Source organism: Aristolochia californica, unplaced genomic scaffold (assembly GCF_029961685.1).
Source record: "Aristolochia californica isolate CCGP_79_NKW_82.1479 unplaced genomic scaffold, dmAriCali1.0.hap1 SCAF_7, whole genome shotgun sequence".
Taxonomy (NCBI): domain Eukaryota; kingdom Viridiplantae; phylum Streptophyta; class Magnoliopsida; order Piperales; family Aristolochiaceae; genus Aristolochia; species Aristolochia californica.
In genome coordinates, this window is record NW_027182268.1 from 27,020,775 (window position 1) to 27,164,953 (window position 144,179).

The window sequence follows — 144,179 nt, forward strand, 5'->3', positions numbered from 1 at the left end:
CAATTGTCCTATGGATCCAAAGCTTTTAAAGAGAATAACAAACGCACATTAAATTCTCAAGTGAACGTGCGGTGGGATATTTTCCCGAGTCAAACAAGCCATTATTTTGCCCATATTCAAAAAGTTGAGCTAATATTCATCGGTGATTGTAAAGTGATTTGTCATGCGTAACGGGCAATATTTTTGTAAGAAATTACTTATGGATTTGAAGTCAACACTCAGTTAAAAATCGCTCGCCTCCCCCGTTTCCCGACGATTGCAAAACCTTAGATTTAAAAATGAAAAATTGCATACGATCCCTAATACATACAGATACTCTTTGGAAATATCTCTCTCTACATTTGTGCATTCTGCATTTCCACTTTAGATGTACACTTTTTTCTTAAATCAGAACTTTGAGTTTTCGCTCCCCCTTCATCCCATAAACAAAAAAGGTAAAAAAGATCACAACAAAATAAAAATTTTATAATTGATGTGTGGAAAATATTCAAAATAATAACAAATGTAAATAAAAAATATCTATTCACACACCAAAAATGAACACAAAAGTTTTGTTATCCAAGTTTGGGAAATTCCATTAGTCCAACCCTATTAAGCTTGGAATTTTACATGACGGAGATTTTTTCTACACATGTTTTAAAAATGGATACGCATGCTTGAAACATGTTAAAGATTCAAATGACCTATGGATCCAAAGCTTTTAAAGAGAATAACAAACACTCATTAAATTCTCAAGCGAAGGTGCGGTGGGATATTTACCCGAGTCTAACAAGTCATTATTTTGCCCATTTTCAAAAATTTGATCTAACAATCATAGATGATTGTAAAGTGATTTATCATGCGTAACGGGCTATATTTTTGTATGAAATGGCTTATGGATTGCAATTCAACACTCAGTTAAAAATCCACTGCCACCAATTTTTCCCGACGATTGCAAAACCTGAGATATAAAAAGTAAAAAGAGCTTAAAATCCCTAAAAATTACAGACACTATTTGAAATTATCTCTCCCTCCAATTGTGCGTTGTGCTTGTCCATTTTAGATGTACACTCTTTTCTTAAGTCAAAACTTTGACCTTTCGCTCTCCCTTCATCCCAAAAACAAACAATGCAAAAAGCTTACAACAAAATGAAAATTTTATAGTTGATGTTTGGAAAAAATTTAAAACAATAAAAAATATAAATAAAGAAAATTTATTCACCCAACACAAATGTACAAAAAAGTTTTGTTATCCAATTTTGGGAAATTCCACTAGTTTAACCCTAATAGCTTGGAATTTTGCAAGAAAGAGATTTCATCCACACATGTTTTAAAAATGGATATGCATGTTTGAAACATGTTAAAGATTCAAATGAGCTATGGATGCAAAGGTTTTAAAGAGAATAACAAACGCTCATTAAATTCTCAAGTGAACTTGCGGTGGGATATTTACCCGAGTCAAACATGCCATTATTTTGCCCATTTTCAAAAAGCTGACATAATTAATCATAGATGATTGTAATGTGATTTATCATGCGTAACGGGCTATAATTTTGTATAAAATGACTTATGGATTGCAATTCAACACTTAGTTAAAAATCCTCTGCCACAAAATTTTCTCGACGATTGCAAAACCTGAGATATAAAAACGAAAAGGTGCTTACAATCCGTAAAAATTACAGACACACTTTGGAATTATCTCTCTCTACATATGTGCATAGTGCTTTTCCGTTATAGGTGTACATTGTTTTCTTAAATCAAAACATTGACTTGTCGCTCTCCCTTCATCCCGAAAACAAATAAGGCAAAAAGCTCACAACCAAATGAAAATGTCATAGTTGATGTACGGAAAAAGTTTAAAACAATAAAAAAGTAAATGAAGAAAATTTATTCACACACCACAAATGAACACAAAAGTTTTGTTATCCAAGTTTGGGAAATTCCACTAGTCCAAAACTAATATCTTAGAATTTTGCAAGAAGGAGATTTTTCTACACATGTTTTAAAAATGAATATGTGTGTTTGAAACATGTTCAAGATTCAAATGACCTATGGATCCAAAGCTTTTAAAGAGAATAACAAACGCACATTAAATCCTCAAGTGAACGTGCGGTGGGATATTTACCCGAGTCAAACAAGCCATTATTTTGCCCATATTCAAAAAGTTGAGCTAACAATCATAGGTGATTGTAAAGTGATTTGTCATGCTTAACGGGCTATATTTTTGTATGAAATGACTTATGGTTTACAATTCAACACTCAGTTAAAAATCCTCTCCCACCAAAATTTCCCGACGATTGCAAAACCTGACATATAAAAACTAAAAAAGTGCTTACAATCCCTAAAAATTACAGACACTCCTTGGAATTATCGCTCCCTACTATTGTGAATTGTGCTTTTCCATTTTAGATGTACACTTTTTTCTTAAATCAAAACTTTGACTTTTCACTCTCCCTTCATCCCGAAAACAAATAAGGCAAAAAGCTTACAAAAAAATGAAAATTTTATAGTTGATGTATGGAAAAAATTTAAAACAATAACAAATATAAATAAAGAAAATTTATTCACCCAACACAAATGAACGCAAAAGTTTTGTTATGGAATTTTTGGAAATTCCACTAGTTTAACCATAATAGCTAGGAATTTTGCAAGAAAGAGATTTCATCCACACATGTTTTAAAAAAGGATATGCATGTTTGAAACATGTTAAAGATGCAAAAGAGCTATGGATGCAAAGCTTTTAAAGAGAATAACAAACACTCTTTGAATTCTCAAGTGAACTTGCGGTGGGATATTTACCCGAGTCAAACATGCCATTATTTTGCCCATTTGCAAAAAGCTGACATAATTAATCATAGATGATTGTAATGTGATTTATCATGCGTAACGGGCTATATTTTTGTATGAAATGACTTATGGATTGCAATTCAACACTCAGTTAAAAATCCTCTGCTACCCATTTTTCCGGACGATTGCAAAATCTGAGACATAAAAACGAAAAGGTGCTTACAATCCCTAAAAATTACAGACACTCTTTGGAATTATCCCTCTCTACATATGTGCATTGTGCATTTCTGTTTTAGATGTTCACATTTTTCTTAAATCAAAACTTCGAGTTTTTTCGATCTCCCTTCATCCTGTAAACAAAAAAGGCAAATAGATCACATCAAAATGAAAATTTCATAGTTGATGTACGGAAAAAGTTTAAAACAATAAAAAAAGTAAATCAAGAAAATTTATTCACACACCACAAATGAACACAAAAGTTTTGTTATCCAAGATTGGGAAATTTCACTAGTCCAAAACTAATATCTTGGAATTTTACGTGAAGGAGATTTTTTCTACACATATTTTAAAAATGGATATGCATGCCAGAAATATGTTAAAGATTCAAATGACCTATGGATCCAAAGCTTTTAAAGAGAATAACAAACGCTCATTAAATTCTCAAGTGAACGTGCGGTGGGATATTTGCCCGAGTCAAACAAGCCATTATTTTGCTAATATTCAAAAAGTTGAGCTAACATTCATAAACGATTTTAAAGTGATTTGTCATGCGTAACGGGCTATATTTTTGTAAGAAATGACTTATGGATTTGAAGTCAACACTCAGTTAGAAATCGCCCGCCTCCCCCATTTCCCGACGATTGCAAAACCTTAGATATAAAAACGAAAAAGTGCATACGATCCCTAAAACATATAGACACTCTTTGGAAATATCTCTCTCTAAATTTGTGCATTGTGCATTTCCATTTTAGATGTACACTTTTTTCATAAATCAGAACTTTGAGATTTCGCTCCCCCTTCATCCCGTAAACAAAAAAGGCAAAAAAGATCACAACAAAATAAAAATTTTATAGTTGATGTGTGGAAAATATTTAAAATAATAACTAATGTAAATAAAAAATATCTATTCACACACCACAAATGAACACAAAAGTATTGTTATCCATGTTTTGGAAATTCCATTAGTCCAACCCTATTAAACTTGGAATTTTACATGAAGGAGATTTTTTCTACACATGTTTTAAAAATGGATATGCATGATTGAAACATGTTAAAGATTCAAATGACCTATGGATCCAAAGCTATTAAAGAGAATAACAAACGCTCAATAAATTCTCAAGTGAAAGTGCAGTGGGATATTTACCTGAGTCTTACAGTCATTATTTAGCCCATTTTCAAAAATTTGATCTAACAATCATAGATGATTGTAAAGTGATTTATCATGCGTAACGGGCTATATTTTTGTATGAAATGACTTATGGATTGCAATTCAACACTCAGTTAAAAATCCTCCGCAACCCATTTTTCCTGACGATTGCAAAACCTGAGATATAAAAACGAAAAGGTGCTTACAATCCGTAAAAATTACAGCACTCTTTGGAATTATCTCTCTGTACATATGTGCATTGTGCATTTCCATTTTAGATGTACACATTTTTCTTAAATCAAAACATCGAGTTTTTCGCTCTCCCTTCATCCCGTAAACAAAAAAGGTTAATAGATCAGAACAAAATGAAAATTTCATAGTTGATGTACGGAAAAAGTTTAAAACAATAACAAAAGTAAATGAAGAAAATTTTATTCACACACCACAAATGAACACAAAAGTTTTGTTATCCAAGTTTGGCAAATTCCACTAGTCCAAAACTAATATCTTGGAATTTTACTTGAAGGAGATCTTTTCTACACGTGTTTTAAAAATGGATATGCATCCCAGAAACAAGTTAAAGATTTAAATGACCTATGGTTCCAAAGCTTTTAAAGAGAATAAAAAATACTAATTAAATTCTCAAGTGAACGTGCGGTGGGATATTTGCCCGAGTCAAACAAGCCATTATTTTTCCCATATTCAAAAACTTGAGCTAACAATCATAGATGATTGTAATGTGATTTGTCATGCGTAACGGGCTATATTTTTGTAAGAAATGACTTATGCATTTGAAGTCAACACTCAGTTAAAAATCGCCCGCCTCCCCCGTTTCCCGACGATTGCAAAACCTTAGATATAAAAACGAAAAGGTGCTTACAATCCCTAAAAATTACAGACACTCTTTGGAATTTTCTCTCTCAACAGATGTGCATTGTGCATTTCCGTTTTAGATGTACACATTTTTCTTAAATCAAAACTTCGAATTTTTCGCTCTCCCTTCATCTCGTTAACAAAAAAGGCAAATTGATCACATCAAAATGAAAATTTCATAGTTGATGTACGGAAAAAGTTTAAAACAATAAAAAAAGTAAATGAAGAAAATTTATTCGCACACCACAAATGAACCCAAAAGTTTTGTTATCCAAGTTTGGGAAATTCCACTAGTCCAAAACTAATATCTTGGAATTTTACATGAAGGAGATTTTTTTTACACTTGTTTTAAAAATGGATATGCATGCCAGAATCATGATAAATATTCAAATGACCTATGGATCCGAAGCTTTTAAAGAGAATAACAAACGCTCATTAAATTCTCAAGTGAACGTGCGGTGGGATATTAGCCCGAGTCAAATAAGCCATTATTTTGCCCATATTCAAAACGTTGAGCTAACAATCATAGATGATTGTAAAGTGATTTATCATGCGTACGAGCTATATTTTTGTAAGAAATGACTTAAGGATTTGAAGTCAATACTCAGTTAAAAATTGCCCGCCTCCTCCGTTTCCCGACGATTGCAAAACCTTAGATATAAAAACGAAAAAAGTGCATACGATCCCTAAAACATACAGACACTCTTAGGAAATATCACTCTCTACATTTGTTCATTGTGCATTTCCATTTTAGATGTACACTTTTCTCTTAAATCAGAACTTTGAGTGTTCGATCCCCCTTCATCCCGTCAACAAAAAAGGCAAAAAAGATCACAACAAATTAAAATTTTTATAGTTGATGTGTGGAAAATTTTTAAAATAATAACAAATGTAAATAAAAAATATCTATTCACACACCACAAATGAACACAAAAGTTTTGTTATCCAAGTTTGGAAAATTCCATTAGTCCAACCCTATTAAGCTTGGAATTTTACATGAAGGACATTTTTTCTACACATATTTTAAAAATGGATATGCATGCTTGAAACATGTTAAAGATTCAAAAGACCTATGGATCCAAAGCTTTTAAAGAGAATAACCAATGCTCATTAAATTCTCAAGTGAACGTGCGGTGGGATATTTACCCGAGTCTAACAAGTCATTATTTTGCCCATTTTCAAAAACTTGATCTAACAATCATAGATGATTGTAAAGTGATTTATCATGCGTAACGGGCTATATTTTTGTATGAAATGACTTATGGATTGCACTTCAACACTCAGTTAAAAATCCTCTACCACCAATTTTTCCCGATGATTGCAAAACCTGAGATATAAAAACTCAAAAGAGCTTACAATCCCCAAAAATTACAGACACTCTTTGGAATTATCTCTCCCTAAAATTGTTCATTGTGTTTTTCCATTTTAGATGTACACTCTTTTCTTAAATAAAAACTTTGACTTTTCGCTCTCCCTTCATCCCAAAAACAAACAAGGCAAAAAGCTTAAAACAAAATGAAAATTTTATAGTTGATGTATGGAAAAAATTTAAAACAATAACAAATATAAATAAAGAAAATTTATTCACCCAAGCAGAAATGAACACAAAAGTTTTGTTATCCAATTATGGGAAATTCCACTAGTTTAACCCTAATAGCTTGGAATTTTGCAAGAAAGAGATTTCATCCACACATGTTTTAAAAATGGATATGCATGTTTGAAACATGTTAAAGATGCAAATGACCTATGGATCCAAAGCTTTTAAAGCGAATAATAAACGCTCATTAAATTCTCAAGTGAACCTGCGGTGGGATATTTACCCGAGTCAAACATGCCATTATTTTGCCCATTTGCCAAAAGCTGACATAATTAATCATAGATGATTGTAATGTGATTTATCATGCGTAACGGGATATATTTTTGTATGAAATGACTTATGGATTGCAATTCAACACTCAGTTAAAAATCCACTGCCACCAATTTTTCCCGACGATTAAAAAACCTGAGATATAAAAACTAAAAAGAGCTTACAATCCCTAAAAATTACAGACACTCTTTGGAATTTTCTCTCCCTATAATTGTGCATTGTGCTTTTCCATTTTAGATGTACACTCTTTTCTTAAATCAAAACTTTGACTTTTCGCTCTCCCTTCATCCCGAAAACAAACAAGGCAAAAAGTTTACAACAAAATGAAAATTTTATAGTTGATGTATGGAAAAAATTTAAAACAATAACAAATATAAATAAAAAAATTTATTCACCCAACAGAAATGAACATAAAAGTTTTGTCCAATTTTGTGAAATTCCACTAGTTTAACCCTAATAGCTTGGACTTTTGCAAGAAAGAGATTTCATCCACACATTTTTTAAAAATGGATATGCATGTTTGAAACATGTTAAAGATGAAAATGACCTATGGATCCAAAGCTTTTAAAGAGAATAACAAACACTCATTAAATTCTCAAGTGAACTTGCGGTGGGATATTTACCCGAGTCAAACATGCCATTATTTTGCCCATTTGCAAAAAGCTGACATAGTTCATCATAGATGATTGTAATGTGATTTATCATGCGTAACGGGCTATATTTTTGTATGAAATGACTTATGGATTGCAATTCAACTCTCAGTTAAAAATCCTCTGCCACCAATTTTTCCCAACGATTGCAAAACCTGAGATATAAAAACTAAAAAGAGCTTACAATCCCTAAAAATTACAGACACTCTTTGGAATTATCTCTCCCTAAAATTGTGCATTGTGCTTTTCCATTTTAGATGTACACTTTTTTCTTAAATCAAAACTTTGACTTTTCGCTCTCCCTTCATCCTGAAAACAAACAAAGCAAAAAGCTTACAACAAAATGAAAATTTTATAGTTGATGTACGGAAAAAATTTAAATCAATGAAAAATATAAATAAAGAAAATTTATTCACCCAACACAAATGAACACAAAAGTTTTGTAATGCAATTTTTGGAAATTCCACTAGTTTAACCCTTATAGCTTGGAATTTTGCAAGAAAGAGATTTCATCCACACATGTTTTAAAAATGGATATGCATGTTTGAAACATGCTCAAGATGCAAATGTGCTATGGATGCAAAGATTTTAAAGAGAATAACAAACGCACATTAAATTCTCAAGTCAACTTGCGGTGGGATATTTACCTGAGTCAAACATGCCATTATTTTGCCCATTTGCAAAAAGTTGACATAATTACTCATAGATGATTGTAATATGATTTATCATGCGTAACGGGTTATATTTTTGTATGAAATGAATTATGGATTGCGATTCAACACTCAGTTAAAAATCCTCCACAACCCATTTTTCCCAACAATTGCAAAACCTGAGATATAAAAATGAAAAGATGCTTACAATCCCTAAAAATTACAGACACTCTTTGGAATTATCTCTCTCTACAAATGTGCATTGTGCATTTCCGTTTTAGATGTACACATTTTTCTTAAATCAAAACTTCGAGTTTTTCGCTCTCCCTTCATCCTGTAAACAAAAAAGGCAAATAGATCACAGCAAAATGAAAATTTTATAGTTGATGTACGGAAAAAGTTTAAAACAATAAAAAAAGTAAATGAAAAAAATTTATTCACACACCCCAAATGAACACAAAAGTTTTTGTTATCCAAGTTTGGGAAATTCCACAAGTACAAAACTAATATCTTGGAATTTTAGATGAAGGAGATGTTTTCTACACATGTTTTAAAAATGGATATGCATGCAAGAAACATGTTAAAGAATCAATGACCTATGGATCGAAAGCTTTTAAAGAGAATAACAAACGCTCATTAAATTCTCAAGTGAACGTGCGGTTGGATATTTGCCCGAGTCAAACAAGCCATTATTTTGCCCATATTCAAAAAGTTGAGCTAACAATAATAGATGATTTTAAAGTGATTTGTCATGAGTAACGGGCTATATTTTTGTAAGAAATGACTTACAGAGTTGAAGTCAACACTCAGTTAAAAATCGCCCGCCTCCCCCGTTTCCTGACGATTGCAAAACCTTAGATATAAAAATGAAAAAGTGCATACGATCCCTAAAACATACAGACACTCTTAGGAAATATCTCTCTCTACATTTGTGCATTGTGCATTTCCATTTTAGATGTACACTTTTTCCTTAAATCAGAACTTTGAGTTTTCGCTCCCCCTTCATCCCGTAAACAAAAAAGGCAAAAAAGATCACAACAAAATAAAACTTTTATAGTTGATGTGTGAAAAATATATAAAATAATAACTAATGTAAATAAAAAATATCTATTCACACACCACAAATGAACACAAAAGTTTTGTTGTCCAAGTTTGGGAAATGCCATTAGTCCAACCCTATTAAGCTTGGAATTTTACATGAAGGAGATTTTTTCTACACATGTTTTAAACATGGATATGCATGCTTGAAACATGTTAAAGATTCAAATGACCTTTCAATCCAAAGCTCTTAAAGAGAATAACAAACGCTCATTAAATTCTCAAGTGAACGTGCGGTGGGATATTTACCCGAGTCTAACAAGTCATTTTTTTGCCCATTTTCAAAAAATTGATCTAACAATCATAGATTATTGTAAAGTGATTTATCATGCGTAACAGGCTATATTTTTGTATGAAATGACTTATGGATTGCAATTCAACACTCAGTTAAATATCCTTTGCCACCAATTTTTCCCGACGATTGTGAAACCTGATATATAACAACGAAACGGTGCTTACAATCCCTAAAAATTACACACAGTCTTTGGAATTATCTCTCTCTACATATGTGCATTGTGCTTTTCCATTTTAGATGTACACTTTTTTCTTAAATCAAAACTTTGACTTTACGCTCTCCCTTCATCCTGAAAACAAACAAGGCAAAAAGCTCACAGCAAAATGAAAATTTCATAGTTGACGTACGGAAAAAGTTTAAAACAATAAAAAAAGTAAATGAAGAAAATTTATTCACACACCACAAATGAACACAAAACTTTTGTTATCCAGGTTTGGGAAATTCCACTAGTCCAAAACTAATATCTTGCAATTTTGCAAACAGGAGATTTTTTCCACACTTGTTTTAAAAATGGATATGCATGTTTGAAACATGTTAAAGATTCAAATGACCTGTGGATCCAAAGCTTTTAAAGAGAATAACAAACGCTCATTAAATTCTCATGTGAACGTGCGGTGGGATATTTGCCTGAGTCAAACAACTCATTATTTTTCCCATTTTCAAAAATGTGATCTAATAATCATAGATGATTGTAAAGTGATTTATCATGCGTAACGGATTATATTTTTGTATGAAATGTCTTATGGATTGCAATTCAACAGTCAGTTGAAAATCCTCTACCACCAATTATTCCCGATGATTGCAAAACCTGATATATAAAAACTACAAAGAGCTTACAATCCCTAAAAATTACAGACACTCTTTGGAATTATCTCTCCCTATAATTGTGCGTTGTGCTTTTTGATTTTAGATGTACACTCTTTTCTTAAATCAAAACTTTGACTTTTCGCTCTCCCTTCATCTCGAAAACAAACAAGGCAAAAAGCTTAGAACAAAATGAAAATTTTATAGTTGATGTATGGAAACAATTTAAAACAATAACAAATATAAATAAAGAAAATTTATTCACCCAACACAAATGAACAGAAAATTTTTGTTATCCAATTTTTTGAAATTCCACTAGTTTAACCCTAATAGCTTGGAATTTTGCAAGAAAGATATTTCATCCATGCATGTTTTAAAAATGGATATGCATGTTTGAAACATGTTAAAGATGCAAATGAGCTATGGATGCAAAGCTTTTGAAGAGAATAACAAACGCTCATCAAAATTCTCAAGTGAACTTCCAGTGGGATATTTACCCGAGTCAAACATGCCATTATTTTGCCCATTTGCAAAAAACTGACATAATTAATCATAGATGATTGTAATCTGATTTATCATGCGTAACAGGCTATATTTTTGTATGAAATGACTTATGGATTGCAATTCAACACTCAGAAAAAAATCCTCTACCACATATTTAATTGCAAAACCTGAGATATAAAAACTAAAAAGAGCTTACAATCCCTAAAAATTACAGACACTCTTTGGAATTATCTCTCCCTATAATTGTGCATTGTGCTTATCCATTTTAGATGTACACTTTTTTCTTAAATCAAAAGTTTGACTTTTCGCTCTCCTTTCATCCAAAAAAAAAAAAAAGGCAAAAAGCTTACAACAAAATGAAAATTTTATAGTTGATGTATGGAAAAAATTTAAAACAATAACAAATATAAATAAATAAAATTTATTCACCCAACACAAATGAACACAAAAGTTTTGTTATCCAATTTTGGGAAATTTTAACCCTGATAGCTTGGAATTTTGCAAGAAAGCGATTTCATCCACACATGTTTTAAAAATGGATATGCATGTTTGAAACATGTTAAAGATGCAAATGACCTATGGATCCAAATGTTTTCAAGAGAATAACAAACGCTCATTAAATTCACAAGTGAACTTGCGGTGGGATATTTACCCGAGTCAAACATGCCATTATTTTGCCCATTTGCAAAAAACTGACATAATTAATCATAGATGATTGTAATGTGATTTATCATGCATAATGGGCTATATTTGTTTATCAAATGACTTATGGATTGCAATTCAACACTTAGTTAAAAATGCTCTGCAACCCATTTTTCCCGACGATTGCAAAACCTGAGATATAAAAACGAAAAGGTGCTTACAATCCCTAAAAATTACAGACACTCTTTAGATTTATCACTCTCTACATATGTGCATTGTGCATTTCCGTTTTAGATGTACCCTAAACCCTTAAATCAAAACTTCGAGTTTTTCGCTCTCCCTTCGTCCCGTAAACAAAAAAGGCAAATAGATCACAGCAAAATGAAAATTTCATAGTTGATGTACGGAAAAAGTTAAAAGCAATAAAAGAAGTCAATGAAGAAAATTTATTCACACACCACAAATGAACACAAAAGTTTTGTTATCCAAGTTTGGGAAATTCCACTAGTCCAAAACTAATATCTTGGAATTTTACATGACGGAGATTTTTTCTACACATGTTTTAAAAATGGATGTGCATGCCAGAAACATGTTAAAGATTCAAATGACCTATGGATCCAAAGCTTTTAAAGAGAATAACAAACGCTCATTAAATTCTCAAGTGAACGTGCGGTGGGATATTTGCCCGAGTCAAACAAGCCATTATTTTGCCCATATTCAAAAAGTTGAGCTAACAATCATAGATGTTTGTAAAGTGATTTGTCATACGTAACGGGCTATATTTTTGTAAGAAATGACTTATGGATTTGAAGTCAACACTCAGTTAAAAATCGCCCTCCTCACTCGTTTCCCGACGATTGCAAAACCTGAGATATAAAAACTAAAAAGAGCTTACAATCCCTAAAAATTATAGACACTCTTTGGAATTATCTCTCCCTACAATTCTGCATTGTGCTTTTCCATTTTAGATGTACACTCTTTTCTTAAATCAAAATTTGACTTTTCGCTCTCCCATCATCTCGAAAGCAAAAAGGCGAAATGCTTACAACAAAATGAAAATTTTATAGTTGATGTATGGAAACAATTTAAAACAATAAAAAATATAAATAAATAAAATTTATTCACCCAACACAAATGAACACAAAATTTTTGTTATCCAATTTTTGGAAATTCCACTAGTTTAACCCTAATAGCTTGGAATTTTGCAAGAAAGATATTTCATCCACACATGTTTTAAAAATGGATATGCATGTATGAAACATGTTAAAGATGCAAATGAGCTATGGATGCAAATCTTTTAAAGAGAATAACAAACACTCATCAAAATTCTCAAGTGAACTTGCGGTGGGATATTTACCCGAGCCAAACATGCCATTATTTTGCCTATTTGCAAAAAGCTGACATAATTAATCATAGACGATTGTAATGTGATTTATCATGCGTAAAGGGCTATATTTTTGTATGAAATGACTTATGGATTGCAATTCAACACTCAGTTAAAAATCCTCTGCCACCAATTTTTCCCGATGAATGCAAAACCTGAGATTTAAAAACTAAAAAGAGCTTACAATCCCTAAAAATTACAGGCACACTTTGGATTTATCTCTCCCTACTATTGTGCATTGTGCTTTTCCATTTTAGATGCACACTTTTTTCTTAAATCAAAACGTTGACTTTTCGCTCTCCCTTCATCCTGAAAACAAACAAGGCAAAACGCTTACAAAAAAATAAAAATTTTATAGTTGATGTATGGAAAAAATTTAAAACAATAAAAAATATAAATAAAGAAAATTTATTCGCCCAACACAAATGAACACAAAATTTTTGTTATCCAATTTTTGGAAATTCCACTAGTTTAACCGTAATAGCTTGGAATTTTGCAAGAAAGAGATTTCATCCACACATGTTTTAAAAATGGATATGCATGTTTGAAACATGTTAAAGATTCAAATGAGTTATGGATGCAAAGATTTTAAAGAGAATAACAAACGCTCATTAAATTCTCAAGTTAACTAGCGGTGGGATATTTACCCGAGTCAAACATGCCATTATTTTGCCCATTTGCAAAAAGTTGACATAATTAATCATAGATGATTGTAATTTGATATTTCAAGCGTAACGGGCTATATTTTTGTATGAAATGACTTATGCATTGCAATTCAACACTTAGTTAAAAATCCTCCGCAACCCATTTTTCCCGACGATTGCAAAACCTAAGATATAAAAACGAAAAGGTGCTTACAATCCCTAAAAATTATAGAAACTCTTTGGAATTATTTCTCTCTACATATGTGCATTGTACATTTCCATTTTAGATGTACACATTTTTCTTAAATAAAAACTTCGAGTTTTTCGCTCTCCTTTCATCTCGTAAACAAAAAAGGAAAATAGATCACATCAAAATGAAAATTTCGTAGTTGATGTATGGAAAAAGTTTAAAACAACAAAAAAACGTAAATGAAGAAAATTTATTCACACACCACAAAAGAACACACAATTTTTATTATACAAGTTTGGGAAATTCCACTAGTCCAAAACTAATATCTTGGAATTTTACATGAAGGAGATTTTTTCTACACATGTTGTAAAAATGGATATGCATGCTAGAAACAATGTAAAGGTTCAAATGACCTATGGATCAAAAGCTTTTACAGAGAATAACAAACGCTCATTAAATTCTCAAGTGAACGGGCAGTGGGATATTTGCTCGAGTCAAACAAGCCATTATTTTGCCCATATTCAAAAAGTTGAGCTAACAATCATAGATGATTGTAAAGTGATTTGTCATGCGTGACGGGCTATATTTTGGTAAGAAATGACTTATGGATTTGAAGTCAACACTCAGTTAAAAATCGCCCGCTTCCCCCATTTCCCGACGATTGCAAAACCTTAGATATAAAAATGAAAAAGTGCATAAGATCCCTAAAAAAAACAGACAGCCTTTAGAAAAATATCTCTCTACATTTGTGCATTGTGCATTTCAATTTTAGATGTATACTTTTCTCTTAAATCAAAACTTTGAGTTTTCGCTCCCCCTTCATCCCGTAAACCAAAAAGGCAAAAAAGATCACAACAGAATAAAAATTTTATAGTTGATGTGTGGAAAATATTAAAAATAATAACTAATGTAAATAAAAAATATCTATTCACACACCACAAATGAACACAAAAGTTTTGCTACCCAAGTTTGAGAAATGCCATTAGTCCAACCCTATTAAGCTTGGAATTTTACATGAAGGAGATTTTTTCTACACATGTTTTAAAAATGGATATACATGCTTGAAACATGTTAAAGATTCAAATGACCTATGGATCCACAGCTTTTATAGAGAATAACCAACGCTCATTAAATTCTCAAGTGAACGTGAGGTGGGTTATTTACCCGAGTCTAACAAGTCATTATTTTGCCCATTTTCAAAAATTTGATCTAACAATCATAGATGATTGTAAAGTGATTTATCATGCGTAACGGGCTATATTTTTGTATGAAATGACTTATGGATTGCAATTCAACACTCAGTTAAAAATCCTCTGCCACCAATTTTTCCCGAAGATTGCAAAACCTGAGATATAAAACCTAAAAAGAGCTTACAATCCCTAAAGATTACAGACACTCTTTGGAATTATCTCTCCCTACAATTGTGCATTGTGCTTTTCCATTTTAGATGTACACTCTTTTCTTAAATCAAAACTTTGACTTTTCGCTCTCCCATCATCTCGAAAGCAAAAAGGCGAAATGCTTACAACAAAATGAAAATTTTATAGTTGATGTATGGAAACAATTTAAAACAATAAAAAATATAAATAAATAAAATTTATTCACCCAACACAAAAGACCACAAAATTTTTGTTATCCAATTTTTGGAAATTCCACTAGTTTAACCCTAATAGCTTGGAATTTTGCAAGAAAGATATTTCATCTACACATGTTTTAAAAATGGATATGCATGTTTGAAACATGTTAAAGATGCAAATGAGCTATGGATGCAAAGATTTTAAAGAGAATAACAAACGCTCATTAAATTCTCAAGTGAACTTGCGGTGGGATATTTAACCAAACCAAACATGCCAATATTTTGCCCATTTGCAAAAAGCTGACATAATTAGTCATAGATGATTGTAATGTGATTTATCATGCGTAACGGGCTATATTTTTGTATGAAATGACTTATGGATTGCAATTCAACACTCAATTAAAAATCCTCCGCAACCCATTTTTCTAGACGATTGCAAAACCTGATATTTAAAAACGAAAAAGGTGCTTACAATCCCTAAAAATTAGAGACACTCTTTGGAATTATCTCTCTCTAAAATTGAGGATATGCATGCTTGAAACATGTTAAAGATTCAAATGACCTATGGATCCAAAGCTTTTAAAGAGAATAACAAACGCTCATTAAATTCTCAAATGAACGTGCGGTGGGATATTTACCCGAGTCTAACAAGTCATTATTTTGCCCAATTTAAAAAATTTGATCTAACAAACATAGATGATTGTAAAGTGATTAATCATGCGTAACAGACTATATTTTTGTATGAAATAACTTATGGATTGCTATTCAACACTCAGTTAAAAATCCTCTGCCACCAATTTTTCCCGACAATTGCAAAACTTGAGATATAGAAACTAAAAAGAGCTTACATTCCCTAAAAACTACAGACACTATTTGGAATTATATCTCCCTACAATTTTGCATTGTGCTTTTCCATTTTAGATGTACACTCTTTTCTTAAATCAAAACTTTGACTTTTCGCTCTCCCTTCATCCCGAAAACAAACAAGGCAAAAAGCTTACAACAAAAATGAAAATTTTATAGTTGATGTATGGAAAAAATTTAAAAAAATAAAATAAATAAATATAGAAAATTTATTCACCCAACACAAATGAATACTAAAGTTTTGTTATCCAATTTTGGGAAATTCCACTAGTTTAACCCTAATAGCTTGAAATTTTGCAAGAAAGAGATTTCATCCACACATGTTTTAAAAATGGATATGCATGTTTGAAACATGTTAAAGATGCAAATGAGCTATGGATGCAAAGATTTTAAGGAGAATAACAAACGCTCATTAAATTCTCAAGTGAACTTGCGGTGGATATTTACCCGAGTCAAACATGCCATTATTTTGCCTTTTGCAAAATGCTGACATAATTAAAATAGATGATTGTAATGGATTTATCATGCGTAACAGGCTATATTTATGTATGAAATGGCTTATGGATTGTAATTCAACACTCAGTTAAAAATCCTCCGCAACCCATTTTTCCCGAGGATTGCAAAACCTGAGATATAAAAACGAAAAGGTGCTTACAATCCCTAAAAATTACAGACACTCTTTGGAATTATCTCTCTCTACATATGTGCATTGTGCATTTCCGTTTTAGATGTACACATTTTTCTTAAATCAAAACCTCAAGTTTTTCGCTCTCCCTTCATCCCGTAAACAAAAAAGGCAAATAGATCACAGCAAAATGAAAATTTCATAGTTGATGTACGGAAAAAGTTTGAAACAATAAAAAAAGTAAATGAAGAAAATTTATTTACACACCACAAATGATCACAAAAGTTTTGTTATCCAAGTTTTGGAAATTCCACTAGTCCAAAACTAATATCTTGGAATTTTACATGAAGGAGATTTTTTCTACACATGTTTTAAAAAGGGATATGCATGCCAGAAACATGTTAAAGTTTCAAATGACCTATGGATCCAAAGCGTTTAAAAAGAATTACAAATGCTCATTAAATTCTCAAGTGAACGTGCGGTGGGATATTTGCCCGAGTCAAACAAACCATTATTTTGCCAATATTCAAAAATTGAGCTAACAATCTTAGATGATTGTAAAGTGATTTGTCATGAGTAACGGGCTATATTTTTGTCGGTGATGACTTATGGATTTGAAGTCAACACTCAGTTAAAAATCGCCCGCCTCCCCCGTTTCATGACGATTGCAAAACCTTAGATATAAAAATGAAAAAGTGCATACGATCCCTAAAACATACAGACACTCTTTTGAAATATCTCTCTCTACATTTGTGCATTGTGCATTTCCATTTTAGACGTACACTTTTTTGTTAAATCAGAACTTTGAGTTTTCGCTCCCCCTTCATCCCGTGAACAAAAAGGCAAAAAAGATCACAACAAAAGAAAAATTTTGTAGATGATGTGTGGAAAATATTTAAAATAATAACTAATGTAAATAAAAAATATCTATTCACACACCACAAATGAACACAAAAGTTTTGTTATCCACGTTTGGGAAATTCCAATAGTCCAACCCTATTAAGCTTGGAATCGTACATGAAGGAGATTTTTTCTACACATGTTTTAAAAATGGATATGCATGCTCGAAACATGTTAAAGATTCAAATGACCTATGGATCCAAAGCTTTTAAAGAGAATAACAAACGCTACTTAAATTCTGAAGTGAACATGCCGTGGGATATTTACCCGAGTCTAACAAGTCATTATTTTGCCGATTTTCAAAAATTTGATCTAACAATCATAGATGATTATAAAGTGATTTGTCATGCGTAACGGGCTATATTTTTGTAAGAAAGGACTTATGGGTTTGAAGTCAACACTCACTTAAAAATCGCCCGCCTCCCCCGTTTCCCGAAGATTGCAAATCCTTTGATATAAAAATGAAAGTGTGCATACGATCCTTAAAACTGACAGACACTCTTTGGAGATATCTCTCTCTACATTTTGTGCATTATGCATTTCAATTTTTGATGTACACTTTTTTCTTAAATCAGAACTTTGAGTTTTCGCTCCCCCTTCATCTCGTAAACAAAAAAGGCATAAAAGATCACAACAAAATAAAAATTTTATAGTTGATGTGTGGAAAATATTTAAAATAATAACTAATGTAAATGAAAAATATCTATTCACACACCACAAATGAACACAAAAGTTTTGTTATCCAAGTTTGGGAAATTCCATTAGTCCAACCCTATTAAGCTTGGAATTTTACATGAAGGAGATTTTTTCTACACATGTTTTAAAAATGGATATGCATGCTTGAAACATGTTAAACATTCAAATGACCTATGAATCCAAAGCTTTTAAAGAGAATAACAGACGCTCATTAAATTCTCAAGTGAACATGTGGTGGGATATTTTCCCGAGTAAACAAGTAATTATTTTTCCCATTTTCAAAAATTTGATCTAACAATCATAGATGATTGTAAAGTGATTTATCGTGCGTAACGGGCTATATTTTTGTATAAAATGACTTATGGATTGCAATTCAGCACTTAGTTAAAAATCCTCTGTCGCCAATTTTTTCCGACGATTGCAAAACCTGAGATATAAAAACTAAAAAGAGTTTACAATCCCTAAAGATTACAGACACTCTTTGGAATTATCTCTCCCTACAATTGTGCATTGTGCTTTTCCATTTTAGATGTACACTTTTTTCTTAAATCAAAACTGTGACTTTTCGCTCTCCCTTCATCCCGAAAACAAACAAGGCAAAAAGCTTACAACAAAATGAAAATTTTAAAGTTGATGTATGGAAAAAATTAAAACAATAACAAATATAAATAAAGAAAATTTATTCACCCAACACAAACGAACACAAAAGTTTTGTTATCCAATTTTGGGAAATTCCACTAGTTTAACCCTAATAGCTTGGAATTTTGGAAGAAAGAGATTTCCTCCACACATGTTTTAAAAATGGATATGCATTTTGAAACAAGCTAAAGATGCAAATGAGCTATGGACACAAAGCTTTTAAAGAGAATAACAAACGCTCATTAAATTCTCAAGTGAACTTGGCGTGGGATATTTTCCCGAGTCAAACATGCCATTATTTTGCCCATTTGAAAAAAGCTGACATAATTAATCATAGATGATTGTAATGTGATTTATCATACGTAACGGGATTTATTTTTTTATGAAATGACTTATGGATTGCAATTCTACACTCAGTTAAAAATCCTCCGCAAACCATTTTTCCCGACGATTGCAAAACCTGAGATATAAAAATGAAAAAGTGCTTGCAATCCATAAAAATTACAGACACTCTTTGGAATTATCTCTGTATTCATATGTGCATTGTGCATTTCCATTTTAGATATACACATTTTTCTTAAATCAAAACTTCGTGTTTTTCTCTCTCCCTTCATCCTGTAGACAAAAAAGGCAAATAGATCACAACAAAATGAAAATTTCATAGTTGATGTACGAAAAAAGTTTAAAGCAATAAAAAAAGTAAATGAAGAAAATTTATTCACACACCACAAATGAACACAAAAGTTTTGTTATCCAAGTTTAGGAAATTCCACTTGTCCAAAACTTATATCTTTGAATTTTACATGAAGGAGATTTTTTCTACACATGTTTTAAAAATGGATATGCATGCCAGAGACATGTTAAAGATTCAAATGACGTATGGATCCAAAGCTTTTAAAGAGAATAACAAACGCTCATTAAATTCTCAAGTGAACGTGAGGTGGGATATTTTCCCGAGTCAAACAAGCCATTATTTTGCCCATATTAAAAAAGTTGAGCTAACAATCATAGATGATTGTAAAGTGATTTGTCATGCGTAACGGGCTATATTTTTTTAAGAAATGACTTATGGATTTGAAGTCAACACTCAGTTAAAAATCTCCCGCAACCCCCCCGTTTCCCGACGATTGCAAAACCTTAGATATAAAAACGAAAGAGTGTATACGATCCCTAAAACATACAGACATTCTTTGGAAATATCTCTCTCTGCATTTGTGCATTGTGCATTTCCATTTTAGATGTGCACTTTTTTCTTAAATCAAAACTTTGAGTTTTCGCTCCCCCTTAATCCTGTAAACAAAAAAGGCAAAAAAGATCACAACAAAATAAAAATTTTATAGTTGATGTGTGGAAAATATTTAAAATAATAACTAATGTAAATAAAAAATATCTATTCACACACCACAAATAAACACAAAAGTTTTGTTATCCATGTTTTGGAAATTCCATTAGTCCAACCCTATTAAGCATTAAATTTTACATGAAGGAGATTTTTTCTACACATGTTTTAAAAATGGATATGCATGCTTGAAACATGTTAAAGATTCAATTGACCTATGGATCCAAAGCATTCAAAGAGAATAAAAAACACTCATTAAATTCTGAAGTGAACGTGCGGTGGGATATTTACCCGAGTCTAACAAGTCATTATTTTGCCCATTTTCAAAAATTTGATCTAACAATGATAGATCATTTTAAAGTGATTTATCATGCGTAACGGGCTATATTGTTTTATGGAATGACTTATGGATTGTAATTCAACACTCAGTTAAAAATCGTCTGCCACCAATTTTTCCCGACGATTGCAAAACATGAGATATAAAAACTAAAAAGACCTTACAATCCCTAAAAATTACAGACACTGTTTGGAATTATCTCTCCCTACAATTGTACATTGTGCTTTTCCATTTTAGATGTACACTTTTTTCTTAAATCAAAACTTTGACTTTTCGTTCTCCCTTCAACCCGACAACAAACAAGGCACAGGCTTACACCAAAATGAAAATTTTATAGTTGATGTATGGAAAAAATTTAAAACAATAACAAATATAAATAAAAAAATTTATTCACCCAACACAAATGAACACAAAAGTTTTGTTATCCTATGTTAGGAAATTCCACTAGTTTAACCATAATAGCTTGGAATTTTGCAAGAAAGAGATTTCATCCACACATATTTTAAAAATGGAAATGCATGTTTGAAACATGTTAAAGATGCAAATGAGCTATGGATGCAAAGCTTTTAAAGAGAATAACAAACGCTCATTAAATTCTCAAGTGAACTTGGCGTGGGATATTTACCCGAGTCAAACATGCCATTATTTTGCCCATTTGCAAAAAGCTGACATAATTAATCATAGATGATTGTAATGTGATTTATCATGCGTAACGGGCTATATTTTTGTATGAAATGACTTATGGATTTCAATTCAACAATAAGTTAAAATTCCTCCGCAACCCATTTTTCCCAACGATTGCAAAACCTGACATATAAAAACGAAACGGTGCTTACAATCCCTAAAAATTATAGACACTCTTTGGAATTATCTCTCTCTACATATGTGCATTATGAATTTCCATTTTAGATGTACACATTTTTCTTAAATCAAAACTTCATGTTTTTGGCTCTCCCTTCATCCCGTAAACAAAAAAGGCAAATAGATCATAGCAAAATGAAAATTTCATAGTTGATGTACGAAAAAAGTTTAAAACAATAAAAAAAGTAAATGAAGAAAATTTATTCACACACCACAAATGAACACAAAAGTTTTTTTATCCAAGTTTGGGAAATTCCACTAGTCCAAAACTAATATCATGGAATTTTACATGAAAGAGATTTTTTCTACACATGTTTTAAAAATGGATATGCATGCCAGAAACATGTTAAAGATTCAAATGACCTATGGATCCGAAGCTTTTAAAGAGAATAAGAAACGCTCATTAAATTCTCAAGTGAACGTGCGGTGGGATATTTGCCCGAGTCAAACAAGCCATTATTTTGCCCATATTCAAAAAGTTGAGCTAACAATCACAGATGATTGTAAAGTGATTTGTCATGCGTAACGGGCTATATTTTTGTAAGAAATGACTTATGGATTTGAAGTTCACACTCAGTTAAAAATCGCCTGCCTCCCCCGTTTCCCTACGATTGCAAAACCTTACGTATAAAAACGAAAGAGTGCATACGATCCCTAAAACATACTGACACTCTTTGGAAATATCTCTCTCTACATTTGTGCATTGTGCATTTCCATTTTAGATGTACACTTTTTTCTTAAATCAGAACTATGAGTTTTCGCTCCCCCTTCATCGCGTCAACAGAAAAGGCAAAAAAGATCACAAAAAAATAAAAAATTTATAGTTGATGTGTGGAAAAAATTTAAACTAATAACTAATGTAAATAAAAAATATCTATTCACACACCACAAATGAACACAAAAGTTTTGTTTTCCAAGTTTGGGAAATTCCATTAGTCCAACCCTATTAAGCTTGGAATTTTACATGAAGGAGATTTTTTCCACACATGTTTTAAAAATGGATATGCAAGCTGGAAACATGTTAAAGATTCAAATGACCATTTGGATCCAAAGCTTTTAAAGAGAATAACAAACGCTCATTACATTCTCAAGTGAACGTGCTGTGGGATATTACCAGAGTCTAACAAGTCATTATTTTGCCCATTTTCAAAAATTTGATCTAACAATCATAGATGAATGTAAAGTGATTTATCATGCGTAACGGGCCATATTTTTGTATGAAATGACTTATGGATTGCAATTCAACACTCAGTTAAAAAACCTCTGCCACCAATTTTTCCCGACGATTACAAAACCTGAGATATAAAAACTAAAAAGAGCTTACAATCCTTAAAAAGTACCAACACTCTTTGGAATTATCTCTCCCTACAATTGTGCATTGTGCTTTTCCATTTTAGATGTACACTTTTTTCATAAATCAAAACTTTGACTTTTCCCTTTCCCTTCATCCCGAAAACAAACAAGGCAAAAAGCTTACAACAAAATGAAAATTTTTAGTTGAAGTATGCTAAAAATTTAAAACAATAACAAATATAAATAAAAAAAATTTATTCACCCAACACAAATCAACACAAAAGTTTTGTTATCCAATTTTGGGAAATTCCACTAGTTTAACCATAATAGCTTGGAATTTTGCAAGAATGAGATTTCATCCACACATGTTTTAAAAATAGATATGCATGTTTGAAACATGTTAAATATGCAAATGAGCTATGGATGCAAAGCATTTAAAGAGAATAAAAAACGCTCATTAAATTCTCAAGTGAACTTGCGATGGGATATTTACCCGAGTCAAACATGCCGTTACTTTGTCCTTTTGCAAAAAGCTGACATAATTAATCATAGATTATTGTAATGTGATTTATCATGCGTAATGGGCTATATTTTTGTATGAAATGACTTATGGATTGCAATTCAACAATCAGTTAAAAATCCTCCGCAACCCATTTTTCCCGACGATTGCAGAACCTGAGATATAAAAACGAAAAGGTGCTTACAATCCCTAAAAATTACACACACTCTTTGGAATATCTCTCTCTACATATGTGTGTTGTGCATTTCCGTTTTAGATGTACACATTTTTCTTAAATCAAAACTTCGAGTTTTTCGCTCTCCCTTCATCCCGTAAACAAAAAAGGCAAATAGATCACAGCAAAATGAAAATTTCATAGTTGATGTACAGAAAAAGTTTAAAACAATAAAAAAAGTAAATGAAGAAAATTTATTCACACACCACAAATGAACACAAAAGTTTTGTTATCCAAGTTTGGGAAATTCCACTAGTCCAAAACTAATATCTTGGAATTTTACATGAAGGAGATTTTTTCTACACATGTTTTAAAAATGGATATGCATGCCAGAAATATGTTAAAGATTCAAATGAGCTATGGATCCAAAGCTTTTAAAGAGAATAACAAACACTCCTTAAATTCTCAAGTGAACGTGCGGTGGGATATTTGCCCGAGTCAAACAAGCCATTATTTTGCCCACATTCAAAAAGTTGAGCTAACAATCATAGATGATTGTAAAGTGATTTGTCATGCGTAACGGGCTATATTTTTGTAAGAAATGACTTATGGACTTGAAGTCAACACTCACTTAAAAATCGCCCGCCTACCCCGTTTCCCTACGATTGCAAAACCTTAGATATAAAAACGAAAGACTACATACGATCCCTAAAACATACAGACACTCTTTGGAAATATCTCTCTCTACATTTGTGCATTGTGCATTTCCATTTCAGATGTACACTTTTTTCTTAAATCAGAACTTTGAGTTTTCGCTCCCCCTTCATCTCGTAAACAAAAAAGGCAAAAAAGATCACAACATAATAAAAATCTTATAGTTGATGTGTGGAAAATATTTAAAATAATAACTAATGTAAATAAAAAATATCTATTCACACACCACAAATGAACACAAAAGTTTTGTTATCCAAGTTTGGGAAATTCCATTAGGCCAACCCTATTAAGCTTGGAATTTTACATGAAGGAGATTCTTTCCACACATGTTTTAAAAACGGATATGCATGCTGGAAACATGTTGAAGATTCAAATGACCATTTGGATCCAAAGATTTTAAAGAGAATAACAAACGCTCATTAAATTCTCAAGTGAACGTGCGGTGGGATATTTACCCGAGTCTAACAAGTCATTATTTTGCCCGTTTTCAAATATTTGATCTAACAATCATGGATGACTGTAAATTGATTTATCATGCGTAACAGGCCATATTTTTGTATGAAATGACTTATGGATTGCAATTCAACACTTAGTTTAAAATCCTCTGCCACCAATTTTTCCCGACGATTGCAAAACCTGAGATATAAAAACTAAAAAGTGCTTACAATCACTAAAAATTACCGACACTCTTTGGAATTATCTCTCCCTACAATTGTGCATTGTGCTTTTCCAATTTAGATGTACACTTTTTTCATAAATCAAAACTTTGACTTTTCCGTCTCCCTTCATCCCGAATACAAACAAGGCAAAAAGCTTACAAAAAAATGAAAATTTTATAGTTGATGTATGCAAAAAATTTAAAACAATAACAAATATAAATAAAGAAAATTTATTCACCCAGCACAAATGAACACAAATGTTTTGTTATCCAATTTTGGGAAATTCCACTAGTTTAACAATAATAGCTTGGAATTTTGCAAGAAAGAGATTTCACCCACACATTTTTTAAAAATGGATATGCATGTTTGAAACATGTTAAAGATGCAAATGAGCTATGGATGCAAAGCTTTTAAATAGAATAACAAACGCTCATTAAATTCTCAAGTGAACTTGCGATGGGATATTTACCCGAGTCAAACATGCTATTACTTTCACCTTTTGCAAAAAGCTGAAATAATTAATCAGAGATGATTGTAATGTGATTTATCATGCGTAACGGGCTATATTTTTGTACGAAATGACTTATGGATTTCAATTCAACAATAAGTTAAAATTCCTCCGCAACCCATTTTTCCCGACGATTGCAAAACCTGAGATATAAAAACGAAAAGGTGCTTACAATCCCTAAAAATTACAGACACTCTTTGGAATTATCTCTCTCTACATATGTGTGTTGTGCATTTCCGTTTTAGATGTACACATTTTTCTTAAATACAAACTTCGAGTTTTTCGCTCTCCCTTTATCCCGTAAACAAAAAAGGCAAATAGATCACAGCAAAATGAAAATTTCATAGTTGATGTACGGAAAAAATTTAAAACAATAAAAAAAGTAAATGAAGAAAATTTATTCACACACCACAAATGAACACAAAAGTTTTGTTATCCAAGTTTGGGAAATTCCACTAGTCCAAAACTAATATCTTGGAATTTTACATGAAGGAGATTTTTTCTACACATGTTTTAAAAATGGATATGCATGCCAGAAACATGTTAAAGATTCAAATGACCTATGGATCCAAAGCATTTAAAGGGAATAACAAACGCTCCTTAAATTATGAAGTGAACGTGCGGTGGGATATTTGCCCGAGTCAAACAAGCCATTATTTTGCCCATAGTCAAAAAGTTGAGCTAACAATCATAGATGATTGTAAAGTGATTTGTCATGCGTAACGGGCTATATTTTTGTAAGAAATGACTTATGGACTTGAAGTCAACACTCACTTAAAAATCGCCCGCCTACCCCGTTTCCCTACGATAGCAAAACAATAGATATAAAAACGAAAGACTGCATACGATCCGTAAAACATACAGACACTCTTTGGAAATATCTCTCTCTACATTTGGGCATTGTGCATTTCCATTTTAGACGTACACTTTTTTCTTAAAGCAAAACTTTGAGTTTTCGCTCCCCCTTCTTCCCGTAAAAAAAAGGCAAAAAAGATCACAACAAAATAAAATTTTTATTGTTGATGTGTGGAAAATATTTAAAATAATAACTAATGAAAATAAAAAATATCTATTCACACAACACAAATGAACACAAAAGTTTTGTTAACCAAGTTTGGGAAATTCCATTAGACCAACCCTATTAAGCTTGGAATTTTACATGAAGGAGATTTCTTCGACACATGTTTTAAAAATGGATATGCATTCTTGAAACATGTTAAAGATTCAAATGACCTATGGATCCAAAGCTTTTAAAGAGAATAAAAAACACTCATTAAATTCTTAAGTGAACGTGCGGTGGAATATTTACCCGAGTCTAACAAGTCATTATTTTTCCCATTTTCTAAAATTTGATCTAACAATCATAGATGATTGTTAAGTGATTTATCATCCGTAACGGGCTATATTTTTGTATGAAATGACTTATGGATTGCAATTCAACACACAGTTAAAAATCCTCTGCCACCAATTTTTCCCCACGATTGCAAAACCTGAGATATAAAAACTAAAAAGAGCTTACAATCCCTAAAAATTAACGACACTCTTTGGAATTATCTCTCCCTACAATATTGCATTGTGCTTTTCCATTTTAGATGTACACTTTTTTCTTAAATCAAAACTTTGACTTTTCGCTCTCCCTTCATCCCGAAAACAAACAAGGCAAAAAGCTTACAACAAAATGAAAATTTTATAGTTGATGTATGCCAAAAATTAAAAATATAACAAATATAAATAAAGAAAATTTATTCACCCAACACAAATGAACACAAAAGTTTTGTTATCCAATTTTGGGAAATTCCACTAGTTTAACCCTAATAGCTTGGAATTTTGCAAGAAAGAGATTTCATCCACACATGTTTTAAAATTGGAAATGCATGTTTGAAACATGTTAAAGATTCAAATGAGCTGAGGAAGTAAAGTTTTAAAGATAATAACAAACGCCCATTATATTCTCAAGTGAACTTGCGCTTGGATATTTACCTGAGTCAAACATGCCATTATTTTGTCCATTTGCAAAAAGCTGACAAAATTAATCATAGATGATTTTAATGTGATTTATCATGCGTAACGGGCTAATTTTTGTATGAAATGACTTATGGATTGCAATTCAACACTCAGTTAAAAATCCTCCGCAACCCATTTTTCCCGACGATTGCAAAACCTGAGATATAAAAACGAAAAGGTGCTTACAATCCCTAAAAATTACAGACACTCTTTGGAATTATCTCTCTCTACTTATGTGTGTTGTGCATTTCCGTTTTAAATGTACACATTTTTCTTAAATCAAAACTTCGAGTTTTTCGCTCTCCCTTCATCTCGTAAACAAAAAAACAAAAATAGATCATAACAAAATGAAAATTTTGTAGTTGATGTACGGAAAAAGTTTAAAACAATAAAAAAAGTAAATGAAGAAAATTTATTCACACACCACAAATGAACACAAAAGTTTTGTTATCCAAGTTTGGGAAATTCCACTTGTCCAAAACTAATATCTCTAAATTTTACATGAAGGAGATTTTTTCTACACATGTTTTAAAAATGGATATCCATGCCAAAAACATGTTAAAGATTCAAATTACATAAGGATCCAAAGCTTTTAAAGAGAATAACAAACGCTCCTTAAATTCTCAAGTGAACATGCGGTGGCATATTTGCCCGAGTCAAACATGCCATTATTTTGCCCATATTCAAAAAGTTGAGCTAACAATCATAGATGATTGTAAAGTGATTTGTCATGCGTAACGGGCTATATTTTGGTAAGAAATGACTTATGGATTTGAAGTCAACACTAAGTTAAAAATCGCCCGCCTCCCCCGTTTCCCGACAATTGCAAAACCTTACATATAAAAAGGAAAGAGTGCATACGATCCCTATAACATACAGAAACTCTTTGGAAATATCTCTCTCTACATTTGTGCATTGTGCATTTCCATTTTAGATGTACACTTTTTTCTTAAATCAGAACTTTGAGTTTTCGCTCACCCTTCATCCCGTAAAAAGAAAAGGCAAAAAAGATCACAACAAAATAAAAATTTTATAGTTGATGTTTGGAAAATATTTAAAATAATAACTAATGTAAATAAAAAATATCTATTCACACACCACAAATGAACACAAAAGTTTTGTTATCCAAGTTTGGGAAATTCCAATAGTCCAACCCTATTAAGCATGGAATTTTACATGAAGGAGATTTTTTCCACACATGTTTTAAAAATGGATATGCATGCTTGAAACATGTTAAAGATTCAAATGACCTATGGATCCAAAGCTTTTAAAGAGAATAACAAACGCTCATTAAATTTTCAAGTGAACGTGAGGTGGGATATTTATCCGAGTCTAACAAGTCATTATTTTGCCCATTTTCAAAAAAGTAAATGAAGAAAATTTATTCACACACCACAAATGAACACAAAAATTTTGTTATCCAAGTTTGGGAAATTCCACTAGTCCAAAACTAATATCTTGGAATTTTACATGAAGGAGATTTTTTCTACACATGTTTTAAAAATGGATATGCATGCCCGAAACATGTTAAAGATTAAAATGACCTATGGATCCAAAGCTTTTAAAGGGAATAACAAACGCTCCTTAAATTCTGAAGTGAACGTGCGGAGGGATATTTGCCCGAGTCAAACAAACCATTATTTTGCCCATATTCAAAAAGTTGAGCTAACAATCATAGATGATTGTAAAGTGATTTGTCATGCGTAACAGGTTATATTTTTGTAAGAAATGACTTATGGACTTGAAGTCAACACTCACTTAAAAATCGCCCGCCTACCACGTTTCCCTACGATTGCAAAACCTTAGATATAAAAATGAAAGACTGCATACGATCCGTAAAACATACAGACACTCTTTGGAAATATCTCTCTCTGCATTTGTGCATTGTGCATTTCCATTTTAGATGTACACTTTTTTCTTAATCCAGAAATTTGAGTTTTCACTCCCCCTTCATCCCGTAAAAAAAAAAGGCAAAAAAGATCACAAAAAAATAAAAAATTTCTTGTTGATGTGTGGAAAATATTTAAAATAATAACTAATGCAAATAAAAAATATCTATTCACACACCACAAATGAACACAAAAGTTTTGTTATCCAAGTTTGGGAAATTCCATTAGTCCAACACTATTAAGCTTGGAATTTTACATGAAGGAGATTTCTTCGACACATGTTTTAAAAATGGATATGCATTCTTGAAACATGTTAAAGATTCAAATGACCTATGGATCCAAAGCTTTTAAAGAGAATAAAAAACGCTCATTAAATTCTCAAGTGAACGTGCGGTGGAATATTTACCCGAGTCAAACAAGTCATTATTTTGCCCATTTTCAAAAATTTGATCTAACAATCATAGATGATTGTAAAGTGATTTATCATCCGTAACGGGCTATATTTTTGGATGAAATGACTTATGGATTGCAATTCAACACTCAGTTAAAAATCCTCTGCCACCAATTTTTCCCGACAATTGCAAAACCTGAGATATAAAAACTAAAAAGAGCTTACAATCCCTAAAAATGAACGACACTCTTTGGAATTATCTCTCCCTACAATATTGCATTGTGCTTTTCCATTTAGATGTACACTTTTTTCTTAAATCAAAACTTTGACTTTTCGCTCTCCCTTCATCCCGAAAACAAACAAGGCAAAAAGCTTACAACAAAATGAAAATTTTATAGTTGATGTCTGCCAAAAATTTAAAACAATAACAAATATAAATAAAGAAAATTTATTCATCCAACACAAATGAACACAAAAGTTTTGTTATCCAATTTTAGGAAATTCCACTAGTTTAACCCTAATAGCTTGGAATTTTGCAAGAAAGAGAATTCATCCACACATGTTTTAAAAATGGAAATGCATGTTTGAAACATGTTAAAGATTCAAATGAACTAAGGAAGCAAAGTTTAAAGATAATAACAAACGCCCATTATATTCTCAAGTGAACTTGCAGTGGGATATTTACCTGAGTCAAACATGCCATTATTTTGTCCATTTGCAAAAAGCTGACAAAATTTATCATAGATGATTTTAATGTGATTTATCATGCGTAACAGGCTAATTTTTGTATGAAATGACTTATGGATTGCAATTCAACACTCAGATAAAAATCCTCCGCAACCCATTTTTCCCGACAATTGCAAAACCTAAGATATAAAAACGAAAAGGTGCTTACAATCCCTAAAAATTACAGACACTCTTTGGAATTATCTCTCTCTACATATGTGTGTTGTGCATTTCCGTTTTAAATGTACACATTTTTCTTAAATCAAAACTTCGAGTTTTTCGCTCTCCCTTCATCCCGTAAACAAAAAAACGCAAATAGATCATAACAAAATAAAAATTTCGTAGTTGATGTACGGAAAAAGTTTAAAACAATAAAAAAAGTAAATGAAGAAAATTTATTCACACACTACAAATGAACACAAAAGTTTTGTTATCCAAGTTTGGGAAATTCCACTTGTCCAAAACTAATATCTTGAAATTTTACATGAAGGAGATTTTTTCTACACATGTTTTAAAAATGGATATCCATGCCAAAAACATGTTAAAGATTCAAATTACATATGGATCCAAAGCTTTTAAAGAGAATAACAAACGCTCCTTAAATTCTCAAGTGAACGTGCGGTGGCATATTTGCCCGAGTCAAACAAGCCATTAATTTGCCCATATTCAAAAAGTTGAACTAACAATCATAGATGATTGTAAAGTGATTTGCCATGTGTAACGGTCTATATTTTTGTAAGAAATGACTTATTGATTTGAAGTCAACACTAAGTTAAAAATCGCCAGCCTCCCCCGTTTCCCGACAATTGCAAAACCTTACATATAAAAAGGAAAGAGTGCATACGATCCCTATAACATACAGAGACTCTTTGGAAATATCTCTCGCTACATTTGTGCATTGTGCATTTCCATTTTAGATGTACACTTTTTTCTTAAATCAGAACTTTGAGTTTTCGCTCACCCTTCATCCCGTAAAAAAAAAAGGCAAAAAAGATCACAACAAAATAAAAATTTTATAGTTGATGTTTGGAAAATATTTAAAATAATAACTAATGTAAATAAAAAATATCTATTCACACACCACAAATGAACACAAAAGTTTTGTTATCCAAGTTTGGGAAATTCCAATAGTCCAACCCTATTAAGCATGGAATTTTACATGAAGGAGATTTTTTCCACACATGTTTTAAAAATGGATATGCATGCTTGAAACATGTTAAAGATTCAAATGACCTATGGATCCAAAGCTTTTAAAGAGAATAACAAACGCTCATTAAATTTTCAAGTGAACGTGCGATGGGATATTTACCCGAGTCTAACAAGTCATTATTTTGCCCATTTTCAAAAAAATTTTCTAACAATCATAGATGAATGTAAAGTGATTTATCATGCGTAACGGGCTATATTTTTGTATGAAATGACTTATGGATTCCAATTCAACACTCAGTTAAAAATCCTCCGCAACCCATTTTTCCCGACGATTGCAAAACCTGAGATATAAAAACAAAAAGCTGCTTACAATCCCAAAAAATTACACACACTCTTTGCAATTATCTCTCTCTACATATGTGTGTTGTGCATTTCCATTTTAGGTGTACACATTTTTCTTAAATCAAAACTACGAGTTTTTCGCTCTCCCTTCATCCCGTAAACAAAAAAGGCAAATAGATCACAACAAAATGAAAATTTCATAGTTGATGTATGGGAAAAGTTTAAAACAATAAAAAAAGTAAATGAAGAAAATTTATTCACACACCACAAATGAACACAATAGTTTTGTTATCCAAGTTTGGGAAATTCCACTAGTCCAAAACTAATATCTTGGAATTTTACATGAAGGAGGTTTTTTCTGCACATGTTTTAAAAATGGATATGCATGCCAGAAACATGTTAAAGATTCAAATGACCTATGGATCCAAAGCTTTTAAAGGGAATAACAAACGCTCCTTAAATTCTGAAGTGAACGTGCGGTGGGATATTTGCCCGAGTTAAACAAACCATTATTTTGCCCATATTCAAAAAGTTGCGCTAACAATCATAGATGATTGCAAAGTGATTTGTCATGCGTAACAGGCTATATTTTTGTAAGAAATGACTTATGGAGTTGAAGTCAACACTCACTTAAAAATCGCCCGCCTACCCCGTTTCCCTACGATTGCAAAACCTTAGATATAAAAACGAAAGACTGCATACGATCCGTAAAACATAAAGACACTCTTTGGAAATATCTCTCTCTGCATTTGTGCATTGTGCATTTCCATTTTAGATGTACACTTTTTTCTTAATCCAGAACTTTGAGTTTTCGCTCCCCCTTCATCCCGTAAAAAAAAAAAGGCAAAAAAGATCACAACAAAATAAAAAATTTATTGTTGATGTGTGGAAAATATTTAAAATAATAACTAATGCAAATAAAAAATATCTATTCACACACCACAAATGAACACAAAAGTTTTGTTATCCAAGTTTTGGAAATTCCATTAGTCCAACCATATTAAGCTTGGAATTTTACTTGAAGGAGATTTCTTCGACACATGTTTTAAAAATGGATATGCATTCTTGAAACATGTTAAAGATTCAAATGACCTATGGATCCAAAGCTTTTAAAGAGAATAAAAAAACGCTCATCAAATTCTCAAGTGAATGTGCGGTGGAATATTTACCCGAGTCTAACAAGTCATTATTTTGCCCATTTTCAAAAATTTGATCTAACAATCATAGATGATTGTAAAGTGATTTATCATCCGTAACGGGCTATATTTTTGTATGAAATGACTTATGGATTGCAATTCAACACTCTTTGGAATTATCTCTCCCTACAATATTGCATTGTGCTTTTCCATTTAGATGTACACTTTTTTCTTAAATCAAAACTTTGACTTTTCGCTCTCCCTTCATCCCGAAAACAAACAAGGCAAAAAGCTTACAACAAAATGAAAATTTTATAGTTGATGTATGCCAAAAATTTAAAACAATAACAAATATAAATAAAGAAAATTTATTCACCCAACACAAATGAACACAAAAGTTTTGTTATCCAATTTTGGGAAATTCCACTAGTTTAACCCTAATAGCTTGGAATTTTGCAAGAAAGAGATTTCATCCACACATGTTTTAAAAATGGAAATGCATGTTTGAAACATGTTAAAGATTCAAATGAGCTAAGGAAGCAAAGTTTTAAAGATTATAACAAACGCCCATTATATTCTCAAGTGAACATGCGGTGGGATATTTACCTGAGTCAAACATGCTATTATTTTGTCCATTTGCAAAATGCTGACAAAATTAATCATAGATGATTTTAATGTGATTTATCATGCGTATCGGGCAATATTTTTGTATGAAATGACTTATGGATTGCAATTCAACACTCAGTTAAAAATCCTCCGCAACCCATTTTTCCCGACGATTGCAAAACCTGAGATATAAAAACGAAAAGGTGCTTACAATCCCTAAAAATTACAGACACTCTTTGGAATTATCTCTCTCTACATATGTGTGTTGTGCATTTCCGTTTTAAATGTACACATTTTTCTTAAATCAACACTTCGAGTTTTGCGCTCTCCCTTCATCCTGTAAACAAAAAAACGCAAATAGATCATAACAAAATAAAAATTTCGTAGTTGATGTACGAAAAAAGTTTAAAACAATAAAAAAAGTAAATGAAGAAAATTTATTCACACACCACAAATGAACACAAAAGTTTTGTTATCCCAGTTTGGGAAATTCCACTTGTCCAAAACTAATATCTTGAAATTTTACATGAAGGAGATTTTTTCTACACATGTTTTAAAAATGGATATCCATGCCAAAAACATGTTAAAGATTCAAATTACATATGGATCCAAAGCTTTTAAATAGAATAACAAACGCTCCTTAAATTTTCAAGTGAACGTGCGGTGGCATATTTGCCCGAGTCAAACAAGCCATTATTTTGCCCATATTCAAAAAGTTGAGCTAACAATCATAGATGATTGTAAAGTGATTTGTCATGCGTAACGGGCTATATTTTTGTAAGAAATGACTTATGGATTTGAAGTTAACACTAAGTTAAAAATTGCCCGCCTCCCCCGTTTCCCGACAATTGCAAAACCTTACATATAAAAAGGAAAGAGTGCATACGATCCCTATAACATACAGAGACACTTTGGAAATATCTCTCTCTACATTTGTGCATTGTGAATTTCCATTTTAGATGTACACTTTTTTCTTAAATCAGAACTTTGAGTTTTCGCTCACCCTTCATCCCGTAAAAAAAAAGGCAAAAAAGATCACAACAAAATAAAAATTTTATAGTTGATGTTTGAAAAATATTTAAAATAATAACTAATGTAAATAAAAAATATCTATTCACACACCACAAATGAACACAAAAGTTTTGTTATCCAAGTTTGGGAAATTCCAATAGTCCAACCCTATTAAGCATGGAATTTTACATGAAGGAGATTTTTTCCACACATGTTTTAAAAATGGATATGCATGCTTGAAACATGTTAAAGATTCAAATGACCTAAGGATCCAAAGCTTTTCAAGAGAATAACAAACGCTCATTAAATTTTCAAGTAAACGTGCGGTGGGATATTTCTAGCAAGTCATTATTTTGCCCATTTTCAAAAATTTGTTCTAACAATCATAGATGAATGTAAAGTGATTTATCATGCGTAACGGGCTATATTTTTGTATGAAATGACTTATGGATTGCAATTCAACACTCAGTTAAAAATCCTCCGCAACCCATTTTTCTCGACGATTGCAAAACCTGAGATATAAAAACGAAGAGGTGCTTACAATCCCTAAAAATGACAGACACTCTTTGGAATTATCTCTCTCTACATATGCGTGTTGTGCATTTCCGTTTTAAATGTACACATTTTTCTAAAATCAAAACTTCGAGTTTTTCGCTCTCCCTTCATCCCGTTAACAAAAAAACGCAAATAGATCATAACAAAATGAAAATTTCGTAGTTGATGTACGGAAAAAGTTTAAAACAATAAAAAAAGTAAATGAAGAAAATTTATTCACACACCACAAATGAACACAAAAGTTTTGTTATCCAAGTTTGGGAAATTCCACTTGTCCAAAACTAATATCTTGAAATTTTTCATGAAGGAGATTTTTTCTACACATGTTTTAAAAATGGATATGCATGCCAAAAACATGTTAAAGATTCAAATTACATATGGATCCAAAGCTTTTAAAGATAATAACAAACGCTCCTTAAATTCTCAAGTGAACGTGCGGTGGAATATTTGCCCGAGTCAAACAAGCCATTATTTTGCCCATATTCAAAAAGTTGAGCTAACAATCATAGATGATTGTAAAGTGATTTGTCATGCGTAACGGGCTATATTTTGGTAAGAAATGACTTATGGATTTGAAGTCAACACTAAGTTAAAAATCGCCCGCCTCCCCCGTTTCCCGACAATTGCAAAACCTTACATATAAAAAGGAAAGAGTGCATACGATCCCTATAACATACAGAGACTCTTTGGAAATATCTCTCTCTACATTTGTGCATTGTGCATTTCCATTTTAGATGTACACTTTTTTCTTAAATCAGAACTTCGAGTTTTCGCTCCCCCTTCATCTCGTAAACAAAAAAGGCAAAAAAGATCACAACAAAATAAAAATTTTATAGTTGATGTTTGGAAAATATTTAAAATAATAACTAATGTAAATAAAAAATATCTATTCACACACCACAAATGAACACAAAAGTTTTGTTATCCATGTTTGGGAAATTCCAATAGTCCAAGCCTATTAAGCATGGAATTTTACATGAAGGAGATTTTTTCCACACATGTTTTAAAAATGGATATGCATGCTTGAAACTTGATAAAGATTCAAATGACCTATGGATCCAGAGCTTTTAAAGAGAATAACAAACGCTCATTAAATTTTCAAGTGAAAGTGCGGTGGGATATTTACCCGAGTCTAACAAGTCATTATTTTGCCCATTTTCAAAAATTTGGTCTAACAATCATAGATGAATGTAAAGTGATTTATCATGCGTAACGGGCTATATTTTTGTATGAAATGACTTAAGGATTGCAATTCAACACTCAGTTAAAAATCCTCCGCAACCCATTTTTCCCGACGATTGCAAAACCTGAGATATAAAAACGAAAAGGTGGTTACAATCCCAAAAAATTACACACACTCTTTGGAATTATCTCTCTCTACATATGTGTGTTGTGCATTTCCGTTTTAGATGTACACATTTTTCTTAAATCAAAACTTCAAGTTTTTCGCTCTCCCTTCATCCCGTAAACAAAAAAGGCAAATAGATCACAGCAAAAAGAAAATTTCATAGTTGATGTATGGAAAAAGTTTAAACAATAAAAAAAGTAAATGAAGAAAATTTATTCACACACCACAAATGAACACAAAAGTTTTGTTATCCAAGTTTGGGAAATTCCACTAGTCCAAAACTAATATCTTGGAATTTTACATGATGGAGATTTTTTCTACACATGTTTTAAAAATGGATATGCATGCCAGAAACATGTTAAAGATTGAAATGACCTATGGATCCAAAGCTTTTAAAGGGAATAACAAACGCTACTTAAATTCTCAAGTGAATGTGTGGTGGGATATTTGCCCGAGTCAAACAAGCCATTATTTTGCCCATATTCAAAAAGTTGAGCTAACAATCATAGATGATTGTAAAGTGATTTGTCATGCCTAACAGGCTATATTTTTGTAAGAAATGACTTAGGCACTTGAAGTCAACACTCACATAAAAATCGCCCGCCTACCCTGTTTCCCTACGATTGCAAAACCTTAGATATAAAAACGAAAGACTGCATACGATCCCTAAAACATACAGACACTCTTTGGAAACATCTCTCTCTACATTTGTCCATTGTGCATTTCCATTTTAGATGTACACTTTTTTCTTAAATCAGAACTTTGAGTTTTCGCTCCCCCTTCATCTCGTAAACAAAAAAGGCAAAAAAGATCACAACAAAATAAAAATCTTATAGTTGATGTGTGGAAAATATTTAAAATAATAACTAATGTAAATAAAAAATATCTATTCACACACCACAAATGCACACAAAAGTTTTGTTATCCAAGTTTGGGAAATTCCATTAGTGCAACCCTACTAAGCTTCGAATTTTACATGAAGGAGATTTTTTCCACACATGTTTTAAAAATGGATATGCATGCTGGAAACATGTTAAAGATTCAAATGACCTTTGGATCCAAAGCTTTTAAAGAGAATAACAAATGCTCATTAAATTCTCAAGTGAACGTGCGGCGGGATATTTACCCGAGTCTAACAAGTCATTATTTTGCCCATTTTCAAAAATTTGATCTAACAATCATAGATGGAATGTAAATTGATTTATCATGCGTAACGGGCGATATTTTTGTATGAAATGACTTATGGATTGCAATTCAACACTCAGTTAAAAATCCTCTGCCACCAATTTTTCCCGACGATTGCAAAACCTGAGATATAAAAACTAAAAAGAGCTTACAATCCTTAAAAATTACCGACACTCTTTGGAATTATCTCTCCCTACAATATTGCATTGTGCTTTTCCATTTAGATGTACACTTTTTTCTTAAATCAAAACTTTGACTTTTCGCTCTCCCTTCATCCCGAAAACAAACTAGGCAAAAAGCTTACAACAAAATGAAAATTTTATAGTTGATGTATGCCAAAAATTTAAAACAATAACAAATATAAATAAAGAAAATTTATTCACCCAACACAAATGAACACAAAAGTTTTGTTATCCAATTTTGGGAAATTCCACTAGTTTAACCCTAATAGCTTGGAATTTTGCAAGAAAGAGATTTCATCCACACATGTTTTAAAAATGGAAATGCATGTTTGAAACATGTTAAAGATTCAAATGAGCTAAGGAAGCAAAGTTTTAAAGATTATAACAAACGCCCATTATATTCTCAAGTGAACATGCGGTGGGATATTTACCTGAGTCAAACATGCTATTATTTTGTCCATTTGCAAAATGCTGACAAAATTAATCATAGATGATTTTAATGTGATTTATCATGCGTATCGGGCTATATTTTTGTATGAAATGACTTATGGATTGCAATTCAACACTCAGTTAAAAATCCTCCGCAACCCATTTTTCCCGACGATTGCAAAACCTGAGATATAAAAACGAAAAAGTGCTTACAATCCCTAAAAATTACAGACACTCTTTGGAATTATCTCTCTCTACATATGTGTGTTGTGCATTTCCGTTTTAGATGTACACATTTTTCTTAAATCAAAACTACGAGTTTTTCCCTCTCCCTTCATCCTGTAAAACAAAAAAGGCAAATAAATCACAGCAAAATAAAAATTTCAAAGTTGATGTATGGAAAAAGTTTAAAACAATAAAAAAAGTAAATGAAAAAAATTTATTCACACACCACAAATGAACACAAAAGTTTTGTTATCCAAGTTTGGGAAATTCCACTAGTCCAAAACTAATATCTTGGAATTTTACATGAAGGAGATTTTTTCTACATATGTTTTAAAAATGGATATGCATTCCAGAAACATGTTAAAGATTCAAATGACCTATGGATCCAAAGCTTTTAAAGAGAATAACAAACGCTCCTTAAATTCTCAAGTGAACGTGCGGTGGGATATTTGCCCGAGTCAAACAAGCCATTATTTTGCCCATATTCAAAGAGTTGAGCTAACAATCATAGATGGTTGTAATGTGATTTGTCATGCGTAACGGGCTATATTTTTGTAAGAAATGACTTATGGATTTGAAGTCAACACTCAGTTAAAAATCGCCCGTCTCCCCCATTTCCCTACGATTGCAAAACCTTAGATATAAAAACGAAAGACTGCATACGATCCCTAAAACATACAGACACTCTTTGGAAATATCTCTCTCTACATTTGTGCATTGTGCATTTCCATTTTAGATGTACACTTTTTTCTTAAATCAGAACTTTGAGTTTTCGCTCCCCCTTCATCTCGTAAACAAAAAAGGCAAAAAAGATCACAACAAAATAAAAATCTTATAGTTGATGTGTGGAAAATATATTAAATAATAAATAATGTAAATTAAAAATATCTATTCACACACCACAAATGAACACAAAAGTTTTGTTATCCAAGTTTGGGAAATTCCATTAGTCCAACCCTATTAAGCTTGGAATTTTACATGAAGGAGATCTTTTCCACACTTGTTTTAAAAATGGATATGCATGCTGGAAACATGTTAAAGATTCAAATGACCTTTGGATCCAAAGCTTTTAAAGAGAATAACAAACGCTCATTAAATTCTCAAGTGAACGTGCGGTGGGATATTTATCCGAGTCAAAGAAGTAATAATTTTGCCCATTTTCAAAAATTTGATCTAACAATCATAGATGAATGTAAAGTGATTTATCATGCGTAACGGGCCATATTTTTCTATGAAATGACTTATGGATTGCAATTCAACACTCAGTTAAAAATCCACTGCCACCTATTTTTCCCGACGATTGTGAAACCTGAGATATAAAAACTAAAATGTGCTTACAATCACTAAAAATTGCCGACACTCTTTGGAATTATCTCTCCCTACAATTGTGCATTGTGCTTTTCCATTTTAGATGTACAATTTTTTCATAAATCAAAACTTTGACTTTTCCCTCTACCTTCATCCCGAAAACAAACAAGGAGAAAAGCTTACAAAAAAATGAAAATTTTATAGTTGATGTATGCAAAAAATTTAAAACAATAACAAATATAAATAAAGAAAATTTATTCACTCCACACAAATGAACACAAAAGTTTTGTTATCCAATTTTTGGAAATTCCACTAGTTTAACCATAATAGCTTGGAATTTTGCAAGAAAGAGATTTCATCTACACATGTTTTAAAAATGGATATGCGTGTTTGAAACATGTTAAAGATGCAAATGAGCAATGGATGCAAAGCTTTTATAGTGAATAACAAACGCTCATTAAATTCTCAAGTGAACTTGCCATGGGATATTTACCCGAGTCAAACATGCCATTACTTCGTCCTTTTGCAAAAAGCTGACATAATTAATCATAGATGATTGTAATGTGATTTATCATGCGTAACGGGCTATATTTTTGTATGAAATGACTTATGGATCGCAATTCAACACTCAGTTAAAAATCCTCCGCAACCCATTTTTCCCGACGATTGCAAAACATGAGATATAAAAACGAAAAGGTGCTTACAATCCCTAAAAATTACAGACACTCTTTGGAATTATCTCTCTCTACATATGTGTGTTGTGCATTTCCGTTTTAGATGTACCATTTTTCTTAAATCAAAACTACGAGTTTTTCGCTCTCCCTTCATCCTGTAAAACAAAAAAGGCAAATAAATCACAGCAAAATGAAAATTTCATAGTTGATGTATGGAACAAGTTAAAAACAATAAAAAAATTAAATGAAGAAAATTTATTCACACACCACAAATGAACACAAAAGTTTTGTTATCCAAGTTTGGGAAATTCCACTAGTCCAAAACTAATATCTTGGAATTTTACATGAAGGAGATTTTTTCTACACATGTTTTAAAAATGGATATGCATTCCAGAAACATGTTAAAGATTCAAATGACCTATGGATCCAAAGCTTTTAAAGAGAATAACAAACGCTCCTTAAATTCTCAAGTGAACGTGCGGTGGGATATTTGCCCGAGTCAAACAAGCCATTATTTTGCCCATATTCAAAGAGTTGAGCTAACAATCATAGATGGTTGTAATGTGATTTGTCATGCGTAACGGGCTATATTTTTGTAAGAAATGACTTAAGGATTTGAAGTCAACACTCAGTTAAAAATCGCCCGTCTCCCCCATTTCCCTACGATTGCAAAACCTTAGATATAAAAACGAAAGACTGCATACGATCCCTAAAACATACAGACACTCTTTGGAAATAACTCTCTCTACATTTGTGCATTGTGCATTTCCATTTTAGATGTACACTTTTTTCTTAAATCAAAACTTTGAGTTTTCGCTCCCCCTTCATCTCGTAAACAAAAAAGGCAAAAAAGATCACAACAAAATAAAAATCTTATAGTTGATGTGTGGAAAATATTTAAAATAATATCTAATGTAAATAAAAAATATCTATTCACACACCACAAATGAACACAAAAGTTTTGTTATCCAAGTTTGGGAAATTCCATTAGTCCAACCCTATTAAGCTTGGAATTTTAAATGAAGGAGATTTTTTCCACACATGTTTTAAAAATGGATATGCAAGCTGGAAACATGTTAAAGATTCAAATGACCTTTGGATCCAAAGCTTTTAAAGAGAATAACAAACGCTCATTAAATTCTCAAGTGAACGTGCGGTGGGAGATTTACCCGAGTCTAACAAGTCATTATTTTGCCCATTTTCAAAAATTTGATCTAACAATCATAGATGAATGTAAAGTGATTTATCAAGCGTAACGGGCGATATTTTTGTATGAAATGACTTATGGATTGCAATTCAACACACAGTTAAAAATCCTCTGCCACATAATTTTTCCCGATGATTGCAAAACCTGAGATATAAAAACTAAAAAGTGCTTACAATCCCTAAAAATTACCGACACTCTTTGGAATTATCTCTCCCTACAATTGTGCATTGTGCTTTTCCATTTTAGATGTAGACTTTTTTCATAAATCAAAACTTTGACTTTTCCCTCTCCCTTCATCCCGAAAACAAACAAGGCAAAAAGCTTACAACAAAATGAAAATATTATAGTTGATGTATGGAAAAAATTTAAAACAATAACAAATATAAATAAAGAAAATTTATTCACCCAACACAAATGAACACAAAAGTTTTGTTATCCAATTTTGGGAAATTCCACTAGTTTAACCATAATAGCTTGGAATTTTGCAAGAAAGAGATTTCATCCGCACATGTTTTAAAAATGGATATGCATGTTTGAAACATGTTAAAGATGCAAATGAGCTATGGATGCAAAGCTTTTAAAGAGAATAACAAACGCTCATTAAATTCTCAAGTGAACTTGCGATGGGATATTTACCCGAGTCAAACATATCATTACTTTGTCTTTTTGCAAAAAGCTGACATAATTAATCATAGATGACTGTAATGTGATTTATCATGCGTAACGGGCTATATTTTTGTATGAAATGACTTATTGATCGCAATTCAACACTCAGTTAAAAATCCTCCGCAACCCATTTTTCCCGACGATTGCAAAACATGAGATATAAAAACGAAAAGGTGCTTACAATCCCTAAAAATTATAGACACTCTTTGGAATTATCTCTCTCTACATATGTGTGTTGTGCATTTCCGTTTTAGATGTACACATTTTTCTTAAATCAAAACTTCGAGTTTTTCGCTCTCCCTTCTTCCCTTAAACAAAAAGGGCAAATAGATCACAGCAAAATGAAAATTTCATAGTTGATGTATGGAAAAAGTTAAAACAGTAAAATAATTAAATGAAGAAAATTTATTCACACACCACAAATGCACACAAAAGTTTTGTTATCCAAGTTTGGGAAATTCCACTAGTCCAAAACTAATATCTTGGAATTTTACATGAAGGAGATTTTTTCTGCTTATGTTTTAAAAATGGATATGCATGCCAGAAACATGTTAAAGATTCAAATGACCTATGGATCCAAAGCTTTTAAAGAGAATAACAAAAGCACCTTAAATTCTCAAATGAACGTGCGGTGGGATATTTGTCCGAGTCAAACAAGCCATTATTTTTCCCATATTCAAAAAGTTGAGCTAACAATCATATATGGTTGTAATGTGATTTGTCATGCGTAACGGGCTATATTTTTGTAAGAAATGACTTATGGATTTGAAGTCAACACTCAGTTAAAAATCGCCCGTCTCCCCCATTTCCTGACGATTGCAAAACCTTAGATATAAAAATGAAAGACTGCATACGATCCCTAAAACATACTGACACTCTTTGGAAATATCTCTCTCTACATTTGTACATTGTGCATTTCCATTTTAGATGTACACTTTTTTCTTAAATCAGAACTTTGAGTTTTTGCTCCCCCTTCATCTCGTTAACAAAAAAGGCAAAAACGATCACAACAAAATAAAAATCTTATAGTTGATGTGTGGAAAATATTTAAAATAAAACAAATGGAAATAAAAAAATATCTATTCACACACCACAAAAGAACACAAAAGTTTTGTTATCCAAGTTTGGGAAATTCCATTAGTCCAACCCTATTAAGCTTGGAATTTTACATGAAGGAGATTTTTCCTACACATGTTTTAAAAATGGATATGCGTGCTTGAAACATGTTAAAGATTCAAATGACCTTTGGATCCAAAGCTTTTAAAGAGAATAACAAACGCAGATTAAATTCTCAAGTGAACGTGCGGTGGGATATTTACCCGAGTCTAACAAGTCATTATTTTGCCCATTTTAAAAAATTTTATCTAACAATCATAGATGATTGTAAATTGATCTATAATGTGTAATGGGCTATATTTTTGTATGAAATGACTTATGGATTGCAATTCAACACTCAGTTAAAAATCCTCTTCCATCAATTTTTCCCGATGATTGCAAAACCTAAGATATAAAAAATAGAAAGAGCTTACAATCCCTAAAAATTATAGACACTGTTTGGAATTATCTCTCCCTACAATTGTGCATTGTGCTTTTCCATTTTAGATGTACACTTTTTTCTTAAATCAAAACTTTGACTTTTCGCTCTCCCTTCATCCCGAAACCAAACAAGGCAAAAAGCTTACAACAGAATGAAAATTTTATAGTTGATGTATGGAAAAAATTTAAAACAATAATAAATATAAATAAAGAAAATTTATTCACCTAACACAAATGAACACAAAAGTTTTGTTATCCAGTTTTGGGAAATTCCACTAGTTTAACCCTAATTGCTTGGAATTTTGCAAGAAAGAGATTTCGTCCACACATGTTTTAAAAATGGATATTCATGTTTGAAACATGTTAAAGATGCAAATGAGCTATGGATGCAAAGCTTTTAAAGAGAATAACAAACGCTCATTAAATTCTCAAGTGAACTTGCGGTGGGATATTTACAGGAGTCAAACATGCCATTATTTTTCCCATTTGCAAAAAGCTGACATAATTAATCATAGATGATTGTAATGTGATTTATCATGCGTAACGGGCTATATTTTTGTATGAAATGACTTATGGATTGCAATTCAACACTTAGTTAAAAATCCGCTGCAACCCATTTTTTCCGACGATTGCAAAACCTGAGATATAAAAATAAAAAGGTGCCTACAATCCCTAAAATTTACAGACACTCTTTGGAATTATCTCTCTCTACATATGTGCGTTGTGCATTTCCGTTTTAGATGTACACATTTTTCTTAAATCAAAACTTCGAGTTTTTCGCTCTCCTTTCATCCCGTAAACAAAAAAGGCAAATAGATCACAGCAAAATGAAAATTTCATACTTGATGTACGGAAAAAGTTTAAAACAATAAAAAAAGTAAATGAAGAAAATTTATTCACACACCACAAATGCACACAAAAGTTATGCTATCCAAGTTTGGGAAATTCCACTAGTCCATAAATAATATCTTGAAGTTTTACATGAAGGAGATTTTTTCTACACATGTTTTAAAAATGGATATGCATGCCAGAAGCATGTTAAAGATTCAAATGACCTATGGATCCAAAGCTTTTAAAGAGAATAACAAAAGCTCCTTAAATTCTCAAATGAACGTGCGGTGGGATATTTGTCCGAGTCAAACAAGCCATTATTTTTCCCATATTCAAAAAGTTGAGCTAACAATCATATATGGTTGTAATGTGATTTGTCATGCGTAACGGGCTATATTTTTGTAAGAAATGACTTATGGATTTGAAGTCAACACTCAGTTAAAAATCGCCCGTCTCCCCCATTTCCTGACGATTGCAAAACCTTAGATATAAAAACGAAAGACTGCATACGATCCCTAAAACATACAGACACTCTTTGGAAATATCTCTCTCTACATTTGTACATTGTGCATTTCCATTTTAGATGTACACTTTTTTCTTAAATCAGAACTTTGAGTTTTTGCTCCCCCTTCATCTCGTTAACAAAAAAGGCAAAAACGATCACAACAAAATAAAAATCTTATAGTTGATGTGTGGAAAATATTTAAAATAAAACAAATGGAAATAAAAAAATATCTATTCACACACCACAAAAGAACACAAAAGTTTTGTTATCCAAGTTTGGGAAATTCCATTAGTCCAACCCTATTAAGCTTGGAATTTTACATGAAGGAGATTTTTCCTACACCTGTTTTAAAAATGGATATGCGTGCTTGAAACATGTTAAAGATTCAAATGACCTTTGGATCCAAAGCTTTTAAAGAGAATAACAAACGCAGATTAAATTCTCAAGTGAACGTGCGGTGGGATATTTACCCGAGTCTAACAAGTCATTATTTTGCCCATTTTCAAAAATTTGATGTAACAATCATAGATGATTGTAAATTGATCTATAATGCGTAATGGGCTATATTTTTGTATGAAATGACTTATGGATTGCAATTCAACACTCACTTAAAAATCCTCTTCCATCAATTTTTCCCGATGATTGCAAAACCTAAGATATAAAAAATAAAAAGAGCTAACAATCCCTAAAAATTATAGACACTCTTTGGAATTATCTCTCCCTAGAATTGTGCATTGTGCTTTTCCATTTTAGATGTACACTTTTTTCTTAAATCAAAACTTTGACTTTTCGCTCTCCCTTCATCCCGAAACCAAACAAGGCAAAAAGCTTACAACAGAATGAAAATTTTATAGTTGATGTATGGAAAAAATTTAAAACAATAATAAATATAAATAAAGAAAATTTATTCACCTAACACAAATGAACACAAAAGTTTTGTTATCCAGTTTTGGGAAATTCCACTAGTTTAACCCTAATTGCTTGGAATTTTGCAAGAAAGAGATTTCGTCCACACATGTTTTAAAAATGGATATTCATGTTTGAAACATGTTAAAGATGCAAATGAGCTATGGATGCAAAGCTTTTAAAGAGAATAACAAACGCTCATTAAATTCTCAAGTGAACTTGCGGTGGGATATTTACAGGAGTCAAACATGCCATTATTTTTCCCATTTGCAAAAAGCTGACATAATTAATCATAGATGATTGTAATGTGATTTATCATGCAGAACGGGCTATATTTTTGTATGAAATGACTTATGGATTGCAATTCAACACTTAGTTAAAAATCCGCTGCAACCCATTTTTTCCGACGATTGCAAAACCTGAGATATAAAAATAAAAAGGTGCCTACAATCCCTAAAATTTACAGACACTCTTTGGAATTATCTCTCTCTACATATGTTCGTTGTGCATTTCCGTTTTAGATGTACACATTTTTCTTAAATCAAAACTTCGAGTTTTTCGCTCTCCTTTCATCCCGTAAACAAAAAAGGCAAATAGATCACAGCAAAATGAAAATTTCATACTTGATGTACGGAAAAAGTTTAAAACAATAAAAAAAGTAAATGAAGAAAATTTATTCACACACCACAAATGCACACAAAAGTTATGCTATCCAAGTTTGGGAAATTCCACTAGTCCATAAATAATATCTTGAAGTTTTACATGAAGGAGATTTTTTCTACACATGTTTTAAAAATGGATATGCATGCCACAAACATGTTAAAGATTCAAATGAGCTATGGATCCCAAGTGTTAAGGAGAATAACAAAAGGTCATTAAATTCTCAAGTGAACGTGCGGTGGGATATTTGCCCGAGTCAAACAAGCCATTATTTTTCCCATATTCAAAAAGTTGCGCTAACAATCATATATGATTGTAAAGTGATTTGTCATGCGTAAAGGGCTATATTTTTTTATGAAATGACTTATGGATTTGAAGTCAGCACTCAGTTAAAAATCGCCCGCCTCTCCCGTTTCCCGACGATTGCAAAACCTTAGATATAAAAAAGAAAAAAGTTCATACGATCCCTAGAACATACAGACACTCTTTGGAAATATCTCTCTCTACATTTGTGCATTGTGCATTTCCATTTTACATGTACACTTTTTTCTTAAATCAGAACTCTGAGTTTTCGTTCCCCTTTCATCCTGTAAACAAAAAAGGCAAAAAAGATCGCAACAAAATAAAAATTTTATATTTGATGTGTGGAAAATATTTCAAATAATAACTAATGTAAATAAACAATATCTATTCACACACCACAAATGAACACAAAAGTTTTGCTAGACAAGTTTGGGAGATTCCATTAGTCCAACCCTATTAAGCTTAGAATTTTACATGAAGGAGATTTGTTCTACACAAGTTTTAAAAATGGATATGCATGCTTGAAACATGTTAAAGATTCAAATTACCTATGGATCCAAAGCTTTTAAAGAGAATAACAAACGCTCATTAAATTCTCAAGTGAACGTGCGGTGGGATATTTACCCGAGTCTAACAAGTCATTATTTTGCCCATTTTCAAAAATTTGATCTAACAATCATAGATTATTGTAAAGTGATTTATCATGAGTAACGGGCTATATTTTTGTATGAAATGCCTTATGGATTGCAATTCAACACTCGGTTAAAAATCCTCTGCCACCAATTTTTCCCGACGATTGCAAAACCTGAGATATAAAAATTTAAAAGAGGTTACAATCCCTAAAAATTACAGGTGCACTTTGGAATTATCTCGCCCTACAATTGTGCATTGTGCTTTTCCATTTTAGATGTACACTTTTTTCTTAAATCAAAACTTTGACTTTTCGCTCTACCTTCATCCTGAAAAAAAACAAGGCAAAAAGCTTACCCCAAAATGAAAATTTTATAGTTGATGTATGGAAAAAATTAAAAACAATAAAAAATATAAATAAATAAATTTATTCACCCAACACAAATGAACGCAAAAGTTTTGTTATCCAATTTTGGGAAATTCCACTAGCTTAACCGTAATAGCTTGGAATTTTGCAAGAAAGAGATTTCGTCCACACATGTTTTAAAAGTGGATATGCATGTTTGAAACATGTTAAAGATGCAAATGAGCTATGGATTCAAAGGTTTTAAAAAGAATAACAAACGCTCATTAAATCCTCAAGTGAACTTGGCGTGGGATATTTACCCGAGTCAAATATGCCATTATTTTGCCCATTTGCAAAAAGCTGACATAATTAATCATAGATGATTGTAATTGGATTTATCATGTGTAGCGGGCTATATTTTTGTATGAAATGACTTATGGATTGCAATTCAACACTCAGTTAAAAATCCGCTGCAACCCATTTTTCCCGACGATTGTAAAACCTGAGATATAAAATTGAAAAGGTGCTTACAATCCCTAAAATTTATAGACACTCTTAGGAATTATCTCTCTCTACATATGTGCGTTGTGCATTTCCGTTTTAGATGTACACATTTTTCTTAAATCAAAACCTCGAGTTTTTGGCTCTCCCTTCTTCCCGTAAAAAAAAACGCAAATAGATCATAACAAAATGAAAATTTCGTAGTTGATGTATGGAAAAAGTTTAAAACAATAAAAAAAGTAAATGAAGAAAATTTATTCACACACCACAAATGAACACAAAAGTTTTGTTATCCAAGTTTGGGAAATTTCACTAGTCCAAAACTAATATCTTGGAATTTTACATGAAGGAGATTTTTTCTACATATGTTTTAAAAATGGATATGCATGCCAGAAACTTGTTAAAGATTCAAATGACCTATGGATCCAAAGCGTTTAAAGAGAATAACAAACGCTCCTTAAATTCTCAAGTGAACGTGCGGTGGGATATTTTCCCGAGTCAAACAAGCCATTATTTTGCCCATATTCAAAGAATTGAGCTAACAATCATATATGGTTGTAATGTGATTTGTCACGCGTAACGGGCTATATTTTTGTAAGAAATGACTTATGGATTTGAAGTCAACACTCAATTAAAAATCGCCAGTCTCCCCCATTTCCCGACGATTGCAAAACCTTAAATATAAAAACGAAAGACTGCATACGATCCCTAAAACATACAGACACTCTTTGGAAATATCTCTCTGTACATTTGTGCATTGTACATTTCCAATTTAGATGTACACTTTTTTCTTAAATCAGAACTTTGAGTTTTCGCTCCCCCTTCATCCCGATAACAAAAAAGGCAAAAAAGATCACAACAAAATAAAAATCTTATAGTTGATGTGTGGAAAATATTTAAAATAATAACTAATGGAAATAAAAAAATATCTATTCACACACCACAAAAGAACACAAAAGTTTTGTTATCCAAGTTTGGGAAATTCCATTAGTCCAACCCTATTAAGCTTTGAATTTTACATGAAGGAGATTTTTTCAACACATGTTTTAAAAATAGATATGCATGCTTGAAACATGTTAAAGATTCAAATGACCTATGGATCCAAAGCTTTCAAAGAGAATAACAAACGCAGATTAAATTCTCAAGTGAACATGCGGTGGGATATTTACTCGAGTCTAACAAGTCATTATTTTGCCCATTTTCAAAAATTTGAACTAACAATCATAGATGATTGTAAATTGATTTATAATGCGTAACGGGCTATATTTTTGTATGAAATGACTTATGGATTGCAATTCAACACTCAGTTAAAAATCCTCTATCATCAATTTTTCCCGACAATTGCAAAACCTGAGATATAAAAACTAAAAAGAGCTTACAATCCCTAAAAATTATAGACTCTCTTTGGAATTATCTCTCCCTACAATTCTGCATTGTGCTTTCCATTTTATATGTACACATTTTTCTTAAATCAAAACTTCGAGTTTTTCGCTCTCCCTTCTTCCCGAAAACAAACAAGGCAAAAAGCTTACAAGAAAATCAAAATTTTATAGTTGATGTATAGAAAAATTTTAAAACAATAATAAATATAAATAAAGAAAATTTATTCACCCAACACAAATAAACACAAAAGTTTTGTTATCCAATTTTGGGAAATTCCACTAGTTTAACCCTAATAGCTTGAAATTTTGCATGAAAGAGATTTCATCCACACATGTTATAAAAATGGATATGCATGTTTGAAACATGTTAAAGATGAAAATGAGCTATGGATGCAAAGCTTTTAAAGAGAATAACAAATGCTCATTAAATTCTCAAGTGAACGTGCGGTGGGATATTTACCCGAGTCTAACAAGTCATTATTTTGCCCATTTTCAAAAATTTGATCTAACAATCATGGATAATTTTAAAGTGATTTGTAATGTGTAACATGCTTTATTTTTGTATGAAATGACTTATAGATTGCAATTCAACACTCGGTTAAAAATCCTCTGCCACAAATTTTTCCCGACGATTGCAAAACCTGAGATATAAAAACTTAAAAGAGCTTACAATCCCTAAAAATTATAGGCGCACTTTAGAATTATCTCTCCCTACAATTGAGCATTGTCCTTTTCCATTTTAGATGTACACTTTTTTCTTAAATCAAAACTTTGACTTTTCGTTGTCCCTTCATCCCGAAAACAACCATGGCAAAAAGCTTACCCCAAAATGAAAATTTTATAGTTGATGTATGGAAAAAATTTAAAAAAATAACAAATATAAATAAAGAAAATTTATTCACCCAACACAAATGAACGCAAAAGTTTTGTTATCCAATTTTGGGAAATTCCACTAGCTTAACCGTAATAGCTTGGAATTTTGCAAGCAAGAGATTTTGTTCACACATGTTTTAAATATGGATATGCATGTTTGAAACATGTTAAAGATGCAAATGAGCTATGGATACAAAAGTTTTAAAGAGAAAAACAAACGCTCGTTAAATTCTCAAGTGAACTTGGCGTGGGATATTTACCCGAGTCAAACATGCCATTATTTTTTCCATTTGCAAAAAGTTGACAGAATTAATCATAGATGATTATAATGTGATTTATCATGCGTAACGGGATATATTTTTTTATGAAATGACTTATGGATTGCAATTCAACACTCAGTTAAAAATCCTCCACAACCCATTTTCCCGACGCTAGCAAAACCTGAGTTATAAAAACGAAAAGGTGCTTACAATCCCTAAAAATTACAAACACTCTTTGGAATTATCTCTCTCTACATGTGTGCATTGTGCATTTCCGTTTTAGATGTACACATTTTTCTTAAATCAAAACTTCGAGTTTTTCGCTCTCCCTTCATCCCGTAAAGAAATAAGGCAAATAGATCACAGCAAAATGAAAATTTCATAGTTGATGTACTGAAAAAGTTTGAAACAATAAAAAAAGTAAATGAAGAAAATTTATTCACACACTACAAATGAACACAAAAGTTTTGTTATCCAAATTTGGGAAATTCCATTACTCCAAAACTAATATCTTGGAATTTTACATGAAGGAAATTTTTTCTTCACATGTTTTAAAAATGGATATGCATGCTTGAAACATGTTAAAGATTCAAATGACCTATGGATCCAAAGCTTTTAAAGAGAATAACAAACGTACAATAAATTCCCAAGTGAACGTGCGGTGGGATATTTACCCGAGTCTAACAAGTCATTATTTTGCCCATTTTCAAAAATTTGATCTAACAATCATAGATATTTGTAAAGTGATTTATCATGCGTAACGGGCTTTATTTTTGTATGAAATAACTTATAGATTGCAATTCAACACTCGGTTAAAAATCCTCTGCCACAAATTTTTCCCGACAATTGCAAAACCTGACATATAAAAACTTAAAAGAGCTTACAATCCCTAAAAATTACAGGTGCACTTTGGAATTATCTCTCCCTACAATTGTGCATTGTGCTTTTCCGTTTTAGATGTACACTTTTTTCTTAAATCAACACTTTGACTTTTCGCTCTCCCTTCATCCCGAAAACAAACAAGGCAAAAAACTTACCCCAAAATGAAAATTTTATAGTTGATGTATGGAAAAAATTTAAAAAAATAACAAATATAAATAAAGAAAATTTATTCACCCAACACAAATGAACACAAATGTTTTGTTATCCAATTTTGGGAAATTCCACTAGCTTAACCGTAATAGCTAGGAATTTTGCAAGAAAGAGATTTCGTCCACACATGTTTTAAAAATGGATATGCATGTTTGAAACATGTTAAAGATGCAAATGAGCTATGGATGCAAAGCTTTTAAAGAGAATAACAAACGCTCATTAAATTCTCAAGTGAACTTGGCGTGGGATATTTACCCGAGTCAAACATGCCATTATTTTGCCCATTTGCAAAAAGTTGACATAATTAATCATAGATGATTGTAACGTGATTTATCATGCGTAACGGGATATATTTTTTTATGAAATGACTTATTGATCGCAATTCAACACTGAGTTAAAAATCCTCCACAACCCATTTTTCCCGACGATTGGAAAACATGAGATATAAAAACGAAAAGGTGCTTACAATCCCTAAAAATTACAGACACTCTTTGGAATTATCTCTCTCTACATGTGTGCATTGTGCATTTCCGTTTTAGATGTACACATTTTTTTTAAATCAAAACTTCGAGTTTTTCGCTCTCCCTTCATCCCGTAAACAAAAAAGGCAAATAGATCACAGCAAAATGAAAACTTCATAGTTGTTGTACTAAAAAAGTTTAAAACAATAAAGAAAGTAAATGAAGAAAATTTATTCACACATCACAAATGAACACAAAAGTTTTGTTATCCAAATTTGGGAAATTCCACTAGTCCAAAACTAATATCTTGGAATTTTACATGAAGGATATTTTTTCTACACATGTTTTAAAAATAGATATGCATGCTTGAAACATGTTAAAGATTCAAATGACCTATGGATCCAAATCTTTTAAAGAGAATAACAAACGCTCATTAAATTCTCAAGTGAACGTGCGTTGGGATATTTGCACGAGTCAAAAGAGCCATTATTTTGCCCATATTCAAAAAGTTGACCTAACAATCATAGATGATTGTAAAGTGATTTGTCATGCGTAACGGGCTATATTTTTGTAAGAAATGACTTATGCATTTGAAGTCAACACTCAGTTAAAAATCGCCCGCCTCCCCCGTTTCCCGACGATTGCAAAACCTTAGATATAAAAACGAAAAACGTGCATACGATCCGCAAAACATACATACACTCTTAGGAAATATCTCTCTCTACATTTGTGCATTATGCATTTCCATTTTAGATGTACACTTTTTTCTTAAATCAAAACTTTGAGTGTTCGCTCCCCCTTCATCCCGTAAACAAAAAAGGCAAAAAGGATCACAACAAAATAAACATTTTATAGTTGATGAGTGGAAAATATTTAAAATAATAACTAATTTAAATAAAAAATATCTATTCACACACCACAAATGAACACAAAAGTTTTGTTAGCCAAGTTTGGGAAATTCCATTAGTCCAACCCTATTAAGCTTGGAATTTTACATGAAGGAGATTTTTTCTACAAATGTTTTAAAAATGGATATGCATGCTTGAAACATGTTAAAGATTCAAATGACCTATGGATCCAAAGCTTTTAAAGAGAATAACAAACGTTCATTAAATTCTCAAGTGAACGTGCGGTGGGATATTTACCCGTGTCTAACAAGTCATTATTTTGCCCATTTTCAAAAATTTGATATAACAATCATAGATGATTGTAAAGTTATTTATCATGCGTAACGGGCTATAATTTTGTATGAAATGACTTTTGGATTGCAATTCAACACTCAGTTAAAAATCCTCCGCCACCCATTTTTCCCGACGATTGCAAAACCTGAGATATAAAAACGAAAAGCTGCTGAAAATCCCTAAAAATTACAGACACTCTTTGTAATTATCTCTCTCTACATATGTGCATTGTGCATTTCCGTTTTAGATGTACACATTTTTCTTAAATCAAAACTTTGAGTTTTTCGCTCTCCCTTCATTCCGTAAATAAAAAAGGTAAATAGATCACAGCAAAATGAAAATTTCATAGTTGATGTATGAAAAAAGTTTAAAACAATAAAAAATGTAAATGAAGAAAATTTATTCACTCACCACAAATGAACACAAAACTTTTGTTTTCCAAGTTTGGGAAATTCCACTAGTCCAAAACTAATATCTTGGAATTTTACATGAAGGGGATTTTTTCTACACATGTTTTAAAAATGGATATGCATGCTAGAAACTTGTTAAAGATTAACATGACCTATGGATCCAAAGCTTTTAAAGAGAATAACAAACGCTCATTAAATTCTCATATGAACGTGTGGTGGGATATTTGCCCGTGTCAAACAAGCCATTATTTTGCCCATATTCAAAAAGTTGAGCTAACAATCATAGATGATTGTAAAGTGATTTTTCATGCACAACGGGCTATATTTTTGTAAGAAATGACTTATGGATTTGAAGTCAACACTCAGTAAAAAATCGCCCGCCTCCCCCGTTTCCCGACGATTGCAAAAACTTAAGTATAAAAACGAAAAAGTGCATATGATCCCTAAAACATATAGACACTCTTTGGAAATATCTCTCTCTACATTTGTGCATTGTGCATTTCCATTTTAGATGTACACTTTTTTTTAATTCAGAACTTTGAGTTTTCGCTCCCCCTTCATCCCGTAAACAAAAAAGGCAAAAAAGATCACAACAAAATAAAAATTTTATAGTTGATGTGAGGAAAATATTTAAAATAATAACTAATGTAAATAAAAAATATCTATTCACAAACCACAAATGAACACAAAATTTTGTTATCCAAGTTTGGGAAATTCCATAAGTCCAACTATATTAAGCTTGGAATTTTACATGAAGGAGATTTTTTCTACACATGTTTTAAAAATGGATATGCATGCTTGAAACATGTTAAAGATTCAAATGACCTATGGATCCAAAGCTTTTAAAGAGAATAACAAACGCTCATTAAATTCTCAAGCGAACGTGCGGTGGGATATTTACCCGAGTCTAACAAGTCATTATTTTGGCCATTTTCAAAAATTTTATCTAACAATCATAGATGATTGTAAAGTTATTTATCATGCATAACCAGCTATATTTTTGTATGAAATGACTTATGGATTGCAATTCAACACTCTGTAAAAAATCCTCTGCCACCAATTTTTCCCGACGATTGCAAAACCTGAGATATAAAAACTTAAAAAAAGCTTAAAATCCCTAAAAATTACAGACACTCTTTGGAATTATCTCTCCCTACAATTGTGCAATGTGATTTTCCATTTTAGATGCACACTTTTTTCTTAAATCAAAACTTTGACTTTTCGCTCTCCCTTCATCCCGAAAACAAACCAGGCAAAAAGCATAGGACAAAATGAAAATTTTATAGTTGATGTATGGAAAAAATTTCAAACAATTAAAAACATAAATAAATAAAATTTATTCACCCATCACAAATGAACGCAAAATTTTTGTTATCGAATTTTGGGAAATTCCACTAGTTTAACCCTAATAGCTTGGAATTTTGCAAGAAAGATATTTCATCCACACATGTTTTAAAAATGGATATGCATGTTTGAAAAATGTTAAAGATGCAAATGAGCTATGGATTCAAAGCTTTTAAAGAGAATAACAAACGCTCATAAAATTCTCAAGTGAACTTGGCGTCGGATATTTACCCGAGTCAAACATGCCATTATTTTGCCCATTTGCAAAAAATTGACATAATTAATCATAGATGATTGTAATGTGATTTATCATGCGTAACGGGATATATTTTTTTATGAAATGACTTATGGATTGCAATTCAACACTCAGTTAAAAATCCTCCGCATCCCATTTTCCAGACGATTGCAAAACCTGAGATATAAAAACGAAAAGGTGCTTACAATCCCTAAAAATTACAGACACTCTTTGGAAATCTCTCTCTAAATGTGTGCATTGTGCATTTCCGTTTTAGATGTACACATTTTTTTTTAAATCAAAACTTCGAGTTTTTCGCTCTCCCTTCATCCCGTAAACAAAAAAGGCAAATAGATCACAGCAAAATGAAAATTTCATAGTTGATGTACTGAAAAAGTTTAAAACAATAAAAAAAGTAAATGAAGAAAATTTATTCACAGACCACAAATGAACACAAAAGTTTTGTTATCCAAGTTTGGGAAATTCCACTAGTCCAAAACTAATATCTTGGAATTTTACATGAAGGAGATTTTTTCTACACATGTTTTAAAAATGGATATGCATGCTTGACACTTGTTAAAGATTCAAATGAGCTATGGATCCAAAGCTTTTAAAGAGAATAACAAACGCTCATTAAATTCTCAAGTGAACGTGCCGTGGGATATTTACCCGAGTCTAACAAGTCATTATTTTGCCCATTTTCAAAAATTTGATCTCAAAATCATAGATGATTGTAAATTGATTTATCATGCGTAATGGCCTATATTTTTATATGAAATGACTTATGGATTGCAATTCAACACTCAGTTAAAAATACTCTTGCACCAATTTTTCCCGACGATTGCAAAACCTGAGATATAAAAACTAAAAAGAGCTTATAGTCCCTAAAAATTATAGACACTCTTTGGAATAATCTCTCCCTACAATTGTGCATTGTGCTTTTCCTTTTTAGATGTACACTTTTTTCTTAAATCAAAACTTTGACTTTTCGCTCTCCCTTCATTCCGAAAACAAACAAGGCAAAAAGCTTACTACAAAATGAAAATTTTATAATTGAAGTATGGAGGAAATTTAAAACAATAACAAATGTAAATAAAGAATATTTATTCACCCAACACAAATGAACACAAAAGTTTTGTTATCCAATTTTGGGAAATTCCACTAGTTTAACCCTAATAGCTTGGAATTTTGCAAGAAAGAGATTTCATCCACACATGTTTTAAAAATGGATATGCATGTTTGAAAAATGTTAAAGATGCAAATGAGGTATGGATGCAAAGCTTTTAAAGAGAATAACAAACGCTCATTATATTTTAAAGTGAACTTGGCGTGGGATATTTACCCGAGTCAAACATGCCATTATTTTGCCCATTTGCAAAAAGCTGACATAATTAATCATAGATGATTGTAATGTGATTTATCATGCGTAACGGGCTACATTTTTGTATGAAATTACTTATGGATTGCAATTCAACACTCTGTTAAAAATCCTCCGCAACCCATTTTTCCCGACGATTGCATAACCTGAGATATAAAAACGAAAAGGTGCTTACAATCCCTAAAAATTACAGACACTCTTTGGAATTATCTCTCTCTACATGTGTGCATTGTGCATTTCCATTTTAGATGTACACATTTTTCTTAAATCAAAGCTTCTACTTTTTCGCTCTCCCTTCATCCCGTAAACAAATAAGGCAAATAGATCACAGCAAAATGAAAATTTCATAGTTGATGTACGGAAAAAGTTTAAAACAATAAAAAAAGTAAATGAAGAAAATTTATTCACACACCACAAATGAACACAAAAGTTTTGTTATCCAAGTTTGGGAAATTCCACTAGTCCAAAACTAATATCTTGGAATTTTACACAAAGGAGATTTTTTCTACACATGTTCTAAAAATGGACATACATGCCAGAAACATGTTAATGATTCAAATGACCTATGGATCCAAAGCTTTTAAAGAGAATAACAAACGGTCATAAAATTCTCAAGTGAACGTGCGGTGTGATATTTTCCCGAGTCAAACAGCCATTATTTTGCCCATATTCAAAAAGTTGAGCTAAAAATCATAGATGATTGTAAAGTGATTTGTCATGCATAACGGGCTATATTTTAGTAAGAGATGACTTATGAATTTGAAGTCAAAACTCAGTTAAAAATCGCCCGCCTCCCCCGTTTCCCAACGATTGCAAAACCTTAGATATAAAAACGAAAAAAGTGCATACGATCCCTAAAACGTACATACACTCTTTGGAAATATCTCTATGTACATTTGTGCATTGTGCATTTCCATTTTAGATGTACATTTTTTTCTTAAATCAGAACTTTGAGTTTTCGCTCCCTCTTCATCCCGTAAACAAAAAAGGCAAAAAAGATGACAACAAAATAAAAATTTTATAGTTGATGTGTGGAAAATATTTAAAATAATAAGTAATGTAAATAAAAAATATCTATTCACGCACCACAAATGAACACAAAAGTTTTGTTATCCAAGTTTGGGAAATTCCATTAGTCCAACCCTATTAAGCTTGGAATTTTACAGGAAGGAGTTTTTCTCTACTCATGTTCTAAAAATGGATATGCATGCTTGAGACATGTTAAAGATTCAAATGACCTATGGATCCAAAGCTTTTAAAGAGAATAACAAACGCTCATTCATTCTCAAGTGAACGTGCGGTGGGATATTTACCCGAGTCTAACAAGTCATTATTTTGCCCATTTTCAAAAATTTGATCTAAGAATCATAGATGATTGTAAAGTGGTTTATCATGCGTAACGGGCTATATTTTTGTATGAAATGACTTATGAATTGCAATTAACCACTCAGTTAAAAATCCTCTGCCACCAATTTTTCCCGACGATTGAAAACCTGAGATATAAAAACTAAAAAGAGCTTACAATCCCTAAAAATTACAGACACTCTTTGGAATTATCTCTCCCTAAAATTGTGCATTTTTCTTTTCCATTTTAGATGTACACTTTTTTCTTAAATCAAAACTTTGACTCTTCGCACTCCCTTCATCCCGAAAACAAACAAGCCAAAAAGCTTACAACAAAATGAAAATCTTACTGTTGATGTATGGAAAAAATTTAAAACAAATACAAATATAAATAAAGAAAATTTATTAACCCAACACAAATGAACACAAAAGTTTTGTTATCCAATTTTGGGAAATTCCACTAGTTTAACCCTAATAGCTTGGAATTTTGCAAAAAAGAGATTTCGTCCACACATGTTTTAAAAATGGATATGCATGTTTGAAACATGTTAAAGATGCAAATGAGCTATGGATGCAAAGCTTTTAAAGAGAATAACAAACACTCATTAAATTTTCAAGTGCACTTGGCATGGGATATTTACCCGAGTCAAACATGCCATTATTTTGCCCATTTGCAAAAAGCTGACATAATTAATCATAGATGATTGTAATGTGATTTATCATGCGTAACGGGCTATATTTTTGTATGAAATGACTTATGGATTGCAATTCAACACTCAGTTAAAAATCCTCCGCAACCCATTTTTCCCGACGATTGCAAAACGTGAGATATAAAAAAGAAAAGGTGCTTGCAATCCCTAAAAATTATTGACACCCTTTGGAATTATCTCTCTCTACATGTGTGAATTGTGCATTTCCGTTTTAGATATACACATTTTTCTTAAATGAAAACTTCGAGTTTTTCGCTCTCCCTTAATCCCGTAAACAAATAAGGCAAATAGATCACAGCAAAAAGAAAATTTCATAGTTGATGTACGGAAAAAGTTTAAAACAATAAAAAAAGTAAATGAAGAAAATTTATTCGCAGACCACAAATGAACACAAAAGTTTTGTTATCCAAGTTTGGGAAATTCCACAAGTCCAAAACTAATATCTTGGAATTTTACATGAACGAGATTTTTTCTACACATGTTTTAAAAATGGATATGCATGCCAGAAACATGTTAAAGATTCAAATTACCTATGGATCCAAAGCTTTTAAAGAGAATAACAAACGGTCATAAAATTCTCAAGTGAACGTGCGGTGGGATATTTGCCCGAGTCAAACAAGCCATTATTTTGCCCATATTCAAAAAGTTGAGCTAAAAATCATAGATGATTGTAAAGTGATTTGTCATGCGTAACGGGCTATTTTTTTGTAAGAGATGACTTATAGATTTGAAGTCAACACTCAGTTAAAAATCGCCCGCCTCCCCCGTTTTCCGACGATTGCAAAACCTTAGATATAAAAACGAAAAAAGTGCATACGATCCCTGAAACATACATACACTCTTTGGAAATATCTCTCTGTACATTTGTGCATTGTGCATTTCCATTTTAGATGTACATTTTTTTCTTAAATCAGAAGTTTGAGTTTTCGCTCCCTCTTCATCCCGTAAACAAAAAAGGCAAAAAAGATCACAACAAAATAAAAATTTTATAGAGTATGTGTGGAAAAAATTTAAAATAATAATTAATTTAAATAAAAAATATCTATTCACACACCACAAATGAACACAAAAGTTTTGTTATCCAAGTTTGGGAAATTCCATTAGTCCAACCCTATTAAGCTTGGAATTTTACAGGAAGGAGTTTTTTTCTACTCATGTTCTAAAAATGGATATGCATGCTTGAGACATGTTAAAGATTCAAATGACCTATGGATCCAATGCTTTTAAAGAGAATAACAAACGCTCATTAATTCTCAAGTGAACATGCGGTGGGATATTTACCCGAGTCTAACTAGTCATTATTTTGCCCATTTTCAAAAATTTGATCTAAGAATCATAGATAATTGTAAAGTGGTTTATCATGCGTAACGTGCTATATTTTTGTATGAAATGACTTATGGATTGCAATTAACCACTCAGTTAAAAATCCTCTGCCACCAATTTTTCCCGATGATTGCAAAACCTGAGATATAAAAACTAAAAAGAGCTTACAATCCCTAAAAATTACAGACACTCTTTGGAATTATCCCTCCCTACAATTGTGCATTTCTCTTTTCCTTTTTAGATGTACACTTTTTTCTTAAATAAAAAATTTGACCCTTCGCTCTCCCTTCATCCCGAAAACAAACAAGGCAAAAATTTTACAATAAAATGAAAATTTTATTGTTGATGTATGGAAAAAATTTAAAACACAAATATAAATAAAGAAAATTTATTCACCCAACACAAATGAACACAAAAGTTTTGTTATCCAATTTTGGGAAATTCCACTAGTTTAACCCTAATAGCTTGGAATTTTGCAAGAAAGAGATTTCGTCCACACATGTTTTAAAAATGGATATGCATGTTTGAAACATGTTAAAGATGCAAATGAGCTGTGGATGCAAAGCTTTTAAAGAGAATAACAAATGCTCATTAACTTCTCAAGTGAACTTGGCATGGGATATTTACCCGAGTCAAACATGCCATTATTTTCCCCATTTGGAAAAAGCTGACATAATTAATCATAGATGATTGTAATGTGATTTATCATGCGTAACGGGCTATATTTTTGTATGAAATGACTTATGGATTGCAATTCAACACTCAGTTAAAAATCCTCCGCAACCCATTTTTCACGACGATTGCAAAATCGGAGATATAAAAAAGAAAAGGTACAATCCCTAAAAATTACAGACACTCTTTGGAATTATCTCTCTCTCTACATATGTGAATTGTGCATTTCCGTTTTAGATGTACACATTTTTTTTAAATCAAAACTTCGAGTTTTTCGCTCTCCCATCATCCCGTAAACAAAAAAGGCAAAAAGATAACAGCAAAATGAAAATTTCATAGTTGATGTACGGAAAAAGTTTAAAACAAAAAAAAGTAAATGAAGAAAATTTATTCAAACACCACAAATGAACACAAAAGTTTTGTTATCCAAGTTTGGGAAATTCCACTAGTCCAAAACTAATATCTTGGAATTTTACATGAAGGAGATTCTTTCTACACATGTTTTAAAAATGGATATGCATGCCAGAAATATGTTAAAGATTCAAATGACCTATGAATCCAAAGCTTTTAAAGAGAATAACAAACGCTCATTAAATTCTAGAGTGAACGTGCGGTGGGATATTTGGTCGAGTCAAACAAGCCATTATTTTGCCCATATTCAAAAACTTGAGCTAACAATCATAGATGATTGTAAAGTGATTTTTCATGCGTAACGGACTATATTTTTGTAAGAAATGACTTATGGATTTGAAGTCAACAGTCAGTTAAAAATCGCCCACCTCCCCCGTTTCCCGACGATTGCAAAACCTTACATATAAAAACGAAAAAAGTGCATAGGATCCCTAAAACATACATACACTCTTTGGAAATATCTCTCTCTACATTTGTACATTGTGCATTTCCATTTTAGATTTATGCTTTTTTCCTAAATCTGAACTTTGAGTTTTCGCTCCTGCTTCATCCCGTAAACAAAAAAGGGAAAAAAGATCACAACAAAATAAAATTTTTATAGTTGATGTGTGGAAAATATTTAAAATAATAAGTAATGTAAATAAAAAATATCTATTCACACACCACAAATGAACACAAAAGTTTTGTTATCCAAGTTTGGGAAATTCCATTAGTCCAACCCTATTAAGCTTGGAATTTTACATGAAGGAGATTTTTTCTACACATGTTTTAAAAATGGATATGCATGCTTGAGACAAGTTAAAGATTCAAATGACCTATGGATCCAAACCTTTTAAAGAGAATAACAAACGCTCATTAAATTCTCAAGTGAACGTGCAGTGGGATATTTACCCGAGTCTAGCAAGTCATTATTTTGCCCATTTTCAAAAATTTGATCAAACAATCATAGATGAACGTAAAGTGATTTATCATGCGTAACGGGCTATATTTTTGTATGATATGACTTACGGATTGCAATTCAACACTCAGTTAAAAATACTTTGCCACCGATTTTTCCCGACGATTGCAAAACCTGAGATATAAAAACTAAAAAGAGGTTACAATCCCTAAAAATTACAGACACTCTTTGGAATTATCTCTCCCTACAATTGTGCATTGTGCTTTTCCATTTTAGATGGACACTTTTTTCTTAAATCAACACTTTGACTCTTCGCTCTCCCTTCATCCCGAAAACAAATAAGGCAAAAAGCTTACAACAAAATGAAAATTTTATAGTTGATGTATGGAAAAAATTTAAAACAATAACAACTATAAATAAAGAAAATTTATTCACCCAACAAAAAATGAACACAAAAGTTTTGTTATCCAATTTTGGGAAATTCCACTAGTTTAACCCTAATAGCTTGGAATTTTGCAAGAAAGAGATTTCGTCAACATATGTTTTAAAAATGGATATGCATTTTTGAAGCATGTTAAAGATGCAAATGAGCAATGGATGCAAAGCTTTTAAAGAGAATAACAAACGCTTATTAAATTCTCAAGTGAACTTGGCGTGGGATATTTACACGAGTCAAACATGCCATTATTTTGCCCATTTGGAAATAGCTGACATAATTAATCCTATATGATTGTAATATGATTTATCATGCGTAATGGGCTATATTTATGTTTAAAATGACTTATTGATTGCAATTCAACACTCATTTAAAAATCCTCCGCAACCCATTTTTCCCGACGATTGCAAAACCTGAGATATAAAAATGAAAAGGTGCTTACAATCCCTAAAAATTACAGACACTCTTTGGAATTATCTCTCTCTACATATGTGTGTTGTGCATTTCCGATTTAGATGTACACATTTTTCTTAAATCAAAACTTCGAGTTTTTCGCTCTCCCTTCATCTCGTAAACAAAAAAGGCAAATAGATCACAGCAAAATGAAAATTTCATAGTTGATGTGCGGAAAAAGTTTAAAACAATAAAAAAAGTAAATGTAGAAAATTTATTCTCACACCACAAATGAACACAAAAGTTTTGTTATCCAAGTTTGGGAAATTCCACTAGTCCAAAACCAATATCCTCAAATTTTACATGAAGGAGATTTTCTCTACATGTTTTAAAAATGGATATGCATGCCAGAAACATGTTAAAGGTTCAAATGACCTATGGATCCATAGCTTTTAAAGATTATAACAAACGCTCATTAAATTCTCAAGTGAACGTGTGGTGGGATATTAGCCCGAGTCAAACAAGCCATTATTTTGCCCATATTCAAAAAGTTGAGCTAACAATCATAGATGATTGTAAAGTGATTTGTCATGTGTAACGGGCTATATTTTTTTAAAGAAATGACTTATGGATTTGAAGCCAACACTCAGTTAAAAATCGCCCGCCTCCCCCGTTTCCCGACGATTACAAAACCTTAGATATAAAAACGAAAAAAGTGCATACGATCCCTAAAACATACAGACACTCTTTGCAAATATCTCTCTCTACAATTGTGCATTGTGCATTTCCATTTTAGATGTACACTTTTTTCTTAAATCAGAACATTGAGTTTTCGCTCCCCCTTCAACCCGTAAACAAAAAAGGCAAAAAAGATCACAACAAAATAAAAATTTTATAGTTGATGTGTGGAAACTATTTAAAATAATAACTAATGTAAATAAAAAATATCTATTCACACACCACAAATGAACGCAAAAGTTTTGTTATCCAAGTTTGGGAAATTCCATTAGCCCAACCCTATTAAGCTTGGAATTTTAAACGAAGGAGATTTTTTCTACACATGTTTTAAAAATGGATATGCATGCTTGAAACATGTTAAAGATTCAAATGACCTATGGATCCAAAGCTTTTAAAGAGAATAACAAATGCTCATTAAATTCTGAAGAGACGTGCGGTGGGATATTTACCTGAGTCTAACAAGTCATTATTTTGCCCATTTTCAAAAATTTGATCTAACAATCAGAGATAATTGTAAAGTGATTTATCATGCGTAACGGGCTATTTTTTTGTATGAAATGACTTATGGATTGCAATTCAACACTCAGTTAAAAATCCACTGCCACCAATTTTTCCCGACGATTGATAAACCTGAGATATAAACACTAAAAAGAGCTTACAATCCCTAAAATTAAAGACACTCTTTGGAATTATCTCTCCCTACAATTGTGCATTGTGCTTTTCTATTTTAGATGTACACTTTTTTCTTAAATCAAAACTTTGACTTTTTGCTCTCCCTTCAACCCGAAAACAAACAAGGCAAAAAGCTTACAACAAAATGAAAATTTTATAGTTGATGTATGGAAAAAATTTAAAACAATAACAAATATAAATAAATAAAATTTATTCACCCAACATTAATGAACAAAAAAGTTTTGTTATCCAATTTTTGGAAATTCCACTAGTTTAACCCTAATAGCTTGGAATTTTGCAAGAAAGAGATTTCATCCACACATGTTTTAAAAATGGATATGCATGTTTGAAACATGTTAAAGATGCAAATGACCTATGGATCCAAAGCTTTTAAAGAGAATAACAAACGCTCATTAAATTCTCAAGTGAACGTGTGGTGGGATACTAGCCCAAGTCAAACAAGTCATTATTTTGCCCACATTCAAAAAGTTGAGCTAACAATCAGAGGTGATTGTAAAGTGATTTCTCATGCATAACGGGCTTTATTTTTATAAGAAATGACTTAGGGATTTGAAGTCAACACTCAGTTAAAAATTGCCCGCCTCCCCCGTTTCCCGACGATAGCAAAACCTTAGATATAAAAACGAAAGTGTGCATACGATCCCTAAAATATACAGACACTCTTTGGAAATATCTCTCTCTACATTTGTGCATTGTGCATTTCCATTTTAGATGTACACTTTTTTCTTAAATCAGAATTTTGAGTTTTCGCTCCCCCTTTCATCCCGTAAACAAAAAAGGCAAAAAAGATCACAACAAAATAAAAATTTTATAGTTGATGTGTGGAAAATAATTAAAATAATAACTAATATAAATAAAAAATATCTATTCACGCACCACAAATAAACACAAAAGTTTTGTTATCCAAGTTTGGGAAATTCCATTAGCCCAACCCTATTAAGCTTGGAATTTTACGTGAAGGAGATTTTTTCTACACATGTTTTAAAAATGGATAGGCATGCTTGAAACGTGTTAAAGATTCAAATGACCTATGGCTCCAAAGCTTTTAAAGAGAATAACAAACTCTCATTAAATTCTCAACTGAATGTGCGGTGGGATATTTACCCAAGTCTAACAAGTCATTATTTTGCCCATTTTCAAAAATTTGATCTAACAATCATAGATGATTGTAAAGTGATTTATCGTGCGTAACGGGCTATATTTTTGTATGAAATGACTTATGGATTGCAATTCAACACTCAGTTAAAAATCCTCTACCACCAATTTTTCCAGACAATTGCAAAACCTGAGATATAAAAACTAAAAAGAGCTTACAATCGCTAAAAATTACAGACACTCTTTGGAATTATCTCTCCCTACAATTGTGCATTGTGCTTTTCCATTTTAGATGTACACTTTTTTCTTAAATAAAAAACTTTGACTTTTCGCTCTCCCTTCATCCCGATAAAAAACAAAGCAAAAAGCTTACAACAAAATGAAAATTTTATAGTTGATGTATGGAAAAAATTTAAAACAATAACAAATATAAATAAAGAAAATTTATTCACCCAACACAAATGAACACAAACGTTTTGTTATCCAATTTATGGAAATTCCACTAGTTTAACCCTAATAGCTTGGAATTTTCCAAGAAAGAGATTTCATCCACACATGTTTTAAAAATGGATATGCATGTTTGAAACATGTTAAAGATGCGAATGAGCTATTGATGCAATGATTTTAAAGAGAATAACAAACGCTCATTAAATTCTCAAGTGAATTTGCGGTGGGATATTTACCGGAGTCAAACATGCCATTATTTTGCCCATTTGCAAAAAGATGACATGATTAATCATAGGTGATTGTAATGTGATTTATCATGCGTAACGGGCTATAGTTTTGTATGAAATGACTTATGGATTGCAATTCAACACTCAGTTAAAAATCCCCCGCAACCCATTTTTCCCGACGATTGCAAAACCTGAGATATAAAAACGAAAAGGTGCTTACAATCCCTAAAAATTATAGAAACTCTTTGGAATTATCTTTCTCTACATATGTGCATTGTGCATTTCCGTTTTAGATGTACATATTTTTCTTAAATCAAAACTTCGAGTTTTTCGCTCTCCCTTCATCCATTAAACAAAAAAGGCAAATAGATCACAGCAAAATGAAAATTTCATAGTTGATGTAAGGAAAAAGTTGAAAACAATAAGAAAAGTAAATGAAGAAAATTTATTCACACCCCACAAATGAACACAAAAGTTTTCTTATCCAAGTTAGGGAAATTCCACTAGTCCAAAACTAATATCTTGGAATTTTACATGAAGGAGCTTTTTGATATGCATGCCAGAAACATATTAAAGATTCAAATGACCTATGGATCCAAAGCTTTTAAAGAGAATAACAAACGCTCATTAAATTCTCAAGTGAACGTGCAGTGGGATATTAGCCCGAGTCAAACAAGCCATTATTTTTCCCATATTCAAAAAGTTGAGCGAACAATCATAGGTGATTGTAAAGTGATTTGTCATGCGTAACGGGCTATATTTTTGTAAGAAATGACTTATGGATTTGAAGTAAACACTCAGTTAAAAATCGCCCGCCTCCCCCGTTTCCCGACGATTGCAAAAACTTAGATATAAAAATGAAAAAAGTGCATACGATCCCTAAAACATATAGACACTCTTTGGAAATATCTCTCTCTACATTTGTGCATTGTGCATTTCCATTTTTGATGTACACTTTTTTTTAATTCAGAACTTTGAGTTTTCGCTCCCCCTTCATCCCGTAAACAAAAAAAGCAAAAAAGATCACAACAAAATAAAAATTTTATAGTTGATGTGTGGAAAATATTTAAAATAACAACTAATGTAAATAAAAAATATCTATTCACCCACCACAAATGAACACAAAAGTTTTTTTATCCAAGTTTGGGAAATTCCATTAGTCCAACCCTATTAAGCTTGGAATTATACATGAAGGATATTTTTTCTACACATGTTTTAAAAATGGATATGCATGCTTGAAACATGTTAAAGATTCAAATGACCTATGGATCCAAAGATTTTAAAGAGAATAACAAACGTTCATTAAATTCTCAAGTGAACGTGCGGTGGGATATTTACCTGTGTCTAACAAGTCATTATTTTGCCCATTTTCAAAAACTTGATCTAACAATCATAGGTGATTGTAAAGTGATTTGTCATGCATAACGGGCTATATTTTTGTAACAAATGACTTATGGATTTGAAGTAAACACTCAGTTAAAAATCGCCCGCCTCCCCCGTTTCCCGACGATTGCAAAACTTAGATATAAAAACGAAAGAGTGCATACGATCCCTTAAACATACAGACCCTCTTTGGAAATATCTCTCTCTACATTTGTGCATTGTGCATTTTCCATTTTAGATATACACTTTAATCTTAAATCAGAACTTTGAGTTTTCGCTCCCCCTTCATCCCGTAAACAAAAAAGGCAAAAAAGATCACAACAAAATAAAAATTTTTTAGTTGATGTGTGGAAATTATTTAAAATAATAACTAATGTAATTAAAAAATATCTATTCACACACCACAAATGAACACAAAATTTTTCTTATCCAAGTTTGGGAAATTCCATTAGTCCAACCCTATTAATCTTGGAATTTTACTTGGAGAAGATTTTTTCTACACATGTTTTTAAAATGGATATGCATGTTTGAAACATGTTAAAGATGCAAATGAGCTATGGATGCAAAGCTTTTAAAGAGAATAACAAACGCTCATTAAATTCTCAAGTGAACTTGCGGTGGGATATTTACCCGAGTCAAACATGCCATTATTTTGCCCATTTGAAAAAAGCTGACATAATTAATCATAGATGATTGTAATGTGATTTATCATGTGTAACGGGCTTTAAATTTGTATGAAATGACTTATGGATTGCAATTCAACACTCAGTTAAAAATCCTCCGCAACCAATTTTTCCCGACGATTGCAAAACCTGAGATATAAAAACGAAAAGCTGCTTACAGTCCCTAAAAATTACAGACACTCCTTGTAATTATCTCTCTCTACATATGTGCATTGTGAATTTCCGTTTTAGATGTACACATTTTTCTTAAATCAAAACTTTGAGTTTTTCGCTCTCCCTTCATTCCGTAAATAAAAAAGGTAAATAGATTATAGCAAAATGAAAATTTCATAGTTGATGTATGGAAAAAGTTTAAAACAATAAAAAAAGTAAATGAAGAAAATTTATTCACTCACCACAAATGAACACAAAAGTTTTGTTATCCAAGTTTGGGAAATTCCACTAGTCCAAAACTAATATCTTGGAATTTTACATTTTTTCTACACATGTTTTAAAAATGGATATGCATGCCAGAAACTTGTTAAAGATTAAAATGACCTATGGATCCAAAGCTTTTAATGAGAATAACAAACGCTCATTAAATTCTCATATGAACGTGTGGTGGGATATTTGCCCGAGTCAAACAAGCCACTATTTTGCCCATATTCAAAAAGTTGAGCTAACAATCATAGATGATTGTAAAGGGATTTGTCATGCGCAACGGGCTATATTTTTTTAAGAAATGACTTATGGATTTGAAGTCAACACTCAGTTAAAAATCGCCCGCCTCCCCCGTTTCCCGACGATTGCAAAAACTTAGATATAAAAATGAAAAAAGTGCATACGATCCCTAAAACATATAGACACTCTTTGGAAATATCTCTCTCTACATTTGTGCATTGTGCATTTCCATTTTTTATGTACACTTTTTTTTAATTCAGAACTTTGAGTTTTCGCTCCCCCTTCATCCCGTAAACAAAAAAGGCAAAAAGATCACAACAAAATAAAAATTTTATAGTTGATGTGAGGAAAATATTTAAAATAATAACTAATGTAAATAAAAAATATCTATTCACAAACCACAAATGAACACAAAAGTTTTGTTATCCAAGTTTGGGAAATTCCATTAGTCCAACCCTATTAAGCTTGGAATTTTACATGAAGGAGATTTTTTCTACACATGTTTTAAAAATGGATATGCATGCTTGAAACATGTTAAAGATTCAAATTACCTATGGATCCAAAGCTTTTAAAGAGAAGAACAAACACTCATTAAATTCTCAAGTGAACGTGCGGTGGGATATTTTACCCGAGTCTAACAAGTCATTATTTTGCCCATTTTCAAAAATTTTATCTAACAATCATAGATGATTGTAAAGTTATTTATCATGCATAACCGGCTATATTTTTGTATGAAATGACTTATGGATTGCAATTCAACACTCAGTTAAAAATCCTCTGCCACCAATTTTTCCCGACGATTGCAAAACCTGAGATATAAAAACTAAAAAAGAGTTTACAATCCCTAAAAATTACAGACACTCTTTGGAATTATCTCTCCCTACAATTGTGCATTGTGCTTTTCCATTTTAGATGCACACTTTTTTCTTAAATCAAAACTCTGACTTTTCATTCTCCCTTCATCCCGAAAACAAACCAGGCAAAAAGCTTAAGACAAAATGAAAATTTTATAGTTGATGTATGGAAAAAATTTAAAACAATTAAAAACATAAATAAAGAAAATTTATTCACCCAACACAAATGAACGCAAAAGTTTTGTTATCTAATTTTGGGAAATTCCACTAGTTTAACCCTAATAGCTTGGAATTTTGCAAGAAAGAGATTTCGTCCACACATGTTTTAAAAATGGATATGCATGTTTGAAACATGTTAAAGATTCAAATGAGCTACGGATCCAAAACTTTTAAAGAGAATAACAAACGCTCATTAAATTCTCAAGTGAACTTACGGTGGGATATTTACCGGAGTCAAACATGCCATTATTTTGCCCATTTGCAAAAAGCTGACATAATTAATCATAGATGATTGTAATGTGATTTATCATGCATAACGGGCTATATTTTTGTATGAAATGACTTATGGATTGCAATTCAACACTCAGTTAAAAATCCTCCGCAACCCATTTTTCCCGACGATTGCAAAACCTGAGATATAAAAACGGAATGGTGCTTACAATCCCTAAAAATTACAGACACTCTTTGGAATTATCTCTCTCTACATATGTGCATTGTGCATTTCTGTTTTAGATGTACACATTTTTTTTAAATCAAAACTTCGAGTTTTTCCTTCTCCCTTCATCCCGTAAATAAAAAAGGCAAATAGATCACAGCAAAATGAAAATTTCATAGTTGTTGTGCGGAAAAAGTTTAAAACAATAAAAAAAGTAATTGAAGAAATTTAGTCACACACCCCAAATGAACACAAAAGTTTTGTTGTCCAAGTTTGGGAAATTCCACTAGTCCAAAACTAATATCTTGGAATTTTACATGAAGGTGAGTTTCTCTACACATGTTTTAAAAATGGATATGCATGCCAGAAACATGTTAAAGATTCAAATAACCTATGGATCCAAAGCTGTTAAAGAGAATAACAAACGCTCATTAAATTCTCATGTGAACGTGCGGTGGGATATTTGCCCTAGTCAAACAAGCCATTATTTTGCCCTTATTCAAAAAGTTGAGCTAACAATCATAGATGATTGTAAAGTGATTTGTCATGTGTAACGTGCTATATTTTTGTAATAAATGGTTTATGGAATTGAAGTCAACACTCAGTTAAAAATAGCCCGCCTCCCCCGTTTCTCGACGATTGCAAAACCTTAGATATAAAAATGAAAAAGCGCAAACGATCCCTAAAACATACAGACACTCTTTGGAAATATCTCTCTCCACATTTGTGCATTGTGCATTTCCATTTTAGATGTTCACTTTTTTCTTAAATCAAAACTTTGAGTTTTCGCTCCCCCTTCATCCCGTAAACAAAAAAGGCAAAAAAGATCACAACAAAATAAATATTTTATAGTTGATGTGTGGAAAATATTTAAAATAATATCTAATGTAAATAAAAAATATGTATTCACACACCACAAATGAACACAAAAGTTTTGTTATCCAAGTTTGGGAAATTCCATTAGTCCAACCCTATTAAGCTTGGAATTTTACATGAAGGAGATTTTTTCGACACATGTTTTAAAAATGGATATGCATGCTTGAAACATGTTAAAGATTCAAATGACCTATGGATCCAAAGCTTTTAAAGAGAATAACAAACGCTCATTAAATTCTCAAGTGAACGTGCGGTGGGGTATTTACCCGAGTCTAACATGTCATTATTTTGCCCATTTTCAAAAAATTGATCTAGCAATCATAGATGATTGTAAAGTGATTTATCATGCGGAACGGGCTATATTTTTGTATGAAATGACTTATGGATTGCAATTCAACACTCAGTTAAAAATCCTCTGCCACCAATTTTTTTCCGACGATTGCAAAACCTGAGATATGAAAACTGAAAAGAGCCTACAATCCCTAAAAATTAGAGACTCTCTTTGGAATTATCTCTACCTACAATAGTGCATTGTGCTTTTCCATTTTAGATGTACACTTTTTTCTTAAATCAAAACTTTGACTTTTCGCTCTCCCTTCATCCCGAAAACAAACAAGGAAAAAAGCTTACAACAAAATGAAAATTTTATAGTTGATGTATCGAAAAAATTTAAAACAACAACAAATATAAATAAAGAAAATTTATTCACCCAACACAAATGAACAGAAAAGTTTTGTTATCCAATTTTGGGAAATTCCACTAGTTTAACCCTAATAGCTTGGAATTTTGCAAGAAAGAGATTTCGTCTGCACATGTTTTAAAAATGGATATGCATGTTTGAAACATGTTAAAGATGCAAATGAGCTATGGATGCAAAGCTTTTAAAGAGAATAACAAACGCTCATTAAATTCTCAAGTGAACTTGCAGTGGGATACTTACCCGAGTCAAACATGCCATGATTTTGCCCATTTGCCAAAAGCTGACATAATTAATCAAAGATGATTGTAATGTGATTTATCATGCGTAACGGCCTATATTTTTGTATGAAATGACTTATGGATTGCAATTCAACACTCAGTTAAAACTCGTCTGCAACCCATTTTTCCCGACGATTGCAAAACCTGAGATATAAAAACGAAAAGGTGCTTACAATCCATAAAAATTACAAACAATCTTTGGAATTATCTCTCTCTACATATGTGCATTGTGCATTTCCGTTTTAGATGTACACATTTTTCTTAAATCAAAACTTCAAGTTTTTCGCTCTCCCTTCATCCTACAAACAAAAAAGGCAAATTGATCACAGCAAAATGAAAATTTCATAGGTTATGTACGGAAAAAGTTTAAAAAAATAAAAAAATTAAATGAAGAAAATTTATTCATGCACCACAAATGAACACAAAAGTTTTGTTATCCAAGTTTGGGAAATTCCACTAGTCCAAAACTAATATCTTGGAATTTTACATGAAGAAGATTTTTTCTACACATGTTTTAAAAATGGATATGCGTGCCAGAAACATGTTAAAGATTCAAATGACCTATGGATCCAAAGCTTTTAAAGAGAATAACAAACGCTCATAAAATTCTCAAGTGAACGTGCGGTGGGATATTTGCCCGAGTTAAACATGCCATTATTTTGGCCATATTCAAAAAGTTGAGCTAACAATCATAGGTGATTGTAAAGTGATTTGTCATGCGTAACGGGCTATATTTTAGTAAGAAATGACTTATGGATTTGATGTCAACACTCAGTTAAAAATTGCCCGCCTTCCCTGTTTCCCGACGATTGCAAAACTATAGATATAAAGGCATAAAAGTGCATACGATCCCTAAAACATACAGACTCTCTTTGGAAATATCTCTCTCTACATTTGTGCATTGTGCATTTCCATTTTAGATGTACACTTTTTTCTTAAATCAGAACTTTGAGTTTTCGCTCCCCCTTCATCCCGTGAACAAAAAAGGCAATAAAGATCACAACAAAATAAAAATTTTATAGTTGATGCGTGGAAAATACTTAAAATAATAACTAATGTAAATAAAAAATATCTATTCACACACCACAATTGAACACAAAAGTTTTATTCTACAAGTTTGGGAAATTCCATTAGTCCAACCCTATTAAGCTAGGAATTTTACATGAAGGAGATTTTTTCTACACATGTTTTAAAAATGGATAGGGATGCTTGAAACATGTTAAAGATTCAAATGACCTATGGATCCAAAGCTTTTAAAGAGAATAACAAACGCTCATTAAATTCTCAAGTGAACGTGCTGTGGGATATTTTCCCGAGTCTAACAAGTCATTATTTTGCCCATTTTCAAAAATTTGAACTAACAATCCTAGATGATTGTAAAGTGATTTATCATGCGTAACAGGCTATATTTTTGTATGAAATGACTTATGGATTGCAATTCAACACTCAGTTAAAAATCCTCTGCCACAAATTTTTCCCAACGATTGCAAAACCTGAGATATAAAAACTAAAAAGAGTTTACAATCCCTAAAAATTACAGATACTCTTTGGAATTATCTCTCCCTACAATTGTGCATTGTGCTTTTCCATCTTAGTTGTTCACTTTTTTCTTAAATCAAAACTTTGACATATCGCTCTCCCTTCATCCCGAAAACGAACAAGCCAACAAAATGAAAATTTTATAGTTGATGTATGGAAAAAATTTAAAACAATAAAAAATATAAATAAAGTTAATTTATTCACCCAACGCAAATGAACACAATAGTTTTGTTATCCAATTTTGGGAAATTCCACTAGTTTAACCCTAATAGCTTGGAATTTTGTAAGAAAGAGATTTCGTCCACACATGTTTTAAAAATGGTTATGCATGTTTGAAACATGTTAAAGATGCAAATGAGCTATGGATGCAAAGCTTGTAAAGAGAATAGCAAACGCTCTTTAAATTCTCAAGTGAACTTGCGGTGGGATATTTACCCGAGTCAAGCATGCCATTATTTTGCCCATTTGCAAAAAGCTGACATAATTAATCATAGATGAATGTAATGTAATTTATCATGTGTATGGGCTATATTTTTGTATGAAATGACTTATGGATTGCAGTTCAACACTCAGTTAAAAATCCACCGGAACCCATTTTTCTCGACGATTGCAAAACCTGAGATATAAAAACGAAAAGGTACTTACAATCCCTAAAAATTACAGACACTCTTTGGAATTAACTCTCGCTACATATGTGCATTGTACATTTCGGTTTTAGATGTACACATTTTTCTTAAATCAAAACTTCGAGTTTTTCGCTCTCCCTTCATCCCGTAAACAAAAAAGGCAAATAGATCATTGCAAAATTAAAATTTCATAGTTGATGTACGAAAAAAGTTTAAAAAAAAGAAAAAAGTAAATCAAGAAAATTTATTCACACACCACAAATGCACACAAATGTTTGGTTATCCAAGTTTGGGAAATTCCACTAGTCCAAAACTAATATCTTGGAATTTTACATGAAGGAGTTTTTTTCTACACATGTTTTAAAAATGGATATGCATGCCAGAAACATGTTAATGATTCAAATGACCTATGGAACCAAAACTTTTAAAGAGAATAACAAATGCTCATTAAATTCTCAAGTGAACGTGCGGTGGGATATTTGCCCGAGTCAAACAAGCCATTATTTTGCCCACATTCAAAACGTTGAGCTAACAATCATAGATGATTGTAAAGTGATTTGTCATGCGTAACGGGCTATATTTTTGTAAGAAATGACTTATGGGTTTGAAATCAACACACAGTTAAAAATCGCTGGCCTCCCCCGTTTCCCGACGATTGCAAAACCTTAGATATGAAAACGAAAAAAGTGCACACGATCCCTAAAACATACACACACTCTTTGGAAATATCTCTCTCTACATTTGTGCAGTGTGCATTTCCATTTTAGATGTACACTTTTTTCTTAAATCAGAACTTTGACTTTTCGGTCCCCCTTCATGCCATAAACAAAAAAGGCAAAAAAGATCACAACAAAATAAAAATTTTATAGTTGATGTGTGAAAAATATTTAAAATAATAACTAATGTAAATAAAAAATATCTATTCACACACCACAAATGAACACAAAAGTTTTGTTATCCAAGTTTGGAAAATTCCATTAGTCCAACCCTATTAAGCTTGGAATTTTACATGAAGGAGATTTTTTCGACACATGTTTTAAAAATGGGTATCCATGCTTGATACATGTTAAAGATTCAAATGACCTATGGATCCAAAGCTTTTAAAGAGAATAACAAACGCTCATTAAGTTCTCAAGTGAACGTGCGGTGGGATATTTACCCAAGTCTAACAAGTCATTATTTTGCCCATTTTTTAAAATTTGAACTAACAATCCTAGATGATTGTAAAGTGATTTATCATGCGTAACAGGCTATATTTTTGTATGAAATGACTTATGGATTGCAATTCAACACTCAGTTAAAAATCCTCTGCCACCAATTTTTCCCGACGATTGCAAAACCTGTGATGTAAAAACTAAAAAGAGCTTACAATCCCTAAAAATTACAGACACTCTTTGGAATTATCTCTCCCTACAATTGTGCATTGTGCTTTTCCATTTTAGTTGTACACTTTTTTCTTAAATCAAAACTTTGACATTTCGTGCTCCCTTCATCCCGAAAACGAACAAGGCAAAAAGCTTACAACAAAATGAAAATTTTAAAGTTGATGTATGGAAAAAATTTAAAACAATAACAAATATAAATAAAGATAATTTATTCACCCAACACAAATGAACACAAAAGTTTTGTTATCCAATTTTGTGAAATTCCACTAGTTTAACCCTAATAGCTTGGAATTTTGCAAGAAAGAGATTTCGTCCACACATGTTTTAAAAATGGTTATGCATGTTTGAAACATGTTAAAGATGTAAATGAGCTATGGATGCAAAGCTTTTAAAGAGAATAACAAACGCTCATTAAATTCTCAAGTGAACTTGCGGTGGGATATTTACCCAAGTTAAACATGCCATTATTTTGCCCATTTGAAAAAAGCTGACTTAATTAATCATAGATAAATGTAATGTAATTTATCATGCATATGGGCTATATTTTTGTATGAAATGACTTATGGATTGCAGTTCAACACTCAATTAAAAATCCACCGCAACCCATTTTTCCCGACTATTGCAAAACCTGAGATATAAAAATGAAAAGGTGCTTACAAACCCTAAAAATTACAGACACTCTTTGGAATTATCTCTCTCTACATATGTGCATTGTGCATTTCCGTTTTAGATGTACACATTTTTCTTAAATCAAAAATTCGAGTTTTTCGCTCTCACTTCATCCCGTAAACAAAAAAGGCAAATAGATCATAGCAAAATTGAAATTTCATAGTTGATGTATGAAAAAATTTTAAACAATAAAAAAATTAAATCAAGAAAATTTATTCACACACCACAAATGCACACAAAGGTTTGGTTATTCAAGTTTGGGAAATTCCACTAGTCCAAAACTAATATCTTGGAATTTTACATGAAGGAGATTTTTTCTACACATGTTTTAAAAATGGATATGCATGCCAGAAACATGTTAATGATTCAAATGATCTATGGATCTAAAGCTTTTAAAGAGAATAACAAACGCTCATTAAATTCTCAAGTGAACGTGCGGTGGGATATTTACCCGAGTCTAACAAGTCATTATTTTGCCCATTTTAAAAAAATTGATCTAACAATCATAGATGATTGTAAAGTGATTTATCATGCGTAACGGGCTATATTTTTGTATGAAATGTCTTATGGATGGCAATTCAAGACTCAGCTAAAAATCCTCTGCCACCAATTATTCCCGACGATTGTAAAACCTGAGATATAAAAACTAAAAAGAGCTTACAATCCCTAAAAATTACAGACACTCTTTGGAATTATCTCTCCCTCCAATTTTGCATTGTGATTTTCCATTTTAGATGTACACTCATTTCTTAAATCAAAACTTTGACTTTTCGCTCTCCCTTCATCCCAAAAACAAACAAGGAAAAAAGCTTACAACAAAATGAAAATTTTATAATCGATGTATGAAAAAAATTTAAAACAATAACAAATATAAATCAAGAAAATTTATTCACCCAACACAAATGAACACAAAAGTTTTTTTATCCAATTTTGGGAAATTCCACTAGTAACCCTTATAGCTTGGAATTTTCCAAGAAAGAGATTTCATCCACACATGTTTTTAAAATGGATATGCATGTTTGAAACATGTTAAAGATGCAACTGAGCTATGGATGCAAAACTTCTAAAGAGAATAACAAAAGCTCAATAAATTCTCAAGTGAACTTGCGGTGGGATATTTACCCGAGTCAAACATGCCATTATTTTGCCCATTTGCAAAAAGCTGACATAATTAATCATAGATGATTGTAAAGTGATTTATCATGCGTAACGGGTATATTTTTGTATGAAATGACTTATGGATTGCAATTCAACACTAAGTTAAAAATCCTCCGCAACCCATTTTTCACGACGATTGCAAAACCTGTGATATAAAAACGAAAAGGTGCTTACAATCCCAAAAAATTATAGACACTCTTTGGAATTATCTCTCTCTACATATGTGCATTGTGCATTTCCATTTTAGATGTACACATTTTTCTTAAATCAAAACTTTGAGTTTTCCGTTCTCCCTTCATCCCTTAAACAAAAAAGGCAAATAGATCACAGCAAAATGAAAATTTCATAGTTGATGTAGGGAAAAAGTTTAAAACAATAAAAAAAGTAAATGAAGAAAATTTATTCACACACCACAAATGAACAAAAAAATTTTGTTATCCATGTTTGGGAAACACCACTAGTCCAAAACTAATATCTTGGAATTTTACATAAAGGAGATTTTTTCTACACATGTTTAAAAAATGCATATGCATGCCAGAAACATGTTAAAGATTCAAATGACCTATGGATCCAAAGCTTTTAATGAGAATAACAAACGCTCATTAAATTCTCAAGTGAACGTGCGGTGGGATATTTGCCCGAGTCAAACAAGCCATTATTTTTCCCATATTCAAAAAGTTGAGCTAACTAACGTAGATGATTTTAAAGTGATTTGTCATTCGTAACGGGCTATATTTTTATAAGAAATGACTTATGGATTTGAAGTCAACACTCAGTTAAAAATCGCCCACCTCCCCCGTTTCCCGACGATTGCAAAACCTTAGATATAAAAACGAAAAAGTGCATACGATCCCTAAAACATACAGACACTCTTTGAAATTATCTCTCTCTACATTTGTGCATTGTGCATTTCCATTTTAGATGTACACTTTTTTCTTAAATCAGAACTTTTAGTTTTCGCTCCCCCTTCATCCCGTAAATAAAAAAGGCAAAAAAGCTCACAACAAAATAAAAATTTTATAGTTGATGTGTGGAAAATATTTAAAATAATAACTAATGTAAATAAAAACATATCTATTCACACGCCACAAATGAACACAAGGTTTTGTTATCCAAGTTTGGGAAAATGCATTAGCCAACCCTATTAAGCTTGGAATTTTACATGAAGGAGATTTTTTCTACACATGTTTTAAAAATGGATATGCATGCTTGAAACATGTTAAAGATTCAAATGACCTATGGATCCAAAGCTTTGAAAGAAAATAACCAACGCTCATTAAATTCTCAAGTGAACGTGCGGTGGGATATTTACCCGAATCTAACAAGTCATTATTTTGCCCATTTTCAAAAATTTGATCTAACAATCATAGATGATTGCAAAGTGATTTATCATGAGTAACTGGCTGTATTTCTGTATGAAATGACTTATGGATTTGAAGTCAACACTCAGTTCAAAATCGCCCGTCTCCCGCGTTTCTCGACGATTGCAAAACCTTAGATATAAAAACGAAAAGGTGCATACGATCCCTAAAACATACAGACACTCTTTGGAAATATCTCTCTCTACATTTGTGCATTGTGCATTTCCATTTTAGATGAACACTTTGTTCTTAAATCAAAACTTTGAGTTTTCACTCCCCCTTCATCCCGTAAACAAAAAAGGCAAAAAAGATCACAACAAAATAAAAATTTTATTATTGAGGTGTGGAAAATATTTAAAATAATAACTGATGTAAATAAAAAATATCTATTCACACATCGCAAATGAACACAAAAGTTTTGTTATTCATGTTTGGGAAATTCCATTAGTCCAATCCTATTAAGCTTGGAATTTTACATCAAGGAGATTTTTTCTACACATGTTTTAAAAATGGATATGCATGCTTGAAACATGTTAAAGATTCAAATGACCTAAGGATCCAAAGCTTTTAAAGAGAATAACCAACGCTCATTAAATTCTCAAGTGAACGTGCGGTGGGATATTTACCCGAGTCTAACAAGTCATTATTTTGCCCATTTTCAAAAATTTTATCTAACAATCGTAGATGATTTTAAAGTGATTTATCATGAGTAACGGGCAATATTTTTGTATGAAATGACTTATGGATTGCAATTCAACTCTCAGTTAAAAATTCTCTTTGGAATTATCTCTCCCTACAATTGTGCATTGTGCTTTTCCATTTTAGATGCACACTCTTTTCTTAAATAAAAACTTTGACTTTTCACTCTCCCTTCATCCCGAAAACAAAAAAGGCAAAAAGCTTACAACAAAATGAAAATTTTATAGTTGATGTATGGAAAAAATTTAAAACAATAACAAATATAAATAATGAAATTTTTTTCACCCAACACAAATGAACACAAAAGTTTTATTATCCAATTTTTGGAAATTCCACTAGTTTAACCCTAATAGCATGGAATTTTACAAGAAAGAGATTTCATCCACACATGTTTTAAAAATGGATATGCATTTTTGAAAAATGTTAAAGATGCAAATGAGCTATGGATGCAAAGCTTTTAAAGAGAATAACAAACGCTCATTAAATTCTCAAGTGAACTTGTGATGGGATATTTACCCGAGTCAAACATGCCATTATTTTCCCCATTTGCTAAAAGCTGACATAATTAATCATAGATAATTGTAATGTGATTTATCATGCGTAACGGGCTATATTTTTGTATGAAATGACTTGTGGATTGCAATTCAACACTTAGTTAAAAATCCTCTGCCACCAATTTTTCCAGACGATTGCAAAACCTGAGATATAAAAACTAAAAGGTGCTTACAATCCCTAAAAATTACAGACACTCTTTGGAATTATCTCCCTCTTCATATGTTCATTGTGCTTTTCCGTTTTAGATGTACATTTTTTCTTAAATCAAAACTTTGACTTTTCGCTCTCCCTTCATCCCGAAAACAAACAAGGCAAAAAGCTCACAACAGAATGAAAATTTCATAGTTGATGTACGGAAAAAGTTTAAAACAATAAAAAAAGTAAATGAAGAAAATTTATTCACACACCACAAATGAACACAAAAGTTTTGTTATCCAAGTTTGGGAAATTCCACTAGTCCAAAACTAATATCTTGCAATTTTGCAAGCAGAGATTTTTTCCACACATGTTTTAAAAATGGATATGCATGTTTGAAACATGTTAAAGATTCAAATGACCTGTGGATCCAAAGCTTTTAAAGAGAATAACAAATGCTCATTAAATTCTCAAGTGAACGTCCGGTCGGATATTTGCCCGAGTCAAACAAGCCATTATTTTGCCCATATTCAAAAAGTTGAGCTAACGATCATAGATGATTGTACAGTGATTTGTCATGCGTAACGGGCTATATTTTTGTAAGAAATGACTTATGGATTTGAAGTCAACACTCAGTTAAAAGTCGCCCACCTCCCCCGTTTCCCTACGATTGCAAAACCTTAGATATAAAAACGAAAAAGTGCATACGATCCCTAAAACATACAGACACGCTTTGGAAGTATCTTTCTCTAAATTTGTGCATTGTGGATTTCTATTTTAGAGGTACACTTTTTTCTTACATCAGAACTTTGAGTTTTCGCTCCCCCTTCATCCCGTAAACAAAAAAGGCAAAAAAGATCACAACAAAATAAAAATTTTATAGTTGATGTGTGGAAAATATTTAAAATAATAATTAACTTAAATAAAAAATATCTATTCACACACTACAAATGAACACAAAAGTTCTGTTATCCAAGTTTGGGAAATTCCATTAGTCCAACCCTATTAAGCTTGGAATTTTACATGAAGGAGATTTTTCCTACACATGTTTTAAAAATGGATATGCATGCCTGAAACATGTTAACGATTCAAATGACCTATGGATCCAAAGCTTTTAAAGAGAATAACCAACGCTCATTAAATTCGCAAGTGAACGTGCGGTGGGATATTTACCCGAGTCTAACAAGTCATTACTTTGCCCGTTTTCAAAAATTTGATCTAACAATCATAGATGATTTTAAAGTGATTTATCATGCGTAACGGGCTATATTTTTGTATGTAATGACTTATGGATTGCACTTCAACACTCAGTTAAAAATCCTCTGCCACCAATTTTTCCCGACGATGGCAAAACCTGAGATATAAAAACTAAAAAGAGCTTACAACCCCTAAAAATTACAGACACTCTTTGGAATTATCTCCACCTACAATTGTGCATTGTGCTTTTCTATTTTAGGTGTACACACTTTTCTTAAATCAAAACTTTGACTTTTCGCTCTCCCTTCATCCCGAAGAAAAAAAAGGCAAAAAGATTACAACAAAAAGAAAATTTTATAGTTGATGTATGGAAAAAATTTAAAACAATAACAAATATAAATAAAGAAAATTTATTCACCCAACACAAATGAACACAAAAGTTTTGTTATCCAATTTTTGGAAATTCCACTAGTTTAACCCTAATAGCATGGAATTTTGCAAGAAAGCGATTTTATCCACACATGTTTTAAAAATGGATATGCATGTTTGAAAAATGTTAAAGAATAAAATGAGCTATGGATGCAAAGCTTTTAAAGAGAATAACAAACGCTCATTAAATTCTCAAGTGAACTTGCGATGGGATATTTACCCGAGTCAAACATGCCATTATTTCCCCATTTGCTAAAAGCTGACATAATTAATCATAGATAATTTTTATGTGATTTATCATGCATAACGGGCTATATTTTTGTATGAAATGACTTATGGATTGCAAAGCAACACTTAGTTAAAAATCCTCGGCCACCAATTTTTCCCGACAATTGCAAAACCTGAGATATAAAAACGAAAAGGTGCTTACAATCCCTAAAAATTATAGACACACTTCGGAATTATCTCTCTCTACATATGTTCATTGTGCTTTTCAGTTTTAGATGTACATTTTTTTCTTAAATCAAAACTTTGACTTTTCGCTCTCCCTTCATCCCGCAAACAAACAAGGCAGAAAGCTCACTACAGAATGAAAATTTCATAGTTGATGTACAGAAAAAGTTTAAAACAATAAAAAAATTAAATGAAGAAAATTTATTCACACACCACAAATGAACACAAAAGTTTTGTTATCCAAGTTTGGAAAATTCCACTAGTCCAAAACTAATATCTTGCAATTTTGCAAGCAGGAGATTTTTTCCACTCATGTTTTAAAAATGGATATGCATGTTTGAAACATGTTAAAGATTCAAATGACCTGTGGATCCAAAGCTTTTAAAGAGAATAACAAACGCTCATTAAATTCTCAAATGAACGTCCGGTGGGATATTTGCCCGAGTCAAACAAGCCATTATTTTGCCCATATTCAAAAAGTTGAGCTAACAATCATAGATGATTGTAAAGTGATTTGTCATGCGTAATGGGCTATATTTTTGTAAGAAATGACTTATGGATTTGAAGTCAACACTCAGTTAAAATTCGCCCACCTCCCCCGTTTCCCTACGATTGCAAAACCTTAGATATAAAAACGAAAAAGTGCATACGATCGCTAAAACATACAGACACTCTTTGGAAATATCTCTCTCTAAATTTGTGCATTGTGCATTTCCATTTTAGATGTACACTTTTTTGGTACATCAGAACTTTGAGTTTTTGCTCCCCCTTCATCACGTAAACAAAAAAGGCAAAAAAGATCACAACAAAATAAAAATTTTATATTTGATGTATGGAAAATATTTAAAATAATAACTAATGTCAATAAAAAATATCTATTCACACATCACAAATCTACACAAAAGTTTTTTTATCCAATTTTGGGAAATTCCATTAGTCCAACCCTATTAAGCTTGGAATTTTACATCAAGGAGATTTTTTCTACACATGTTTTAAAAATGGATATGCATGCTTAAAACATGTTAAAGATTCAAATGACCCATGGATCCAAAGCTTTTAAAGAGAATAACCAACACTCATTAAATTCTCAAGTGAACGTGCGGTGGGATATTTTCCCGAGTCTAACAAGTCATTATTTTTCCCATTTTCAAAATTTGATCTAACAATCATAGATGATTTTAAAGCGATTTATCATGCGTAACGGGCTATATTTTTGTATGAAATGACTTATGGATTGCAATTCAACACTCAGTTAAAAATCCTCCGCCACCAATTTTTCCCGACGATTGCAAAACCTGAGATATAAAAACTAAAAAGAGCTTACAACCCCAAAAAATTACAGACACTCTTTGGAATTATCTCTCCCTACAATTGTGCATTATGATTTTCCATTTTAGATGTACACTCTTTTCTTAAATCAAAACTATGAGTTTTCGCTCTCCCTTCATCCCGAAAACAAAAATGGCAATAAGCTTACAACAAAATGAAAATTTTATAATTGATGTATGGAAAAAATTTAAAACAATAACAAATATAAATAAAGAAAATTTATTCACCCAACACAAATGAACACAAAAGTTTTGTTATCCAATTTTTGGAAATTCCACTAGTTTAACCCTAATAGCATGGAATTTTTCAAGAAAGAGATTTCATCCACACATGTTTTAAAAATGGATATGCATGTTTGAAACATGTTAAAGATGCAAATGAGCTATGGATGCAAAGCTTTTAAAGAGAATAACAAACGCTCATTAAATTCTCAAGTGAACTTGCGGTGGGATATTTACCCGAGTCAAACATGCCATTATTTTGCCCATTTTCAAAAAGCTGACATAATTAATCATAGATGATTGTAATGTGATTGATCATGCATAAAGGGCTATATTTTTGTATGAAATGATTTATGGATTGCAATTCAACACTCAGTTAAAAATCCTCTGCCACCAATTTTTTTCGATGATTGCAAAACCTGAGATATAAAAACTAAAAAGAGCTTACAATCCCTAAAAATTATAGACACTCTTTGGAGTTATAAATCCCTACAATTGTGCATCGTGCTTTTCCATTTTAGATTAACACTTTTTTCTTAAATCAAAACTTTGACTTTTCTCTCCCCCTTCATCCCGAAAACAAACAAGGCAAAAAGCTTACAACAAAATGAAAATTTTATAGTTGATGTATGGAAAAAATTTAAAACAATAACAAGTATAAATAAAGAAAATTTATTCACCCAACACAAATGAACGCAAAAGTATTGTTATCAAATTTTGGGAAATTCCACTAATTTAACCCTAATAGCTTGGAATTTTGCAAGAAAGAGATTTCATCCACACATGTTTTAAAAATGGATATGCATGTTTGAAATATGTTAAAGATGCAAATGACCTATGGATCCAAAGCTTTTAAAGAGAATAACAAACGCTCATTAAATTCTCAAGTGAACTTGCGGTGGGATATTTACCCGAGTCAAAAACGCTATTATTTATCCCATTTGCAAAAATTTGAGATAATTAATCATAGATGATTATAAAGTGATTTGTCATGGGTAACGGGCTATATTTTTGTAAGAAATGACTTATGGATTTGAAGTCAACACTCAGTTAAAAATCGCCCGCCTCCCCCGTTTCCCGACGATTGCAAAACCTTAGATATAAAAACGAAAACAGTGCATACGATCCCTAAAACATATAGACACTCCTTGGAAATATCTCTCTCTACATTTGTGCATTGTGCATTTCCATTTTAGATGTACACATTTTTTTTAAATCAGTAACTTGGATTTTTCGCTCCCCCTTCATCCCGTAAACAAAAAAGGCAAAAAAGGTCACAACAAAATTAAAATTTTATCGTTGATGAGTGGAAAATATTTAAAATAATAACTAATGTAAATAAAAAATATCTATTCACACACCACAAATGAACACAAAAGTTTTGTTATCCAAGTTTGGAAAATTCCATTAGTCCAACCCTATTAAGCTTGGAATTTTACATGGAGGAGATTTTTTCTACACATGTTTTAAAAATGGATATGCATGCTTGAAACATGTTAAAGATTTAAATGACCTATGGATCCAAAGCTTTCAAAGAGAATAACCAATGCTCATTAAATTCTCAAGTGAACGTGCGGTGGGATATTTACCCGAGTCTAACAATTCATTATTTTGCCCATTTGCAAAAATTTGATCTAACAATCATAGATGATTGTAAAGTGATTTATCATGCGTAACAGGCTATATTTTTTGTATGAAATGACTTATGGATTGCAATTCAACACTCAGATAAAAATCCTCTGCCACCAATTTTTCCCGATGATTGCAAAACCTGAGATATAAAAACTCAAAAATGCTTACAATCCCTAAAAATTACAGACACTCTTTGGAATTATCTGTCCCTACAATTGTGCATTGTGCTTTTCCATTTTAGATGTACACTCTTTCCATAAATCAAAACTATGAATTTTTGCTCTCCCTTCATCCCGAAAACAAAAAAGGCAAAAAGCTTACAACAAAATGAAAATTTTATAATTGATGAATGGAAAAAATTTAAAACAATAACAAATATAAATAAAGAAATTTTATTCACCGAACACAAATGAACACAAAAGTTTTGTTATCCAATTTTTGGAAATTCCACTAGTTTAACCCTAATAGCATGGAATTTTGCAAGAAAGAGATTTCATCCACACATGTTTTAAAAATGTGTATGCATGTTTGAAACATGTTAAAGATTCAAATGAGCTATGGATGCAAAGCTTTTAAAGAGAATAACAAACGATCATTAAATTCTCAAGTGAACTTGCGGTGGGATATTTACCCGAGTCAAACATGCCATTATTTTGCCGATTTGCAAAAAGCTGACATAATTAATCATAGATGATTGTAATGTGATTGATCATGCATAACGGGCTATATTTTTGTATGAAATGACTTATGGATTGCAATTCAACGCTCAGTTAAAAATCCTCTGCCACCAATTTTTTCTGATGATTGCAAAACCTGAGATATAAAAACTAAAAAGAGCTTACAATCCCTAAAAATTACAGACACTCTTTGGAATTATCTCTCCCTACAATTGTGCATTGTGCTTTTCCATTTTAGATGTACACACTTTTCTTATATCAAAACTTTGACTTTTCGCTCTCCCTTCATCCTGAAAACAAACAAGGAAAAATGCTTACAACAAAATGAAAATTTTAAAGTTGATGTATGGAAAAAATTTAAAAAAATAAATAATATAAATAAAGAAAATTTATTCACCCAACACAAATGAACACAAAAGTTTTGTTTTCCTATTTTGGGAAATTCCACTAGTTTAACCCTAATAGCTTGGAATTTTGCAAGAAAGAGATTTCATCCACACATGTTTTAAAAATGGATATAAATGTTTGAAACATGTTAAAGATGCAAATGAGCTACGGATGCAAAGCTTTTAAAGGGAATAACAAACGCACATTAAATTCTCAAGTGAACTTGCGGTGGGATATTTACACGAGTCAAACATGCCATTATTTTCCCATTTGCAAAAAGCTGACATAATCAATCATAGATCATTATAAAGTGATTTATCATGCGTAACGGGCTATAGTTTTGTATGAAATGACTTATGGATTGCAATTCAACACTCAGTTAAAAATCCTCTGCCACCAATTTTTCCCTACGATTGCAAAACCTGAGATTTAAAATCTAAAAAGAGCTTCCAATCCCTAAAAATTACAGACACTCTTTGGAATTTTCTCTCCCTATGATTGCGCGTTGTGCTTTTCCAGTTTAGATGTACACTCTTTTCTTCAATCAAAACTTTGACTTTTCGCTCTCCCTTCACCCCGAAAACAAACAAGGCAAAAAGCTTACAACAAAATTAAAATTTTATAGTTGATGTATGGAAAAAATTTAAAACAATAACAAATAGAAATAAAGAAAATGTATTCACCCAAAACAAATGAACAAAAAAGTTTTGTTATCCAATTTTGTGAAATTCCACTAGTTTAACCCTAATAGCTTAGAATTTTGCAAGAAAGAGATTTCATCCACACAAGTTTTAAAAATGGACATGCATGTTTGAAACATGTTAAAGATTCAAATGAGCTAAGGATGCAAAGCTTTTAAAGAGAATAACAAACGCTCATTAAATTCTCAAGTGCACTTGCGGTGGGATATTTACCCGAGTTAAACATGCCATTATATTGCCCATTTGTTAAAAGCTGACATAATTAATCACAGATGATTGTACTGTGATTTATCAAGCGTAACGGGCTATATTTTTGTATGAAAATACTTATGGATTGCAATTCAACACTCAGATAAAAATCCTCTGCCACCAATTTTTCCCGACGATTGCAAAACCTGAGATATAAAAACTGAAAAGACCTTACAATCCGTAAAAATTACAGACACTCTTTGGAATTATCTCTCCCTACAATTGTGCATTGTGATTTTCCATTTTAGATGTACACTTTTTTCTTGAATCAAAACTTTTACTTTTCGCTCTCCCTTCATCCCGAAAACAAACAAGGCAAAAAGCTTACAACAAAATGAAAATTTTATAGTTGATGTATGGAAAAAATTAAAAACAATAACAAATATAAGTAAAGAAAATTTATTCACCCAACACAAATGAACACAAAAGTTTTGTTATAAAATTTTGGGAAATTCCACTAGTTTAACCCTACTAGCTTGGAATTTTGCAAGAAAGAGATTTCATCCACACATGTTTTAAAAATGGATATGCATGTTTGAAACACGTTAAAGATGCAAATGAGCTATGGATGCAAAGCTTTTAAAGAGAATAACAAACGCTCATTAAATTCTCAAGTGAACTTGCGGTGAGATATTTACCCGAGTCAAACATGCCATCATTTTCCCCATTTGCAAAAAGCTGACATAATTAATCTTAGATGATTGTAATGTGATTTATAATGCATAATGGGCTATATTTTTGTATGAAATGACTTATGGATTGCAATTCAACACTTATTTAAAAATCCTCTGCCACCAATTTTTCACGACGATTGGAAAACCTAAGATATAAAAACGAAAAGGTGCTTACAATCCCTAAAAATTACACACATTCTTTGGAATTATCTCTCTCTACATATGTGCATTGTGCTTTTCCGTTTAAGATGTACACTTTTTTCTGAAATAAAAACTTTGACTTTTCGCTCTCCCATCATCCCGAAAACAAACATGACAAAAAGCTCACTGCAAAATGAAAATTTCATAGTTGATGTTCCGGAAAAGTTTAAAATAATAAAAAAAGTAAATGAAGAAAATTTATTCACAAACCACAAATGAACACAAAATTTTTGTTATCCAAGTTTGGGAAATGCCACTAGTCCAAAACTAATATCTTGCAATTTTGCAAGCTGGAGATTTTTTCCACACATGTTTTAAAAATGGATATGCATGTTTAAAACATGTTAAAGATTCAAATGACCTGTGGATCCAAAGCTTTTAAAGAGAATAACAAACGCTCATTAAATTCTCTAGTGAACGTGCGGTGGGATATTTGCCCAAGTCAAACAAGCCATTATTTTGCCCATATTCAAAAAGTTGAGCTAACAATCATAGATGATTGTAAAGTGATTTGTCATGCGTAACGGGCTATATTTTTCTAAGAAATGACTTATGGATTAGAAGTCAACACTCAGTTAAAAATCGCCGGCCTCACCCGTTTCCTGTCGATTGCAAAACCTTAGATATAAAAACGAAAAAAGTGCATACGATCCCTCAAACATACAGACACTCTTTGGAAATATCTCTCTCTACATTTGAGCATTGTCCATTTCCATTTTAGATGTACCCTTTTTCTTAAATCAGAACTTTGAGCTTTCACTCCACCTTCATCCCGTAAAAGAAAAATGGCAAAAAAGATCACAACAAAATAAAAATATTATAGTTGATGTGTGGAAAATATTTAAAATAATAACTAATGTAAATAAAAAATATCTATTCACACACTACAAATTAACACAAAAGTTTTGTTATCCAAGTATCGGAAATTCCATTAGTCCAACCCTCTTAAGCTTGGAATTTTACATGAAGGAGATTTTTTCTACACATGTTTTAAAAATAGATATGCATGCTTGAAAGATGTTAAAGATTCAAATGACCTATGGATCCAAAGCTTTTAAAGACAATAACCAACGCTCATTAAATTCACAAGTGAACATGCGGTGGGATATTTACCCGAGTCTAACAAGTCATTATTTTGCCCATTTTCCAAAATTTGATCTAACAATCATAGATGATTGTAAAGTGATTTATCATACGTAACGGGCTATATTTTTGTATGAAATGACTTATGGATTGCAATTCAACACTCAGATAAAAATCCTCTGCCACCAAGTTTTCCCCGATGATTGCAAAACCTGAGATATAAAAACTCAAAAGAGCTTACAATCCCTACTAATTGCAGACACTCTTTGGAATTATCTCTCCCTACAATTGTGCATTGTGCTTTTCCATTTTAGATGTACACTCTTTTCTTAAATCAAAACTTTGACTTTTCGCTCTCCCTTCATCCCGAAAACAAACAAGGCAAAAAGCTTACAACAAAATGAAAATTTTATAGTTGATATATATAAAAAATTTAAAACAATAAAAAATATAAATAAAGAAAATTTATTCACCCAACACAAATGAACACAAAGGTTTTGTTATCCAATTTTGGGAAATTCCACTAGTTTAACCCTAATAGCTTGGAATTTTGCAAGAAAGAGATTTCATGCACACTTGTTTTAAAAATGGATATGCATGCCAGAAACATGTTAAAGATTCAAATGAGCTATGGATGCAAAGCTTTTAAAGAGAATAACAAAATCTCATTAAATTCTCAAGTGAACGTGCGGTGGGATATTTGCCCGAGTCAAACAAGCCATTATTTTGCCCATATTCAAAAACTTGAGCTAACAATCATAGATGATTGTAAAGTGATTTGTCATGCGTAACGGGCTATATTTTTGTACAAAATGACTTATGGATTTGAAGTCAACACTCAGTTAAAAATCGCCCACCTCCCCCGTTTCCCGACGATTGCAAAACCTTAGATATAAAACCGAAAAAGTGCATACGATCCCTAAAACATACAGACACTCTTTGGAAATATCTCTTTCTACATTTGTGCATTGTGCATTTCTATTTTAGATGTACACTTTTTTCTTAAATCAGAACTTTGAGTTTTCGCTCCCCCTTCATCCCGTAAACAAAAAAGGCAAAAAAGATCACAACAAAATAAAAATTTTATAGTTGATGTGTGGAAAATATTTAAAATAATAACTAATGTAAATAAAAAATATCTATTCACACACCACAAATGAACACAAAAGTTTTGTTATCCAAGTTTGGAAAATTCCATTAGTCCAACCCTATTAAGCTCGAAATTTTACATGAAGGAGATTTTTTCTACACATGTTTTAAAAATGGATATGCATGCTTGAAACATGTTAAAGATTCAAATGACCTATGGATCCAAAGCTTTTAAAGAGAATAACCAACGCTCTTTAAATTCCCAAGTGAACATGCGGTGGGATATTTACCCGAGTCTAACAAGTCATTATTTTGCCCATTTTCAAAAAATTTGATCTAACAATCATAGATGATTGTAAAGTGATTTATCAAGCGTAACGGGCTATATTTTTGTATCAAATCACTTATGGATTGCAATTCAACACTCAGTTAAAAATCCTCTGCCACCAATTTTTCCCGATGTTTGCAAAACCTGAGATATAAAAACTAAAAAGAGCTTACAATCCCTAAAAATTACAGACACTCTTTGGAATTATCACACCCTACAATTGTGCATTTTTCTTTTCCATTTTAGATGTACACTCCTTTTTAAATCAAACTTTGACTTTTCCCTCTCCCTTCATCCCGAAAACAAACAAGGCAAAAAGCTTACAAAAAAATGAAAATTTAATAGTTGACGTATGGAAAAAATTTAAAACAATAACAAATATAAATAAAGAAAATTTATTCACCCAACAAAAATGAACACAAAAGTTTTGTTATCCAATTTTGGGAAATTCCACTAGTTTAACCCTAATAGCTTGGAATTTTGAAAGAAAGAGATTTCATCTACACATGTTTTAAAAATGGATATACGTGTTTGAAACATGTTAAAGATGCAAATGAGCTACAGATGCAAAGCTTTTAAAGAGAATTACAAACACTAATTAAATTCTCAAGTGAACTTGCAGTGGGATATTTACCCGAGTCAAACATGCCATTATTTTGCCCATTTGCAAAAAGCTGACATAATTTATCATAGACGATTGCAAAGTGTTAAAGTAAGCGTAACGGGCTATATTTTTGTATGAAATGACTTATGGATTGCAATTCAACACTCAGTTAAAAATCCTCTGCCACCAATTTTTCCCGACGATTGCAAAACCTGAGATATAAAAACTAAAAAGAGCTTACAATCCCTAAAAATTATAGACACTCTTTGGAATTATCTCTCCCTAAAATTTTTCATTGTGCTTTTCCATTTTAGATGTACACTCATTTCTTTATTCAAAACTTTGACTTTTCGCTCTCCCTTCATTCTGAAAACAAACAAGGCAAAAAGCTTACAACAAAATAAAAATTTTATAGTTGATGTATGGAAAAAATTTAAAACAGTAACGAATATATATAAAGAAAATTTATTCACCCAACACAAATGAACACAAAAGCTTTGTTATCCAATTTTGGGAAATTCCACTAGTTTAACCCTAATAGCTTGGAATTTTGCAAGAAAGAGATTTCATCCACACATGTTTTAAAAATGGATATGCATGTTTGAAACATGTTAAAGATGCAAATGAGCTATGGATGCAAAGCTTTTTAAGAGAATAACAAACGCTCATTAAATTCTCAAGTGAACTTGCAGTGGGATATTTACCCGAGTCAAACATGCCATTATTTTCCCCTTTTGAAAAAAAGTTGACATAATTAATCATAGATGATTGTAATGTGATTTATCATGCGTAACAGGCTGTATTTTAGTATGAAATGACTTTTGGATTGCAATTCAACACTCTGATAAAAATCCTCTGCCACCAATTTTTCCTGTCGATTGCAAAACCTGAGATATAAAAACTAAAAAGAGCTTACAATCCCTAAAAAATACTAACACTCTTTGGAGTTATAAATCCCTACAATTGTGCATCGTGCTTTTCCATTTTAGATTAACACTTTTTTCTTAAATCAAAACTTTGACTTTTCACTCTCCCGTCATCCCGAAAACAAACAAGGCAAAAAGCTTACAACAAAATGAAAATTTTATAGTTGATGTATGGAAAAAATTTAAAATAATAAAAAATATAAATAAAGAAAATTTATTCACCCAACACAAATGAACAGAAAAGTTTTGTTATCCAATTTTGGGAAATTCCACTAGTTTAACCCTAATAGGTTGGAATTTTGCAAGAAAGAGATTTCATCCACACATGTTTTAAAAATGGATATGCATGTTTGAAACATGTTAAAGATGCAAATGACCTATGGATCCAAAGCTTTTAAAGAGAATAACAAACGCTCATTAAATTCTCAAGTGAACTTGCGGTGGGATATTTACCCGAGTCAAAAATGCCATTATTTTGCCCATTTTCAAAAAGCTGACATAATTAATCATAGATGATTGTAATGTGATTTATCATGCGTAATGGGCTATATTTTTGTATGAAATGACTTATGGATTGCAATTCAACACTCAGTTAAAAATCCTCCGAAACCCATTTTTCCCGACGTTTGCAAAACCTGAGATTTAAAAATGAAAAAGGTGCTTGCAATCCCTAAAAATTACAGACACTGTTGGGAATTATCTCTCTCCACATATGTGCATTGTGCATTTCCGTTTTAGATGTACACATTTTTCTTAAATCAAAACTTCGAGTTTTTCGCTCTCCCTTCATCCCGTAAACAAAAAAGGCAAAAAGATCACAGCAAAATGAAAATTTCATAGTTGATGTACCGGAAAAGTTTAAAACAATAAAAAAATTAAATGAAGAAAATTTATTCACACCACAAATGAACACAAAAGTTTTGTTATCCAAGTTTGGGAAATTCCACTAGTCCAAAATTAATATCTAGGAATTTTACATGAAGGAGAACTTTTCTACACATGTTTTAAAAATGGATATGCATGCCAGAAACATGTTAAAGATTCAAATGACCTATGGATCCAAAGCTTTTAAAGAGAATAACAAACGCTCATTAAATTCTCAAGTGAACGTGCAGTGGGATATTTGCCCGAGTCAAACAAGCCATTATTTTGCCCATATTGAAAAAGTTGAGGTAACAATCATAGATGATTGAAAAGTGATTTGTCATGCGTTATGGGCTATATTTTTGTAAGAAATGACTTATGGATTTGAAGTCAACACTCAGTTAAAAATCGCCCACCTCCCCCGTTTCCCGACGATTGCAAAACCTTAGATATAAAAACGAAAAAGTGCATACGATCCCTAAAACATACAGACACTCTTTGGAAATATCTCTCTCTACATTTTTGCATTGTGCATTTCCATTTTAGATGTACACTTTTTTCTTAAATCAGAACTTTGAGTTTTCGCTCCCCCTTCATCCCGTAAAAGAAAAAGGCAAAAAAGATCACAGCAAAATAAAAATTTTATAGTTGATGTGTGGCAAATATTTAAAATAACAACTAATATAAATAAAAAATATCTATTCACACACCAGAAATGAACACAAAAGTTTTGTTATCCAAGTTTGGGAAATTCCATTAGTCCAACCCTATTAAGCTTGGAATTTTACATGAAGGAGATTTTTTCTACACATGTTTTAAAAATGGATATGCTTGCTTGAAACATGTTAAAGATTTAAATGACTTATGGATCCAAAGCTTTTAAAGAGAATAACCAACGCTCATTAAATTCTCAAGTGAACGTGCGGTGGGATAGTTACCCGAGTCCAACAAGTCATTATTTTGCCCTTTTTCTAAAAATTTGATCTAACAATCATAGATGATTTTAAAGGGATTTATCATGCGTAACTGGCTATATTTTTGTATGAAATGACTTATGGATTGCAATTCAACACTTTGTTAAAAATCCTCTGCCACCAATTTTTCCCGATGTTTGCAAAACCTGAGATATAAAAACTAAAAAGAGCTTACAATCCCTAAAAATTACAGACACTGTTTGGAATTATCACTCCCTACAATTGTGCATTTTGCATTTCCATTTTAGATGTACACTCTTTTCTTAAATCAAACTTTGACTTTTCGCTCTCCCTTCATCCCGAAAACAAACAAGGCAAAAAACTTACAAAAAAATGAAAATTTTATAGTTGATGTATGGAAAAAATTTAAAAAAATAACAAATATAAATAATGAAAATTTATTCACCCAACACAAATGAACACAAATGTTTTGTTATCCAATTTTGGGAAATTCCACTAGTTTAACCCTAATAGCTTGGAATTTTGAAAGAAAGAGTTTTCATCCACACATTTTAAAAATGGAGATGCGTGTTTGAAACATGTTAAAGATGCAAATGAGCTACGGATGCAAAGCTTTTAAAGAGAATAACAAACGCTAATTAAATTCTCAAGTGAACTTGCAGTTGGATATTTACCCGAGTCAAACATCCCATTATTTTGCCCATTTGCAAAAAGGTGACATAATTAATCATAGATGATTGTAAAGTGATAAAGTAAGCGTAACGGGTTATATTTTTGTATGAAATGACTTATGGATTGCAATTCAACACTCAGTTAAAAATCCTCCGCCACCAATTTTTCCCAACGATTGCAAAACCTGAGATATAAAAAATAAAAAGAGCTTACAATCCCTAAAAGTTAAATACACTCTTTGGAATTATCTCTCCCTAAAATTTTGCATTGTGCTTTTCCATTTTAGATGTACACTCTTTTCTTTAATCAAAACTTTGACTTTTCGCTCTCCCTTCATTCTGAAAACAAACAAGGCAAAAAGATTACAACAAAATGAAAATTTTATAGTTGATGTATGGAAAAAATTTAAAACAGTAAAGAATATATATAAAGAAAATTTATTCACCCAACACAAATGAACACAAAAGCTTTGTTATCCACTTTTGGGAAATTCCACTAGTTTAACCCTAATAGCTTGGAATTTTGCAAGAAGGAGATTTCATCCACACATGTTTTAAAAATGGATATGCATGTTTGAAACATGTTAAAGATACAAATGAGCTATGGATGGAAAGATTTTAAAGATTATAACAAACGGTCATTAAATTCTCAAGTGAACTTGCGGTGGGATATTTACCCGAGTCAAACATGCCATTATTTTCCCCATTTGCAAAAAGTTGACATAATTAATCATAGATGATTGTAATGTGATTTATCATGCGTAACCGGCTTTATTTTTGTATGAAATGATTTATGGATTGCAATTCAACACTCTGATAAAAATCCTCTGCCACCAATTTTTCCTGTCAATTGCAAAACCTGAGATATAAAAACTAAAAAGAGCTTACAATCCCTAAAAATTACAGACACTCTATTGAGTTATAAATCCCTACAATTGTGCATTGTGCTTTTCCATTTTAGATTAACACTTTTTTTCTTAAATCAAAAGTTTGACTTTTCACTCTCCCTTCATCCCGAAAACAAACAAGGCAAAAAGCTTACAACAAAATGAAACTTTTATAGTTGATGTATGGAAAAAATTTAAAACAATAACAAATATAAATAAAGATTATTTTCACCCAACACAAATGAACACAAAAGTTTGGTTATCCAATTTTGGGAAATTCCACTAGTTTAACCCTAATAGCTTGGAATTTTGCAAGAAAGAGATTTCATCCACACATGTTTTAAAAATGGATATGCATGTTTGAAACATGTTAAAGATGCTAATGAGCTATGGATGCAAAGCTTTTAAAGAGAATAACAAACGCTCATTAAATTCTCAAGTGAACTTGCGGTGGGATATTTACCCCAGTCAAATATGCTATTATTTTGCCCATTTTCAAAAAGCTGAGATAATTAATCATAGATGATTTTAATGTGATTTATCATGCGTAACGGGCTATATTTTTGTATGAAATGACTTATGGATTGCAATTCAACACTCAGTTAAAAATCTTCCGCAACCCATTTTTCCCGACGATTGCAAAACCTGAGATTTAAAAACGAAAAAGGTGCTTACAATCCCAAAAAACTACAGACACTCTTTGGAATTATCTCTCTCTACGTATGTGCATTGTGGATTTCCGTTTTAGATGTACACATTTTTCTTAAATCAAAACTTTGAGTTTTTCGCTCTCCCTTCATCCCGTAAACAAAAAAGGCAAATAGATCATAGCAAAATGAAAATTTCATAGTTGATGTACGGAAAAAGTTTAAAAAAATAAAAAAAGTAAAGGAAGAAAATTGATTCTCATACCACAAATGAACACAAAAGTTTTGTTATCCAAGTTTGGGAAATTCCACTAGTCCAAAACTAATATCTTGGAAGTTTACATGAAGGAGATTTTTTCTACACATGTTTTAAAAATGGATATGCATGCCAGAAACTTGTTAAAGATTCAAATGACCTATGGATCCAAAGCTTTTAAAGAGAATAACAAACGCTCATTCAATTCTCAAGTGAACGTGCGGTGGGATATTTGCCCGAGTCAAACAAGCCATTATTTTGCCCATATTCAAAAAGATGAGCAAACAATCATAGATGATTGTAAAGTGATGTTGCATGTATAACGGGCTATATTTTTGTAAGACATGACTGATGGATTTGAAGTCAACACTCAGTTAAAAATCGCCTGCCTCCCCCGTTTCCCGACGATTGCAAAACCTAAGATATAAAATCGAAAAAGTGCATACAATCCCTAAAACATACAGACACTCTTTGGAAATATCTCTCTCTACATTTTTGCACTGTGCATTTCCATTTTAGATGTACACTTTTTCCTTAAATAAGAACTTTGAGTTTTCGCTCCCCCTTTATCCCGTAAACAAAAAAGGCAAAAAAGCTCACAACAAAATAAAAATTTTATAGTTGATGTGTGAAAAATATTTAAAATAATAACTAATGTATATAAAAAATACCTATTCACACACCAGAAATGAACACAAAAGTTTTGTTATCCAAGTTTGGGAAATTCCATTAGCCCAACCCTTTTAAGCTTGGAATTTTACATGAAGGAGATTTTTTCTACACATGTTTTAAAAATGGATATGCATGCTTGAAACATGTCAAAGATTCAAATGACCTATGGATCCAAAGATTTTAAAGAGAATAACAAACGCTCATTAAATTCTCAAGTGAATGTGCAGTGGGTTATTTACCCGAGTCTAACAAGTCATTATTTTGCCCATTTTCAAAAATTTGATCTAACAATCATAGATGATTGTAATGTTATTTATCAAGCGTAGCGGGCTTTATTTTTGTATGAAATGACTTATGGATTGCAATTCAACACTCAATTAAAAATCCTCTGCCACCAATTTTTTCAGACGATTGCAAAACCTGAGATATAAAAACTAAAAAGAACTTAGAATCCCTAAAAATTACAGACACTCTTTGGAATTCTCTCTCCCTACAATTGTGCATTGTGCTTTTCCATTTTAGATGTACACTCTTTTCTTAAATCAAAATTTTGACTTTTCGCTCTCCCTTCTTCCTGAAAACAAACATGGCAAAAAGATGACAACAAAATGAAAATTTTATAGTTGATGTATGGAAAAAATTTAAAACAATAACAAATATAAATAAAGAAAATTTATTCACCCAACACAAATGAACGCAAAAGTTTTGTTATCCAATTTTTGGAAATTCCACTAGTTTAACCCTAATAGCTTGGAATTTTGCAAGAAAGAGATTTCGTCCACACATGTTTTAAAAATGGATATGCATGTTTGAAACATGTTAAATATGCAAATGATCTATGGATGCAAAGCTTTTAAGGAGAATAACAAACGCTCATTAAATTCTCAAGTGAACTTGTGGTGGGATATTTACCCAAGTCAAACATGCGATTATTTTGTCCATTTAAAAAAAGCTGACATAATTAATCATAGATGATTTTAATGGGATTTATCATGCGTAACGGGCTATATTTTTGTATGAAATAACTTATGGATTGCAATTCAACACTCAGTTAAAAATCCTCCGCAACCCATTTTTCCCGACGATTGCAAAACCTGAGATATAAAAACTAAAAAGAGCTTACAATCCCTAAAAATTATAGACACTCTTTGGAATTATCTCTCCCTAAAATTTTGAATTGTGCTTTTCCATTTTAGATGTACACTCTTTTCTTTAATCAAAACTTTGACTTTTCGCTCTCCCTTCATTCTGAAAACAAACAAGCATAAAAGCTTACAAGAAAATGAAAATTTTATAGTTGATGTATGGAAAAAATTTAAAACAGTAACGCATAAATATAAAGAAAATTTATTCACCCAACATAAATGAACACAAAAGCTTTGTTATCCAATTTTGGGAAATTCCACTAGTTTAACCCTAATAGCTTGGAATTTTGCAAGAAAGAGATTTCATCCACACATGTTTTAAAAATGGATATGCATGTTTGAAACATGTTAAAGATGCAAATGAGCTATGGATGCAAAGCTTTTAAAGATAATAACAAACGATCATTAAATTCTCAAGGGAACTTGCGGTGGGATATTTACCCAAGTCAAACATGCCATTATTTTCCCCATTTGCAAAAAGTTGATATAATTAATCATAGATGATTGTAATGTGATTTATCATGCGTAACAGGCTGTATTTTTGTATGAAATGACTTATGGATTGCAATTCAACACTCTGATAAAAATCCTCTGCCACCAATTTTTCCAGTCGATTGCAAAGCCTGAGATATAAAAACTAAAAAGAGCTTACAATCCCTAAAAATTACTAACACTCTTTGGAGTTATAAATCCCTACAATTGTGCATTGTGCTCTTCCATTTTAGATTAACACTTTTTTCTTAAATCAAAAGTTTGACTTTTCACTCTCCCTTCATCCCGAAAACGAATAAGGCAAAAAGCTTACAACAAAATGAAAATTTATAGTTGATGTATGGAAAAAATTTAAAACAATAACAAATATAAATAAATAAAATTTATTCACCCAACACAAATGAACGCAAAAGTTTTGTTATCCAATTTTTGGAAATTCCACTAGTTTAACCCTAATAGCTTGGAATTTTGCAATAAAGAGATTTCTTCCACACATGTTTTAAAAATGGATATGCATGTTTGAAACATGTTAAATATGCAAATGATCTATGGATGCAAAGCTTTTAAGGAGAATAACAAACGCTCATTAAATTCTCAAGTGAACTTGCGGTGGGATATTTACCCAAGTCAAACATGCGATTATTTTGTCCATTTAAAAACAGCTGACATAATTAATCATAGATGATTTTAATGGGATTTATCATGCGTAATGGGCTATATTTTTGTATGAAATGACTTATGGATTGCAATTCAACCCTCAGTTAAAAATCCTCCGCAACCCATTTTTCCCGACGATTCCAAAACCTGAGATATAAAAAATAAAAAGAGCTTACAATCCCTAAAAATTACAGACACTCTTTGGAATTATCTCTCCCTAAAATTTTGCATTGTGTTTTTCCATTTTAGATGTACACTCTTTTTTTTAATCAAAACTTTGACTTTTCGCTCTCCCTTCATTTTGAAAACAAACAAGGATAAAAGCTTACAACAAAATGAAAATTTTATAGTTGATGTATGGAAAAAATTTAAAACAGTAACGAATATATATAAAGAAAATTTATTCACCCAACACAAATGAACACAAAAGCTTTGTTATCCAAATTTGGGAAATTCCACTAGTTTAACCCTAATAGCTTGGAATTTTGCAAGAAAGAGATTTCATCCACACATGTTTTAAAAATGGATATGCATGTTTGAAACATGTTAAAGATGCAAATGAGCTATGGATGCAAAGCTTTTAAAGAGAATAACAAACGCTCATTAAATTCTCAAGTGAACTTGCGGTGGGATATTTACCCGAGTCAAACATGCCATTATTTTCCCCATTTGCAAAAAGTTGACATAATTAATCATAGATGATTGTAATGTGATTTATCATGCGTAACAGGATGTATTTTTGTATGAAATGACTTATGGATTGCAATTCAACTGTCTGATAAAAATCCTCTGCCACCAATTTTTCCTGTCGATTGCAAAACCTGAGATTTAAAAACTAAAAAGAGCTTACAATCCCTAAAAATTACAGACACTCTTTGGAGTTATAAATCCCTACAATTGTGCATTGTGCTTTTCCATTTTAGATTAACACTTTTTTCTTAAATCAAAACTTTGACATTTCACTCTCCCTTCATCCCTAAAACGAACAAGGCAAAAAACTTACAACAAAATGAAAATTTTATAGTTGATGTATGGAAAAAATTTAAAACAATAACAAATATAAATAAAGAAAATTTATTCACCCAACACAAATGAACACAAAAGTCTTGTTATCCAATTTTGGGAAATTCCACTAGTTTAACCCTAATAGCTTGGAATTTTGCAAGAAAGAGATTTCATCCACACATGTTTTAAAAATGGATATGCATGTTTGAAACATGTTAAAGATGCAAATGACCTATGGATCCAAAGCTTTTAATGAGAATAACAAACGCTCATTAAATTCTCAAGTAAACTTGCGGTGGGATATTTTCCCCAGTCAAACATGCCATTATTATGCCCATTTTCAAAAAGCTAACATAATTAATCATAGATGATTGTAATGTGATTTATCATGCGTAACGGGCTATATTTTTGTATGAAATGACTTATGGATTGCAATTCAACACTCAGTTAAAAATCCTCCGCAACCCATTTTTCCCGACGATTGCAAAACCTGAGATTTAAAAACGAAAAAGGTGCTTACAATCCCTAAAAATTACAGACACTCTTTGGAATTATCTCTCTCTACATATGTGTATTGTACACTCTCCCTTCATCCCGTAAACAAAAACAGGCAAATAGATCATAGCAAAATGAAAATTCCATAGTTGATGTACGAAAAAAGTTTAAAACAATAAAAAAAGTAAATGAAGAAAATTTATTCACATACCACAAATGAACACAAAAGTTTTGTTATCCAAGTTTGGGAAATTCCACTAGTCCAAAACTAATATCTTGGAAGTTTACATGAAGGAGATTTTTTCTACACATGTTTTAAAAATGGATATGCATGCCAGAAACTTGTTAAAGATTCAAATGACCTATGGATCCAAAGCTTTTAAAGAGAATAACAAACGCTCATTAAATTCTCAAGTGAACGTGCGGTGGGATATTTGCCCGAGTCAAACACGCCATTATTTTGCCCATCTTCAAAAAGATGACCTAACAATCATAGATGATTGTAAAGTGATGTTTCATGTGTAACGGGCTATATTTTTGTAAGAAATGACTTATGGATTTGAAGTCAACACTCAGTTAAAAATCGCCCGCCTCCCCCGTTTCCCAATGATTGCAAAACCTTAGATATAAAAACGAAGAAGTGCATACGATCCCTAAAACATACAGACACTCTTTGGAAATATCTCTGTCTACATTTGTTGATTGTGCATTTCAATTTTAGATGTACACTTTTTATTGAAATCAGAACTTTCAGTTTTCGCTCCCCCTTCGTCCCGTAAAAAAAAAGGCAAAAATGATCACAAAAAAATAAAATTTTTATAGTTGATGTGTGAAAAATATTTAAAATAATAACTAATGTAAATAAAAAATATCTATTCACACACCAGAAATGAACACAAAAGTTTTGTTATCCAAGTTTGGGAAATTCCATTAGTCCAACCCTTTTATGCTTGGAATTTTACATGAAGGAGATTTTTTCTACACATGTTTTAAAAATGGATATGCATGCTTGAAACATGTTAAAGATTCAAATGACCTATGGATCCAAAGCTTTTAAAGAGAATAGTAAACGCTCATTAAATTCTCAAGTGAATGTGCGGTGGGATATTTACCCGAGTCTAACAAGTCATTATTTTGCCCATTTTCAAAAATTTGATCTAACAATCAGAGATGATTGTAAAGTTATTTATCAAGCGTAACGGGCTATATTTTTGTATGAAATGACCTATGGATTGCAATTCAACACTCAGTTAAAAATCCTCTGCCACCAATTTTTCCCGACGATTGCAAAACCTGAGATATAAAAACTAAAAAGAGCTTACAATCCCTAAAAATTACAGACACTCTTTGGAATTATCTCTCCCTACAATTGTGCATTGTGCTTTTCCATTTTAGATTAACACTCTTTTCTTAAATCAAAATTTTGACTTTTCGCTCTCCCTTCTTCCTGAAAACAAACATGGCAAAAAGATTACAACAAAATAAAAATTTTATAGTTGATGTATGGAAAAAATTTAAAACAATAACAAATATAAATAAAGAAAATTTATTCACCCAACACAAATGAACGCAAAAGTTTTGTTATCCAATTTTTGGAAATTCCACTAGTTTAACCCTAATAGCTTGGAATTTTGCAAGAAAGAGATTTCGTCCACACATGTTTTAAAAATGGATATGCATGTTTGAAACATGTTAAATATGCAAATGATCTATGGATCCAAAGGTTTTAAGGAGAATAACAAACGCTCATTAAATTCTCAAGTGAACTTGCGGTGGGATATTTACCCAAGTCAAACATGCCATTATTTTGTCCATTTAAAAACAGCTGACATAATTAATCATAGATGATTTTAATCGGATTTATCATGCGTAACGGGCTATATTTTTGTATGAAATGACTTATGGATTGCAATTCAACACTCAGTTAAAAATCCTCCGCAACCCATTTTTCCCGACGATTCCAAACCCTGAGATATAAAAACTAAAAGGAGCTTACAATCCCTAAAAATTACAGACACTCTTTGGAATTATCTCTCCCTAAAATTTTGCATTGTGCTTTTCCATTTTAGATGTACACTCTTTTTTTTAATCAAAACTTTGACTTTTCGTTCTCCCTTCATTTTGAAAACAAACAAGGATAAAAGCTTACAACAAAAGGAAAATTTTATAGTTGATGTATGGAAAAAATTTAAAACAGTAACGAATATATATAAAGAAAATTTATTCACCCAACACAAATGAACACAAAAGCTTTGTTATCCAATTTTGGGAAATTCCACTAGTTTAACCCTAATAGCTTGGAATTTTGCAAGAAAGAGATTTCATCCACACATGTTTTAAAAATGGATATGCATGTTTGAAACATGTTAAAGATGCAAATGAGCTATGGATGCAAAGCTTTTAAAGAGAATAACAAACGATCATTAAATTCTCAAGTGAACTTGCGGTGGGATATTTACCCGAGTCAAACATGCCATTATTTTCCCCATTTGCAAAAAGTTGACATAATTAATCATAGATGATTGTAATGTGATTTATCATGCGTAACAGGATGTATTTTTGTATGAAATGACTTATGGATTGCAATTCAACTCTCTGATAAAAATCCTCTGCCACCAATTTTTCCTGTCGATTGCAAAACCTGAGATTTAAAAACTAAAAAGAGCTTACAATCCCTAAAAATTACAGACACTCTTTGGAGTTATAAATCCCTACAATTGTGCATTGTGCTTTTCCATTTTAGATTAACACTTTTTTCTTAAATCAAAACTTTGACATTTCACTCTCCCTTCATCCCGAAAACGAACAAGGCAAAAAGCTTACAACAAAATGAAAATTTTATAGTTGATGTATGGAAAAAATTTAAAACAATAACAAATATAAATAAAGAAAATTTATTCCCAACACAAATGAACACAAAAGTTTTGTTATCCAATTTTGGGAAATTCCACTAGTTTAACCCTAATACTTTGGAATTTTGCAAGAAAGAAATTTCATCCACACATGTTTTAAAAATGGATATGCATGTTTGAAACATGTTAAAGATGCAAATGACCTATGGATCCAAAGCTTTTAATGAGAATAACAAACGCTCATTAAATTCTCAAGTGAACTTGCGGTGGGATATTTTCCCCAGTCAAACATGCCATTATTATGCCCATTTTCAAAAAGCTAACATAATAAATCATAGATGATTGTAATGTGATTTATCATGCGTAACGGGCTATATTTTTGTATGAAATGACTTATGGATTGCAATTCAACACTCAGTTAAAAATCCTCCGCAACCCATTTTTCCCGACGATTGCAAAACCTGAGATTTAAAAACGAAAAAGGTGCTTACAATCCCTAAAAATTACAGACACTCTTTGGAATTATCTCTCTCTACATATGTGTATTGTACACTCTCCCTTCATCCCGTAAACAAAAACAGGCAAATAGATCATAGCAAAATGAAAATTTCATAGTTGATGTACGAAAAAAGTTTAAAACAATAAAAAAAGTAAATGAAGAAAATTTATTCACATACCACAAATGAACACAAAAGTTTTGTTATCCAAGTTTGGGAAATTCCACTAGTCCAAAACTAATATCTTGGAAGTTTACATGAAGGAGATTTTTTCTACACATGTTTTAAAAATGGATATGCATGCCAGAAACTTGTTAAAGATTCAAATGACCTATGGATCCAAAGCTTTTAAAGAGAATAACAAACGCTCATTAAATTCTCAAGTGAACGTGCGGTGGGATATTTGCCCGAGTCAAACACGCCATTATTTTGCCCATCTTCAAAAAGATGACCTAACAATCATAGATGATTGTAAAGTGATGTTTCATGTGTAACGGGCTATATTTTTGTAAGAAATGACTTATGGATTTGAAGTCAACACTCAGTTAAATATCGCCCGCCTCCCCCGTTTCCCAACGATTGCAAAACCTTAGATATAAAATAGAAAAAGTGCATACGATCCCTAAAACATACAGACACTCTTTGGAAATATCTCTCTCAATATTTTTGCATTGTGCATTTCCATTTTAGATGTACACTTTTTCCTTATATCAGAACTTTGAGTTTTCGCTCCCTTCATCTCGTAAACAAAAAAGGCAAAAAAGATCACAACAAAATAAAAATTTTATAGTTGATGTGTGAAAAATATTTAAAATAATAACTAATGTAAATAAAAAATATCTATTCACACACCAGAAATGAACACAAAAGTTTTGTTATCCAAGTTTGGGAAATTCCATTAGTCCAACCCTTTTATGCTTGGAATTTTACATGAAGGAGATTTTTTCTACACATGTTTTAAAAATGGATATGCATGCTTGAAACATGTTAAAGATTCAAATGACCTATGGATCCAAAGCTTTTAAAGAGAATAGTAAACGCTCATTAAATTCTCAAGTGAATGTGCGGTGGGATATTTACCCGAGTCTAACAAGTCATTATTTTGCCCATTTTCAAAAATTTGATCTAACAATCATAGATGATTGTAAAGTTATTTATCAAGCGTAACGGGCTATATTTTTGTATGAAATGACCTATGGATTGCAATTCAACACTCAGTTAAAAATCCTCTGCCACCAATTTTTCCCGACGATTGCAAAACTTGAGATATAAAATCTAAAAAGAGCTTACAATCCCTAAAAATTATAGACACTCTTTGGAATTATCCCTCCCTACAATTGTGCGTTGTGCTTTTCCATTTTACATGTACACTCTTTTCTTAAATCAAAATTTTGACTTTTCGCTCTCCCTTCTTCCTGAAAACAAACATGGCAAAAAGATTACAACAAAATAAAAATTTTATAGTTGATGTATGGAAAAAATTTAAAACAATAACAAATATAAATAAAAAAAATTTATTCACCCAACACAAATGAACGCAAAAGTTTTGTTATCCAATTTTTGGAAATTCCACTAGTTTAACCCTAATAGCTTGGAATTTTGCAAGAAAGAGATTTCGTCCACACATGTTTTAAAAATGGATATGCATGTTTGAAACATGTTAAATATGCAAATGATCTATGGATCCAAAGGTTTTAAGGAGAATAAAAAACGCTCATTAAATTCTCAAGTGAACTTGCGGTGGGATATTTACCCAAGTCAAACATGCCATTATTTTGTCCATTTAAAAAAAGCTGACATAATTAATCATAAATGATTTTAATGGGATTTATCATGCGTAACGGGCTATATTTTTGTATGAAATGACTTATGGATTGCAATTCAACACTCAGTTAAAAATCCTCCGCAACCCATTTTTCCCGACGATTGCAAAACCTGAGATATAAAAACTAAAAAGAGCTTACAATCCCTAAAAATTACAGACACTCTTTGGAATTATCTCTCCCTACCATTGTGCATTGTGCTTTTCCATTTTAGATGTACACTCTTTTCTTAAATCAAAATTTTGACTTTTCGCTCTCCCTTCTTCCTGAAAACAAACATGGCAAAAAGATTACAACAAAATAAAAATTTTATAGTTGATGTATGGAAAAAATTTAAAATAATAACAAATATAAATAAAGAAAATTTATTCACCCAACACAAATGAACGCAAAAGTTTTGTTATCCAATTTTTGGAAATTCCACTAGTTTAACCCTAATAGCTTGGAATTTTGCAAGAAAGAGATTTCGTCCACACATGTTTTAAAAATGGATATGCATGTTTGAAACATGTTAAATATGCAAATGATCTATGAATCCAAAGGTTTTAAGGAGAATAACAAACGCTCATTAAATTCTCAAGTGAACGTGCAGTGGGATATTTGCCCGAGTCAAACAAGCCATTATTTTGCCCACATTCAAAAAGTTGAGCTAACAATTATAGATGATTGTAAAGTGATTTGTCTTGTGTAACGGGCTATATTTTTGTATGAAATGACTTATGGATTTGAAGTCAACACTCAGTTAAAAATCGCCGGCCTCACCCGTTTCCCGACGATTGCAAAAAATTAGATATAAAATCGAAAAAGTGCATAGGATCCCTAAAACTTACAGACACTCTTTGGAAATATCTCTGTCTACAATTGTGCATTGTGCATTTCCATTTTAGATGTACACTTTTTTCTTAAATCAGAACTTTGAGTTTTCGCTCCCCCTTCATCCCGTAAAAAAAAAAGGCAAAAAAGATCACAACAAAATAAAATTTTTATAGTTGATGAGTGGAAAATATTTAAAATAATAAATAATTTAAATAAAAAATATCTATTCACACACCACAAATGAACACAAAAGTTTTGTTATCCAAGTTTGTGAAATTCCATTAGTCCAACCCTATTAAGCTTGGAATTTTACATGAAGGAGAATTTTTCTACACATGTTTTAAAAATGGATATGCATGCTTGAAACATGTTAAAGATTCAAATGACCTATGGATCCAATGCTTTTAAAGAGAATAACAAACGCTCATTAAATTCTCAAGTGAACGTCCAGTGGGATATTTACCCGAGTCTAACACGTCAATATTTTGCCCATTTTCAAAAAATTGATCTAACAGTCATAGATGATTGTAAAGTGATTTATCATGCGTAACGGGCTATATTTTTGTATGAAATGACTTCTGGATTGATATTCAACACTCAGTTAAAAATCTTCTGCTACCAATTTTTTTAGCCGATTGCAAAACCTGAGATATAAAAACCAAAAAGAGCTTACGATCCCTAAAAATTATAGACACTCTTTGGAATTATCTCTCTCTACAATTGGGCATTGTACTTTTCCATTTTAGATGTATACTTTTTTCTTAAATCAAAACTTTGACTTTTCGCTCTCCCTTCATCCCGAAAACAAACAAGCCAAAAAGCTTACAACAAAATCAAAATTTTATAGTTGATGTATGGAAAAAATTTAAAACAATAAAAAATATAAATAAAAAAAATTTATTCACCCAATAAAAATGAACACAAAAGTTTTGTTATCCAATTTTGGGAAATTCCATTAGTCCAACCCTAAGCTTGGAATTTTACATGAAGGAGAATTTTTCCACACATGTTTTAAAAATGGATATGCATGCTTGAAACATGTTAAAGATTCAAATGACCTATGGATCCAATGCTTTTAAAGAGAATAACAAACGCTCATTAAATTCTCAAGTGAACGTCCAGTGGGATATTTACCCGAGTCTAACACGTCAATATTTTGCCCACATTCAAAAAGTTGAGCTAACAATTATAGATGATTGTAAAGTGATTTGTCTTGTGTAACGGGCTATATTTTTGTATGAAATGACTTATGGATTTGAAGTCAACACTCAGTTAAAAATCGCCGGCCTCACCCGTTTCCCGACGATTGCAAAAAATTAGATATAAAATCGAAAAAGTGCATAGGATCCCTAAAACTTACAGACACTCTTTGGAAATATCTCTGTCTACATTTTTGCATTGTGCATTTCCATTTTAGATGTACACTTTTTTCTTAAATCAGAACTTTGAGTTTTCGCTCCCCCTTCATCCCGTAAACAAAAAAGGCAAAAAAGATCACAACAAAATAAAATTTTTATAGTTGATGTGTGGAAAATATTTAAAATAATAAATAATTTAAATAAAAAATATCTATTCACACACCACAAATGAACACAAAAGTTTTGTTATCCAAGTTTGTGAAATTCCATTAGTCCAACCCTATTAAGCTTGGAATTTTACATGAAGGAGAATTTTTCTACACATGTTTTAAAAATGGATATGCATGCTTGAAACATGTTAAAGATTCAAATGACCTATGGATCCAATGCTTTTAAAGAGAATAACAAACGCTCATTAAATTCTCAAGTGAACGTCCAGTGGGATATTTACCCGAGTCTAACACGTCAATATTTTGCCCATTTTCAAAAAATTGATCTAACAGTCATAGATGATTGTAAAGTGATTTATCATGCGTAACGGGCTATATTTTTTTATGAAATGACTTCTGGATTGATATTCAACACTCAGTTAAAAATCTTCTGCTACCAATTTTTTTAGCCGATTGCAAAACCTGAGATATAAAAACCAAAAAGAGCTTACGATCCCTAAAAATTATAGACACTCTTTGGAATTATCTCTCTCTACAATTGGGCATTGTACTTTTCCATTTTAGATGTATACTTTTTTCTTAAATCAAAACTTTGACTTTTCGCTCTCCCTTCATCCCGAAAACAAACAAGCCAAAAAGCTTACAACAAAATCAGAATTTTATAGTTGATGTGTGGAAAAAATTTAAAACAATAACAAATATAAATAAAAAAAATTTATTCACCCAATAAAAATGAACACAAAAGTTTTGTTATCCAATTTTGGGAAATTCCACTAGTTTAACCCTAATAGCTTGGAATTTTGCAAGAAAGAGATTTTCTCCACACATGTTTTAAAAATGGATATGCATGTTTGAAACATGTTAAAGATGCAAGTGAGCTATGAATGCAAAGCTTTTAAAGAGAATAACGAACGCTCATTAAATTCTCAAGTGAACTTGCGGTGGGATATTTACCCGAGTCAGACATGCCATTATTTTGCCCATTTGCAAAAAGGTTACATAATTAATCATAGATGATTGTAATGTGATTTATCATGCGTAACGGGCTATATTTTTGTGTGGAATGACTTATGGATTGCAATTCAACACTCAGTTAAAAATCCTCCGCAACCCATTTTTCTCGACGATTGCAAAACCTGAGATATAATAGCGAAAAGGTGCTTACAATCCCTAAAAATTACAGGTACTCTTTGGAATTATTTCTCTCTACATATGTGCATTGTGCATTTCCGTCTTAAATGTACAAATTTTTCTTAAATCAAAACTTCGAGTTTTTCGCTCTCCCTTCATCCCGTAAACAAAAAAGGCAAATAGATCACAGCAAAATGAAAATTTCATAGTTGATGTACAGAAAAAGTTTAAAACAATAAAAAAATTAAATGAAGAAAATTTATTCACACACCATAAATGAACACAAAAGTTTTGTTACCCAAGTTTGGGAAATTCCACTAGTCCAAAACTAATATCTTGGAATTTTACATGAAGGAGATTTTTTCTACACATGTTTTAAAAATGGATATGCATGCCAGAACATGTTAAAGATTCAAATGACCTATGGATCCGAAGCTTTTAAAGATAATAACAAAATCTCATTAAATTCTCAAGTGAACGTACGGTGGGATATTTGCCCGAGTCAAACAAGCTATTATTTTGCCCATATTCAAAACGTTGAGCTAACAATCATAGATGATTGTAAAGTGATTTTTCATGCGTAACGGGCTATATTTTTGTAAGAAATGACTTATGGATTTGAAGTCAACACTCAGTTAAAAATCGCCCGCCTCCCCCATTTCCTGACGATTGCAAAACCTTAGATAGAAAAACAAAAAAAGTGCATACGATCCCTAAAACATACAGACTCTCTTTGGAAATATCTCTCTGTACATTTGTGCATTGTGCATTTCCATTTTAGATGTACACTTTTTTATTAAATAAAAACTTTGAGTTTTCGCTCCCCCTTCATCCCGTAAACAAAAAAGGCAAAAAAGATCACCACAAAATAAAAATTTTATAGTTGATGTGTAGAAAATATTTAAAATAATAACTAACATAAATAAAAAATATCTATTCAGAAACCACAAAAGAACACAAAATTTTTGTTATCCAAGTTTGGGAAATTCCATTAGTCCAACCCTATTAAGCTTGGAATTTTACATGAAGGAGATTTTTTCTACACATGTTTTAAAAATGGATATGCATGCTTGAAACATGTTAAAGATTCAAATGACCTATTGATCCAAAGCTTTTAAAGTGAATAACAAACGCTCAATAAATTCTCAAGTGAACGTGCGGTGGGATATTTACCCGAGTCTAACAAGTCATTATTTTGCCTATTTTCAAAAATTTGATCTAACAATCATGGTTGATTGTAAAGTGATTTATCATGTGCAACGTGCTATATTTTTGTATGAAATGACTCATGGATTGCAATTCAACCCTCAGTTAAAAATCCTCTGCCACCAATTTTTCCCGACGATTGCAATACCTGAGATATAAAAACTAAAAAGAGCTTACAATCCCTAAAAATTACAGACACTCTTTGGAATTATCTCTCCGTACAATTGTGCATTGTGCTCTTCCATTTTAGATGTACTTTTTTTTCTTAAAAAAAAACTTTGACTTTTCCCTCTCCCATCATCCCGAAAACAATCAAGGCAAAAAGCTTACAACAAAATGAAAATTTTATAGTTGATGTATGGAAAAAATTTAAAACAATAACTAATATAAATAAATAAAATTTATTCACCCAACACAAATGAACACAAAAGTTTTGTTATCCAATTTTTGGAAATTCCACTAGTTTAACCCTAATAGCTCGGAATTTTGAAAGAAAGAGATTTCGTCCACACATGTTTTAAAAATGGATATGCATGTTTGAAACATGTTAAAGACGCAAATGAGCTATGGATGCAAAGCTTTTAAAGAGAATAACAAACGCTCATTAAATTCTCAAGTGAACTTGCAGTGGGATAGTTACCGGAGTCAAACATGCCATTATTTTGTCCATTTGCAAAAAGCTGACATAATTAATCATAGACGTTTGTAATGTGATTTATCATATATAACGGGCTACATTTTTGTACGAAATGACTTATGGATTGCAATTAACCACACAGTTAAAAATCCTCCGCAACCCATTTTTCTCGACGATTGCAAAACCTAAGATATAAAAACGAAAACGTGCTTAGAATCCCTAAAAATTACATCACTCTTTGGAATTATCTCTCTCTATATATTTGCATTGTGCATTTCCATTTTAGATGTACACTTTTTTCTTAAATCAGAACTTTGAGTTTTCGCTCCCCCTTCATCCCGTAAACAAAAAAGGCAAAATAGATCACAACAAAATAAAATTTTTATAGTTGATGTGTGGAAAATATTTAAAATAATAACTAATCTAAATAAAAAATATCTATTCACAAACCACAAATGAACACAAAAGTTTTGTTATCCAAGTTTGGAAAATTCCGTTAGTCCAACCCTATTAAGATTGGAATTTTACATGAAGTAGATTTTTTCTACACATGTTTTAAAAATGGATATGCATGCTTGAAACATGTTAAAGATTCAAATCACCTATGGATCCAAAGCTTTTAAAGAGAATAACAAACGTTCATTAAATTCTCAAGTGAACGTGCGGTGGGTTATTTACACGAGTCTAACAAGTCATTATTTTGCTCATTTTCAAAAATTTGATCTAACAATCATATATGATTGTAAAGTGATTTCTCATGTGTAACGTGCTATATTTTTCTATGAAATGACTTATGGATAGCAATTCAACCCTTAGTTAAAAATCCTCTGCCACAAATTTTTCCCGACGATTGTAAAACCTGAGATATAAAAACTAAAAAGAGCTTACAATCCCTAAAAATTACGGATACTCTTTGGAATTATCTCTCCCTACAATTGGGCATTGTGCTTTTCCATTTTAAATGTACACTTTTTTCTTAAATCAAAACTTTGACTTTTCGCTCTCCCTTCATACCGAAAACAATCAAGGCAAAAAGCTTACAACAAAATGAAAATTTTATAGTTGATGTATGGAAAAAATTTAAAAAAATAACAAATATAAATAAAGAAAATTTATTCACCCAACACAAATGAACACAAAAGTTTTGTTATCCAATTTTGGGAAATTCCACTAGTTTAACCCTAATAGCTTGGAATTTTGCAAGAAAGAGATTTCGTCCACACATGTTTTAAAAATGGATATGCAAGTTATAAACTTGTTAAAGATGCAAATGAGCTATGGATGCAAAGCTTTTAAAGAGAATAACAAACGTTGAATAAATTCTCAAGTGAACTTGCGGTGGGATATTAACCCGAGTTAAACAAGCCATTATTTTGCCCATTTGAGAAAAGCTGACATAATTAATCATAGATGATTGTAATGTGATTTATCATGCGTTACGGGCTCTATTTTTGTATGAAATGACTTATGGATTGCAATTCAACACTCAGTTAAAAATCCTCCACAACCCATTTTTCCTGACGATTGCAAAACCTGAGATATAAAAACGAAAAGGGGCTTACAAACCCTAAAAATTACAGACACTCTTTGGAATTATCTCTCTCCACATATATGCATTGTGCATTTCCGTTTTAGATGTACCCATTTTTCTTAAATCAAAACTTCGAGTTTTTCGCTCTCCCTTCATCCCGTAAACAAAAAAGGCAAATAGATCACAGCAAAATGAAAATTTCATAGTTGATGTACGGAAAAAGTTTTAAAAAATAAAAAAAGTAAATAAAGAAAATTTATTCACACACCACAAATGAACACAAAAGTTCTGTTATCCAAGTTTGGGAAATTCCACTAGTCCAAAACTAATATCTTGGAATTTTACAAGATGGGGATTTTTTCTACGTAATTTTTAAAAATGGATATGCATGCCAGAAACATGTTAAAGATTCAAATGACCTATGGATCCAAAGCTTTTAAAGAGAATAACAAACGCTCATTAAATTCTCAAGTGAATATGCGGTGGGATATTTGCCCGAGTCAAACATGCCATTATTTTTCCCATATTCAAAAATTTGAGCTAACAATCATAGATGATTGTAAAGTGATTTGTCATGTGTAACGGGCGATATTTTTGTAAGAAATGACTTATGGATTTGAAGTCAACACTCAGTTAAAAATCGCCTGCCTCCCCCGTTTTCTGACGATTGCAAAACCTTAGATATAAAAACGAAAAAGTGCATACGATCCCTAAAACATACAGACACTCTTTGGAAATATGTCTCTCTACATTTGTGCATTGTGCATTTCCATTTTAGATGTACACTTTTCTCTTAAATCAGAACTTTGAGTTTTCACTGTCCCTTCATCCCGTAAATAAAAAAGGCAAAAAAGGTCACAACAAAATAAAAAAATTTTAGTTGATGTGTGGAAAATATTTAAAATAATAACTAATGTAAATAAAAAATATCTGTTCACACACCACAAATGAACACAAAAGTTTTGTTATCCAAGTTTGGGAAATTCCATTAGACCAACCCTATTAAGATTGGAATTTTACAGGAAGGAGATTTTTTTTACACATGTTTTAAAAATGGATATGCATGCTTGAAACATGTTAAAGATTCAAATGACCTATGGATCCAAAGCTTTTAAAGAGAATAACAAACGCTCATTAAACTCTCAAGTTAACTTGCGGTGGAATATTTACTCGAGTCAAACATGCCATTATTTTGCCCATTTACAAAAAGCTGAGATAATTAATCAGAGATGATTGTAATGTGATTTATCATGTGTAACGGGCTATATTTTTGTATGAAATTACTTATGGATTGCAATTCAACACTCAGTTAAAAATCCTCCTCAACCCATTTTTTTCGACGATTGCAAAACATGAGATATAAAAATGAAAAGGTGCTAACAATCCCTAAAAATTACATACACTCTTTGGAATTATCTCACTCTACATATGTGCTTTGTGCATTTCCATTTTAGATGTACCGATTTTTCTTAAATCAAAACTTCGAGTTTTTCTCTCTCCCTTCATCCCGTAAACAAAAAAAAGGCAAATAGATCACAGCAAAATGAAAATTTCATAGTTGATGTACGGAAAAAGTTTAAAACAATAAAAAAAGTAAATGAAGAAAATTTATTCAGACACCACAAATGAACACAAAAGTTTTGTTATCCAAGTTTGGGAAATTCCACTAGTTCGAAACTAATATTGGAATTTTACATGAAGGGGATTTTTTCTACACATGTTTTAAAAATGGATATGCATGCCAGAAACATGTTAAAGATTCAAATGACCTATGGATCCAAAGCTTTTCAAGAGAATAACAAACGCTCATTAAATTCTCAAGTGAACATGCGGTGGGATATTTGCCCGAGTCAAACAAGCCATTATTTTGCCCATATTCAAAAAGTTGAGCTAACAATCATAGATGATTGTAAAGTGATTTGTCATGCATAACGGGCTATATTTTTGTAAGAAATGACTTATGGATTTGAAGTTAACACTCAGTTAAATATTGCCCACCTCCCCCGTTTCCCGACGATTGCAAAACCTTAGATATAAAAACGAAAAAGTGCATACGATCCCTAAAACATACTGACACTCTTTGGAAATATCTCTCTCTACATTTGTGCATTGTGCATTTCCATTTTAGATGTACACTTTTTTCTTAAATCAGAACATTGAGTTTTCTCTCCCCTTTCATCCGATAAACAAAAAAGGCAAAAAAGATCACAACAAAATAAAAAATTTATAGTTGATGTGTGGAAAATCTTTAAAATAATAACTAATGTAAATAAAAAATATCTATTCACACTCTACAAATGAACAGAAAAGTTATGTTATCCAAGTTTTGGGAAATTGCTTTACTCGAACCCTACTAAGCTTGGAATTTTACATGAAGGAGATTTTTTCTACACATGTTTTAAAAATGGATACGCATGCTTGAAACATGTTAAGGATTCAAATCACCTATGGATCCAAAGCTTTTAAAGAGAATAACAAACTCTCATTAAATTCTCAAGTGAACGTGCGGTGGGAAATTTACCGGAGTCTAACAAGTCTGTATTTTGCCCATTTCCAAAAATTTGATCTAACAATCATAGATGATTGTAAAATGATTTATCATGCTTAACGAGCTATATTTTTGTATGAAATGACTTATGGGTTGCATTTCAACACTCAGTTAAAAATCCTCTGCCACCGATTTTTCCATACGATTGCAAAACCTGAGATGTAAAAACTAAAAAGAGCTTACAATCCCTAGAAATTACAGCCACTCTTTGGAATTATCTCTCCCTCCAATTGTGCATTGTGCTTTTCCATTTTAGATGTTCACTTTTTTCTTAAATCAATACTTTGACTTTTCGCTCTCCCTTTATCCCGAAAACAAACAAAGCTAAAAGCTTACAACAAAATGAAAATTTTATAGTTGATGTATGGACAAAATTTAAAACAATAACAAATATAAATAAAGAAAATTTATTCACCCAACACAAATGAACACAAAAGTTTTGTTATCCAATTTTGGGAAATTCCACTAGTTTAACCCTAATACCTTGGAATTTTGCAAGAAAGAGATTTCGTCCACACATGTTTTAAAAATGGATATGCATGTTTGAAACATGTTAAAGATGCAAATGAGCTATGGATGCAAAACTTTTAAAGAGAATAACAAACGCTCATTAAATTCTCAAGTGAACTTACGGTGGGATATTTACCCGAGTAAAACATGCCATTATTTTGCCCATTTGAGAAAAGCTGACATAATTAATCATAGATGATTGTAATGTGATTTATCATGCGTTACGGGCTCTATTTTTGTATGAAATGACTTATGGATTGCAATTCAACACTCAGTTAAAAATCCTTCACAACCCATTTTTCCCGACGATTGCAAAACCTGAGATATAAAAACGAAAAGGTGCTTACAATCCCTAAAAATTACAGACACTCTTTGGAATTATCTCTCTCTACATATGTGCATTGTGCATTTCCGTTTTAGATGTACACATTTTTCTTAAATCAAAACATCGAGTTTTTCGCTCTCCCTTCATACCGTAAACAAAAAAGGCAAATAGATCACAGCAAAATGAAAATTTCATAGTTGATGTACAGGAAAAGTTTTAAAAAATAAAAAAAGTAAATGAAGAAAATTTATTCACACACCACAAATGAACACAAAATTTTTGTTATCCAAGTTTGGGAAATTCCACTGGTCCATAACTAATATTTTGGAATTTTACATGAAGGGGATTTTTTCTACACATGTTTTAAAAATGGATATGCATGCCAGAAACATGTTAAAGATCCAAATGACCTATGGATCCAAAGCTTTTAAAGAGAATAACAAACGCTCATTAAATTCTCAAGTGAACGTGCGGTGGGATATTTGCCCGAGTCAAACAAGCCATTATTTTGCCCATATTCATAAAGTTGAGCTAACAATCACAGATGATTGTAAAGTGACTTGTCATGTGTAAAGGGCTATATTTTTGTAAGAAATGACTTATGGATTTTAAGTCAACACTCAGTTAAAAATCGCCCGCCTCCCCCGTTTCCCGGCAATTGCAAAACCTTAGATATATAAAAAAAAAGTGCATACGATCCCTAAAACATACAGACACTCTTTGGAAATATCTCTGTCTACATTTGTTGATTGTGCATTTCAATTTTAGATGTACACTTTTTACTGAAATCAGAACTTTCAGTTTTCGCTCCCCCTTCGTCCCGTAAAAAAAAAGGCAAAAATGATCACAAAAAAATAAAATTTTTATAGTTGATGTGTGGAAAATATTTAAAATAGTAAATAATGTAAATAAAAAATATCTATTCACACACCACAAATGAACACAAAATTTTTGTTCTCCATGTTTGGGAAATTCCATTAGTCCAACCCTATTAAGCTTGGAATTTTACATGAAGGAGATTTTTTAAACACATGTTTTAAAAATGGATATGCATGCTTGAAACATGTTAAAGATTCAAATGACCTATGGATCCAAAGCTTTTAAAGAGAATAACAAACGCTCCTTAAATTCTCAAGTGAACGTGCGGTGGGATATTTACCCGAGTCTAACAAGTCATTATTTTACCCATTTCCAAAAATTTGATCTAACAATCATAGGTGATTGTAAAATGATTTATCATGCGTAACGAGCTATATTTTATTATGAAATGTTTTATGGATTGCAATTCAACACTCAATTAAGAATCCTCTGCCACAGATTTTTCCCGACGATTGCAAAACCTAAGATATAAAAACTAAAAAGAGCTTACAATCCCTAAAAATTACAGACACTCTTTGGAATTATCTCTCCCGACAATTGTGCATTGTGTTTTCCATTTTAGACGTACACTTTTTTCTTAAATCAAAACTTTGACTTTTCGCTCTCCCTTCATCCCGAAAACAAACAAGGCAAAAAGCTTACAACAAAATGAAAATTTTATAGTTGATGTATGGAAAAAAATTAAAACAATAAAAAATATAAATAAAGAAAATTTATTCACCCAACACAAATGAACACAAAAGTTTTGTTATCCAATTTTGGGAAATTCCACTAGTTTAACCCTAATAGCTTGGAATTTTGCATGAAAGAGATTTCGTCCACACTTGTTTTAAAAATGGATATGCATGTTTGAAACATGTTAAAGATGCAAATGAGCTATGGATGCAAAGCTTTTAAAGAGAATTACAAACGCTCATTAAATTCTCAAGTGAAGTTGCGGTGGGATATTTACCTGAGTCAAACATGCCATTATTTTGCCCATTTGCAAAAAGCTGACATAATTAATCATAGATGATTGTAATGTGATTTATCTTGCGTAACGGCCTATATTTTTGTATGTAATGACTAATGGATTGCATTTCAACACTCAGTTAAAAATCCTCTGCAACCCATTTTTCCCGACAAGTGCAAAACCAGAGATATAAAAACGAAAAGGTGCTTAAAATCCCTAAAAATTATAGACACTCTTTGGAATTATCTCTCTCTACATATGTGCATTGTGCATTTCCATTTTAGATGTACACATTTTTCTTAAATCAAAACTTCGAGTTTTTCGCTCTCCCTTTATCCCGTAAAAAAAAAAAGCAAATAGATCACAACAAAATGAAAATTTCATAGTTGATGTACGGAAAATGTTTAAAACAATCAAAAAAGTAAATGAAGAAAATTTATTCACACACCACAAATGAACACAAAAGTTTTGTTATCCAAGTTTGGGAAATTCCAGTAGTCCAAAACTAATATCTTGGAATTTTACATGAAGGGGATTTTTTCTACACATATTTTAAAAATGGATATGCATGCTAGAAACATTTTAAAGATTAAAATGACCTATGGATCCAAAGCTTTTAAAGAGAATAACAAACGCTCATTAAATTCTCAAGTGAACGTGCGGTGGGATATTTGCCCGAGTCAAACAAGCCATTATGTTGCCCATATTCAAAAAGTTGAGCTAAAAATCATAGATAATTGTAAAGTGATTTGTCATGCGTAACGGGCTATATTTTTGTAAGAAATTACTTATGGATTTGAAGTCAACACTCAGTTAAAAATCACCCGCCTCCCCAGTTTCCCGATGATTGAAAAACCTTAGATATAAAAACGAAAGGCTGCATAGGATCCCTAAAACATACAGACACTCTTTGGAAATATCTCTCTCTACATTTGTGCATTGTGTATTTCCATTTTAGATGTACACTTTTTTATTAAATCAGAACTTTGAGTTTTCGCTCCCCCTTCATCCCGTAAACAAAAAAGACAAAAAGGATCACAACAAAATAAAAATTTTATAGTTGATGTGTGGAAAATATTTAAAATAATAACTAATATAAATAAAAAATATCTATTCACACACCACAAATGAACACAAAAGTTTTGTTATCCAAGTTTGGGAAATTCCATTAGTCCAACCATGTTAAGCTCGGAATTTTACATGAAGGAAATTTTTTCTACACATGTTTTAAAAATGGATATGCATGCTTGAAACATGTTAAAGATTCAAATGACCTATGGATCCAAAGCTTTTAAAGAGAATAACAAACGCTCATTAAATTCACAAATGAACGTGCGATGGGATATTTACCCGAGTCTAACAAGTCATTATTTTGCCCATTTTCAAAAATTTTATCTAACAATCATAGATGATTGTAAAGTGATTTATCATGAGTAACGGGCTATATTTTTGTATCAAATGACTTCTGGATTGCAATTCAACACTCAGTTAAAAATCCTCTACCACCAATTTTTTCCGACGATTGTAAAACCTGAGATATAAAAACTAAAAAGAGCTTACAATCCCTAAAAATTACAGACACTCTTTGGAATTTTCTCTCCCTACAATTGTGCATTGTGCTTTTCCTTTTTAGATGTACACTTTTTTCTTAAATCTAAACTTTGACTTTTCGCTCTCCCTTCATCCCCAAAAAAATCAAGGCAAAAGCTAACAACAAAATGAAAAATTTTATAGTTGATGTATGGGAAAATTTTAAAACAATAAAAACTATAAATAATGAAAATTTATTCACCCAACACAAATGAACACAAAATTTTTGTTATCCAATTTTGGAAAATTCCACTAGTTCAACACTAATAGCTTGGAATTTTGCAAGAAAGAGATTTCATCCACACATGTTTTAAAAATGGATACGCATGTTTTAAACATGTTAAAGATGAAAATGTGCTATGGATTCAAAGCTTTTAAAGAGAATAACAAACGCTCATTAAATTCTCAAGTGAACTTGCGGTGGGATATTTACCCGAGTAAAATATGCCATTATTTTGCCCATTTGCAAAAAGCTGACATAATTAATCATAGATGATTGTAATGTGATTTATCATGTGTAACGGGCTATATTTTTGTATGAAATGACTTATTGATTTCAATTCAACACTCAGTTAAAAATCCTCCGCAACCCATTTTTCCCGACGATTGCAAAACCTGAGATACAAAAACGAAAAGGTGCTTACAAACCCTAAAAATTACAGGCACTCTTTGGAATTATCTTTCTCTACATATGTGAATTGTGCATTTCCGTTTTAGATGTACACATTTTTCTTAAATCAAAACTTCGAGTTTTTCGCTCTCCCTTCATCCCGTAAACAAAAAAGGCAAATAAATCACAGCAAAATGAAAATTTCATTGTTGATGTACGAAAAAAATTTTAAAACAATAAAAAAAGTGAATGAAGAAAATTTATTCGCACACCACAAATGAACACAAAAGTTTTGTTTTCCAAGTTTGGGAAATTTCACTAGTCCAAAACTAATATCTTGGAATTTTACATCGACGAGATTTTTTCTACACATGTTTTAAAAATGGATATGCATGCCAGAAACTTGTGTTAAAGATTCAAATGACCTATGGATCCAATGCTTTTAATGAGAATAACAAACGCTCATTAAATTCTCAAGTGAACGTGCAGTGGGATATTTGCCCGAGTCAAAGAAGCCTTTATTTTGCCCATATTCAATAAGTTGGCTAACAAACATAGATGATTGTAAAGTGATTTGTCACGTGTAACGAGCTATATTTTTGTTAGAAATGACTTATGGATTTGAAGTCAACACTCCGTTAAAAATCGCCCACCTCCCCCGTTTCCCGACGATTGCAAAACCTTAGATATAAACACGAAAAAGTGCATACGATCCCTAAAACATACAGAAACTCTTTGGAAATATCTCTCTCCACATTTGTGCATTGTGCATTTTCATTTTAGATGTACATTTTTTTCTTAAATAAAAACTTTGAGTTTTCGCTCCCCCTTCATCCCGTAAACAAAAAAGGCAGAAAAGATCACAACAAAAGAAAATTTTTATAGTTGATGTGTGGAAAATATTTAAAATAATAACTAATGTAAATAAAAAATATCTATTCACACACCACAAATGAATACAAAAGTTTTGTTATCCAAGTTTGGGAAATTCCATTAGTCCAACCCTATTAAGCTTGGAATTTTACATGAAGGAGATTTTTTCTACACAAGTTTTAAAAATGGATATGCATGCATGAAACATGTTAAAGATTCAAATGACCATTGGATCCAAAGCTTTTAAAGAGAATAACAAACGCTCATTAAATTCTCTAGTGAACGTGCGGTGGGATATTTACCCGAGTCTAACAAGTCATTATTTTCCCCATTTTCAAAAATTTGATCTGACACTCATAGATGATTGTAAAGTGATTTATCATGCGTAACTGGCTTTATTTTTGTATGTAATGACATATGGATTGCAATTCAACACTCAGTTAAAAATCCTCTGCCACCAATTTTTCCCGACGATTGCAAAACCTGAGATATAAACACTAAAAAGAGCTTACAATCCCTAAAAATTACAGACACTCTTTGGAATTATCTCTCCCTACAATTGTGCATTGTGCTTTTCCATTTTAGATGTACACTTTTTTCTTAAATCAAAACTTTGAATTTTCGCTCTCCCTTCATCCCAAAAACAAACAAGGCAAAAAAGCTTACTACAAAATGAAAATTTTATAGTTGATGTATGGAAAAAATTTAAAAAAATAACAAATATAATTAAGAAAATTTATTCACCCAACACAATTGAACACAAAAGTTTTGTTATCCAATTTTTGGAAATTCCTCTTGTTTCACCCAAATAGCTTTGAATTTTGCAAGAAAGAGATTTCATCCACACATGTTTTGAAAATGGATATGCATGTTTGAAACATGTTAAAGATGCATATGAGCTATGGATGCAAAGCTTTTAAAGAGAATAACAAACGCTCATTAAATTCTCAAGTGAACTTGCGGTGGGATATTTACCCGAGTCAAACATGCCATTATTTTGCCCATTTGCAAAACGCTGACATAATTAATCATAGATGATTGTAACGTGATTTATGATGCGTAACGGGCTATATTTTTGTATGAAATGACTAATGGATTGCAATTCAACACTCAGTTAAAAATCCTCCGCAACCCATTTTTCCCGACGATTGCAAAACCTGAGATATAAAAACGAAAAGGTGCTTACAATCCCTAAAAATTACAGGCACTCTTTGGAATTATCTCTCTCCACATATGTGCAAATTGCATTTCCGTTTTAGATGTACACATTTTTCTTAAATTAAAATTTCGAGTTTTTCGCTCTCCCTTCATACCGTAAACAAAAAAGGCAAATAGATCACAGCAAAATGAAAATTTCATAGTTGATGTACAGAAAAAGTTTAAAACAATAAAAAAAGTAAATGAAGAAAATTTATTTACACACCACAAATGCACACAATAGTTTTGTTATCCAAGTTTGGGAAATTCCACTTGGCCAAAACTAATATCTTGGAATTTTACATGAAGGAGATTGTTTCTACAAATGTTTTAAAAATGGATATGCATGCCAGAAACATGTTAAAGATTCAAATTACCTATGGATCCAAAGCTTTTAAAGAGAATAACAAATGCTCATTAAATTCTCAAGTGAACGTGTGGTGGGATATTTGCCCGGGGCAAACAAGCCAGTATTTTGCCCATATTAAAAAAGTTGAGCTAACAATCATAGATCATTGTAAAGTCATTTGTCATGCGTAACGGGCCATATTTTTGTAAGAAATGACTTATGGATTTGAACTCAACACTCAGTTAAAAAACGCCCGCCTCCCCGGTTTCCCGACGATTGCAAAACCTTAGATATAAAAACGAAAAAAGTGCATACGATCCCTTAAACATACAGACACTCTTTTGAAATATCTCTCTCTACATTTGTGCATTTTGCATTTCCATTTTAGATGTACACTTTTTTCTTAAATCAGAACTTTGAGTTTTCGCTCCCCCTTCATCCAGTAAACAAAAAAGGCAGAAAAGATCACAACAAAATAAAAATTTTATAGTTGATCTGTGGAAAATATTTAAATTAATAAATAATGTAAATAAAAAATATCTATTCACACACCACAAATGAACACAAATGTTTTGTTATCCAAGTTTGGAAAATTCCATTAGTCCAACCCAATTAAGCTTGAAATTTTAGATGAAGGAAATTTTTTCTACACTTGTTTTAAAAATGGAAATGCATGCTTGAAACATGTTAAAGATTCAAATGACCTATGGATCCAAAGCTTTTAAACAGATTAACAAACGCTCATTAAATTCTCAAGTGAACGCGGCGGGATATTTACCCGAGTCTAACAGGTCATTATTTTCCCCATTTTCAAAAATTTGATCTAACAATCATAGATGATTGTAAAGTGATTTATCATGCGTAACGGGCTATATTTTTTTTATGAAATGACTTATGGATTGCAATTCAACACTCAGTTAAAAATCCTCTGCCACCATTTTTCGCGACAATTGCAAAACCTGAGATATAAAAACTAAAAATAGCTTACAATCCTTAAAAATTACAGACACTCTTTGGAATTATCTCTCCCTACACTTGTGCATTGTGCTTTTCCATTTTAGATGTACACTTTTTTTTTAAATCAAAACTTTGACTCTTCTCTCTCCCTTCATCCCGAAAACAATCAAGGCCGAAAAGCTTACAACAAAATGAAAATTTTATAGTTGATGTATGGAAAAAATTTAAAACAATAAAAAATATAAATAAATAAAATTTATTCACCCAACACAAATGAACACAAAAGTTTTGTTATCCAATTTTTTAAAATTCCACTAGTTTAACCCTAATAGCTTGGAATTTTGCAAGAAAGAGATTTTGTCCACACATGTTTTAAAAATGGATATGCATGTTTGAAACATGTTAAAGATGCAGATGACCTATGGATGCAAATCTTTTATGGAGAATAACAAACGCTCATTAAATTCTCAAGTGAACTTGCGGTGGGATATTTACCCGAGTCAAACATGCCATTATTTTGCCCATTTGCAAAACCCTGACATAAATCATCATAGATGATTGTAATGTGATTTATCATGCGGAACGGGCTATATTTTTGTATGAAATGACTTATGGATTGCAATTCAACACTCAGTTAAAAATCCTCCGCAACCCATTTTTCCCGACGATTGCAAAACCTGAGATATAAAAACGAAAAGGTGCTTACAATCCCTAATTATTACAGGCACTCTTTGGATTTATCTCACTCTACATATGTGCAAATTGCATTTCCATTTTAGATGTACACATATTTCTTAAATCAAAACTTTGAGTTTTTCGCGCTCCCTTCATCCCGTAAACAAAAAAGGCAAATAGATCACAGCAAAATGAAAATTTCATAGTTGATGTAGGGAAATAGTTTAAACCATTAAAAAAAGTAAATGAAGAAAATTTATTCACACACCACAAATGAACACAATAGTTTTGTTATCCAAGTTTGGGAAATTCCACTAGTCCAAAACTAATATCTTGGAATTTTACATGAAGGAGATTTTTTCTACACCTGTTTTAAAAATGGATATGCATGCCAGAAACATGTTAAAGATTCAAATGACCAATGGATCCAAAGCTTTTAAACAGAATAACAAACGCTCATTAAATTCTCAGCTGAACGTGCGGTGGGATATTTGCCCGAGGCAAACAAGCCATTATTTTGCCCATATTAAAAAAGTTGAGCTAACAATCATAGATCATTGTAAAATCATTTGTCATGCGTAACGGGCCATATTTTTGTAAGAAATGACTTATGGATTGCAATTCAACACTCAGTTAAAAATCCTCTGCCACAAATTTTTCTCGACGATTGCAAAACCTAAGATATAAAAACTAAAAAGATCTTAAAATCCCTATAAATTATAGACACTCTTTGGAATTATCTATCCCTACAATTGTGCATTGTGCTTTTCCATTTTAGATGTACACTTTTTTTTTAAATGAAAACATTGACATTTAGCTCTCCCTTCATCCCGAAAACAAACAAGGCAAAAAGCTTACAACAAAATGAAAATTTTATAGTTGATGTATGGAAAAAATTTAAAACAATAACAAATATAAACAAAGAAATTTATTCACCCAACACAAATGAACACAAAAGTTTTGATATCCAATTTTGGGAAATCCACTAATTTAACCCTAATAGCTTGAAATTTTGAAAGAAAGAGATTTCATCCACACATGTTTTAAAAATGGATATGCATGTTTGAAACATGTTAAAGATGGAAATGAGCTATGGATGGAAAGCTTTTAAAGAGAATAACAAACGCTCACTAAATTCTCAAGTGAACTTGCGGTGGGATATTTACCCGAGTCAAACATGCCATTATTTTGCCCATTTGCAGAAAGCTGACATAATTAATCATAGATGATTGTAATGTGATTTGTCATGCGTAACGGGCTATATTTTTGTATGAAATGACTTATGGATTGCAATTCAACACTCAGTTAAAAATCCTCCGCAACCCATTTTTCACGACAATTGCAAAACCTGAGATATAGAAACGAAAATGTGCTTACAATCCCTAAAAATTATAGGTACTTTTTGGAATTATCTCTCTCTCATATGTGCATTGTCCATTTCCGTCTTATATTTACACATTTTTCTTAAATCAAAACTTTGAGTTTTTCGCTCCCCCTTCATCCCGTATACAAAAAAGGCAAATAGATCACAGCAAAATGAAAATTTCATAGTAGATGTATGGAAAATTTTAAAACAATAAAAAAATTAAATGAAGAAAATTTATTCACACACCACAAATGAACACAAAAGTTTTGTTATCCATGTTTGGGAAAATCCACTAGTCCAAGACTAATATCTTGGAATTTTACATGAATGAGATTTTTTCTACACATGTTTTAAAAATGGATATGCATGCAAGAAACATGTTAAAGATTCAAATGACCTATGGATCCAAAGCTTTTAAAGAGAATAACAAACACTCATTAAATTCTCAAGTGAACGTGCAGTGGGATACTTACCCCAGTCTAACAAGTCATTAATTTGCCCATTTTCAAAAATTTGGTCTAACAATCATAGATGATTGTAAAGTGATTTATCATGCGTAACGGGCTATATTTTTGTATGAAATGACTTATGGATTGCAATTCAACACTCAGTTAAAAATCCTCTGCCACCAATTTTTCCCGACGATTGCAAAACATGAGATATAATAACTAAAAAGAGCTTACAATCCCTAAAAATTACAAATACTCTTTGGAATTATCTCTCCCTATAATTGTGCATTGTGCTTTTCTGTTTTAGATGTACACTTTTTTCTTAAATAAAAACTTCGAGTTTTTCCCTCTCCCTTCATCCCGTATACAAAAAAGGCAAATAGATCACAGCAAAATGAAAATTTCATAGTTGATGTACGGAAAAAGTTTAAAACAATAAAAAAAAGTAAATGAAGACACCTCAAATGGACACAAAATTTTTGTTATCCAAGTTTGGGAAATTGCACTTGTCAAAAACTAATATCTTGGAATTTTACTTGAAGGAGATTTTTTCTACACATGTTTTAAAATTGGATATGCATGCCAGAAACATGTTAATGATTCAAATGACCTATGGATCCAAAGATTTTAAAGAGAATAACAAACGCTCATTAAATTCTCAAGTGAACGTGCGGTGGGATATTTGCCCGAGTCAAACAAGCCATTATTTTGCCCATATTCAAAAAGTTGAGCTAACAATCATAGATGATTTGTAAAGTGATTTTTCATGCGTAACGGGCTATATTTTTGTAAAAAATGACTTATGGATTTGAAGTCACCACTCAGTTAAAAATCGCCCGCCTCCCCCGTTTCCCGACGATTGCAAAACCTTAGATATAAAAACGAAAAAGTGCATACGATCCTTAAAACATACAGACACTCTTTGGAAATATCTCTCTCTCCATTTGTGCATTGTGCATTTTCATTTTAGATGTACACCTTTTTCTTAAATAGAAACTTTGAGTTTTCGCTCCCCCTTCATCCCGTAAACAAAAAAGGCAAAAAAGATCACAACAAAATAAAAATTTTATAGTTGATGTGTGGAAAATATTTAAAATAATAACTAATGTAAATAAAAAATATCTAATCACACACCACAAAAGAACACAAAAGTTTTGTTATCCAAGTTTGGGTAATTCCATTAGTCCAACCCAATTAAGCTTGGAAATTTACATGAAGGAGATTTTTTCTAGACATGTTTTAAAAATGGATATGCATGCTTGAAACATGTTAAAGATTCAAATGACCTACAGATCAAAATCTTTTAAAGAGAATACCAAACGCTCATTAAATTCTCAAGTGAACGTACGCTGGGATAATTACCCGAGTCTAACAAGACATTATTTTGCCCATTTTCAAAAATTTGATCTAACAATCGTAGATCATTGTAAAGTGATTTATCATGCGTAACGGGCTATATTTTTGTACAAAATGAATTATGGATTGCAATTCAACACTCAGTTAAAAATCCTCTGCCACCAATTTTTCCCGACGATTGCAAAACCTGAGATATAAAAACTAAAAAGAGCTTACAATCCCTAAAAATTACTGATACTCTTTGGAATTATCTCTCCCAGCAATTGTGCATTGTGCTTTCCCATTTAAGATGTACGTTTTTTTCTTAAATCAAAACTTTGACTTTTCGCTCTCCCTTCATCCCGAAAATAAACAAGGCAAATTTTATAGTTGATGTATGGAAAAAATTTAAAACAATAACAAATATAAATAAAGAAAATTTATTCACCCAACACAAATGAACACAAAAGTTTTGTTATCCAATTTTGGGAAATTCCACTAGTTTAACCCTAATAGCTTGGAATTTTGCAAGAAAGAGATTTCATCCACACATGTTTTAAAAATGGATATGCATGTTTGAAACTTGTTAAAGTTGCAAATGAGCTATGAATGCAAAGCTTTTAAAGAGAATAACAAACGCTCATTAAATTCTCAAGTGAACTTGCGGTGGGATATTTACCCGAGTCAAACATGCCATTATTTTGCCCATTTGCAAAAAGCTGACATAATAATCATAGATGATTGTGATGTGATTTATCATGCGTAACAGGCCATATTTTTGTATGAAATGACTTATGGGTTGCATTTCAACACTCAGTTAAAAATCCTCCGCAACCCATTTTCCAGAAGATTGCAAAACCTGAGATATAAAAACGAAAAAGTGCTTATAATCCCTAAAAATTACAGACACTCTTTTGAATTATCTCTCTCTATATATGTGCATTGTGCATTTACATTTTAGATGTACACATTTTTCTTAAATCAAAACTTCGAGTTTTTCGCTCTCCCTTCATCCCGTAAACAAAAAAGGCAAATAGATCAAAGCAAAATGAAAATTTCATAGTTGATGTACGAAAAAAGTTTAAAACAAGAAAGAAAAGTAAATGAAGAAAATTTATACACACACCACAAATGAACACAAAAATTTTGTTATCCAAGTTTGGGAAATTCGACTAGTCCAAAACTAATATCTTGGAATTTTACATGAAGGAGATTTTTTCTACACATGTTTTAAAAATGGATATGCATGCCAAAAACATGTTAAGGATTCAAATGACCTATGGATCCAAAGCTTTTAAAGAGAATAACAAACGCTCATTAAATTCTCAAGTGAACGTGCGGTGGGATATTTGCCCGAGTCAAACAAGCCATTATTTTGCCCATATTCAAAAAGTTGAGCTAACAATCATAGATGATTTGTAAAGTGATTTGTCATGCGTAACGGGCTATATTTTTGTAAAAAATGACTTATGGATTTGAAGTCACCACTCAGTTAAAAATCGCCCGCCTCCCCCGTTTCCCGACGATTGCAAAACCCTAGATATAAAAACGAAAAAGTGCATACGATCCATAAAACATACAGACACTCTTTGGAAATATCTCTCTCTCCATTTGAGCATTGTGCATTTTCATTTTAGATGTACACTTTTTTCTTAAATAGAAACTTTGAGTTTTCGCTCCCCCTTCATCCCGTAAACAAAAAAGGCAAAAAAGATCACAACAAAATAAAAATTTTATAGTTGATGTGTGGAAAATATTTAAAATAATAACTAATGTAAATAAAAAATATCTAATCACACACCACAAAAGAACACAAAAGTTTTGTTATCCAAGTTTGGGTAATTCCATTAGTCCAACCCAATTAAGCTTGGAAATTTACATGAAGGAGATTTTTTCTGGACATGTTTTAAAAATGGATATGCATGTTTGAAACATGTTAAAGATTCAAATGACCTACAGATCAAAATCTTTTAAAGAGAATACCAAACGCTCATTAAATTCTCAAGTGAACGTACGCTGGGATAATTACCCGAGTCTAACAAGACATTATTTTGCCCATTTTCCAAAATTTGATCTAACAATCGTAGATCATTTTAAAGTGATTTATCATGCGTAACGGGCTATATTTTTGTACGAAATGAATTATGGATTGCAATTCAACACTCAGTTAAAAATCCTCTGCCACCAATTTTTCCCGACGATTGCAAAACCTGAGATATAAAAACTAAAAAGAGCTTACAATCCCTAAAAATTACTGATACTCTTTGAAATTATCTCTCCCTGCAATTGTGCATTGTGCTTTCCCATTTTAGATGTACATTTTTTTCTTAAATCAAAACTTTGACTTTTCGCTCTCCCTTCATCCCGAAAATAAACAAGGCAAATTTTATAGTTGATGTATGGAAAAAATTTAAAACAATAACAAATATAAATAAAGAAAATTTATTCACCCAACACAAATGAACACAAAAGTTTTGTTATCCAATTTTGGGAAATTCCACTAGTTTAACCCTAATAGCTTGGAATTTTGCAAGAAAGAGATTTCATCCACACATGTTTTAAAAATGGATATGCATGTTTGAAACTTGTTAAAGTTGCAAATGAGCTATGAATGCAAAGCTTTTAAAGAGAATAACAAACGCTCATTAAATTCTCAAGTGAACTTGCGGTGGGATATTTACCCGAGTCAAACATGCCATTATTTTGCCCATTTGCAAAAAGCTGACATAATAATCATAGATGATTGTGATGTGATTTATCATGCGTAACGGGCTATATTTTTGTATGAAATGACTTATGGGTTGCATTTCAACACTCAGTTAAAAATCTTCCGCAACCCATTTTTCCAGAAGATTGCAAAACCTGAGATATAAAAACGAAAAAGTGCTTATAATCCCTAAAAATTACAGACACTCTTTTGAATTATCTCTCTCTATATATGTGCATTGTGCATTTCCATTTTAGATGTACACATTTTTCTTAAATCAAAACATCGAGTTTTTCGCTCTCCCTTCATCCCGTAAACAAAAAACGCAAATAGATCAAAGCAGAATGAAAATTTCATAGTTGATGTACGGAAAAAGTTTAAAACAAGAAAGAAAGGTAAATGAAGAAAATTTATACACACACCACAAATGAACACAAAAATTTTGTTATCCAAGTTTGGGAAATTCGACTAGTCCAAAACTAATATCTTGGAATTTTACATGAAGGAGATTTTTTCTACACATGTTTTAAAAATGGATATGCATGCCAAAAACATGTTAAGGATTCAAATGACCCATGGATCCAAAGCTTTTAAAGAGAACAACAAACGCTCATTAAATTCTCAAGTGAACGTGCGGTGGGATATTTGTCAGAGTCAAACAAACCATTATTTTGCCCATATTCAAAAAGTTGAGCTAACAATCATAGATGATTTGTAAAGTGATTTGTCATGCGTAACGGGCTATAATTTTGTAAAAAATGACTTATGGATTTGAAGTCAACACTCAGTTAAAAATCGTCCGCCTCCCCCATTTCCCGACGATTGCAAAACCTTAGATATGAAAACGAAAAAGTGCATACGATCCCTAAAACAAACAGACACTCTTTGGAAATATCTCTCTCTACATTTGTGCATTGTGCATTTCCAATTTGGATGTACACTTTTTTCTTAAATCAGAACTTTGAGTTTTCGCTCCCCCTTCATCCCGTAAACAAAAAAGCCAGAAAAGATCACAACAAAATAAAAAATTTATAGTTGATGTGTGGAAAATATTTAAAATAATAACTAATGTAAATAAAAAATATCTATTCACACACCACAAATGAACACAAAAGTTTTGTTATCCAAGTTTGGGAAATTCCTTTAGTCCAACCCTATTAAGCTTGGAATTTTACATGAATGAGATTTTTTCTGCACATGTTTTAAAAATGGATATGCATGCAAGAAACATGTTAAAGATTCAAATGATCTATGGATCCAAAGCTTTTAAAGAGAATAACAAACGCTCATTAAATTTTCAAGTGAATGTGCGGTGGGATAATTACCCAAGTCTAACAAGACATTATTTTGCCCATTTTCAAAAATTTGATCTAACAATCGTAGATCATTGTAAAGTGATTTATCATGCGTAACGGGCTATATTTTTGTATGAAATGACTTATGGATTGCAATTCAGCACTGAGTTAAAAATCCTCTGCCACCAACATTTTGAGATGATTGCGAAACCTGAGATATAAAAACTAAAAAGAGTTTAAAATCCCTAAAAATTACAGACACTGTTTGGAATTATCTCTCCCTACAATTGTGCAATGTGCTTTTCAATTTTAGATGTACACTTCTTTCTTAAATCAAAACTTTGACTTTTCGATCTTCCTTTATCCCGAAAACAAACAATGGCAAAAAGCTTACAACAAAATCAAAATTTTATAGTTGATGTATGGAAAAAATTTAAAACAATAACAAATATATATAAAGAAAATTTATTCACCCAACACAAATGAACACAAAAGTTTTGTTATCCAATTTTGGGAAATTCCACTAGTTTAACCCTAATAGCTTGGAATTTTGCAAGAAAGAGATTTCATCCACACATGTTTTAAAAATGGATATGCATGTTTGAAACTTGTTAAAGATGAAAATGAGCTATGAATGCAAAGCTTTTAAAGTGAATAACAAACGCTCATTAAATTCTCAAGTGAACTTGCGGTGGGATATTTACCCGAGTCAAACATGCCATTATTTTACCCATTTGCAAAAAGCTGACATAATAATCATAGATGGTTGTGATGTGATTTATCATGCGTAACGGGCTATATTTTTGTATGAAATGACTTATGGGTTGCATTTCAACAATCAGTTAAAAATCTTCCGCAACCCATTTTTCCAGAAGATTGCAAAACCTGAGATAAAAAAATGAAAAAGTGCTTATAATCCCTAAAAATTACAGACACTCTTTGGAATTATCTCTTTCTATATATATGCATTGTGCATTTCCATTTTAGATGTACACATTTTTCTTAAATCAAAACTTCGAGTTTTTCGCTCTCCCTTCATCCCGTAAACAAAAAAGGCAAATAGATCAAAGCAAAATGAAAATTTCATAGTTGATGTACGGAAAAAGTTTAAAACAAGAAAGAAAAGTAAATGAAGAAAATTTATACACACACCACAAATGAACACAAAAGTTTTGTTATCCAAGTTTGGGAAATTCCACTAGTCCAAAACTAATATCTTGGAATTTTACATGAAGGAGATTTTTTCTACACATGTTTTAAAAATAGATATGCATGCCAAAAACATGTTAATGATTCAAATGACCTATGGATCCAAAGCTTTTAAAGAGAATAACAAACGCTCATTAAATTCTCAAGTGAACGTGCGGTGGGATATTTGCCAGAGTCAAACAAACCATTATTTTGCCCATAATCAAAAAGTTGTGCTAACAATCATAGATGATTTGTAAAGTGATTTGTCATACGTAACGGGCTATAATTTTGTAAAAAATGACTTATGGATTTGAAGTCAACACTTAGTTAAAAATCTCCCGCCTCCCCCGTTTCACGACGATTGCAAAACCTTTGATATAAAAACGAAAAAGTGCATACGATCCCTAAAACATACAGACACTCTTTGGAAATAGCTCTCTCTACATTTTTGCATTGTGCATTTCCATTTTAGATGTACACTTTTTTCTTAAATCAGAACTTTGAGTTTTCGCTCCCCCTTCATCCCGTAAACAAAAAAGGCAGAAATGATCACAACAAAATAAAAAATTTATAGTTGATGTGTGGAAAATATTTAAAATAATAACTAATGTAAATAAAAAATATCTATTCACACACCACAAATGAACACAAAAGTTTTGTTATCCAAGTTTGGGAAATTCCTTTAGTCCAACCCTATTAAGCTTGGAATTTTACATGAAGGAGAGTTTTTCTACTCATGTTTTAAAATTGGATATGCATGCTTGAAACATGTTAAAGATTCAAATGACCTATGGATCCAAAGCTTTTAAAGAGAATAACAAACGCTCATTAAATTCTCAAGTGAACGTGCGGTGGGATATTTACCCGAGTCTAACAAGTCATTATTTTGCCCATTTTCAAAAATTTGATCTAACAATCATTGACGAATGTAAAGTGATTTATCATGCGTAACGGGTTATATTTTTGTATGAAATAACTTATGGATTGCAATTCAACACTCAGTTAAAAATCCTCTGCCACCAATATTTCCCAACGATTGCAAAACCTGAGATATAAAAACTAAAAAGAGTTTAAAATCCCTAAAAATTACAGACACTGTTTGGAATTATCTCTCCCTACAATTGTGCATTGTGCTTTTCAATTTTAGATGTACACTTCTTTCTTAAATCAAAACTTTGACTTTTCGCTCTTCCTTCATCCCGAAAACAAACAAGGCAAAAAGCTTACAACAAAATCTAAATTTTAAAGTTGGTGAAAGGAAAAAATTTAAAACAATAACAAATATAAATAAAAAAAATTTATTCACCCAACACAAATGAACACAAAAGTTTTGTTATCCAATTTTGGGAAATTCCACTAGTTTAACTCTAATAGCTTGGAATTTTGCAAGAAAGGGATTTCATCCACACATGTTTTAAAAATGGATATGCATGTTTGAAACATGTTAAAGATGCAAATGAGCTATGGATTCAAAGCTTTTAAAGAGAATAACAAACGCCCATTTGCAAAAAGCTGACATAATTAATCATAGATGATTGCAATGTGATTTATCATGCGTAACGGGCTATATTTTTGTATCAAATGACTTATGGATTGCAATTCAACACTTAGTTAAAAATCCTTCGCCACCAATTTTTCCCGACGATTGCAAAAGCTGAGATATAAAAACTAAAAAGAGCTTACTATCCCTAAAAATTATGGACACCCTTTGGAATTATCTCTCCCTACAATTGTGTATTGTGCTTTTCCATTTTAGATGTACACTTTTTTCTTAAATCAAAACTTTGACTTTTCGCTCTCCCTTCATCCCGAAAACAAAAATGGCAAAAAGCTTACAACAAAATGAAAATTTTATAGTTGATGTATCGAAAAAATTTAAAACAACAACAAATATAAATAAAAAAAATTTATTCACCCAACACAAATTATCACAAAAGTTTTGTTATCCAATTTTGGGAAATTCCACTAGTATAACCCTAATAGCTTGGAATTTTGCAAGAAAGAGATTTCATCCACACATGTTTTAAAAATGGATATGCATGTTTGAAACGGGTTAAAGATGCAAATGAGCTATGGATGAATGCTTTTAAAGAGAATAACAAATGCTCATTAAATTCTCAAGTGAACTTGCGGTGGGATATTTACCCGAGTCAAACATGCCATTATTTTGCCCATTTGCAAAAAGCTGACATAATTAATCATAGATGATTGCAATGTGATTTATCATGCGTATTGGGCTATATTTTTGTATGAAATGACTTATGGATTGCAATTCAACACTCAGTTAAAAATCCTCTACAACCCATTTTTCTCGGCGATTGCAAAACCTGAGATATAAAAACGGAAAGGTGCTTACAATCCCTAAAAACTACAGGCACTCTTTGGAATTATCTCTCTCTACATATGTGCATTGTGCATTTTCGTTTTAGATGTACACATTTTTCTTAAATCATTACTTCGAGTTTTTCGCTCTCCCTTCATCCCGTAAACAAAAAAGGCAAATAGATCACAGAAAAATGAAAATTTCATAGTTGATGTACGGAAAAAGTTCAAAACAAAAAAAAAGTAAACGAAAAAAATTTATTCACACACCACAAATTACAACAAAAGTTTTGTTATCCAAGTTTGGGAAATTCCACTCGTCCAAAACTAATATCTTGGAATTTTACATGAAGGAGATTTTTTCTACACATGTTTTAAAAATGGATATGCATGTCAGAAACATGTTAAAGATTCAAATGACCTATGGATCCAAAGATTTTAAAGAGAATAACAAACGCTCATTAAATTCTCAAGTGAACGTGCGGTGGGATATTTGCCCGAGTCAAATAAGCCATTATTTTTCCCATATTGAAAAAGTTGAGCTAACAATCATAGGTGATTGTAAAGTGATTTGTCATGCGTAACGGGCTATATTTTTGTAAGAAATGACTTATGGATTTGAAGTCAACACTCAGTTAAAAATCACTCGCCTCCCCCGTGTCCTGACGATTGCAAAACCATAGATATAAAAACGAAAGAGTGCATACGATCCCTAAAACATACAGACACTCTTTTGAAATATCTCTCTCTACATTTGTGCATTGGGCATTTCCATTTTAGATGTACACTTTTTTCTTAAATCAGAACTTTGACTTTTCGCTCCCTCTTCATCCCGTGAACAAAAAAGGCAGAAAAGATCACAACAAGATAAAACTTTTATAGTTGATGTGTGGAAAATATTTAAAATAATAACTAATGTAAATAAAAAATATATATTCATACACCACAAATGAACACAAAAGTTTTGTTATCCAAGTTTGGGACATTCCATTTGTCGAACCCTATTAAGCTTGGAATTTTACATGAAGGAGATTTTTTCTACACATGTTTTAAAAATGGATATGCATGCTTGAAACATGTTCAAGATTCAAATGACCTATGGATCCAAAGCTTTTAAAGAGAATAACAAACGCTCATTAAATTCTCAAGTGAACGTGCGGTGGGATATTTACCCGAGTCTAACAAGTCATTATTTTGCCCATTTTCAAAAAATTTGATCTAACAATCATAAATGATTGTAAAGTGTTTTATCTTGCGTTACGAGCTATATTTTTGTATGAAATGACTTATGGATTGCAATTCAACACTCAGTTAAAAATCCTCCGCAACCCATTTTTCCCGACGATTGCAAAACCTGAGATATAAAAACGAAAAGGTGCTTACAATCCCTAAAAATTACAGACACTCTTTGGAATTATCTCTCTCTACATATGTGCATTGTGCATTTCCGTTTTAGATGTACACATTTTTCTTCAATAAAAACTTCGAGTTTTTCGCTCTCCCTTCATCCCGTAAACAAAAAAGGAAAATAGATCACAGCAAAATGAAAATTTCGTAGGTGATGTGCGGAAAAAGTTTAAAACAATAAAAAAAAGTAAATGAAGAAAATTTATTCACACACCACAAATGAACACAAAAGTTTTGTTATCCAAGTTTTGGAAATTCCACTAGTTCAAAACTAATATCTTGGAATTTAAGATGAAAGAGATTTTTCTACACATGTTTAAAAATGGATATGCAAACCAGAAACATGTTAAAGATTCAAATGACCTATGAATCCAAAGCTTTTAAAGAGAATAACAAACGCTCATTAAATTCTCAAGTGAACGTGCGGTGGGATATTTGCCCGAGTCAAACAAGCCATTATTTTTCCCATATTCAAAAAGTTGAGCTAACAATCATAGATGATTGTAAACTGATTTGTCATGCGTAACGGGCTATATTTTTGTAAGAAATGACTTCTGGATTTGAAGTGAACACTCAGTTAAAAATCGTATGCCTCCCCCGTTTCCCGACGATTGCAAAACCTTAGATATAAAAACTAAAAAGTGCATACGATCCCAAAAACATACAAACACTCTTTGGAAATATCTCTGTCTACATTTGTGCATTGTGCATTTCCATTTTAGATGAAAATTTTTTACTTAAATCAGAACTTTGAGTTTTCGCTCCCCCTTCATCCCGTAAACAAAAAAGGAGAAAAAGATCAAAACGAAATAAAATTTTTATAGTTGATGTGTGAGAAATATTTAAAATAATAACTAATGTAAATAAAAAATATCTATCCACACACCACAAATGAACACAAAAGTTTTGATATCCAAGTTTGGGAAAACCCCCCATTAAGCTCGGAATTTTACATGAAGGAGATTTTTTCTACACATGTTTTAAAAATGGATATGCATGCTTGAAACATGTTAAAGATTAAAGTGACCTATGGATCCAAGGCTTTTAAAGGGAATAACAAACGCTCATTAAATTCTGAAGTGAACATGCGGTGGGATATTTACCCGAGTCTAACAAGTCATTATTTTGCCCATTTTCAAAAAATTTGATCTAACAATCATAGATGATTGTAAAGTGATTTATCATACGTAACGGGCTATATTTTTTTATGAAATCACTTATGGATTGCAATTCAACACTCAGTTAAAAATGCTCCCATTTTTCCCGATGATTGCAAAACCTAAGATATAAAAACGAAAAGGTGCTTACAATCCCTAAAAATTACAGACACTCTTTGGAATTATCTCTCCCTACAATTGTTCATTGTGCTTTTCCATTTTAGATTTTTACTTTTTTCTTAAATCAAAACTTGGACTTTTCGCTCTCCCTTCATTCCGAAAACAAACAAGACAAAAAGCTTAAAACAAAATGAAAATTTTATAGTTGATGTATGGAAAAAATTTAAAACAATAAAAAATGAAAACAAATAAAATTTATTCACCCAACACAAATGAACACAAAAGTTTTATTATCCAATTTTTGGAAATTCCACTAGTTTAACCCTAATAGCTTGGAATTTTGCAAGAAAGAGATTTCATCCACACATGTTTTAAAAATGGATATGCATGTTTGAAACATGTTAAAGATGCAAATGAGCTATGGATCCAAAGCTTTTAAAGAGAATAACAAACGCTCATTAAATTCTCAAGTGAACTTGCGGTGGGATATTTACCCGAGTCAAACATGCCAATATTTTGCCCATTTACAAAAAGTTGACAGAATAATCATAGATGATTGTAATGTGATTTATCATGCGTAACGGACTATATTTTTTTATGAAATGACTTATGGATTTCAATTCAACACTAGTTAAAAATCATCCACAAGCCATTTTTCCCGACGATTCCAAAACCAGAGATATAAAAATGAAAAAGTACTTACAATCCCTAAAAAATTACAGACACTCTTAGGAATTATCTTACTCTACATATGTGCATTGTGAATTTTTGTTTTAGATGTACACATTTTTCTTAAGTCAAAACTTCGAGTTTTTCGCTCTCCCTTCATCCCGTAAAAAAAAAAAGGCAAATAGATCACAGCAAAATGAAAATTTCATAGTTGATGTACGAAAAAAGTTTAAACAATAAAAAAAGTAAATTTAGAAAATTAATTCACGCACCACAAATGAACACAAAAGTTTTGTCATTCAAGTTTCGGAAATTCCACTAGTCCATGTTTTACGTGAAGGAGATTTTTTCTACACATGTTTTAAAAATGGATATGCATGCCAGAAACATGTTAAAGATTCAAATGACTTATGGATCCAAAGCTTTTAAAGAGAATGACAAACGAACATTAAATTCTCAAGTGAACGTGCGGTGGGATATTTGCCCGAGTCAAACAGGCCATTATTTTGCCCATATTAAAAAAGTTGAGCTAACAATCATAGATGATTGTAAAGTGATTTGTCATGCGTAACGGGCTATATTTTTTTAAGAAATGACTTATGGATTTGAAGTCAACACTCAGTTAAAAATCGCCAGCCTCCCCCATTTCCCGACGATTGCAAAACCTTAAATATAAAAACAAAAAAGTGCATACGATCTCTAAAACATACAGACACTCTTTGGAAATATCTCTCTCTACATTTGTGCAATATGCATTTCCATTTTAGATCTACACTTTTTTCTTAAATCAGAACTTTGAGTTTTCGCTCCCCCTTCATCACGTAAACAAAAAAGGCAAAAAAGATCACAAAAAAATAAAAATTTTATAGTTGATGTGTGGAAAATATTTAAAATAATAACTAATGTAAAAAAAATAATCTATTCACACACCACAAATGAACACAAAAGTTTTGTTGTCCAAGTTTGGGAAATTCCATTAGTCCAACCCTATTAAGCTTGGAATTTTACATGAAGGAGATTTTTTCTACATTTGTTTTAAAAATGGATATGCATGCTTGAAACATGTTAAAGATTCAAATGACCTATGGATCCAAATCTTTCAAAGAGAATAACAAACGCTCTTTAAATTCTCAAGTGAACGTGCGGTGGGATATTTACCCGAGTCTAACAAGTCATTATTTTGCCAATTTTCAAAAAATTTGATCTAACAATCATAAATAATTGTAAAGTGATTTAACAACCGTAACGGGCTATATTTTTGTAAGAAATGACTTATGGATTGCAATTCAACACTCAGTTAAAAATCCTCTGCCACCAGTTTTTCTGGATGATTGCAAAACCTGAGATATAAAAACTAAAAAGAGCTTACAATCCCTTAAAATTATAGACACTCTTTGGAATTATCTCTCCATACAATTTTTCATTGTGCTTTTCCATTTTAGATGTATACTTTTTTCTTAAATCAAAACTTTGACTTTTCGCTCTCCCTTCATCCCGAATACAAACATGGCAAAAAGCTTACAGAAAAATTAAAATTTTATAGTTGATGTATGGAAAAAATTTAAAACAATAAAAAATATAAATAAAGAAAATTTATTCACCCAACACAAATGATCAGAAAAGGTTTGTTATCCAATTTTGGGAAATTCCACTAGTTTATCCCAAATTGCTTGGAATTTTGCAAGAAAGAGATTTCATCCACACAAGTTTTAAAATTGGATATGCATGTTTGAAACATGTTTTAGATGCAAATGAGCTATGGATGCAAAGCTTTTAAAGAGAATAACAAACGCTCATTAAATTCTCAAGCGAACTTGTGGTGGGATAATTACCCCAGCCAAACATGCCATTATTTTGCCCATTTGCAAAAAGCTGACATAATAATCATAGATGATTGTAATGTGATTTATCATGCGTAACGGGCTATATTTTTGTGTGAAATGACTTATGGATTGCAATTCAACACTCAGTTAAAATCCTCCGCAACCGATTTTTCCCGACGATTGCAAAACCTGAGATATAAGAACGAAAAAGTGCTTACAATCTTTAAAAATTACAGACACTCTTTGGAATTATCTCTCTCTACATATGTGCATGGTGCATTTCCGTTTTATAAAAATGGATATGCATGCCAGAAACATGTTCAAGTTTCAAATGACCTATGCATCCAAATTTTTTAAATAGAATGACAAACGCTCATTAAATTCTCAAGTGAACGAGCGGTGGGATATTTGCCCGAGTCAAACAAGCCATTATTTTGCCCATATTCGAAAAAATTGAGCTAACAATCATTGATGATTATAAAGTGATTTGTCATGCGTAACGGGATATATTTTTGTAAGAAATGACTTATGGATTTGAAGTCAACACTCAGTTAAAAATGGTCCGCCTCCCCCGTTTCCCGACGATTGCAAAACCTGAGATATAAAAATGAAAAAGTGCATACGATGCCTAAAACATACAGACACTCTTTGGAAATATCTCTCTCTACATTTGTGCATTGTGCATTTCCATATTAGATGTACACTTTTTTCTTAAATCAGAACATTGAGTTTTCGCTACCCCTTCATCCCGTAAAGAAAAAAGGCAAAAAAGATCACAACAAAATAAAAATTTTATTGTTGATGTGTGGAAAATATTTAAAATAATTAATAATATAAATAAAAAATATCTATTCACACACCAAAAATGAACACAAAAGTTTTGTTATCCAAGTTTGCGAAATTCCATTAGTCCAACCCTATTAAGCTTGGAATTTTACATGAAGGAGATTTTTTCTACACATGTTTTAAAAATGGATGTGCATGCTCGAAACATGTTAAAGATTCAAATGACCTTTGGATCCAGAGCTTTCAAAGGGAATAACAAACGCTCATTAAATTCTCAAGTGAACGTGCGGTGGGATATTTACCCGAGTCTAACAAGCCATAATTTTGCCCATTTTCAAAAAATTTGATCTAACAATCATAGATGATTGTAAAGTGATTTATCATGCGTAACGGGCTATATTTTTGTATGACATGACTTATGGATTGCAATTCAACACTCAATTAAAATCCTCTGCCACCAATTTTTCCTGACGATTGCAAAACCCGAGATATAAAAACTAACAAGAGCTTACAATCCCTAAAAATTACAGACACTATTTGGAATTATCTCTCCCTGAAATTGTGCATTGTGCATTTCCATTTTAGATGTACACTCTTTTCTTAAATATAAATTTTGACTTTTCGCTCTTTCTTCATCCCGAAAACAAAAGAGGCAAAAAGCTTACAACAAAATGAAAATTTTATAGTTGATGTATGGAAAAAAATTTAAAACAATAACAAATATAAATAAATAAAATTTATTCACCCAACAAAAAATGAACACAAAAATTTTGTCATCCAATTTTGGGAAATTCCACTAGTTTAACCCGAATAGCTTGGAATTTTGCAAGAAAGAGATTTCATCCACACTTGTTTTAGAAATGGATATGCATGCTTGAAATATGTTAAAGATGCAAATGAGCTATGGATGCTAAGCTTTTAAAGAGAATAACAAACGCTCATTAAATTCTCTAGTGAACTTGCGGTGGGATATTTACCCGTGTCAAACATGCCATTATTTTGCCCATTTGCAAAAAGCTGACACAATAATCATAGATGATTGTAATATGATTTATCATGCGTAACGGACTATATTTTTGTATGAAATGACTTATGGATTCCAATTGAACACTCAGTTAAAAATTCTCCGCAACCCATTTTTCCCGACGATTGCAAAACCTGAGATATAAAAACGAAAAAGTGTTTACAATCCCAAAAAATTATAGACACTCTTTGGAATTATCTCTCTCTACATATGTGCATTGTGCATTTCCATTTTAGATGTACACATTTTTCTCAAATCAAAAATTCGAGTTTTTCGCACTCCCTTCATCCCGTAAACAAAAAAGGCAAATAGATCACAGCAAAATGAAAATTTCATAGTTGATGTACGGAAAAATTTTAAAACAAAAAAAAAAGTAAATGAAGAATATTTATTCACACACGACAAATCAACACAAAAGTTTTGTTATCCAAGTTTGGGAAATTCCACTAGTCCAAAACTAATATCTTGGAATTTTACATGAAGGAGATTTTTTCTACACAAGTTTTAAAAATAGATATGCATGCCCGAAACATGTTAAAGATTCAAATGACCTATGGATCCAAAGCTTTTAAAGAGAATAACAAACGCTCATTAAATTCTCAAGTGAACGTGCGGTGGGATATTTGCCCGAGTCAAACAAGCCATTATTTTGCCCATATTCAAACAGTTGAGCTAACAATCATAGACGATTGTAAAGTGATTTGTAATGCGTAACAGGCTATATTTTTTGTAAGAAATGACTTATGGATTTGAAGTCAACACTCAGTTAAAAATCGCCCGCCTCCCCCGTTTCCCGACGATTGCAAAACCTTAGATATAAAAATGAAAAAGTGCATACGATCCCTAAAATATACAGACACTCTTTGGAAATATCTCTCTCTACATTTGTGCATTGTGCATTTCCATTTTAGATGTACACTTTTTTCTTAAATCAAAACTTTGAGTTTTCGATCCCTCTTCATCCAGTAAAAAAAAAAGGCAAAAAAGATCACAACAAAATAAAAATTTTCTAGAATGTGAAGAAAATATTTAAATTAAGAACTAATTTAAATAAAAAATATCTATTCACACACCACAAATGAACACAAAAGTTTTGTTATCCAAGTTTGGGAAATTCCATTAGTCTAACCCTATTATGCTTGGAATTTTACATAAAGAAGATTTTTTCTACACATGTTTTAAAAATGGATATTCATGCTTGAAACATGTTAAAGATTCAAATGTCCTATGAATCCAAAGCTTTTAAAG